At 42.8% G+C, this 133373-nt stretch overlaps 4 protein-coding genes across 8 annotated transcripts in view; 1 reads left to right on the forward strand and 3 right to left on the reverse strand.

Moving 5' to 3' along the window:
* ACSL3 (acyl-CoA synthetase long chain family member 3) overlaps positions 1–36 on the reverse strand; it is a 48951-nt gene extending 48915 nt beyond the window's left edge. For both annotated transcript variants that reach the window (XM_041475739.1, XM_041475737.1), the window contains exon 1: positions 4–36. The gene's annotated coding sequence lies outside the window, so the exon portion shown is untranslated. The remainder of the gene's footprint in view (positions 1–3) is intronic.
* Positions 37–19536: 19500 nt separating this feature from the next.
* On the reverse strand, positions 19537–43197 carry MOGAT1 (monoacylglycerol O-acyltransferase 1). 2 transcript variants are annotated; one of them, XM_041475604.1, is made up of 6 exons: positions 42827–43197; positions 33053–33231; positions 32455–32656; positions 29699–29873; positions 26026–26225; positions 19537–23101 (listed from the first exon to the last, which is right to left on the reverse strand). In XM_041475604.1, exons 1-6 carry the CDS (start codon positions 43068–43070, stop codon positions 22947–22949), a joined length of 1155 nt encoding a protein of 384 aa, XP_041331538.1. In that variant the 5' UTR covers positions 43071–43197; the 3' UTR covers positions 19537–22946. The 2 variants fall into 2 exon arrangements, with proteins under 2 accessions (XP_041331538.1, XP_041331537.1); XM_041475603.1 differs by having other exon boundaries at positions 42253–42969.
* Positions 43198–43230: 33 nt separating this feature from the next.
* Positions 43231–79799, forward strand: FARSB (phenylalanyl-tRNA synthetase subunit beta). 3 transcript variants are annotated; one of them, XM_041475600.1, is made up of 18 exons: positions 43250–43314; positions 44281–44336; positions 45265–45419; positions 45938–46010; positions 46293–46408; positions 46848–46998; positions 47694–47802; positions 50072–50142; positions 51432–51493; positions 51580–51631; positions 53149–53210; positions 53622–53829; positions 54245–54325; positions 57319–57411; positions 59478–59595; positions 64787–64939; positions 77934–77997; positions 79528–79799. In XM_041475600.1, the coding sequence occupies exons 1-18, from the start codon at positions 43257–43259 to the stop codon at positions 79556–79558; spliced, it is 1713 nt and encodes a 570-aa protein (XP_041331534.1). In that variant the 5' UTR covers positions 43250–43256; the 3' UTR covers positions 79559–79799. The 3 variants fall into 3 exon arrangements, with proteins under 3 accessions (XP_041331536.1, XP_041331534.1, XP_041331535.1); XM_041475601.1 differs by lacking the exon at positions 79528–79799 and adding an exon at positions 78515–78539; XM_041475602.1 differs by lacking the exon at positions 77934–77997 and having other exon boundaries at positions 43231–43314.
* Positions 79800–87384: 7585 nt separating this feature from the next.
* On the reverse strand, positions 87385–118813 carry SGPP2 (sphingosine-1-phosphate phosphatase 2). Its single transcript, XM_041475762.1, has 5 exons — positions 118583–118813; positions 104571–104729; positions 95328–95507; positions 93077–93166; positions 87385–87927 (listed from the first exon to the last, which is right to left on the reverse strand). The coding sequence occupies exons 1-5, from the start codon at positions 118811–118813 to the stop codon at positions 87385–87387; spliced, it is 1203 nt and encodes a 400-aa protein (XP_041331696.1).
* Positions 118814–133373: the final 14560 nt, after the last annotated feature.

Raw genomic sequence — 133373 nt, forward strand, 5'->3', positions numbered from 1 at the left:
CACCCGCGGCCGGGCCGCCCGCCGCCACCGCGCGCGCTCATTCCGTATGCGCCACGCCGCCTCCTGGTTGGCCCGCGCCGGGTGGCGCGCGGGGCCGGGCTCCAGCGGAATGGGGTTACTACAGGTCACCGGCGCCGGGGGGCGGGGCCTGCTCCGAGGGCCAATCGCTGGCGGGGGGCGGAGCCGCGTCAGTTGCGCGTTGTTCCGCGCCGCGGCCCTGGCGCCTCCGCGCTTAGCGGGGAACGGTCGATGCCGGTGCCTCCCTCATGGAGCCTCCTCACGGAGCCTCCTCACGGCCCGGGCCCGCCGCTGACCCGCGCCTGATACCGCCGTTAAAGAACGGGGGCGCGTTAAAGAATGCTTTTTGCCAAGTCTCCCGGTCAGAGTGAGTGACCGCGGCAGCGGAATGAGCGTGCTCCGGAGCCGCCCGGCGCGGGTCGCTGCAAGAGCCGGGGCCGCGGCAGGGCCTGAGGCCGCCGTTCGGGCTTTGCCGGCTCTGAGGGGTCACCGGAGCGTGTCCCCCGCGGCAGGGGTTCCTGGCCGGCATCTCTGCTGGCAGAGATCGCTCACGGCACAGCCCCCTGGGCAGAGCTGGCGTCGCCTGGAAAGGTTCTGGTCGGTGCTGCTCAAGGCTGGGCTCCTCCTTAGCAATTCCTGAGGATCTTTTGTCAATAGCGACTCACCCAGGCCCTGCAAATGTTCCTTCAGAATTAGAGGTTTTCATTTAACCGGTGTAATACAATACTGAAACAAAACAAATGAGCACCTGCCAAAGAGAAGCGAAATAAAAACAAATGGGAAGAAGGTTTCAAAGCCCAGGGGGAAGCTTTAGTTCCTGCGGGTGCCGGGGTGGCCTCTGCGGCGGTGACAGCCACCATTGTCACAAGGGTAGGTTTGTTTGGCGCCCCTGGCACAGCAGCCCAGGGCTGTGAGGGCCCAGCCCGTGACAAGGGGAGAGCAGCGCTGCAGAGCTGAGGGCGCGGGCCGGGACACCGCCGTGCCCCAGACCATCGGCAGGGAGCTGCTTTGGGCCGGCTGTGAGCTGTGCAGCTGCCACCGCCCGTGGCTGGCTCCTGTTCCTCCTTCCCCTCACAGACACCGCCTTTCAGGGGCAGAAACACTCTTTGCAAGTCCAGTCATCTGCAGAGTTACTCGAGTGGCAGCGAATGTGTTCACCCTTGCTGAAAGCAGATTAACAGGATATATACTTGTAATCCAAAGACCAACTAAGTCAGTCACCTCAGTTTACTGGAAAAAACACTTCCAAGTGTTTAGAGCTGGAACACAGGAGATGGCTGCTGACTGTTCTGAAAAGCAGGGGAACATTATCCACAGGAGTTATCTGAGCCATAAAGGTCATGAGCTGCTTGAGCAAAAGGGATGCTACCTGAATTATGGGTAGGAGTGTGGAGACATACTTAAAACAGTTGCACAGTCACTGGGAAAAAGTGAAAAAGGTTAAACAGACATGGAAGGAGAAGAAACTCAGTTTTCAAAGATAAAAAATACAGACATTTGTGCAACAGAAGGGAATCAAGGCATTATCTGCCAAAAGATTTACTAATGTTGGTAGAGACAGAGTAAACTTAATAAATTTGTTGGGCGCATTAGCACAGGGGAGAGTCCTAGATTTGTCTTACACCATCTTTCACATTTCTTTCAAGGCAAGGAAGCTTCAGGATAAAACTACAAAAGTGATTTGATGTAAAGGAAGATGGGAGATAAAGCACTGGACAGCACAGAGCTCATCTCCTCAGCATCAGATCTCATGTTGAACCCTCTGCTCTTATTTGTTTCTGGGTTAGCACCAGCAACTGAGCCATAAAACACCTTGTCAAAAGCCTCACTTTGAGAAATGCTTGGAATCTGTAACTTGAAATTAAATATTATCCTTATTAAACTGCTATATCTGAATACTATCAAGTTTTATGAGAAGGAGATTTCAAAGAAACTTTAACTTCAAATACAGATTTGTTGTAAACTTTGAACTTCAGCCTCACCTTTATTACAGGGTGCATCAATTTAAGTTTGCCTGAACTTTTCAGTCATTTGAAATCCAAACACTAACTGTGTAACTGGTTAGACACAGCTATTGGCTGTACCCCTAACACTTCTCAAGGTAAATGAGGAGTTGATGGCTCCTAATTCAGCTCAGCATCAGAAGAGAAACAATAACTGTAGCCTACAGTGATAAAGCAACTTCAACTTTACAAAACACCAAAGGCTTAAGAAATTATACATATATACATAAACAAAACCATGCTGATTTAAAGATTTAAAATGTATGCAGTATTTTCACAAGATTCTTCATAGATTCCTGATGTTTACATAGAGCAGAAGTAAAGCTTTTCATGATATCAGAGATATTGCCACACCTTTTGCTTAAATGTAGATTTTACAGGGCAGGGCTTTGGAAGATACTGGTGTCATGTTACTTTAGCACTTTTCTTGCATGAGCCTACACTGAGTATCCCATGGGGAAACCAAAGAATGTGGGGATAGATAGTACACATAAGAGTCACCAATAAAATGAGGGAATAACAAATGTTTGTAATTGGAAATTTAACCTGCACAAGGCACTACACTAGGGACTGTGGGAGACAGTGGCCTTTCCTACACAAGTTGTGCATAATGATAGGAAATTGAATAGTAGCTTATTTATATTTTCATTAGAAAGGCACAACAGCACAATTGAAGGCAGGAAAGAAGTAGTTGTGTCACCCTAGAGCATTCAGGCAGAGAAGGAGTATCAGGGAAAACTTGCATGGCTGTTCCTAACCACATTCATGTATTCACAAATTCTTGTTTGGCTTGGTTCTTTTTGATTTCCAGAAGGAGAAGCTCATTGACTATTCTTACGTTCCCTTTTAAAGAGTTTCAGGCATGCAGTCAAGGGGAAAAAAAAACATTGCCATATGTTTTGTTAAACAACAGAGAATGAATAGCAAGTGGTAAATAGCAGGGAAGATTGCAAGAGATCTTATTAAAATACTGATTTGGAAGTTAACTGACTCATCAGGAAAGAGAGCAGCAGCCCAATGTTATATTTGGCCAATTCTAGCTAATATCCAAGGGGAATTAATAAAAACAAAACCACGAGCCACACAGAAAGAGGAGAGTCTATGAATGGGTAAATATGTGTGGAAGGTTGGCGTTAATCTTTCATGAGCAGGCTGCTGCCCACCTCTTCTTGGGAAGAAGCTAAAGGGGGAAAACCCAGCAGTGTCACAGATATAACAGATGTGGGAGCTTTTAACTAAAAATCCTTGGAGGGACACAAAATTTAGGAGTACAGGACAGTACATGTGTTTAAAGTAAAATCAAACTTCTTATGTGAAATAAAAACCATTAAAGAAGGGCTTGAGTGGGACAAAGCTCATGCTCTCCACAGAATATATTTCAGTGTATGCCTTCAAAACTGTGAAAAATGAACGACTCTAAAATTACAAAACTGTCTTCATGACTCATTAAATAATTGAATGCTACAACTTAATAGAGTGTTAGTCTAAATTAAATTAATTGTAACTAAAGATAACATTTTTAAAAGTTTGCTTAGAACTTATTTTGCTTTAGTTACAAGCAATAACCTGTTCAACAAAGGGATTCATATGATCGTTTTTAATTAAAGACTCAAACTGATGTTGTAACAATTTATATCTAAAGATATCCTGTTAGTGTGGCATTTTGAATGCCTTTTTAAGCATAGAGAGGGCTGAGCTACTATTGAAGGGGCAGGTAGAGCCAGCTGGGATGCAGGTTTTGGCAGCAAAAACAGCTTGTGTTCCTGAAGTGATCATTCTCACAGCTGTTGATTTTGGGGTGTTGCTTTAAAAGATGGGAAAACATTTCTAGACCAAGCAACATGAGGTTACAATGCTAAATAGTCTTCATGTACGTATCAGTACATTTGACTCATTTTTATCTGTGAAGCTTTTTGTTTCCAAATAAAGAAACAAATGAGTAAGTTGCTAAGATTAAATTGGAAAGCAGCAAATTCTGGCAACATGCCCCAGTGATTAATTATTTAGTAGAACACTTGGTCATATGGGCATGCCCAGAGCCACTTTTCACAGAGAGATTGATGACATTAATAATAAGGTGACTGAGGGTATAGTGGAAAATTTATCACCACTTGACACAGGCTCAGCTTTGTTAATGCTTAAAGTACTTCTTTACATTCCTAGCTTGTATTTTCTCATCCTACAGTTCTGTTACCAACCCACTGTGATAAATCATAGTGTCATTCAGGTATTAATAGGATAGCCCCACAAACCTGACATTTCTAGTTAGGGGAAAGCACGTAAACGGGTTGAATCTGTAAAACAAGCTGCAAGGCACACTCGGCAACACTGCCACACCCTGGAACTGCCATGCCATGAGAAACTGTGTCACCCACGGAAAATCAGGGGAAGGATTAAAAATAGAATTTATTTCTGCTCCTGAACTTTCTTGCTCAAAAGCTGCCTGTCATTTTCTAGGCCACTGAAACGTTACAGTGGAGCTGAGTGTCAAAGGCAGCCAAGAGGAATCAAATCATCAAATGGTATCTCAAACCTGCAGAAAAACATTCATCCCTATGGGCTCCAAAGACAGTGGTATCCTGAGGATCTCACAATACAGTTTAATCACCAAATAGACCATAAAAACATCCAAGCCCAGGCCTAAGTCCATGTCTGAGCCTTCCCCAGCGTACCCCAGCAGCTGCCCAGACTGGGCTTCCCCACACTTGCTGTGTGCCCAGCACGGGCCAAGCTGCAGCCCATCCCACCATCACGCCTTCCGCCTTGGTGCAGCAGAGGTTTAAGAGTGTTTCTTCATTCAAGCAGCACTGACACAGAGCCCTTTTGCTTTTTAGACCACCCTAGTGAGACTCAGCAACTTTGTCTGGATTACCCTGTGTGCACCTGGTATTTGAGAAGGGTGGAGAAAAGCCTCTTCTCAGGACAGATCTGCTTTCTTCTGAAATTCTGATTAAATAAACATGGTAAACAAGTACTGTTACAGATAGAAATGGCACATTATAAACTCAATAACATGACAGTGAGTGGCCAAAACAATCAAAGACTGCTTTCCTGGTCTATCAGGTGAAGGCTGCAAAGGCTTGTAATAGTTTGCTTTTATTCAATGGGCTTTGTTTAGTCAACTACTGTACAATGTTTTTATAAAACAAAACTACTTTGCTGTCTAAGGCTTCAACCAGAAAACAAATGTGGCCAAGGTTTCCAAAACAGAAGCTGAAATTTGGGTTCTTGTGCAGGAAGGATGTTTGGGGTTATTTGAGAAAATTGAGGTAAACTACCACATCTTTGGCAGCTTGAGAATTGCCATGGCTTAGGTGGGTGCCCAAATGTACCCAAGACACGTCCTGGGAGAACATCCTCCAATTCCAATTATCCTGTCTTCTGTACAAACCACCTTCATGGTGGAACTGCCCCTCACAGCTGGGTGTGTAAAAGCCAAAACTAGAGTATACACTTTAAAAAGAAAGATATTGCAATAAGTTCCAGATCTGTTGTGCAAAAACCAACTGTTAATGTTTTGTGACTCACAGACTCCAAGGTGCTGTTAGTCAGTACACTCAGGGAATGACTATTCAAACTGCATTATGATTCATGCATAAAGCTGATTTTGAATTTGGGCTTGCTTACATCCTCATAGTTGCATCTGATTTCACTTTGGGATAACAAATCAGTCACCTGAAATTTAGTCAAAGCAACTTAAGCAAAACTTAAGTTCAGTGAACACACTCGGATTTCCTTTGTAGTGCAGTACAGCAATGCTTCCATAAAATTGTCAAAAGAATGCCTTTCAGTGTGTTTTATAAAGGAGGAAACATCTTTCTTCTAGCAGAGATAGGGAAAGGAAGCCAAAGCCATCCCAGTTTCAGTAAGCTTAACTAGAGAATTCTTCAAACAATCAGGGCTGTAGCAGGGGTGTCTGGTTTGGCAGGCTGAGCTGATCAGGACCAGGCTTCTCCTGCTTGGCCCCTGCAAGGCAATGCTTTGGGGCTTGTTCTCTTTAGTGCCACTCGCCCACCACCCTTCTGCAGAGCACTTTGGAGACACTACAGCTGTGGAGTAGCAGACATGTGCCAAGCAGGAGAAAAAAGTGAACTATTTCCTTAAAAGCTCACTTAGGACATTTGTACATGTGTTAAAACAGGGATTATTTAGGGGCTTACGTGTCCATGGGTTCTTCTGGGAAACGCTGAGCTGAATGTCAGATCTGCTCAATTTTATATTTTCAGTGTCCCTTACTGATTGTACCAGACAGTCCACACAACCTAATTTGGAGAGTGAGGGTTCCCTGCTTAAGGGAACCCTCACTCTCCAAATCACTCCTCAGTAACAATAAAATGAGGCTCATTTAAGTTTTGGCTGATGGACATACTCCTTTGCTTCATTGCAATTCCTTAGTGATTCAAAATCTGATATCAAAAACAACAGACTATGAAACAGAGCTTCCCTAGCACATAGGTTTAATATGCATAAGAAAATAATTGTATGTTAAATAAAGTAATTGCCAAATTCAGTAATTCAGTAATAGTACTTGCAAAATTCAATACATTTTAAGGCTATCCCACTGAAATACTAGAGAAAGAGATCACTGATTAAAAAAAATCTAAAGTTAAATACTAATATACTTTTGTACACTAACTTTCTATTCTATACTATGAAAACATATTAAAAACATATTAGAAAGCATTAGAAACATATAGAACTGAGAACTCACAGTAACAGTACAACACACTGTGATGTACTCACAGTACAATCAGAAAATAAAAAGAGAATGTGCATAGGATAAAGGCAGGAGGATTTAAGAGTATGGTCTCATTCAGGATTTCAGAGCTGAAGGTGCAATAATGAAAGTATGATTTTATAATCCTCCTCCACCTTGGCATTATTCTGAAGTAAATCTATGAAGGCACAAGTAAGTGAAGGCAGTGTGATCTCTTTGCTGATTAAAGTGATCCAACCCTGAGTTCAGATATAGGGTGGTCTGGGTTTAGGGAAACTAGGCCAGTGGTAGCTGGGAGCACATGGAGCATTCATCCTCACCTGACGCAGGAAAAGTCTGAGGATTGGAGGATTAAGGGAGACAGTTTATGCATGAGGAAGACTACAACCACACTTGCTAAACAACACACAGACCATGATTTGCATTGCTGCAAAATGTTCACTTCTCAGCTAATGGAACTTATGTGTGTCCCTCAAGACACTGCATTCTGCACCTCTTCACTCCTCTGATATTTCAAAGACATGAACTTTCCCTAGAAATGAACTAAACTATATACAAATGTGTAACAATTGGAAACAACAAATGCTTTCTTTGTGCTATGAATGTTTTTTAAGGGATATCTCCCAAATGTTTCACATATGAGACCAAAACCCTGCTACATTCACAGGAGAACACCACAATCAAAGAAGTCTTTTATTCTGAATGGTGAAATGCAGCTTGAGCACAAGCAGCATTTCCTCCTGAATCCTGATGCTGTACCTTTGTGGAGACAGCCCACGCCAAGAAGCTGTAACACCATTCTAAATAGCTGTTACCATTGGCAGGAAGACAATGAACATGAATTTATCCTCGCACAGTAGAAATCCCTCACAAAATACGCTTGGGGCTGGTGTTTGCCAGCCCGTGTAGTTACTGGGCCAGTATGCTCAGTAGTGGGTGTGGGCTGTGAGCAGCATTGCTCTCCTGTGCTGTCAGCCAGCACCCCACAGCACAGGTACTCAAGGGACCTCCTGCAAACACACATTCTGTGTGTTCAGTACAGTAAGTTCCCACACACACCATCCTGGGGAAAACTCAGCATTCTTTGCTGGAGATCACCCAGTTACTCACTGTAAAATTTTTTAATTGTATCTGCACTTTGCTTAGTGCAGTTTGGGTTGTTTTAAAGGCATTTCGTCTCATCTAATTCTCTACTTGAGACAAAAGCCTGGAATTCTAAATCACAGTCATTAGCACAGCTCACCAAGGTCATAATCTCACATAACCTGTTTTGCTCCTGGAAGACAGCTCTGAGGGCTCGACTGCATGCACTGAGTCAGCTCCCTTTTCTTCCAGAATAGGATGTTAACACAGCAGCAGCATTGCTTTTGCTTGAAGTAAGGTATTGCTGTTCACCAGGGAAGGGTTTGCAATAATTGCTTCTTATGTAAACAGGCAGAAATGAATGATGTTTTCTGGAGACCTAAATAAAAGTCTTGTTAATTATTTGCAAAGATGTATGGATGTAAAATCTCAGGCCTGATAAATTGATAATATTGAGTCATTACACACTTAAAGTTCTATTTCATCTCTTATGTTTAAAGAATAAAGCAATAGTGTTGTATTATGTGGATGTGGTAGAAATGCCTGCAAACTATGGGGCTAGTTTATTGTCCAGTATTCTTAGAATATATTAGAGCACAATTTTTTCAAGATATTAAGGCTGCAATAGACAAGTGGACTATTCAGCTGACACTGTAATTACTGTGATATAAAGGTAGTGGTGAATAATGAGTGTTGCTGCTGAAAGTATATTGTGGAATAATGAATCAATGTGTGAAATCTGGCTGTCCTCAAGATAGGATCAGCCAGAAGAACTGCCAGTAGGTGTTATTTTCTTTGTTCTATCTGAGACAAATAAAACATGGTACAAACCATTAAGAACCCATATTTATTAAGAAATTTACTTTAAATTGCTTTCAACTCTCCTTACTACTTCCTTATTCGACTTGTGCAAGGGATATCAGATTTTATAGCAATGTTAAGTTTCCTCTGACTATCTGAAAGGACAAAACTCCTGGAAAAAAAGATGTTTAACAGTTCTATCTTTATTTCTATACTTAACAGCTTGCAAAGCTAATTCATGAAGCCTTTTATACTTCGTTATCACTCCATCCATCCCTTCCTCAGTACCCAGCACTGGAGGTAACAATCAACCAACATCACAGTCACTACACCATGAAAGGAGCAGTTATTTTTTAAGTGAGAAAAAATCCAGCTTGCAGTTTGATCTTAGAAATTCATTGGTATTATGCTGCAAACACAATCATGCAGTGTGGAACAGAGCTACACCCCTTCACCCTTATTTAATAGTTTGTTATTTTATTTAGTAATGTCTTTTGCCTAGAGGAATACTCAAAAGCCACTTTCAATTTTAAGGAATCAAATGTTCTCCCAACCTCTTGAAGACACCACTGCCAAAGCTCTTCTAGCCCTCACGGTCTGTCTTGGGGAAGCACACAGTTTTCCTATGTTTCATTTGCCAGAGACGAGTACAAAAGAAAAACTAATCTTCACCTTAAAAAAATCCCAGCAAATAAGACATTGGTGTTCCTATAAACAAAGTCTGAAATTATGACAGTCTTTGAATCCAGAAAGATGAATCTTAGATTTGCTATTATCATTTTAAATTTTTTTTCTGTAGTGCAAGTAAAGTTTATTTAGATTGAGGCTTGCGGTGGGGCTTTCAAGAGACACTTATTGCCTACACAACCCAGTTCTTGGTTTAGGACATACATATATATAGTTCCAAAAAAGTCATGTTTGAGGTGCCAGCTGCAGGGTAGCCCAGCTGTGGCCAGCTGGAAATGCAGGCAGGAGAACTGCCACTGGTATTTCAAGAAGATACTGTATTTCAGCAAGAGCTCAACAAAACTGGCACTGGGGAAGGGCAGGCCGAAACCCAGGTAATCCTCCTGTTGAATTAAATGTTTGGGTCCCCTGAAAGTTCTGATTTTTCCCTTTCTGCAAGAGCTGTAGACATCAAGTACAACTTTTTCTGGAGCAGGCTGTTGGCAGCATGTAACTCAGAACATCACACAACTCAGCTGCCATAACCCCACTCTCCATGTCCCCAGAGCTTGTTGTGCTAAATGGAACACAGCCCTTGATCTCACAGCAGTTGTGCTAGACTAAGATCAAAGTCTAGCAGCTGGCAAATTAGCATGTGGGACTCCAGTCACGAGGAAAAGGCCTTTTCATACTTGAAAAACAACAAGTATACTTCTGCTGCCATGTAACAGAAAACATAGTTAGGGTTAGATACGTGGTGATGAGTAACAAGGATACAGATCACTGGTTCTTGTGTGCATGGAAATGTGTTCACATCATCCAAAATGCTGACAGTGCCAGGATTCATCACTTGCTTTTAGTGACACCTCCCTCTACGTGCTTCTATTTATCTATCATGTGCTAAAATTTCAAAATGTGGCAGTACAAGCTAGGTATGGGTGTCCTGAACTGACAAGTTATTTACAGAAAGCCAGATACATATAAAAAGTGGGAAGTTCATGCATGTGTATCCTGTTTTGTCAGCACTGCTTGTGGTAACAGCCTCTCTACCTGACAGGTTTGGTGATCACCTCTCATCAGCTGCATTCCAGGCCCCTTAGCCTGGCCAGGAGGTGGCTGACAGCTTCTGCTCAAATGAGACTAGGAGGGGAGTTAAAACTGAGCCAGCTTCTTCAGGGCTTGGTGGCCCTGAGCAGCTCTTGATTTTTAGCCGGTCCTTCAGTGTGTGATGAGGAACACAGGACAGTGGACCTTTGATGTTGTTAGCAGTGGTAATTCTGGGACCTGCAACCAGTGTTGGCAGGATGACAGTTCTCACTGGGATCATGGAGGCACTGCTGCTCCCCAAAGCCAGTTATTTTAAGTCACATCTAAACAAGGAATTATCAGCTTAAGATCAGCCTTTCTCCCCTGCAGGTTCAATTAGATTCAATACTTGGTAACTGAAAGGCAAAATCACATCCCTCTCACTTGAGCCAGACTGCTCTTGCCTTCAGTGGGTGTTGGCTGCTGCTGAACTGAAGAATTCACAGCCTGGCCAGAGGTATGTGGGTAAATACCTGGGAGGCTGACATGCCCTTTGTGCCTGTTTGCTTCAGCAGAGGCACAGCAGCCTCATGTCAGACACTTCCCTGCATGCCAGTGCCTGACATCCTGTCTGTGGGAAGGCAGGTGACTCCGCACCATTTCTTGTACCACCTGCCTGGCACCACCACGCTTTCTGGTGGTGGCTGTTTGCCTTCTCTCTTACTCATGTCCTGAGCAAAATTAAACCAGCACACCACCAGAAACTACCACTGGACTCTACACTTCACAGCCTGCCCCATGCATCCTCCTTTCCCTTCCTCCCTCCATACTCTGCATTTGCCGTGGGTGTTTGCTGCTCCAGCCATGGTGTACTTGGTGGCAGCACATCTGCACCAGCAGTCTGCATCACTGCTATAATGCAAGCAGAGACTAAAAGCCCATTGCAGACAAGATCTTAGAAACATGAAGGGGCTTGCAATACGGAAAACGAAACAAAAATGCTCTTAACACATCTATGGGGTTTTTTCCTCTGAAACTCTTTTATGAGGTTGGGTTTCTTTAATTTATTTCTAGGTCCTTATGCAATATTACTGCCCATTAAATACAAAGATTTACACACCAAAACAGAAAGACATACTGTATTTACTAACGACCAAATCCCAGCACCTTTATAGGTTTCCAGACCCAGCTCAGGAGACCTCTTTCTGGGCTGTAGGGCTAAGCAGCAGCCAGGTGCTGACAGACATTAGAGATACACCTGGGCAGTGATGGCCAGCTCCAGAGTGAAGCTAGGCACTCCTTTTGCCACTGCTGCATTAAAACCAGCATGAGCAAACCCCCTGCCCCCACAAGTCAGAGCATCTCTGCTAACAGCTGCTGGATGAAGACTTCACTCTATATCCAAATACCTCTGGAGCTGAGGTGGCTGCAGATCCAGGGGTGGCTCTCGTGTCCTGCTGAAATCCATGACGTTGCTCCTTAGCTTCCTTGCAGCATTCCTGGCCCACATCTGAGCTCAGTTCCCCCCAGCTTCTCCTCCAGCGTGCGGGGCTGCTGAGAGACCCCACTCAGCTGCTGTGCCCTCAGCTCTGCTCACCCCTCTCAGCTCCTCTGGCTATGGCTGCCTTTCCAGCCAGATTTCTGGAATGATTCAGCTCAGGGAATAAACAAAATGGAGTTTCCTCCCTGGGGGAGAGGCATGAGCAGCAGGTGAGCAGTGAGAATACCAGCACCCTGCTGTCACAGCCAAGACTGTCATTACCTTACACCACATGTAATTAAAGCCACAAATCAGTCACACTGAATTCATTTGTTCAGTCCTCATTCACTTGCTTTTAGTGGAGGGGAATCATTTGAAAGCAGCTGAAATCATGGCATCAGGTCACCTAACTACACATGGGTTTCAGCTGTGAAGTCAGACTCCAGGTATGTATTCTTCAAACATAAAATCAGAAAACCTCTGTCAGATCCCTTTTCCAGTTCTTCATGCCTATTTCTTCTGTTGCAAAGATTTGTTTGAAATTACTGATAAACCAGGAAATGTTTGAGGTATCTGAGCAAAACAGAAATCCAGGTGAATTCTGTGTATATATAAATTTTTAAATGTTCCATTTAATGTCACTAATGTTGTTGTACTGGGTGCACTAGTTTTGAGAATCCAGATATGCACTTAATGTAAAAAACATGGAACAAGCCTGGGACTGATGATGAGAGTGTTGATGGAACTAATGCACACTTTAAAAGAAAAACCTTGCCTTCAGTATTAATTTGATCTGAGCTATTGTAGAGCAATCACAGCCCTCAGACTGCTTTATACTCCAGTAAATTAGACTTAAGTGCTTCAAGAGAGAATTAAGAGAACCCAAGATATGAAAAGCATCATTCAAAATTTCTAAGAGCTATTAGAAGTGGTAATCAGCTACAGAAGGTTCTGCCATTTTTTACATATATGCACACATGTGCATGCAGGACTACTTATATACTCATTAATTAACTTTTTGTATCTCCCATCCATTGTAGCTCATTTGCTGCAATCCCCTAATCCAAAATTAGGGTGGCTTTTCAAACATTAACTGGACCTGGGAGTTATGTTCTAATTCTTTGTATTTCAAATGTTGATACATTATTGAAAGAGGAGATGTAGCTGAGTGCTGTAGAGAAATCATGTTTTACCTAAGCTCAGACTGTTTTTTAAACAATACTGTTTATTTCAACACCTGATAAATTCAAATATATTGCCAGTGAACACATAACAGAAAGCTATTTTTTTTCTGCTGAAAATTTAATTGAAAGTTATCCCAAGTAATAATGAAAGCCCATAGCAGCACTGGCACTACATCAAACAGTGCTGGTGCATTACAAAGGCACCTCTGTACTGTTCATGATCAGAGAAAAGATTAAGTGATACAAAGGGCCGGCTGGGGCTTTTTAATAAATTCTGGCAACAAGGTTACAACACTGGACAGTGGCCAAGAGTGCAGTTTTCATGTGCAATCAAGGGTATAGCTTAAAACAAGAAGGAGTCAAATCCTCCTTTGCAGCCAGGGCTGGAGAGGGGACAAGCCAGCAGGTGGCCACAGTGGAGCCCAGGAACCACAGCTGCGGCCAGCTGTACACTAAGCTACAATTAATTTTCATACATGTTTTAATGTGAGTGATTAAAAGCACAGCTGTCCCTCTGTACTGCCCAATGACATCTGGTTTTGCCTTCTCCCAGATTAAGTAAAGCCAGTCAGGCTCCAGAGCCCACTGAGACCACTTCCCACTGATGTCAGTGCCTGGCTCAGCCCCACTCCCACTCCACCCTCTGACTGGGAGCAGCAGGTGACTCCGGTGGGGCAGCACATGGCAAGGGCAATCTGGAGGCCTCTGTAGGGCAGGCCAGACTGTGTCTGACTCTGAACCACCACAGGGCAGAGCAGCCCTCCCTTTGCGTAGATGGGTCAGGAGTGGCAGCAGGCTGAACAGGAATTGCGAATGAAGCAGAAAACCCAAGATGGTCCCCAAGATGGCCTTTGAGCAGCGCCTTTAATCTCAGCACACAGCTAAAAGGACACCCTTCCACAAATACCACTCTGCCTTAAGCAAAGAAGTTGTATTTATATCAGAAAGGGTCACAGGGGTCCTGCAATATGAATCTTCATTGGAAGTAATATCAGATGTTTTTGATGAACTGTGTAAAAAGTGTAATGGCATGTGATTAGCAATTTCACAGGGAAAGGATCAATTTCATGCTCTTCTCTATATTTTCTAGCTCTTACCATCCTGCACTGTGAAATCCTAGACAGCAAACAGTGATACAGTCGAGCAATATTAAAATATCCTTCCAAAACTGAAAAGGATACATCACATATGTTAGCAAAATCTGTAATAATGCCATACAAATATCAAGCAGGTCATCATTATTATTCAGCTGCCACCATGAAGGACTTAAGACAGATAGTGTAATAAACAGTTTTATAGCTGGTAATTTCCATGCAGGTATCCAAACCAGTTAGGTTTTTAACCAAAGGTTCAGAGTGCCAGGCTATCATCAAACAAAATCAGGTGAAGAGATTCTTGTAGAAACAAGACATGGGGTTTAGTATTCCAGTTATAAAACAATTAGTTGAACTTCAAAGCAATTTCATGTTATTACTTTCATACTTTTGGTTTTGTTCTTTTAAGTGGGAATCATTTTCTTGTACTATTTTATTTTACTAATGTAAATAATGTATCCACTTAATTTTTCCATCTCTTGTAGAATAGAGCATATATGGAGTTTATACCAGATTTTAAAACAAAAATGATTGTCTAAAAGAGGAATCTAGGAGCTCTCCCTTCTATGAAAGTAAATTTCAGCACTCAGAAAAGAAGATCCAAGTATCACTTACCAGTATTACCTCCACTGACAGCATGCTCAGACTGAGATAAGAATCAGAGCATTTCACACCCATGAGTGGTTTTCTTCAGAGGGGAATGAGCTTCTCAAGATACTCCAGGTAGGGCTGCTCACCCTGCAGTGAGGGTCAGGGTTTCAGCACTGGATTTTGAGAGACAAGCAAATTCAGCTACTAAAACACGGTATTCTCTTCTAGTTTTTACACCAGTGTTTGTACAGACTGGTTCCAGGTGCCATGGGGGAAGCAGCTGTGACACAGCCCTTCCTGCCAGTGAGTGTCAGCAGGATTTGGGATCTGGATGTAAACTTCCAGCTCTTTGCAGCAGTAGATACCTGGGAAGCAATAATCATGCTGTGCCATAGAATTTTACTCAGGCACAGAGGATGAGGGTCTGTTCCCAATCCCAAGGCAATCAGTTAATGAACTCTTATTTGTTTCTTACAAATGGTTAGTCCTTTGTCAGCCTTTGTTAGTCTGTTTGCCAACCCACTGTCCTGACGTCTAGACCATGTCTAGACTACTGGGCCAGACCTACTGTTAGCTGGTTAAAAGGATTCAGGACAATTTTCCTCAATATTTTTTGTATTTGCTTTCACATGCTTCAGGCAAATTCTTGCACCATCAGCACCTGTAAGCGGAATCCTCTTGAGCTGATTATTCCTTGGCAGGAACTTCTCCCGAGGTCACTACAGGTTTTCAAGACTGAATGCCTCTCTGATGTGCTTCATGCCCACAGGGTTAGTGACACTGCTCTGAGGTCCATCGTACCTAAGGGTTCTGTTTACTTCAGCAGTGCACATTTCTCAATAGTTCCTAAGGCATCTGTACTGCTATGGGACTGTTTGGGTGATGAGAAAATTTGCAGTGCTTTGCTCTGAAATGTCTGAAGACAACACACCCAAAAGGCAAAAAGGTCTTGAGAACACATTCCTGCGAGGTTTGCAGGAGGACCCTGAGTCTGTAAGTCAAACAAACAAGAAACCCACATGGTCTTCGAGTCCAACTGGATCAACCCTTTTTCCTCAAGGGGTAGAAATTTCAGCTGACCTGCTGGTGACTCCTCACTTTTGTCTCATGTAAAAGTAAAACAAGCTCCACACAAGACACTGTATAGTGGGAAAGTGAAATCTCAAGTTTTCCTGCTAACTTTGAGACCTTTCCTCTGGCACCATATGTTTTCAAAGAAAGAGAAGTTGCTACAGGCCAGTGTATTTCAGCCTTCCCTGCTGTTCCTCTGATTCAAAGCAGATCTGAATTGGCTGCATCAGATATATTTAAGAGTGAAGAGTAAAGGCACATTGCTTTGGACTTATTTCTGTAGTGCTTCTTGGGATGGATGCCTTAAAGTCAACAGACATTTGGCCACTGACCAGAATCCAGCACTCAAGGACAGTGGAGATTGTGGACACGTCTACATTTTGGTTCAGTTTAGGGTTGAACATTTGAGCTGAATCTCCCAAGCATAGCAGTAATAATTAGTTAAAAGTAGGATTCCTGATGAGCAAAAACTATAAAACTGAAGGAATAAATTCCTAGGTACAGCTTCACTTCTCACATAGGAATAACCCAGCACAGGACTAGAAATAGAGACATTTCTTCCATAGTTGTGTGGGTTCAGCGAGAGCTGTGGATACCAATGCCCATCCTGCCTTTTCAACACCTGTATGAACCTTGACTCCTGAAAAAACGACAACAGCTATTTCATTGTAACCCTGTGTGCTTCCTCTCTCCTGCTCACTGTTTCCAGCTGAAATTTCATCTTTCTTTGCTTCTCCCCAACTTCCCCCGTGTTGTGCCCAGCCTATGGAGGCCCTACACCACAAATACAGGACAGGCTGCAATTCAAATCTGAAAGTTACTAAAGTGCTTATGCAAGTTAATTACTGTGTCTGTTTAATCCCACGTAATGCAGATTAGTGCTGTCAGCTACTGTTGGGAGAGCAGTTGATGTAACAGGGCTGGGCCTTCCACTGGGAAACCAGAGGAGATGCTGATGCTGAGGAGATGCTGACCAGTGCTGGGAAAAGAAACCTCATGTGCTCCCCAGCTGCTGTCAGAACGGAGGAGTTGGGCACAAAAGCTGGATATGAAAATCAGGCAAGTCTAGAAAGGGTATCACCCCCCTCATTTCAAGAGGAAATTGTCAGCTTTGACCCCGTGCCCCACTTCTGCACCTTGTGATGAAAAATTTTCTGTTCCAGAAGACAGATGCACAAAAGACATCCTTACATCAAGACATGAGCCGTGGTGAACTCAAGCCACTAGACCCGACTTACATATCAAACAAAAAATCCTAATACATGTTTCCTTTAAAAATGAACACCAAGAGGTCACAGAGAACCATCCAGTTTGAAAGGCCTGTTGTCCCTTCAGGCAGGAGAAGATGGAAAGGTGGAGGGGAACTTGCACCTCTCCACTTGAGTCCAATCTACCAGGATTAATTTACAGCCATTACTCAGGTGAAAAGCCCTTTGGCAGCAAGGTGTGTTCACACAGGGCCTGCTTATTCCCCGAAAGAGTGCAAATTCTCTGTGTTCAGATGGCTCATCCCAAAAATTAGTGGCACGTTGTATTTCAGGATTTCAGCTTTTCCTGTTCTAAAGAGTGAAGCAGTATGGGTTGTCTTGATTTGTAAGAGTAGCCAGGAGTACAGCATTTCACATGACACCTTTGGTAACCCAGCTACACTAATAACATCCATTTTCTCAACCCATGCATTATATGACAGTTAAGCAAATATTTTCCACCTCAGCAGGTTTTACGGTCAAATTACAGATTTTTCTCTTTCTAGTTCATGGCTGATAAAACTTTGTCTGATGGAAGTAATAATGACAGAATATGTGATAAGGTGGTCTGCCACTGGCTGAGAGTCAGGGCATGGGACACTACACTTCCTTTGAAAGCCCTTTTTATTCCACATGACTTACAGATGCAGTAAAATTTAATCATTATTTTTAAGAGTATAATCAAGTCTAAATCACATCAATCCTTTGTTTACATTAGAAATCTAAGTCATTTGTATTTTGAAAAATTAGATTTTGCAAGCAAAAAATAGGACACATAAAAAGATTTAACATTTATTTCATAGATATTTTTTTCCTTTTTGTTGAAGACCCGAAAGCAGTTACGCATTTCAATAGCTTCCAGAGCAGCAATGGTTGTGTTCATTTTTCTGTGCCTTCCTTCCTCCTCCCAGCCTCAGGAATTAAAATGGCTACAAAGTCATAGGCAGACAGAATTTTTTTCAGGTGAGACACTGAATCAGAAGGAAAGCAGGCGTTCGAGCGGCAGCACCTTCCCGAGCACGGAGCACGGGCAGCGGGGAGGCAGAGCCCGAGGAGGAGGAGAAGGAGGTCGCGCTGATTTCCTCCGCTGTCCCTTCTGATCCCTCCTGCCTCCCCTTCCTGCCCGGGGACGGAGGGAAGCAGGGAAGCCCTCTGAAGCCGCGCACTGTCGGGCACGACTTCGCCCCTCCGCGTCAGCACTAAATCCTGACACCCAGGGACGGAGCACGGCAGCGTCTCCCGCCCGCCGGGGCCGCGCACGGGCCGCTCTCAGCACCCGGGCCCCGCGTCCCGGGCCCGCTTCCCGCGGCGCCCACAGCGCTCCCCTCACGGGGCCGCGGCGCCACCGCGCCGCCTGCCGGCCACCGAGCTCCCTGCGCCTGCGCCGCGCCCGAGCCGCGCCGCTCCGTGCGCCCCAGTCTGTCTATTAAACTGGGAAAATACAAGGGAATTCTGGGATCTGCACTGTAGGCACTGCTCAAGCAGTTCAGCTGACATGAATTGATAGCAATAAGAAACCTCAGCTGAAACACCATCTACATCCCTCAGGCCACCCCGCTGCCTTCAGAGTCCACCACCTGGCTGAGGAGGTAACATCACTTCCCTATCACAAGCAATGGTGATGGGTGTTGCTGCAGCACCTTGGGAAGCACGAATGTCCAGTTCCTCTCCATTCCTTGTTTTTCTGCATTTCTTGCTTTACAGGTATAACTTGCTTCTTTTTTTTGTATTTCAGCAAACCAGGATGTGATGTTGATCCATTGATGAACCATGACACACCTCCAATTTACACATGTGCACATTTACACATAATGGGGCTACTTCAAAACAATTCAAGGCCACTTTTAACCCATTTTTCATCTTTCTACTCTTCTGAGATGCAAGGTGGTATCATCCCATATTAAAAAGTATTTAGCTAGAAACAAAATACAATTAGCCTTTGCCAGTCTTTGGAATTGATAGCTGTCACTACAGCTGTTAGTGCTGCATTAAGCTGCTGTTCTTTAAAAAAAACAAGCAACCAAATCCCATTAAATACATCACTGTTGTTAGGTGGGTGCTTTTCCTCTTCCCAAAAGACAAATGTAATCCATTTATTACTCCAAGCACCTGTTTAGCTCCCCAGTTCCTAGAGTGAAGCAGAGCCTCTGTTCTAGGGTACTATTACTAAGATTTGGACTCCATGCAACTTTCACTTGAAATTCAAACCTTTCTTCAAGCTGAAGTTGAATTAAACTCCAAAAGCTGTTATTTCACCAGTTCCTCAGAAGATTGCCCAGCCTCCCATGCTCCAGCATCCCTGCTGTGCCCCCTTGGCACTGATTGAGGGCTGCTGCAGCCCAGCCCTCCCCTGCTGTGAGTCACTTCTCCCTCAGACCCTTTGGAACCCCACCAGGAACCTGGCTTCAGGTTCTCCTCAGGAGAGTGCATCAAGCAATCCACCCAAATTTCTCAGTGTGATGAGCACAGCCTGACAGCCAGGCTAATATGACCCCTCGAGTTCAGCTAGCAGCAGTGAATTCCAGTACCTGAATTCCAGTCAGCACAAGCCCACTTTGGTAAAAACCTTTATTATCTCACACCTCCTTGCCACAGCTATCATTGAAACAACTGATATTCATATTTTACAGGTACCATAAAAAGTTACAAAGTGTAAATTACGCTGTGTATTTCACAAAGCAAAAATACTCGAGGATTGACTTTCAGTCAATGGAATTTGGCACAGAGGTGTTCACACACGAGGGAACAGGCAGGAGCTTCATCCTGAGCGTGTCAGGCAGGCAGTGTTTGCACAGTTTAGAGGCAGAGCTTCTCCTCTTGATGGATGGCTGGCTTCCCTGGGATTACCTGTGGCATTGAGAGGCACAAAGAGAAACACCCCAGGAAGCAGGCCCCAGGCAGTGTGGCATCCCACCTGGAATCTGAGTGCTGCCCAGCTCTTCCAGTTGCAGCTGGGGCAGGGTCTGTCACCATTCCTACCAGCTCCTTGCTCTTGCTTTGTCCAGCATGAACTGCAGCTGGAGACTCTTGCTCCAACAAACATGGGCACTTCTCTGCCTGCAGCAGTGCTGGGATTGGTGCCTGTGGTAGCCAAAATGGGTCTGTGGCTGCCAGGGCTCTGGCTTTCAGGCTCAGGATTGCATGGCTGCTTTACAGATCCACACACTAACACAGAGGTAAATATCTCAGACGACACCGTGTCTATCACGTTTAGAGACAGAATTCTATTTTAAAACAGTCCTGGGCACACTAGACAATTGGTTAAAAAAAGGTAGTTTGGAAGGACCATCATAAGCAATATGCAGTAGTAACTGAGCAACAATAAATATTTGGGTTGTTTGGAGATTTTGTTGGTCTGTTATTCTTTGTTGGGTTTTTTACCATCTCCATTGTTACAAAGCAATGACAGTATCAGTAGTCATAGCAACACAATCCCTACTTGTTCTACCTGAGCCAGTTATGGTACAGAGAGCCCACTGATAATTTCCTCATGGAATTCAGAGGAAAGCCTGTTAATAGGATACCCTTCTAACCAGATACTGTCCCAAAATCAGTATCCACATATTCCCTAGAAGTTTTGATTAATTTAATTAACAAAAAACATTGTTACTTTCCATCCTCAACCTGAAGCTAATATTTTTAAACTTACAGCCTGATCTTCTGTATCATTAAGGTAATGGAAAAAGAACTGACTGAAAATGAGAGGAAATATCTCATTAGAGCAGATGATCTAGGAGAGCACAGTCTGACAGACTCCAAATTCTTCTTTCATGAATAATCCTTACTACTCATCAGGGCAGGCAATAAAAGTCAAATCCAAAGGAAATTTCACATAGCTGGCTAAGACAGAGCAACTGTTCAGGGATTGTCACTTTGTGCAATCCTCAGGACTGAGACCTCTTCCCAGGTAACAAACCTGCCATGTCTGACCTCCCTAGAAACATGCCCTTCCAGAGCTGGAACAGTCCTGATCTTAAGGTGGTGTCAAACACACACAGCCACAGTGCTTCCTCTTCTCAAACCCTACTCCTAAACCACATTTTTGCTGAATAAGACACCACTCAGTATTTTCCATGCATAGAGACCAGAGATCTCAGCCCAGGGAAAGGTGGGCAGAAAGTGAGGAAGCGAGATTCCTGCACCACAGTGATCATCAGTGATCAGCAAAGGCCTGGGAAGGGAGGACAAGCACACATGGCACCAAGCAAGCTCAGGTAGAGGTGAACTGTGGCCACATTGACAGCAGTCTGTCAGGGAAGAGGGGCTTCTTCAGGCACTGCAAATTCCACCCCCGGTTCCCAGAATGTTTGTGTCATTGCAGAGAAAATGAGAGCACGACTCAGTGTTGTTTACATCCACTAGAAGGAAGAGCCCTCTTAAGGAAACCAACTTGTTGCTGGAGGGTATTTTGGAGCAACAAGTACATCATACATCTGCTCTGTCTGGCAAATACTTGTTTGGCTTTGGGGCGTTGGTTCAGCTGGAGTTCACTCCACAGAAGTCATTTCCACTCTTTTCCTTTAACACCTTCATCTTGCTAAGATACTTTTTCTCCAGGGTTCTACCTTGTTCTCAAAGGCCCAGCTGTTTCTTCTAAGAGCCTCCAGCCCATGAATACACAATGTGTCCAGTACTGCTATTCCTGGAGCACCTCCGTGCTCATCTGAGGCAACTGAAGATGCCCAGCTGCCTGACAAGCCCAGGCATGACCTGTCAGAGCACCTCACTGATGTAATATTGGGGTACCAAAACTGCTAAAAGCAGAGCAAACTCTTCATGAACATCAGACTGCAAAGTCTGCAGGCAGTCAGAAAGTATGTACAAATACAAGAATTTATCTCATAAAAATTCAGTAATATATTACAATTCTTTCCATACACAATAATCTCCAAGACCTAGGCATTTTCACTGAAAAAAAGTTTGGCTAAGATTTTTTTTTTATTATTATTTTCTGAAGTGGATATCCACATTTAGGATAAACCTTTTCTCAAATTCAGGCACCTGCTTTATGTACAATGCATCCTCTTAACCTGCAGCACCCAAGCTATGCTCACATTGCCTTGGCACTGCAGCTGTGTCACCAGGCATTATCAAGTACACTTTCCTTGGTGAAATTTCAGAATTGACTGAACACACTGGGCTCCCCTTCCTTCTGTGCAAGTGCTTGACATAGGATTATTTTTAATTTGCACAGGATGAAGAGTTCATACGAGTCCCTCCTTCTCCTGTCCTGTGCCTGTCATCTCTTCTGAGGCTGAAACTACCAAATCTGCTTCATCTTCCAAACTTATGATCCAAAGCACAGATTGTCCAGAAAAGTCACATCATTCAGTGCTTCCCACCACCCAGCACACACATGCACACAAAAATCTCAACACACTGTTCTCCAAACAGGTTTGCTCTGCTCCATGACTTGGACAAACCATTTTTGCCAATATCCAATTCAGGGCTGAAGGCTCCTGTTTATTCTTGAATCCTCTTGTAAGTGGTTTACAGTAGCCATCTGCTGAAAACATACACCTTCATTCCTGTGGAAGAGCAGCAGGGGTGTCTGACATTCAGAGAAGAACCTGATGTCATGTTTGATAAATGCTGGTAAATCTCTCAGTCTCTAATCAATGACTTCTTGGATTTATGCTTCTGCTACTGATCTCATGCTGGGGCAATTTTCTGTGCTCAAGCTGTGGTAAGGACATCTGTGTGGAGTGTCTCACTCACATTTCTGGCACACATGAACCTAAAAGGACAACTTAAAACAGCACTGGCTTCAAGGCTTACATCCCAATGATCCCTCCCCCATCACCCAAGAATAAGATAAAAATCAATAAATCATCTAATAATCCCTTCTTAAAAGTATTCCTTACATAAGGATAATTACAGATTGCAAAATATGGATTGCAAGAAAGACATCTTTGAGCAGACACTGTTTCTTTGCATGAGATTTGGAATGACAAATTGTAATTTGCTACTCGAAGATGAGAGATTTATGTGCAGGGATGCCATAATTGCTTTTGTGTTCTTCAAATAATTTCTTTAGTTTCTGTAGATACAATGCATGTAGCTGATCAATCTCTTCAGTGGTGGGGTTCAAGTTCTGTTTTACAGGGATGGGGCTTCCCACTGTAAATCAAACACAACAGTATTAGCTTCTTTGACATCTCAAGGAATTGCTGTTCCTTCTGTAAGAGCTCCACCACAGCTCCCATCTGGATTGCAGAATCACAGCACAATTTTCTTACCCTGGGGCCTGATCCTGCCTTTCACAAGCCTGAGTCCTGGTTTTTCACTTCCTTTTGCTCCAGTTCAGGTAAAATGAATTAACACACCCGCCCCCAACATTTCAGTTTGGCAGCAGCTGAGCAAATGAGAAGAGTGATAAGCTCTAACTTGAAAGAGCAGTTGACACTTCAAGATACAGTCCTATGGGTTATGTGATGTCTACAAGTTCAACACAGTATTTTAAAAAATGTACTTTCTCACTGTCTTCTGATCTGAATAGTAAAACCACTCAGTGTGAGGTGTGTGGTGCCCTCAACCACACAGTCACATGAACAGGACTGAAGGAAATATTTATCTTCCAATTTATTCAAAACGGATATCACTGCACCAGAAATGTAACCTCAGCCTAGGGAGGGGTAGCATGTAAATTCCCTAAACCCTGTGAGGTGTCTCTGAACCATCCATTGCCCACAAATGTCACTGGAACCAAAATGTTCTCCAGGCACTGTGCAAAGCCTGCTACCTGCTCCATGGGAGGTGACTCCATGGAAATCCAGAGGGCAGCCTTCTCTTCCACAAAAGGCTACGGCTAAAAAGTGGATTGCTAAGAGAAGCTTCCCATGATCTCAGTTTCTCCTGTGTTGTTCAGTCACCAGATTTTGACAGCTATTCTTGCATTGGAAGCACCAACACCGTAACAGACCCAACTGGGATTACAGAGGAAGCCTAGAAAAACAGAGAGCTAAAAGCACCCTCAGAACTTTTCCAAACACACCTGAAAATTCCTGTTAAGAGATGTTGCCACTTCAGGTTGGATGGTGATGACTAAAGGGAAGCCTAGCCAGAAACACAAAGAGCTGAGCCTGCATTTTCCTGCTGCAGCTCCAGCTGCCACCATCTCTCAGGCCTGTGTGGTGCTGGAACTCAGACTTTACACAGATGGGGTGGGAACCCATGCCTGGATGAGCAATACCTTAGAGGTGTGAAATCAATATACATACAATACAGGATTTCCAGAGGTAGGACTGGAAACAGCAAACAGCCCCCAAGCCCTTCTGCAACGGTCTTTTCTCCCAAGAGTGAAGTTTTCTTGTGGGATAGAAAACTACACTCATCTCTCTAATATTATGTGCAGCTTTAAGGAACTTGCTTAATTTGATATTTTAGAGTTGCTTGTATTTCTGTAAAGCAGTAATAAAAAAAAAAAAAATAAAGGGAAAACAAAAGTGCTCATCAAGCCCAAAACACTCAAACTTCACAGACCTTGGCTTAGCTGAATGGCTCTTGGATCCATGACTTCTGAACCAGCACTGGAATCACCCATACTTGGCCACGTTGGCAGCACAGCTCATCACCTCAGGTGAGCTCACTGCAGCTCTCAGGAGCCCAGCCATGATTTCAAAGCCAGGCTGAGTCATACCAAGAACACCCCACACACTTCCAAGGACACAGAGACATTGTGATAGCTCTCAAACATGGGGAAAGAGACAAAAAAGGCAAAGGACCTCTTGAAATCTTACAAGTTCTGTTGCAAGACTCTGGTCTTGCTGATTTGTAGCACTCCTGTGCTTTTGTCATGATGAAGAAATGCCTCATAAAATAAGACATTTTAAGCTTCAGAACAGCCCTGGTGTCATCAGCCCAAAAAAAAAAAATAAATTAAAAAGATAGCAGATTATAGAACACATCCAATACATCTCATTCCAAAGTTTGATCATTTTTTGGCTTTAAAATAAGTGACATTTTTAGTCTGCCTGTATACAATGCAGCCATTGAAATGAAATATTTTCAAAATATTCAACTGCATGACGTGATAAAACACAGATGTGCTTGAAATTTAACATAAAAAGTGCTATGTTTTTGTCTTAAATATTTTTATTTTTTTAATACTATAATCAAATCAACCCCATAAAAAGGGAGGGCCACCTTCAAAGTCCCTTGTGGAACACCAGGAAAGCTCAATTTTCTTTAGTTCACTCAGGTCAGAATCTGGCTAAAAATGTCTTATCAAAAAATTTACAGAGAGACAACTATTGCCTTGCATGAGACCCAGCATCACCTATTTTGTAAAGGCGTGGCTGTCAATAGCACTGGTAAAACCATGAAAAATAGGTTCAGTTCCACACTCCAGTGAGAGCAGATGAGCAGCAGTGAAAGCTTTTGGGGAAAAACACTCTCCCAAACGGCCTGTTGATGTGACATGCACACTCACAATTAAACATGACAGGATCTTTCCAAGGGAAAAAGCCAAGAATGAAGGAAACACCCTAAAGACCTGCAAAGCCATCTAAGTGGCAGCCTGCCCAAGGGCTGTGGCACCACAATGTGTCCTCTCCCTTTCCTCCTGCATCTCCCCCTCTGGCCTGATGAGCACCAGCTCAGGACCACACGTGCTCCTTCCAGCAGCCCTGCTCCAGAGCTCTGCTGGGCTGGCAACATCCAAATGTTACTTCTCTGCAGAGCTAAGAAGTTAAGGTTCTGGGCTTCACACAAAACATCAGAAGCATCCAGAACCCACAGCAACAGCTGCAGAGCTGTGGCAGCCCTCGTGTGAAAACTGGACAACCCTTGGATTTCTTTATGGATATCCATAGGCTCCTATCCTTGGCAAACTGAGAATGAAGAGTAAGATTTGGCCTGGGACAGAAAGGAGAAAGGGAGAAAAGAACTGCCCCCTTTAACTGGGAAGGACAGTAAACATGCCTGTTCTAGATGCACAGTAATTAATTCTGTTAGAACAGATTTATAAATTTACAGATATTAGCAGCACATTGATGATTTTTTAAACATTTGCAAAAACACTAGAAAAGGTGCAGGGAACTTACCAACAGTATGAATAGGTTGCCTGTAAGGTATTAAGCCAAAACTGTATTGGAATACTCCTCTAGCATGAAATAGTGGTAAAGCAAAGCCCATTTTCTTTTGCAACTTCTCCTGGACATTCCTAAGCCATGAACCTTTGGGGTTTGCAACTTGCTTGAATAGTTCATTTTCACCAAAGGAAAACACTGGGACCAGATGAGCCCTGTAAAACAAAGAGAACACTGAGAATTCTACATCAGCCTGCACTTGCACTGCAGTTCACATCAGCAGCATGGAAACAGTTTCACAATAACCAGCACAGAGAGTTTCAGCAGCTTTGGATTTCATCAGCAACAGGCATTCAACTCTTCTCATGTGCAGCAGCTTTTTGGATGCCTTGGCTGGCTGGTGTTTAAAAAAAAAAGTGATTGGCACACAACTAGCAACTTGCTTTTGGCAGTATTTAGTTGGTTGGTACCTATTGCAATTTGTGACTGTTCGGAATTATGAAAATTAGTTATTGCATATATCATATGTTGTTATCCACCACTATTTCAGCAAGTCCACCCTTGTTCCACTGCATTTTTTCCCTTGGCAAGCAAAGAAGCCTCACTGCTAATTTTATAATGCTCCCAGCTGGGTGGCATCAAAACCAGATCTTGGCTTTCCCTTGTCTTTTGACCGGAGCAATGCGTGCCCTTGATTTCAGCACAAAAACCTTGATATAAACCAGACACCCTCACAGACACGAGTGCAATGCCAAATTCCTATTCTGCTGTCCGATTCCCAGCCAAACCCTGCTTCCTCTGGACTTCTTTGAAAACAGAAGCCGTAGTCCATTATTCCCAGAGGTCACATCTTACCCACAGAAATTACATGAACCCACTTTGCCTCTTGCACGGCCTAATGAATTGTCATTCAGTTCATTAATTGGCCTGGGAGGAAAGGCACTGACTAGCTCCTGGACAAACAACCTGAGTGGACAGAATCAGTGCAGGTAAACCCACCATTGTATTTAAAACCTTGGCTGCAGTATGGTTTTTGATTAATGCTTAGTTTCACTAACTATTCTACAGAGTTTAGAGGAAAAAAAGCAGGGTAATCCTAAGCAGTCTCTGAAAGATTCAGGGATATTTTCTTTACTTAAATCTTAGTTTGTGTATCTTAGCTCTATTCTGTCCCCAAGGTTTTGAGAAAAACCTTACTGTTAAATAGCAGTATTGCTAGAACATTGTCAGAATGAATATCTGCATAGCTGTGAATGCTTGAGGAGGATGCACTGAGGACAGAGCTGGCTGTGGACTGTCAATATCCACCTGAACAGTAAAAAACAACTGCTTCAACAGCTTCTTTAGCCTGAGGACTCACACAGACTATCATTCCCACATGCTGTTCTGACTAGTGTCTGCTCAAAGTTTCTTTCTCCAGTGGATTTATCACCCTGCCACCTGTAAAAGAAATATCATAAAGCCTGGTACTTACTGTGGCTGTGTAAACACTCGACTTTTTACTACAACACTAAGACAAACAGGAACATCTTGTGATGCAATAGCTGTGGTGCCCTAACACTGTGGGATTTGTTTTAATCTAGTGAAGAATTTTGCAAGATACTATGTAGGAGGCTGAGACAGAGAAATAAGTAACTTATGATTGTGAAATTAAAGATAAGTTATCTGATTCATCATTTGTTTTGTGTCTTTAGGATTTCTTCATATTGTATCAGATATTTGTACTACCTTGGACCAAAATGTCTTTTGCAAAAGTGCAGAGGACTTTTGCTGACATATTCAGGCCACGTTTGACAAGCTCCTAGCTGAGGAACACAGCTTCTGTGTGCTGGCAGCACAGGAGTCAGGTCCAGAGAGCACAACCCTCTGCATTGCCCCTTCCTTCCTGAGTTGGTATTTGCTGCTGCAGATCATGAGCATCAGGAATGTGTGCAGGCACTGGTGGAAGATTGGTCTTCTCACCTGTGTCCCACAAGCCTCTCTGGCCCTTTCATTTCCAGCTGAGTTGGAAATTTTCTTCCCATTTTGTTAATTATTAAAAAAAATACTTCAAAAGCAGAAGCAATTACTGGATGCTGAGTCTTTGGGCAAGAGCTCTGTTAGACTCACACTGTCCCACAGCCCTGCTGGACAGAGGAGAAGTCAGAATTGCCGTGCTTCCCACAGAAGCAGGTTTTTGTGCTGGTGTTTGTAGGAATGACTTGGAGCCTGCTGGTTACATGACCATGTGAGTTGTAGCCCTCAGCCACTGGGGCAGAGACAGGCACTGCCACCCACAGGAGGGCTCTAGACAGCCATGACCCTTTTAGAAAGATGAGGACCATCACTGGAATCTAAGTAAGTGAAGGGGTAAAGGGGGAATTCCTGTGTTTTGTAAGTGTCTCACTCTTGTTGTTATGTGTTGGAGATACTTTTGAAATCGATGTCTTGAGAGGCACAGGTGTATCTGATTTCTCAATCCAAATCAATTTAGATGAGCGATAGCCACCACCAACCGTTGTGATATGACAGACCAGACATCTATCAACATACTCATTAAAAAGCCATTCTTCTAGTCTTTATGGTTAAAACAAATAAAAGCTAGTGAGTGTTGAGGATCCCACTGAATTTTTTTTAACATTAACAGTTAATGTTAAAAATTAACAGTTGAGCAAAAGTTGAGTAAGCACTCATTTAGGCAGCAAACTCCTAATTCAAATACACAAGTGCTTTTTCTGGGTACAAATTAGGCTAGAATGTTACATTCTGTTGGCAAAAAAAATATTTATGAGAATCCTAGTGATATGTATAAGAAACACCCTTGGATTTTTGGCACAGAACAGTTTCTAGAACAGTTTCTAGTTTTTTGCAATCTGCGTAAAAGCAGAGCTCCTCTTCTCAGAGACCACTTTTCTCCAGTTAATAGCTTAAAAAGCTTACAAATTTCTTAAGACTAGTTTTTTTTTTCTCATTGCTCCACATGTCAATGTATAATCCTGAGAGCTGTTCAGAAAGTGTAGCTGGAACAGAACAGGTTTCAATATTTCTAATACACAAACATCTAGACCAGTCCAGAACAAACACAATATCTTATACTCTATAAATCACTCAAAAGGCATTGATACCATCTCTGTGTAATAACACACTGATGGCTGCTTCATAGTAAAAAGTTATCTAGTTTTTCTTGAGATTTTCACCCAAAATTCCCAGGAATTTACTTTTGCAAATGGCAGTTTTCAAAAGAAAGTCTTTAGAATCATAGTGAAATCAAATCCTCCTGGACCATCATTCTCAGCGATTTAATGAAACAGGGCCTGGCTATCCAATCTGTTTGTTTGTTTGCTTAAAATAATAAGAAAATTCTACCTTAATGTATCTTCAATTTACAGAACAGAAAGCAGAATGTTTGCTCTACTCAGCAAAACCAGCCGAGACTTACTAATATTGTTTCATAATTCTTACTCTTTGCTAGTGCAAGAAAAAATGGAAATAAAACAAGATATGCTAATAACACCTACTGTCACAAATTATGAAAGTCAAAGGGAGTTTTCAACACTCCCAGACTGGATCTAGGTGGACAGATTGGCTCCTGTGCCAGATATCTGCAGTTCTTCGACACTTAGACTCTTTCAAATTCTCTAATTCTATATAATATGAACTATATTTAAGAATCAATCTGCATTCAAAGCATGCTTCATAGAAGACCTACCCATGTTTCAGGGCCATTTTAATAAAGCCCTTCCTCTTGAGGATGTTCAAGGTCAGGCTTCCAGGATGTGCATTCAGAGATTCCTCTGCTCCTCCAATCACAATGACAGATGCATGGCCACCTCCTTTATTGCTCAGCACATGGGAGACACTTTCCTTGGATGCAGAAACCATTCCTTCAGGAGGAAATATTTTAAGAGTGACCACTTAAATTCCATGTACAAGTACAGTGGAATTTAAGAATATTTTAAAATATATAAATGATTTTTCAAAATTATAGCAACACAGAGCAGATTTCAAAGGTTTGGATTCAAGCTCCTTACTCTGCAACAGATTTGGGCATGTACTTTGATTTCACACTGATGAGTTAAATGTTTTTGCCTATTGCAAGAGTTTTGAGTTCTTCAGAGTGTGCTCTTCTGGCAACTTAACTCTCCCTCATAGAGACTCTGTGCCCAAGAACAGAGGAGGTGAATGGCAGCAGACACTGCTGAGAGGCAGCAGCTAAAGCTGTACAGCGGGTGCATACAAACACAGGCACAGAGGGGTTAGCAGAATGTATAGAGGACTTGTTAACACAAACATGGAGCTACAGTGAAAAGAACATCCCTCCACTCTTTTCACAGCTATAAAGCAGCAGCTCCAACTAAGGCAATGGCATGACAGCATTAGAAGATGCAGAAAAGACTCACTTCTACCATTTCTAATAACTGCATCAGCTCATTCTCTAGTAACCGGGCCCAGGCACTTACCAATATTTAGGCTAAATAGCAGATAACATTAAGATTTTCTGGTACTTCTGCTAATACAGATACTTCTAATTGGAGGCACACTGCTGTACAAGACTTTATCATCTCCTTAGGTCTTTCTCTGGACTTGGTGCTTCGCAAAATCCATTTTCCAACAGATATGCACCTAATGTTTCAAAGGTTCCTTCTTGCCCTATGTTTTATTTCAAAGGCTTGTAGTGGTCCCATTTACCCAGAAGCTACATTTTGTTATACTGTGTTAAATTAATATAATCTAAGTGACAATTTAGAGATCAAGTCTAGTTTACATTGTTGGTTTTACAGAGCTGGTATCAAAATGCACTTTTGGATGTTCTGCTCCCTGTTTGGTCTTTTTACCAATAGGGACATTACAATGTGGATTATAAAAATTTTGGAAGAGAGCTGATCTACTTTTGAGAGCTGGCCACCAAGAGGAATAGCTTGCAACTGAAGCAAGTCAGACCTCAGCAAAAAGCTACGTCCATTTGCCACATCTGCCTTCACAGTCACTGTTACTCTGAAAATGCAGCTGACCTGGGACTCACAAATAATTCAAGTGATGCTCATTCAAGTCAGCATGCATTTTCTCTGGAAAGGAAAGCAGAAATCACTGCCTTTCCCCAGGACAAATGTGTCTCCTGCTGAAGCTGATCTGCCCTGCATGCAGGGCACTGCTCCGTGCTCACACCGCAGCCCGAGGGTGCCACAGCTGCGCTGCCAGGGGCAACAACTGCACGTGTTAGAGCCAGGCAGAAAGACTGGGAAATGAAACATGGTGCCAAGAGCATGGCTTTCAGGACATGGAAGATTTTGCAGTGTTTTATGATTTGACTGGTGACCTGTATTACACCAAAGGTGCCCTCTCATTTATCAGCTGCATACCTGTGAAAACCGAGCTCCAATGCTGGCTCTTGTTTAGTGTGCTTTTTACTGCAGCTCTTTCTCATTCTGCAGGTAAATATTTGTTCCCATGGGTCAAGTTGCCAAAAACATGTAAATCTGACTTCCAGATAATGATTAAACGACAGTGTTTAAAATTGCAATGTTCTACCACTGCCAGTCCCTCACTTAGCAAGCCTCAAAGAACGCCCTCAGAAAATACATTTGCATGGGAAGGCATTCTCTGATATGTTGAAGTATACATAGATAAGTAATTCTGATATTAATCTGGGAAACATCCTAGGCATGTTTCTGTGCATGGAGCAATGGAACAGCTTCTCTGAGATTATTCATGACTGCAACACAGACACTGCAAAGTTAGATCTCTGTCTCCCAAACTTGTGCATCAGAACATGTTTAAATGCTGTAGTTGAGTGAATTTAAGTACAATAACTCATTTATTAAACCACTGAGAGGGAGAACGAGTTCTTATGTCATTCTTCTCTTTTTCAGTTCCCCCAGCTCAATTGCTTGTTATTTTCATCTCTTATTACTGTAGTACCAGTCATGAATATCACCTCTTTACGACAAATGCTTCTCAGAACAGAGAAAAAAGGTCCCTCTCTTTAGAGTTTACATCTCAATTAAAATTACACAAATTTGCAACACAGGACTTGAATCAGAAGAAAGCAATTAATTTCTCAGTATAAAGATATTTGTAATGTATAACACTAAGCCCTTCAGGTGAGAGATTAGCCTGAATTTGTTTTACAAGTGCCTGCTAATGACTAAATAAAATCACAAATTATTATGCCCTTCTCCCCTTGTATATAATGGGTACTCAGGACTGCTGTCTGATAGTTCAAAGGAAAACCAGCAATTTCTTTTCAGAAAGAAAAAACAACTCAGTGATATAGTTTACAAAACTATTAATAAAACCTTCAAAAATTTTTTTGCCACAACAGTTCATCATAAAATAGAGGTAAATTTAGCACCAACAGTGATCCTTCTGAAATTACTTACCATATATAAGTAGAGGAATAGACACTACATTTGTAACAGAAGCTAAAATATGGAGCAAAAGCTGAGACATTTTGCTTTTACCTACCAGCACTCATTATGTATTCCCTGAAGAAGGGACAGCCAAACCAGAGGGGCATGATATGGAGATATGGAGTAAGCCCAGGAAATAAATTTTTGAAAGGAGGATCGGTGCAAAAGTTTCCGAAGGCTCCAGCAACCAGGACCCCATGAGGGTGAAAGCCAAGTAAGTAGTTGTGATTTGGGTTCAGTTCTGAAGTTTTTATAAGCTGAAAAATAGAGTCAGTGGTGGGCATTATAATATTTACCTCAAAAACAACAGCTATGGAGATTGCACATTGACAGGACATAGAAGCAACAATAACAAATTTCCTTCTGAGCACTTAAAATACTGTTTCTGCTTTATAGATAAACAAAGCTTAAATAGATGTGTCAGGATACCATGTCTAGATTTACTGTGCTGAACTCAGCTATCTTGTCATCTAACAGTCCAACTAGAAAAGCAGGCCCTGTCCCCTTTTGTCACTAAATCTCAGATTTTGCATGTTTTAAAAAGAAGTTAAGTTCACCTTGCAGTGCATATTAGAATTTTAGCAAAGATGAGTCTTAGATGTTTGTCCATGGTTATGGCTATTCAAACAGTTTGTGAGAAACCTTTTACTCACATGAATGGGAAAGTATTCCCTGAAATACTTCCAGACAGTCCAGCTTCTGACCCAGTGGGACCGTCTGCCCCCAGCACATGGTGTTCCCCAGTCGAGGTACAGCCACAGCAGGTACAGAACAGCAAGGAACCAGAAGTTGCCCAGGATCAGGATCACGAAGAATCCAAAGCAAAACTCTGCTACAAGAGACAAAAAGTGAAAGGATAGCAAGCATTAATCACATCTGTGTCCTTTTAAGAATGCCTGACCTTGAAATGTTTTTAGAGATTTACTGAAAATGCACACAAATTGAACTCAGCTTATTCCACATGGTGTTGTTACAGTGAGGGTGAAACATCGCAAGGATGTAACATCTCAGTCTATTATTTCTCCCTCTACTGCGCAACTGGATGTTTGGTTGAGAGCATCTGGTTTACCTAAGGCAAAATAAAAGGAGACAGCAAGAGCTAACAAGGATTTAATGCTTTAGGGAGAAGACAGGAAAGCTGGGGAAGGAAAGAAGGGAAAGGGAGCCATAGCAATATCTCTTTTCTAATTACAGGGATGTTGGGCAACCATTTTCTTTTCTCTTTCTCAGATTCTCTACCTATAATATGGGGTGGTAGTTCTACTCCCAGCCAAAAGTACTGTCACTGGCCAAGGAGATGCACTAGACAAGACCAAAACACAAACAAGTTCCACTTCAGCCACTAAACCCATCAAAGGAAAAGTTCAGTGCTGCTGTGGGAACGCAGCAGCAGGTAAGTCCTGATACTTTCAAACTCAATTAAGTAAGAATTGTAACATCCTGCTACAATAGTGATACATAAGAATTGTATCATACACAATTCAAAGAGCAGGAAAAAGTTGTTTGGTTAAATATAATGTGTTACTTGGAGCTCAGCCTTGAAATAATTACTCAGGGAAATCCTATAGAAACTTTATCTTTGTAGAACTTGCAAAATTTTAGTCTTGCATGTTGAGCGGCCCTAGTCTGAGATGTCTGAGGAGTAGGAGATGCTGCTCTCTGCCCTATGGTACCCCTGCAGCAGCCTCTTGCTCTGCCACCTCCTGAACAAACCCCTCAGGCTCATGGATCAGATGCTGAAGTCCAGGCTGCAAGGGAGCCAAGGCTTTAACATCATAAATTTATACAATGGCAAGCAAAACAGGACCTAGTTCTCACTGAAGACTCAATGGGCAGAGTTGCAGGAACCCAACGTTTCTCAGAGATATTTTACAATGCAGAAGCAGTACTTCGTCTCAAAATTGACTGGCTTTCATGAGGGCAATATCCTGTGAAGTCCTAGAAGAAGTTACACCAGTGAAACATACTGAGCTAAATACACCACTAAATAGAGCAGATTTAAAAACAAACAACAGAAGTATTTCAGGCAATAATTTGGCTCACACAATGTAAAATATCACCAGAACTGAAAACTTTAGAATATGTAGATGAACCAAGAGTAACATCCACTCATTGTAGTTGAGATCACCTGCATTCAGGAGAGACATTACCTGGGTGTTGAAAGTCATCAGATTCCCCAGACTGTGCAGGTTTTGAGCTGAGATCTCAGCTTGGTCTACAGGCAGACTAGCATTTCCTCCAACCTGAATATTTACTTTTTCTGAATTTCAACCAGCTTGTTCCTGTGCCTAGCCTGACTGTGCCTTCAGAATAGAATTGGATATCTTGTCTAGAAGGGGATGAACATTCACATTTCCAGCAGGATTATGAGCAGAAAAATAAGGAATTGTATTTGCTCGGAGGAAGGGAGAAGGAAATGACCATAAACAAAAGCAGGAGCAGGACAAAACCTACCATTTTCAAGGATACCCCATTCTTCAGCACAGAAGCTCACTGCTTCCTCCTCAAGCAAACAACGCTGGTCTCGCACAGAAAAGCACTTGAGCAAGAGCTCTTGGAAAACACCACAGCTAACTGAGGCCCACAGACCCCAAAGTCAACATGGAAAACTCACAAGAACTGAAACCAGTTCTAAGGAACATCATTAATGCAGGACAAGTTACACGGTGAAATATGACACTCAAATTCCAGGGAATTCCACAGGGAATCCCACAACAGCATCACTCCAAAATAGGGCACAGAAGTCTATTGAGGAGAAGTAATTACCTGTTCCTTGAAGAAGAGATCCTGAAACTATAGAAATTTCTAGGAGTGCTAATCTGGACAGGATGCCAATGTTCTTGGCTTAAGTTTGAACAAGTATGAGAAGTTTTTTCTAGCAGCTATAAATCAATTCATTTGATATACAAAATTTAGTAAATATTTCTATTTCCTACCCTTCCTTTCAGAAGCACTTTCCACTTAACACAGAATCAATCACATAGCTTTTTCAACACAAAATCACATGGATTTTTACTATGAGTTTGCTAGCAAACAGCTGAAAAGTGCTTTGCAGCCAAGCATCCTTGCTGTGAGAGCTGATTACATCAGCAGTGAGAAGGCCCAGATAGCAGCACTTAATCCTGTGCAGACAAACATCCACCAGATCAACAAGCTGGCTGCTTTGCTTTAGCTGGGACACCTTCCTGAGCGCAGGCAGTTATGGGGAGATAAGTATGCTGTTAGCACTTCCTCAGGGGAGCTCAGCATCCTGGAGGACAAAGTTGATTACTGCATTCCCAATGAGACATGTGAGGCAAATTCCTTTTACCATACCTCCTCATTATTTCAACGAATTAGCAGCCTGCAAGACGAGCTAAACCCTGATGACTCAAAACCAATGAGCCTGTAAACACAAACATGATGTTTTTTCCTTCAGACAAGACAGTGAGTAAATAAATAACAACCAATTTAAGTAAATTCATAAACAAATTCCAGGCAAAAGGTGAATAACCTGGGATTTGTCACTCTACTGCATCATGTCCTTGGATGTAGTTCCAGTGTACATTCTAAGTGTAATTTTTTGGTTGAACTTGAATTAGAGCTTTGAAAAGTATCTGTGTGATATACTGGATTTTGGGGGTAGGTGAGGGGATATGAGGAAATATAGATTAAAAGACAAATCACTGACATGGAACTCTGAACACAGGGTTTGTGAACCAATGTTGCTGTGCCACTTCTCCTACATTTCCCATTTACAACGCATGGATACTCATATTTTGCAACAAATGGTGAAAACCACTCCATGTAGTGTGAGCAACCAGCACTGGCAGCCATCGTGCCCAATGATGTTTGCACACCTGATACTTCAATCATTAATCAGGCTCTGAGTTTGCAGCTGGGGGTACCAAATTTATGAAACAGTTGAATACCAGAGATAGGAAGCACAGGTTAAATCTGGAAATTGGAAGCTTTAAATGCATTTGGAGTTATTAAGGCATCAAAAATGTTTGAATAATATCTGTTGTGAAAGCCAGCAAATGCAAGATTGTCCCTAGAAGAGAAAGCTCCCATTATCCTCAGAGCAGTCATGGACAGCATGGGCAGTGCAGGTGTGTCCCTGGTGCCAGGGTGCTGGTGTCACCCCAAGCAGCACTACAGGCTCTCTGCAGTGCTCCAAAAGCCATGCAAAGGAGCTCACTCAGAAACTGGCTGGGCAGCCAGCATTTGTTGGATATGGATCAGTCTCCTGTGAGGGCCTTTGTCAGGTTATTGGTGACAGCTGGGAGCCACAAAGATATCTGAGCACTCCTACCAAGGAAGCTGCATCTCAGCAGTGCTGTGACAGCAAACACAAACACTCAGATGCCAAGCTTTAGAGGCCTGTTGATGCTGAAATTTGGTTCCAAGTTCCCAAGACCTTCCATTGGCAAATACTGATAAACTAGAGATACAGAGCATTACACACAACTGACTAGGAGGCAGAGTGGCCTGGATCCCATAAATCCCCAAGTTACTAATTGCCAAAGCCCAAGACAGCATGCCAAATTTAGTCTACCTGTTTCCCATTTCTTTTCTTTCTCCTTAGGCATTCACTGTCACTTACGTTCACATAGGGGTTGTCAAGCTAGAGTGTTTGGCCTGACACAGCAGAGCCATTTTTTCTTAGTATTTTTGAGAGATATAAACAAATACACACAGACACCTTGTTAAATTCCCTCACTAAGATGTAGGTAACAGAGGCAGCATTCCTAGAAATACTAGTCAGTAAGAACCCTGTTATTCTCTGTGATCACACTTCAGTCCCTACCCATAGGCCACCGATAAACCTCATGGATAGATGAGTACAGAGTGACAAAAACAAGTAGCAATACCAGCCAGCTTGCTAGGAAAGGCTCATGGAGCTTAGCTGAGTTTTCTTAAGCATCAAAAGAGGGTTTTTTTTTTAAAAAAAAAGACTTTGAGGAAGAACAAAACTATATTAGTTATCCAGCTACAGCTGATTAATTAAATCAGCACCAGATTACAAACCATTGTGGCATGTTTGCAGGAAAGGTTAATATTTGCTTTAGCACATTACACTGACACCTTCTTTCTCAACACAGAAACCACTTATTATTCCAGCAGCAATCTCTCACTCTGTAGCAAACGTTTCATCATTTCTATTCTTTTGGGGAAGCCAGATCCACAACTCAAAACTGTCTCCAGCAAGTTCAATTAATAGACTGCTTCATCCTACATGCACAGAAGTTTAATCACTAGAGCACAGGATGTAGTTTAATATATACCAATGTCTTCAGCCTATTATTTTGTGGCTTTGACTTCCTAAATCCCCAGTGAGGAGACCAGGGACACGGCTGGGCCCAAAAGTGGGCCTTAGAAGATGTACTATTCTCCCCTACCATCACCTTTTCTCAGAGAAAAACGCTGGTATCCCTTCTGGAGGGCTAAACCCTCACTTCCCTCTCTCATTGTCTGGCCCAAGACACCACCATTCCACCCAGGCTGCTCAGTTTTGCATTTGATTTTATACATGTTCAAAGTCCACTTGCATATTAAAGTATATCTTCTATTATATACTGATTTGGCCTTATTAAGGGTTTTGCAAATAAATACAGGGGTGCCCGCACAACAGTCACTTCCTAAATCCCCAGTGAGGAGCCAGGGACACTGCTGGGCCCCAAAAGTGGGCCTTAGAAGATGTACTATTCTCCCCTACCATCACCTTTTCTCAGAGAAAAATGCTGGTATCCCTTCTGGAGGGCTAAACCCTCACTTCCCTCTCTCATTGTCTGGCCCAAGACACCACCATTCCACCCAGGCTGCTCAGTTTTGCATTTGATTTTATACATGTTCAAAGTCCACTGTCCATTTTCACATCAGGGGCACAGAAGTTAGCAGGAGCACATAGCTCACCAACTCACCTTCTAATTTTACTTTCTTCAAAAATGCTGTCATCTAATGTGTACATCAGAGAGGAAAACAAAAGGCTAAAGCACTGGGAAAGCAGCACTTCGACCAGATCTGACTGATTCTTCTTTGTTTTATTGGTTTTGCCTTTAAATGAGCCCTTTGATTTACCTCCTGATACAAAGTGAACCTCACTGACAGATGTGCAGTACTGGGGCACACAGGTCACAGCACACAAGGATAAATGCCACACTGCTGTGTGAGAAACAGAAAACCTACACCTGTTCCCAATAAGAGGATATCAGGCATACTGGTAAATGCAGCAAAATTAATTCAAAGTTCTTTAGAAAAACATTTCCAAGTTTAAAAACAAAGATTTCCTGCAAACACTGGGCACATCCATTGCATCTAGTGACAATTCCTTCAGTGCACAGGCACAATGAACCTAGATAGAAAAATGGGGATTATGTAACCTCTTTGCTTTGTCAGTCCTGCAACACTTACAGGCTTGGAGATTTTATTTCTCCAGGTGACTTTCTGTCTGGGGTTGGGTTGGACAGTGGCACAGAGTGATCAAGAGCAGCCAGCACACAGGCTCACAGGCAGACATGCTGTGGGTGTTGCACGAGTTCAGAACAGGGCCAGACCTGCCCCAGGACTGTCAGCCCCCAGCCAAAAGAACAAATCTCAAATAACCATAATTACAGGCATAAAACTACCATCTGTAAAAATTGTCTGGTTTGGCCTTTTATCCAAAGTAGATACTATGAGATTGCAAAACTTCATCTATCTGCTGTTTCAGCAGTAAAACATTAATGGCTTGACATCAGGCTTCAGCCTGAAGCTGTTTTGGATTTGTGCTTAATACTGTGAGAAATAGCATTTGCCAGTTTTCAGTTTTAACAGCTTTAGTTTTCTGGATTCAAGACCAGTAACACTTGTCTTTCAAAAGACAGAAGCCCATTTATAATACTTCTCTCTTTCATGGAACTTATATCCAAACTTTTCTGGTCTGCTGACTCGGAGAACATAAGATAGAAAACCACATGGCATTTTCAGCCAACACACAGTGGGAATTTGTTAATGGGCATTTCTCTCATCTAATCCAGAAACTCTTACATTCACCTCCCAGTATTTCAGAACTTATTTTTGCTTCTGGTGTCATGCCCCTGGATAACGAACAGGCAAATCACTGTTACAATGAAAACTTGTCCTTTCCCTTTGAGAGTGAACTTTGGCAGCTTGCAGCACAGAACAAGGAAGCACAGGAACTTACAGCCAGAATTTTAAAGAGGTTCCTTTTGTATATAATGAAATTCTGTGCACATCTGTACAGCTTTTTTGAGACAGAGGCATGTTTCCTCTGCCTGTGCTGCACAGCAGAAGCAATGGATCTCTAGTGCAGATCCAGCCCAAGCTGGTACACTGCATGAAGAAGCAGAACTTTGCTTGTACCAGGCTGCTACTGTTATTTTTTCAGTATTTGCAGACTGATTCAGTATTTCTACAGTGGAGATGAGATTTAGGCTTCAACAACTACTGCACGTCTGTATTTCAGGCCAGCTTGTGAGTTGCACAAATAAGAGGGCATTTTCAGTCATCAATTCCAGTCTCAGAAAACCATGCAGCATTATAACAAAGCAAGCCTGGAGAGCAAGGGCTTTTTAAATTTTTCAGCCACGAAGATAAAACCAAGAGTCTTTTATCCGAGTCACATTGAGAATTCTAAGTTGTAATAGGCTCACATTCCCCTTACAGCTTACTCAGTGTGTGAAATCACTTTTTCATATGTCGCTCCCCAGATTTGAAGCATATCATTGACCAATTCAGCTTTTGTGATTCAGGGCACTAATTTTCAGTTATCTTACTTCATCTGTAAGTCCTACAGTTCATTTTACTAAACTATGCCACATTACAACATACCTAGATGGACAACTTCAGCAGCTAAGGCAGTAGTACCCCCTTTATTCACTGCTCTAAACAGAATCCCTCTATCTATATCATGAATCATTAGTTGTCATAGGGCATTATCTGTTCAAGTTTTCACATGTAGCCATGTAACACAAGACAGACAATCAAGATCGTGCTTGGCATAAACCAGTTCCAGCCACACATAAACCCCCAAAGAACACCTAAACCTCCAACCTATTCTGTGATGAACTCACATAGTAATTCACTTGTCCTGAGGCATCCCCTCCCTGATTTGAAATGTCACTACTGAATCCAAAACTTACAAACAAACAAACATCTGTTCAGAAGAAAAAAAAAAAAAAAAAACAAAAAAAAAAAACAAAAGCTGAAAAATCCAGACATAGGGGCATTCCAGAACATCAGAAACCAGCCAATTTCTCACTGCCTTAAGTCTTTTAGGATTCATCCACCTGAATTTTCCTGCAGCTAAGTGAAACTTTTTGGCCAGATCACTGGCTGACCTTTCACTTGAAAGCATCCGCCCACAAAATGACAAGGTCACATTGGTCAGCTCTAAAGATAAACATCCCCATAGTGCACAAGCAGATAAGTATTATTAGAATCAAATTGTTAACCATTCTTGCAAATCCATTTTTTCATGACCACATGAACTCACTATACTCAGTATAACCAGCCATAAGACCATTTCTGAGTTGATTTTCCTTGACATTTCCAGGCAGTGCCAGCTGCAGATGACAGCTCCCTACTTTGCCTGCTAAACTACAAAGAGGGGATTTTGTGCATCCCGATCACTTCTAGTAAGCACAGGAAGATGTGGTTTTCTGCAGCAGTATTGCTACATTAAGGAAAAAAAAAATTTTCTTCCACTGCCCCTGAACTTCCACTGCTTTATAAGACTTAAATAATGGCTCATGCCAAGACCTAATTCAATAAAAGAAAAAGTAAAGTACAGACTACTTACAACGTAGTCACAAACAGAAACTGTTTATCATTTAACTACATATAATTTCGAGGTAACAGAACATCTGCTGATTAATCTGTGAAGATGCTTCATACCCTCCATACTGTGCCCAAATCTTTCATGTGTAGATTAATAACCTAAAAAAACCCTTGAAAGACATCAGACCATCTGTAGGATAATATATTTGTAAGACATACAAGGAAGATAAGTGCACACTACTTTTTAACTTGTAAATCCTAGAGCATAGATGATCTTGAAGTGTTCCAGCACTTCCAGTAATACACAGGTAGCTCTGTACCTCAGAACAGACTATTCAATAACCACTTCCCAATTTATACAATCCATGGATTTAGCCTCATAGAGCCCAGGCTTATCTTACCATATCAAGTGATTAATTTCATCAAATTCAAGATACCTACCCATGTGAATACAATTTGCTGCTGTGAATAGGTGCTTAACGATAGGTGTCTATTAAGATATTAGGAAAATTAATGCTAGTGGAACAATCAGTAGAAAAAGATTACCAAGTAGAATTAGCAACACTTTCTTAAAGCCAGTGAGGATATTTTTCATACATTTACAGAACTGTCTGCATTTGAATTAGTTCACTGACAATGCCCATTATTTTTCATTAGCTGGTTAAATGAGAATTTTATTGAAATACAGCACATAAAGTTATTTTACGAAATTATGAATGAAAACAGCATTAGTCATGTACCAGACTTTATGCCCATCTTCGATAAAAAAATTGCTGTCAGAAACCTACTGGGCATCTCAATGAGGAGCCACAGACACTATTTTTTAGGCTCATATTTGAAACAGAACCCATAGAAAAAAACAAACCCCCATAAAAGAGGAAAAGCTATCCAAAGCTTTCCGGGAAGAAAGAAATGCGATGCTCCTGCCCGCCCAGGGATCGCCGGGGATCGCTGCTCGCCCCCGGCCGCTTCTGCACCCACGTGCAGCCACGGCTGGCACCGAGCGATGCCCACGGGTAACGCCGGTCAAGGAAAAAGCCGCTTCTCGCCCTTTTCTCTCTGGGGCAGGGGCAGGAAGGAGGAAGGCTGTTACCCAGCAGAAGGAAGGAGAAAATCCACTGCAGAACGGCGACTGTCTGGATCCTCCTCTTTAAGGGGATATTGATGGGGGCAAACTCGACCTTCATGCTGACGGAGAGCAGCGCGGGAGGCACGGACCCGCCGGCTCCGGCCCCAGCCGCCGCACCTGCCCGCTGCGCGCCGCTCTGCCGCGGCCCCGGCCGTGCAGGACGCGCCCCTCCCGCCGCCGGCGCTGCCCACGGCCGCGGGTCCGGCAGGCGGGGACGGGGAGGCGGTGCCGCCCGCCCCGGCCGCGGGAAACCTGATCCTGGAGCAGGAGCGGGCAGAGCCCGGGCACGGCTGCGGAGCCTGGCGGCGGCTACATCCCCTCCGCCCACAGGCGGCTGGCGCGGCTCCCCCCGCCTGCTACCGCTCCGCATGAGCGGCACCGGGCGGAGGCACCGCGGCTCTGTCGGAGCGAGCCCCGCGCCTGCGGACCCAGGTGCGCCCGCACGCCCAGCACCTGCACTGCCCTGGCGGGCCGGGCGGGCTTTTCCCCTCGGAGCGCCCGGAGACCCGGCGCTCCGGGGCGTGCTTAAGGCTCTTACCACTAAAGAGCTTATGGAGCTTAGAGTTCCTACAGAGTTTGGCGTCAAGCGTTTCGTTTTTAATTACACCAGCACACGCATAGCCTCCTCCCGCCCGCGGCGCTTCACCCGGCGCGTCCGTAACAGGGATCGTCAAAATAAAACTGCGGCGTGAAAAAGAAAACACCTCCCGAAACTTGCACAGCGTTGCCCCAGCTGACCCCCCCTTCTCCATGAGGACAGCGGCAGCGCCGGGATTCACCATTCACCGCGGGGACAGGGACAGCGCGGGGACTTGCGGTCCCCACGCGCGGACGGGAACGGCGGCACCGCCGGGACTGGCGGTCCCACACGGGCCGCCCGTCCCGCCCCGCGCCGCCGACAGCGCGGGGCCCCGGCGCGGGCTGATGTCACCGCCGTAGCTGCCCGCCGCGCTGCCGGGGCTCGGGCCATGCCGACCGTCAGCGTGAAGCGGGATCTGCTGTTCCAGGCGCTGGGCAGGAGCTACAGTGAGTGCCCGCCGTGCCGCGGGACGCACCCGCCCGGCTGCCATTGCTGCCGGCCGGGGCGAAGCTCTGTGCGCGCACGGTGCCGCCGGCCGCGCCCCGCGTGTCCCGCGTGTCCCGGGCTACTCATTCCATCGGGGAAGCGCAGGCCTCAGAGCGCCGGTGGCTCCCCTGCCGCCTGCTCCTCGCCTGCCCACGGCGCGCCTGGCGCAGCCATGTGTCATCCCGGCCCTTCAGCGGTGCCCCGACACGCACTGCCAGAGCCCGCATCTCTCGGGAAAGCGCAGCCACGCGTCTCCGCGTGGCGATTTCTGGCTGGAGTTTCACTGTCGGTTTTAGGATCTGGTTAAACGAAGAAGGAGGGAGAAGAGGGGGGAGCAGGCAAAGCGAGCGGAGAATAGCGTAGGTTTATTCAGTCCTTCCTTCCTGGCTCACGAAGCAGATTTCAGAACTGCTCGGCTGAAGGAGCATTCAGGACATGCAGTGTTTAGACCAGACGGAAGCTGCGGCTCTTCAGACACCCGGTGCATTGTCAGAACAGGGCATTGTCAGATGGGCATTGTCAGAACAGGGCTGTGTTACTCACATGTTACAGCGCAGCTGATGCAACCTCTGTAAAACAGCCTGTCTGATCAGAATAGGAGCACTTTGCAGAAGCTGCCCAGTTATTCCCTTCTGGTTTCATTATCTGTTCAGGCCAGAGTTGCTCTGACAGACCTGGCTGAGGAGCTGAGCTCCAAAGATCAGCAGCTCTCCCTTGTGACTGTCAGAATACCACATCAATAAATCAGATATGTACTAAAGAAGCTGCTACTCAGGTACATATATAAGGAAAAGTCTTTAAATTACTTTTACCATATTTTTTTTCCAAAATAGCATTTGTTATATTTTTTGAACATTCCAAACATACATACACAAATTAGGTCTGAGGTCTGCTTATTAATCAAAATTCACCCTCTTCCTTCACAGCGGATGAAGAATTTGATGAGCTTTGCTTTGAGTTTGGTTTGGAGCTTGATGAAATAGTAAGTAATGTTTTTATTTGTTGCTTTTTTGAGTAGATGTCGCATATTGACAGGGTTGATTTTTGGTAAGAGTTTGTATGGCGTTGTTTCCAGCATATCCCCTGTTACAATGTTCTAATGGACTGTATTAACACAGGTGTTTTGAATCTGGAAAAATCCCCTCAGACTTACAAAGTTACTGCTTTGGAAGCAAGAGACTCCAAGATGGCATATTGCAATACTTTCTGGAGGTCAGCACTCTGTGCCTCTTGATCTTCAGTCTCAGGCACCATTTTATTTAGCAGCATACATATGACCACAGAACATGTGTGAATCATATTTTACAAGATCTGCTTGGCTTTGTTTGATATGCAGTCATCTGTGCAATATCCACAAAAAATGTATTTGTCCTGGACATTGTTACCTGAGTTGTAACTAATTTATATTTAATGTTTTGATTTAGGTTCTGTACTTGTGGAGATTTGCTAGCCCTAATAACTCTATCCATGCAAATCTTGTTCAAGTATACCTGTTTTGTTTTTGCCATTTAATTTTAGTTTATTGGCTTTTTAATGATGTTTATCAAAAGACATCTGAATGTCATATGTTATACTTTATTTCAGAATAAATTTGATTGTGACAAGTCATTTGCCAAAAATAAGGTCTCAGATCTCTGCTGGGGTCTGACAGCCTGGAGGTTCTTGCTTCTATAATATTTTTTCTTAAAATTAAAATTTTAATAATGAACTTTTATTTTGGTACAGTGTCTTACAGTTTCTGAATTTAAGGTTTTATGTAATTTCTTGTACTTGGTGTGTCCATTTGCTGTATAAATGCAAATTACAGTGTTAAACTTCTAATTAATACAGTTTCTCCTATCATACCACTATCATACTGCTATCAATGTTAAGATATATCAGGTTAAAACTGCATTTTTGCTTGATTTCAGACATCTGAGAAGGACATTATAAGTAAAGAAAAGGGTGAAGAAAAGGCCAAGGGTGCGTCTGATGTCGTTCTCTATAAAATCGATGTTCCTGCCAACCGCTATGATCTGCTTTGCCTGGAAGGGTTGGTCCGAGGACTGCAGGTCTTTAAGGAAAGGTAAGGCAGAGTTGTGAGATCTCTGTGTGGTTTGTTATTTGTTGAAATATGGGTCCATTTCTGGTCAGTAAACAGAAATTCCTACTTGCTTGCATTTGGAGTATGATTACGTGTGTAGGTGAGGTTCATCAGGTGTTCCTCTGGAGAGATCTATTGCATAACTTAAAAAGACTAGACTAGAATGTTTCTGGGGTTTGTATCTGTTCTAAGAAGTTTTCAATTGCTGTTCCATTTGAGACTTATTCTCTGTAAAGAACTCCTGTAGAGAAACTTCTGGTCCTTTCTAATAAATACCAAAACACATAATTTATTTCCCTTTTCTGCAATGACTTTATCTTGCTGAGTTCTTCCTTTCTAGTTCGGTAATCTGTTGACCATCCCATAAAAAACAAGTTTTGCACAGTTAGCTAATTACATACCAAGAAATGTTACCAAGGAAGTTTTCTACATGTAATTCCTGCTACATTTCTAGAGTTTGCTGCATTTCAGCTACAGACTTACTTCTGTTTTTGTTTTAGGATAAATCTCCCTAGGTTTGAAAAGATAATACCAGCTGAGGGTGAAGGTCAGAGGCTAATTATCACTGAACAGGTAATAGTGTTTACTGCACCTTTGTAAATGCATTGAGAGTTGCTGAAGCAGCACGATCCATATCAGTACAATTTTGTAAGAGCAGTGAGACTGGAAATCTTATTTGCAGAACAGGAGCTAAAGACATTTAAATATCTCTACTAGTTGTGATCTATTCTTAGGAATGAGGAGTGGGAGGAACAATAGACAAATTGTTTTGGGTGAACCTAGTAGCAGATCAAATCAAAGTTCCAGATGCAGCTCAAATCCAATCTCTTGAGATGCTGCTGTTGTAACTTGCAGACTGCCCAGGTCCGGCCTCACGCTGTCGCTGCCGTCCTGCGAAACATAACTTTTACCAAGGACCGGTATGACAGTTTCATCGACCTCCAAGAGAAACTGCACCAAAATATTTGCAGGTTAGTGCTTGAATTTGGAGTAGTGTCTAGTGTCTGTGTTATGATTTTATCACATGTTAAAACTGCACATCCCTATTGCAGAGAGGTGTTATGGTTATGCCAGGGAAAATCTATAGGAGTTCTCTTGATCCTTCTCATTTCCTTGCCTGTTCTTGTCTGCTGCCATTATTGTTCAACATAAATAGCTGTTACAGTTCATTCAACAGTTGAAACAGAAGTGTTCAGCAACATTCCCATTGCATTTGCCTTGACAATTGTGTTGCTATTCATAATAATGTTTATTAAAATGTTATTAATCAAATAATTTTCTAGGCTTCTCAAAATTATCCTTCTGCTTTTTCAGTAAGCTCTGCAAATGCATAGAAGTATAGAGCATCATACTCTATGAAACTCCAAGTATTACTAGTAAAAACATTATTTTGCCTTCTTTTATTTCTAGGAAAAGAGCACTAGTAGCAATAGGTACCCATGACTTGGACACCATCACTGGTCCATTTACTTTTACAGCCAAAGCACCTTCTGAAATTAAATTTAAGCCCTTGAGTCAATCCCAGGAGTACACAGCCTCACAAATTATGGATCTATATAGGGTAAGTGGAATTTTTCAGACTTGTTGCACTAAATGAGGAACATAAATTTCCAAGGCTAAATATCTCTCATATCCTTGTTATTAGAAGTTGTTCTTACAAATAAAACACAGTTATCTTCTGTAGCTTAACAGCCATTGAACATTCCATATTTTGCTTGTCCTGTTGGAAAACACTGGCCCTGGAGACAAATCCTCAAGTATCTTTGACTAAAGAGTAAGAGAGCTCAGAAACAGAAGAGACTAAAAGGAAATTAGATTTTTGGTACAGCACATACTTATGTCATTAGAACAAATGTAATTTTTGAATCAAATTTAGGTATGTGTCAGTATCCAGCAATTTATAACTAAAAGTATAACTGTGTTAATTTTTTTAACTTTTTAAGAGGAGTTTGTATAGGCTAAGGATATTTGGCAGTGTTTGTGTGCTGTGGTGAGCAAGACTATCATTTGGACAAAATGACCTACACATGTTTGAGACAATCCTTAAATAATCTGCAGCACTTCTGAAGAAAACCAAAAATTCATTTCATACTTTTCCTGCTGCTGGGAGCAAACACTCTTTGTTAGTAAAGTACCTAACTAACCCAATCCTTCCCACCTTCAAAGTTCCCCTTAATCACTCACCAGAGGATTGTGGCTCTGTGAGAGTTCACCTGTGAGCAGAAGTGAAATTCAGTTTGTGCTTTGTTTCTGCAGACTGACAGCCACCTTCGGCACTATTTGCACCTGATTGAAAACAAGCCACGTTACCCTGTCATTTATGACAGCAATGGGGTTGTTCTGTCCATGCCACCAATCATCAATGGTAAGATTAATTTGTGACTGCTGTGTACTGTTATTGCTGTTTTGTGTGTGAATTCCTGTCTGACAAACGCTGATGTGTCATGGGATTATTATGTTTCCTTAAAATGGTTTCATTTATAATTTCATGAAGCCTTCTTTCCTTCTTTCAGTTTAAAGGTAGTCAGGTTTTTTTGCTCCCTCCCTAGGCTGCTAGTGTTCATTTTTCACATCTTCATCTCTTCATCAGAAGGGTGTAAAATTCAGACTGCAAACCTCTGCATTGAGTTTCTCATACTCTTCCCCAGCTCAATGAAGTTCCTTGTGACAGAAACTTTTGTCATGAAAGCATTTTGTTTAGCTAAAAGAAGGCAGCAAGAAGTTATTTTGTAAACTGGTAATTGCAACTTTGTACTCCATTTTATGAGCTCACAGCAGGGAACTTATCAGCAATGGGATCTAGTTTTTTTATGGATCCTATTGCTGTCACACTAAGTGATTTCAGAAGACTTTAATTGCTTAAAAAGAAAAAATTGGTCTAGACTTTTTTTGCATTGTTTCTAAATATGGGTGTGCAAAAGATACCATGGGTGATTTTTGAGAACCAGGTTTACTAAAGTCATTTAATGGCATGTCAAGAATTACTTGTTAAAGAAAGATAATTCAGTATACCTATATACTGAAATATAGGTTAGTAAATTTCAGGTAATTTGCAAATTTCAGCAAATATAGGTCAGTAAATTTCCCTACACTGACCAATAAGTCTGCAGTGATAATCTCTTTGGATGTATGCTTCCTAATAGACCTTATACACCTAACCCAAATCTTCTTAAAAGGCAGCTCAAACTCTCTGGCAGGGACTGGTAACAGTAACTGTTCTGAATTGAATATGCTGTCAACCACTATGCCTGATCCTTCTTTGTTAGGCTTATTCCAACTTGGGGGTGTTCCATGTGTGAGCACTGCATATTGTTTATATTTTATCAATTAAAAATGTTGGGCTAAATTTAACACCTGCCTCTGCTTTAGAGAACCGTAATCTAAGAGAGGCTTCCAGGTCAGAGGTGCTTTTTAAACAGATACTGCAATGTAAACATCTGTATTGGTTGTTTGGATTATCTACAAGCACTGAAGTGAAGGCTTGTATTTACTTTGAAGCGAGTCCAGAGATGCTGACTCCATTCCATCTACAAAGAGATACAGCACAGCTGTAAGGGAGTACAAGATCCCTCAGTCCTAAGATCTCTGCTGCACCTACCTTCCAGTCTGGCTGTGACCTCATTTCTCAGATAAGAAACTAAAACAGAGAAGCTAAGTCAGGGTCAAACAAAGGAGGCAGGATTTCCCATCTATATCCTAATGCATTCTTTGGCTCTGGTATCTGCACTAATGAATGGTGCAAGGAAAGGCAAAAGGACAAAGAGGCTGGATTTGACATGATCCCACACGGTTCTAGGACTGTGTGTGCCTATTCCTGCATGGTTCCCAGCCAAGGAATTCACTCCAGGTGTGCACTGCCCATCTGTACCTAACAGGCAGAATGAGATCTCTGTACAGCTGCTCCAGATTGCTTGTGCCTTACTAACAGACCCCACTTTTCTAGGGAACCATCTACTGGGGGTCTTCACATCCAGTTTGCAAAAGAGACACTTCAGGTGCTTCTTCCAGACAAGAAAATTCTTGAGTGCAACAGGGATGTGCTTTGGTGCACACATCATAACTCCCAGTATAGACAAAGCAAATTCGTGCCTAGAAGGGACCCATACTAGGACCTAAATCACTGCTGTAGAGCAACCTATAGGGTATCAGCAGTGTCAGGAGACCACAGAATGACTATTGATAGGCATTAGTCTAAATCACTTTTTAAAAACAATTTCATTTGTTCCTGCCCAAGGAAATGACATACATCACGCATGTGATGGGAATGTGAGACTAAACCCAGGGAAGATGGGATGCTGTGGCAGTGCAGAGCCCTTTGCTAACAGCAGATGGCCACTGTTCTGTTAGCTGGCTTTTCCAGCTGGCTGCCAGGATACCTGAAGATCCCTGTGTCTTGCAGTGTAAAGCATAACCCAGTCAGAGTGTCTGACCTGCCTTTTTCCTTTTCTTTGATTTATAAATTCAAATATAAAAAGAGTTGCTATTCTGCCAACAACTGTGAACGTTGATGCAGTAGATGGTGGCTTTTTTAAGCTGTGGAAAATGACAGTGATCTTTCTGACACAAAATCAGTATCAGTGCTAATGCAATAAAACTAATATTTCTCAACATGTTTTTGTTTTCACATGTTTTAGGAGATCATACAAAAATAACGCTAAATACCAGAAATGTGTTTATTGAATGTACAGGCACAGATATTACAAAGGTAAATTAATCTTTCCTATTTTTGATATGCTTTAAATAATTGTTTTCCCTTTGGATAATAGAGCTCCAATACAAAGACCTACAACAACAAGGCATTTATTGTATGGAGCCAACTTTCCAATGCAAAAGTTGTAGGACTGTGGAATTCCCTGGAAACAGTTTCAGGCTTGCTCTATAGATAGCATTGTGTTTTCACTGAAGTTTGATTTTACTGCATCTTTATTTTGACACTAAGTTTTCAGCTTGTATGAGAAAATAATTCAAGTAAATTAGAGACTTTTTGTTCTTTTTGAGCACTTTTTCTAAATCTGAAAGACTTAGAAAAGAGTAAAATTTACTAAGACTTCCTGTTTTGGCAGAATACTATTTGTAAAGATTCATTTTGTCTCCTACTGAAAATTTGGGCTGAGGGAAGAAAGACAAGGGTTTTTCTACTTAGTTATCTTTATCACGCAGGGATGCCATGCAAATAATTGCTAAATTCAAGTCTTTCCATATGCAAATTCTGTAACTCAAAGCTGAAGCATGAAAGCCAAGGAGCTATAATTGCCTGTTCTTGAATATAGGTTGTGCATTCATTGATAGTTTCCTGAAGTGTGTAACTTGATGCTTAAGAGCAAAACTGCTTTTAACTTACTCTACTGCAAAATGGTATGTTAACAACACAAATAAATTTGCATGTTGGGAAGTGGCTTCTAAGCAAACTAATAAATAAGTATTTCTTGCTACTGCTTGTCTTGATAGTAAAAATGAATATAATGTTGTTCTTTTACATGAAGAAAATTACACTGTCAGACATCAAAAAACCCCTTTGTGGATTGAGAAGTTCATCTGAATCTCATTATTACATTTCATTATACTAACCTCTTAATATATTAACTGTAAAACAAAAAAAATTGCAAACAAGATTGTTTGATAATGTATTGCCGAACAATGCAGTCCTTCAGCCTCTCCATTATCACTTGAACTTCAGTAAAATTACTGATTAGGTTAGGAAGACCCAGTTCCAAATGGTAATAAAAAGCCTAAAGTGTTTCTAAAGAGCAGAGTTTAGAAAAGATACACAAAGGCTTCAGAACCTTGAAAACTCGATTTTCAAGCTTTTGCACAAATGTCTGCAGCAGAAGGAATTTTTTTTTAAATTCACTGTAATATTCTAGACTGCTAGGAAATTAGAATAAAATGAATAGGGTGTAAGATGAGATATTTTCCCTGTTTCTTGTTAAGATATTTTGTCTACTTCAACACAAGATGACAGATTTCAATGTGATTATTATGTTTGTTTTGTAGGCAAAAATTGTTCTTGATATTATAGTCACGATGTTCAGTGAATATTGTGAGAAGCCATTCACGTGAGTATAAATCTCCAGGCAGAGAGACATTACATTTGGACCACGTGTTAAAACCAGTTTTATTTACATTTTTCTGTCTCTCTCAGTGTCGAAGCAGTAGAAGTGGTTTATCCCAATGGGAAGACCCACATGTATCCGGTAAGCACAGCATTAGGACATCTCTGTGTCCTTAGGGAGAGGGCTTGTTTTACACAAAGTCTGCTAAGAGTGACATTGTTTTCTTTTCCTGCAGTTGCAGCATCTGCTGGTCTGAGGTGTAGTGTAAAAACCCAGCTTGGCACTTTCTCTATATTAGTGAGTCAGAGTATCCTCTAACCCCACGAAAAATAACTCCAGCTCCAGCTTCTCCTTGTCAAGGAAAGTCATTCTGAAGCTCCATTGAATTATGATGAGATTAAAATACACTATTATGGTTTAGAGTGCCTGTGATAGGAACCTTTTCAGGAACAAGTAAAGATTGCAATCAAACGTCATTATCTGTGTCTAAAGCTTTTAAAATCTACATGTTCCAAATCAGGAAAAATGAATGCAGGAACAGGTCCTTAAGTCTATAGACAACTGAAATCAGCCTCAGCATAATGTACTTATCAGATCTGGAAGCTTTCATGCCCTTCAGTTAAAATAATCTTGTAACACTGCATTTTTCAGTCTCTCACTTTACAATCACCAACTATGTAAAAGTCTAAAAGGCAGAATGTTGACTTCAAGTTCAGTTCAGAGCCCCAGATAGATCTGTTCACAGTAATGGAGTCTTATATTTTTATTCTCTTAATAAGTATAAAGAAAGCAATTCCTCCTGTTTCCTGGAAGTAACTGAAGACAGAGTTGAACTCTGGTTATGAACTGTGAACTCTGAGTTATGAACTCTGGTTGAGTTCATAAAATCACATACACCAAGGGAGTACAAACTGTTTAGAGGGAAAGAAACTTATTTTTGCTAACGGTTTTCTAGTCATTTTAGCTTTTTCTTTTCACAATGTCAGTTTTATTCACCAGAGGAAAGATGTAGAATCCTGAAAAGATATCCAACAAAATAGAAATCTCTGCAGTAACCAAAGCAGCTTCTCTAGATAAAATAGAGAAAATAAAAAAACCCCAAGATTCATATGCTATATTTGTATATCAAGAAGTTTGTAAACACATGAAATACATAAATACATATAAAATAACTTCCTTAAACATGTTGCGCACTTGCTAAGCAAAATACTGGTAGGTATTTGTGTGCTAATAAAGAAATAGAAAGTCTTCCTTCCTTTTCCTTTTAAAAGTCATTTGATCTGTAGGAGACCATGAGATCTCATGCATGACCATTCTGTGCTTTAGGGCTTTGACTTAGGATGAACTGCTCACCAGAAACTTTCAGTGACTCTGTTACTTGCATATATCAGGAATTATCGGAAGTTTCAATAACGGGGATTTCATGCTGCATTCACCCTTCCAGCTTAACCAAGAACAGCTTTTGCATCACATACTAGAGTAATATTTTCAACAATCCTGTTCACTTTAGAATGCTAAATATAGCCTAATATTCCACATTTGTCTTCTGTGGGTGTCATTTTAGTATGGCAATTAGAAGCTAGATTACTGAGATTGAATCCTCTTAGGTAGAAATGGCAGGCACTGTACGCGTGACAAATCTTTGTCTTTCTTTTTAGGAGCTGGCTTACCGAACAGAGAAGGTGAAACCTGAATACATTAACAAGAAAGTAGGAATCAGGTGTGTTACTGCAAATTAAAACAGTTTTTATTAACCATGACAAAGGTACTAGAAGACATTGATTATTGCATTGTTTTAAAAATGTTTAGACTTTGTGATTATTTTTAATTTATCAAAAATCAGGGGTTATCTTGGGTAATTAGATCGACTCTGTAACAGAGTCCCCTGCTTTCAGAGAACGTGAATTATTCTTTATGGCTTCACACAACTATTACGAAGTAAAGGAAAATGACCATCTCATGAGTGAGAATCTGAGCTGGTTCTGTTTGGATGCTAAGTCTGTGTACAGTCCATAAAGCACTTGCAGATTGTTCAGGATATGAGGCAATGCAGAAAAAACATTGACTATTTTACAAAGCCAGTCAGTACGTTGCAAAATCCATAAATGAGCACTCTCTTGTTTTGTTTCAGTGAAACTCCATCAAGCCTGGCAAAGCTGCTGACTAGGATGTGTTTGAAGTCACACGTCACAGGGAATGGGAACCATATAGAGATTGAAATCCCTCCTACCAGAGCAGACATTATCCATGCCTGTGATATCGTAGAAGATGCAGCAATAGCTTATGGTTATAACAACATTCAGATGGTGATTCCGAAAACGTACACCATAGCTAATCAAGTAAGATTGCCCCTTCAAATGAATGCTCTGTTGTCAGTAAATGACTGCTGCATGCCAGAAGGGCTTTGGGGAAAACAGAACCTAGGAATTAAATATTTTGACATGCTTTGCCTTGAGAAGTATTTACCATGGATGGGATACAAAACAGATGCCCCACTGATTTGAATAAGTCTAAGACCAGTGGTTGCTGGTACTTGAAAAAAGACAGGGTTTAAGTAGGGAACCCGTATTAAATCTCTAATTGGGAGATTCATTTCCTCAGGCAAGCCTAAAGGCAGCTGGCTAATGCTTTCAAAAATTTTAAGCATAGTCCCTCCCTAGTGAATTCACAATCATGTAACAGACAGAATCACCTCGGGAAAGAATAGCAAAATGCTTTTAGATGGAAGCTGAAAACTGTTTTGTTTCATTTTAGCTCCCCCTCAATAAGTTCTCAGAACTTCTGAGACTGGACTTGGCAGCTGCTGGATTCACTGAAGCACTCACTTTTGCCCTGGTATATTTTCATATATATTTTCATATATATTTTCATTTCATATTTTTCTTAATTGCATGTTTGAACAGTGATGCAATCAAAACTGCAGAGGGTGGTCTGAGGATATGTTATTGTATAAATGTATCAGTATCATCCAGTACTGTTTTGGCAGCTGATTGTTTCCTAGGGCTTTGGAATCACAGTATAATATTTGGTAAGTTTGTAGGTCAGAGAAATTAAATGAGTCACTGTTAATGTGGTATGCAGTTCTAAGTATAGAGAGGGAAATAGCTGCTGAAGGACTGGTTTTAGTTTAACTTGATAAGATGAAGTTGTAAGACAGCAAATCTCTCTAAAGACCTTAGTCACCAGATGAAATTCGTCATAATTCAATAATCTGGAAAAACAACATGAAAATTTGTACTTTCTGGTGGGTATTCCTACAGTGTATTGAGATTTACCTGTTTATATATTTTTCTTTAGTATTGTCACTTGCCCACGATTCCTTGCATTAGATAATTCAATCTGCAAAGAGCTTATTTTAAGAATACCCATAAAAAAGTTACACTACACAGACATTAGGGGGACATCCTTTGTAAATTTCACCACAGGTAGGGTTTTGAATAAAGATAACAAATAGATATATGGTATATAGATAACAACTATAGATAAAAAATATAGCATTGTTATCACTGGTTTTAGGTATTCTTTGTTACAACCATGCCTGTGGTCTTTGACCAAGAATTAGGACTCTGCAGCAGTCCACTGTGCCACTCAGGTACTAACTGATGCCATAATTTGTACTGTGGAAATTATACAGCAGGATCATTGTGCTAAAACAGAATGTTTTAGCACAACATCTTTGTCATGGCCACTTGCTCAAACTCCTTAGCTGTGAACTGGATCAGAGAACCTGATCTGCTATTAAAAGCAAAGAAGTTAAATATGCTCCTATGCCCTCCAAATGCGTGTGGTAACTGTCCCTATATGGAGACTGGCGTAGGCAGATATTGAAAATATACTATATATTTTTAAAATTCCTTTCTGTTGCAAGATCAAAGCCTTTGCCTAAATGTCCAGTTTGTGCACATTTTAACATATGGGGAGCTACCATCACGTATTCTGTTAAAATCTCTGTGGAGCTTCTCAACTTCTTCCTGAACCTAAAACTTACTAGATGGCCAGAGGGATAAATCCTTGAAAGTATACAACCTCTTAAGATAGGAGAGAGTGATCTGCTCACAGATTATTTTTTACTAATTTACTCATATATTTTAAGATGCAGCATGTCAGGCTCCTAAAACACTTCTGATAGTTGAACACTTCAGGTATATAACCACATTTGGTAATTTGAATGGACTGAATAAAATTTTAACAGCTTCAGATTTCACAGAGCTTCAAAAGTAAAATTTGGTCTCTTTCTGAAAAATATATTCCAGTTTTAATATTTGGTTATTAACTCATTTAAGTAACCAGGACAATAAGTAGTATTGTGCTGCAGTATCTGACAGAGGTATTCAGGCCTGTGGTTACTACCATGTTGAGGCAACAGTACATATAGTCAAGCTTTTAAACTTTTTCTTTATTCATTACTATTGTTATCCAAAATTAATATTTCCTAATTCATTATTAATTTTTGAGTGCTGCACTCTGATTCTTTGAACACATAGTTCATTTTTTTCAGCACCAATAGGTAATACATCTATATGTCTATTCCTATAAATAGGAATATATTACATTGCTACAACTGAGAACCTGTATGAACTGCAACAGCAGAATTTTTGAAGGTCATGTAGTGTGTCATGATATCACATTTCATATTTGTATTTCTGCTGTGACAGGATGAAACTCAGTCTGCTGCATCCCCAACACTTTATTAAGTGAGGCTTATGATGTCGATAACTTTTATATAATTTATGTTACAACATTCTGTACCCCAGTGTTGCATGACAAACACTGCTTATGTATTTGTGCACTCAATCTGTTTCTTGGGTAGAGCCCCAAATTACACTTTTACACAATAATGTTGCCTTCCATGAGGAGCTCTGGTTTAGCCAGAATGCATTTAGTTAAATCACAGTAACATGCTGAAGTTTAGATAGACATATGAAAACTGTTTAACACAGTTCTCTCCTCCTAAGTTCAGCATTCCTTGTGTAGTTTGGGATTTTCTTAAATGATTATTCAATAATCCACTTTTTCAGATGGCATCATGTGCTCATTTTTCTCACAGTTGGTCTATCAACACACTTTGTGAGTGCTGCCAGTGCAAAGGGAACACTTCTGGGAGACTGCAGTACACAAGTAAATCCTCAATTACATGCCTAGTGTGCTACTGGTTTCTTTATTACTCTAATAAAGCTATAAGTTCTGGAAATCTGAAGCGTGGATCTTAGAAGTAGCATCTATTGCATTGGCTGAGCCTGATAAAGTGAATGCATATTGTTTTACTGACCAGCTTAAAAATACACAGGCTTTAGAAATACAGTTTTTAAAAACACTTCAACCCCAAAAATTGAACAAACTACAAGAATCTTATACAGCTCTGAAAAGTGAAGGCTTGGCCATATGAGCAGTTTTTCATAGACAGTACTGTACTTTATGTAAGTGTCCCTCAATGGATTGTTTTACTTTGTGTGAAAGAACAGATACCAGTCCCTCTACAAATGCTATTTTCAGAATAAAATACTTCACCCACTGCAAGTCAGGGTGCAGAATCTGAGCCTGTTTTTAAAATAAATTACTACAATCCGTGACAGAAGCCTAAGTAAACTCTTGTTGGGGTTTTTTTAACCCAGCTTAATTTTATTTAGTAATTAACATTTCTAAATAAACCAGTTTGCCTACTTAGTTCTAAGACTAGGGCTTAATTTGTATTGTGAGTGTTACGTGTGAGAGGCTATATTATGGGGCAGTGCTACAATTCTATTGTTCATTCTTGAGATCAAATTTCATCTTTGGCTTACTGTCTATTTTTACCACTTGACCTTGATATGTTTTTGTCTCATTTTCAGTGTTCTCAAGAAGATATTGCAGATAAACTTCGCATGGACATCTCTGCAACAAACGCCGTGCGCATAGCAAACCCCAAAACAGCAGAATTTCAGGTGAGATCATTTACACTTTGAAAGCAATATTGTCATGTGTTCACTTAAAAAGGAGAGAAAGGAACCTACAGGAAATAAAATTTATACACTATAAGCTACATTTCCTGCATTAAAGAGCTTGTGTATATTTATGTGCTGAACGTGTCATCTTCTGTTACTGCACTGAGAAATCTCTCTTCTGCTGTGAAATATCATCAGCTCTTCAAGAAAGCAAAGTGCCATGCTCTGTGTAGCACAGTGTGGCAAAACTGAGCAGTCTTATTCAGAAAATCCCAGATGGTTGATCAACTCCCTTATCTAGAAAACCTATTCAGCATAGAAGGAACTATTAGATTTGGCAATCTCTAAACTTCCTGAGCTTTGGGTAGGAAACATTTGGGTTGGTTTCTTTTAAATATCGATCATTATTACTCTTGGTTTGGTTTTTTTTTTAATTCAGTGATGCTCTTGAAGTATTTTAATACTTCTTTCTAAATCATTTGATCTTAGCTAAAGCAGAAAGTGAGAGTTAAAGTATGGTATTCTCAATAATTCTGAAAATACCAAAGACTGTACCCATAGGTATTATATTTCTTTTCAAGAGGGTTGTTGGTTTTTTTTAAGATGCTTTCTTTAGGAATGTAAATTTAGAGGCCCTTTTTTTTCTTTCTAGCCTACAAAATACAAAGGTAAACTCACTTTAGAATGGTTTTGAAAAGTTTCAGGAGTCTGTGAGGTATTAATATTTTGTGATTTGTGATTTTTCCCTGAAGACCTTTAGTACATCTGATTTCTCTGAGTTTCTGAAATACCTTCCTAGATATTATCTCTAATATTGATGACAGTCTTCTGCTGCTCTGACATTCAAGAACAGAATTTTTGCACACCTTCTATTTGGTACCACAAATCAGCAGTCATGCAAGACACTGTTGGAATCTGTTCAGACCATTACCACCTGTTGATTTCTATCATTTAGCATGGTGATTACAGTGAGAAATATGGAATGTACCCCCAACAAACAATAAAGAGTGAACAAAAAGAGAAAAATGGCAGCCCCTTTAGCCAGATACAATTTCAAACTCCTGTTCTTGCAAGACTGCAGACCTTTGCAGTAGCAGTGCTGCTAAGCAGGGTTATTATGGGATGGATAATTCCTTGTGGCAAAAATAGTTTCAATCTTTTAAAATCTGTAGGCATCCCTGAAAATTGGAAAGGATGCACTATAAACTTTCAGCTTTAGATGGTAGCTGGGATGGGATTCTCAGGATGACTCTCCTCATCCCCTGTTCCCTGCCAGCAAGGGAAGGGCAGGATGATGGCAGGGTCCACCTTTTACTGAGTGTAGAGCTGGAACTCCTCACTGGTTAAGAAAAGTAGGATAAATAGACAGAAATGCTGCATGACCAAGCATAAGACATAACTGTGGCTGAGCACATGTGACTTATAACCTGCAGTAAAGGAGCAGAGTCACTGCCACCCCTCTTACATTAGATTTACTGAATCAGACTCTTGTAGTTTGACAAATAAAAAAGGTGCCATTCAAAGGAAGTATTTGAGTGGAGAACACAGAAATGTTACTGTTCTTACAGATACATTCAGAGGTGTGATTGTCTCTTGCTTGGTTCTTTGAACACATTTTCTGTAGATTTCAGGTGTCCCTGACTGAATATTACATAGCATTTTTCTATAGCATAAAGATAACATTTTAAATAACACTTTATATTTCCAAAAAATGCCTTAGAATTTGCTTTTGTATAAGTGAGAGTAAATGTATGGGATTTTTTTTCAATTTCTTTATTTTTTTTTCTGTGCTGCACTGCAACTGAACCACCTGTGAAATGGTACCAGTTCTTAAGCTCACTTATAAACTCTTTGAGAAAATGCAGTATATAGAATATGGAGAGAATGTACATTTCCAGGTTTAAAAATTCTAAATCAAAGTTGCTTAAACATAAGAGATAAGTGCAGTATTTGCACTTGACTACTTTTAAATTCTTGTTATGAATGGACAAAACAAAAAAAAAAAAAAAAAGAAAACAAGATATTTGGAAGATATTTGACTTGCAGCATCTCTGTTTGTCCTGCAGGTGGCACGTACAACCCTCCTTCCTGGGCTGCTGAAAACTATTGCTGCCAACAGAAAGATGCCCTTGCCTCTCAAACTCTTTGAGATTTCTGACATTGTAGTAAAAGATCCTAATACAGGTAAGAAGAGAAGGTTCCTCAGAATCTTTGATAATGGAAATACATTTACATACCAAGTGGTAATAGTAAGTAAATCTGTATTTCCTTTAAAATAAGCATTTCATAATAATAGTAATTCCATACTACAGTGGGGTTTTGTATTAATGTCCACAGCACAAGATTTAACAGCTTGGTTTACAGGCTGGATTTTAGAGTAGCTGGAAATGTTAATTTTAGATGCTCTCTCAGAAGTGCAGAGATACACAGCAACTGTTTTTAGGCATCTAAATATTCCTTAAAATCTGTCACAGATACTGAAAAACTGCAAGCATAAACACAAGACTAAAAAATAATCTGCTTTAAATTGCTTGTGTTAATGTGCCTATTTTTCTTGCTCTTAATTTATCACTCCTTCATGTTTTATTGGGAAAAGTAATTGATATTCTTATCAGGGATGTATCTCATGAGAGAACCTGCTGGTAGTGTTTGCAAGTGGCACAAACCCTGGAAAGCAGAGATACCAAAGGCATGCTGCTGTTACAGTTCTAGAGCCTGCTTAGGCCACGGCAGTCTCAGTCATGTGCAGGGCTATGCCAGCTGGAAAGCACAATGTCTCGAGCCTGGGAAGAGCAGGTTTTATTTATAGGCAGATTATATCCTAGAGAGCAGTTATTCAGAGGAAGATTTTGGGGTCAGTGTGTCTCGACATGAATCCCTTTTCCATCATCTTTAAACAAGACTGCTTGTATTTGTTCTCCCAAATTATTTTCTGGGAAGCTGATAACTGATATGAAGAATGAGATTGGTAGCAGAGATACAGGGTAGAGAATGGAAAAGTCTGTGCAAAAAACTGTATCCATAAATAAAAAGCTCCACAGTATAAAATTTCCTCTCTCATTAATAAAAATATTGTCCTTATCTTTCCACTTCATCCAGCTATGCTAAGAGAGCACGGCTGCTCTAGCCATGTAATCTTAATTGTTGTATGTGAAACAGGCAAAGCAGCTCGTTCACTTTCCAAAAGCTTCAGTGAAATTCTTCCTGTGTTTTGGGGCCTCTTTGCACTGATTTCACTGTATATAATCAAAATTTCAAATTGCCTTTATCTGGAAAAATATATCACAGTAAAATGAACTGTAAAAACCAGGTTTTTAAATGTTAAAAATTTGCCTAAATTTTACTGATTCAAGTCTTTCTCTACGGTATATTGAGAGAAAAGGAGTGACCAAGCTACAACTTCTGGGAGGAGTTGAATGGAGTTTTGCCTCAGTAAAAAGGCTGACATTACTTTAAATTCAGTGGTAGCAATGGTTCTGTTGTTTCATTATCTGGTTTCAGATTTTAGTGATGGTGTTTAAAGTATCTGGAATCTGCCAAAGTTTTATATAAGGCCTAAACAAAATGGCAAGTAAATTGCTTTGGTGATTAATTTAATTGGTAGATTACCTTTTTTCTTTTTTGAAGGAAAAAAGAGCCTTGCCAAACAAAACAAGCAGTTTTAGCAAACCATGTAGGCTCTTTTTTATTAAATACAGACAGTTTGGTGGTGCAGCTCATTCCTTGTTGGGCATGCAGTTAGCTAGAATGCAAAAAACATGGGACAGATGGCAGAATAGCATCAGCATTCTTTAGAACCAAGAGTGGGGCTGTTTTTCTTGGACTAAGGAGTACAGTTATTTACTCTGGCATTATAAAATTTGTGAGTTAAATTGTTAGTTTTATTTCAGGTTTGTCAAGTGCAGCTCTTGAAAGCTTTCATTTATGTAGATGGCTGCTTGACAGTTTTATAAATAATATTTTGTGGTGTACTTAATTTTGATGGGAATCATTGCAACAAAGACTTCTGAGGCAGCAGCTTTGTGCTGTCTGCTCTTGGGCAGCCCTCTCATGGACTGAGCCTTACAGACTGTGAACAGTATCTGAAATGGATTTTAATCTTGTGTTTAGAATCACTACTGTCTTCCCCAAATTGACTTCCAAAATTAAAGTTGCCTAATAAAAAGTTTGGAGGTGGGGGGTGGTGGAGAAAGGCAAACATTGAAAAATGTGGGGTTGTCCTCTCACATATGGAATGAGATTTCTTGCACAAAGCTTATGTCATCAGACTGACTTAATTTAATTTTATTATTTCATGATTTTGGCATGCAGAATTCCCAATTAATAATTTCAAAAGTATGGGTCAATAGAGTACTGACATTAACTGTAATTGAAATGGTATCTTGCAGTGATCCATGTGTGAATGAACTTAGCTCTTTTAAACACTCTGGGTTTTAATAAAGTACACAGAACTTGTGCTTACTAAGGTGAACTGAACATATTTCTCTTCAGACTTACCTGGCAAAGTTTTGATGTATTAAATTATCAAAATGTGTGACAGATTTAACATAACTAAATGGAACCAAATCTGAGCAAAAATGGTTTTTCTCAGGGCAGAAGGAAACATGCTGATTTTGAATATGTTGCACAGCATTTGTGTGGGTAATTTGTAGCACTAGGTAATCACTTCTGTAGGATGGTTACACTAGTTTAGGGTATAAATCAGCACCTTTACCACCAGACCTAAGAGAAAATACCCTTTTTCTCACCACAACAAAAGAAATTAATCCATTAGAAAATCACCTCTGACCAGTGATCTTGGAGAATCTGGCAAGCTTATGGTAGCACAATTTACATCATCTGTGAATACAGCTGCTGCCACCTTTTGAAGCATATTTCCAACTGTCTAGAAATGTTGGTTATCTGCAGAAAATAGTTTGGGAGGCTAAAAGACAATTTTGCATGAGCAGGTGTCCCTTTTCAGATCACCAGGTCATTTTTCTGAAGCAGCTGTAATTTGGAAGGGAGCAGTGTACAACGTGGCTTTATCTTCCTCTGCACTCTTCTGGCTCACATATTCCTAAGCAGCTGCCCATCCTTTGGATTGTTTTTCAGCAGCATCCCCAGGAAGTGCTTTGAAGTCTCAGAAATATATACACACATATATATATTTATGTATAATTTGGGTTGACATACTTGGCAAGCTCACTTGAAAAATAGAAATGTTTCATGGCATGACATGAGAGCTCTTAAGTGACTTATAAAGAACTAAAGCATTTCTAACATCTGTCAGCTTTTGCCTACAATTCCCAGTATCTTTTTTCCTTCCTATCACTTGTGGTGAATTAACTTCCTCTCTTGTGATAGAACTCTGTAAAGGAGTAAGTTTTATAACACTGGAAAAAAACAACGTTTCCTTTACCAAAGATCCCTAAAATGGATAATATGAGGTATAAAAAATGTTGTGTGTGTTTATTTATGATGCTTTAGTTAAGAACTCTGGTCTGAAGGCACCATTGACTATCTTAATCATAATGAAATTAAAATTCAGGTAGTTGTCACAAAATCTGCTACCTAATTATGGCAACAAAAAAAAAAAAAAAAAAGGAAACCATTCTACTGAGCCTCTAGTGGAAAGAACATGCTGTCTTAGGGAAGGAAAAATCATATTTTTCTATTCTGTTGCTCAATATAACATGAAAAGAAATTGTTGACCATCTATGACTGTACTACTTGTTGGTATCTTAGTAGAGCTGGGAAACAGAGACACATGTGACACACAGAGAGAGCAGCCAGAGTGCTCAGACCCAAAAACAGACGCTGCATTTATTGATATTTTTCCCCTGCAGCCTTTACTTTCCTGTGTTGCCATTTTAACTTCAGGATTGGATTCTCCAGCATTATTTAACACTGCACATTATTACAATGACAGCAAAAAAACATTGAGTGACAAATTGCAGACTTACTGCCACAGTAAGTGCAGCTTTCAGTGACTGATGAGAGAACTTGCAGCTGTGATACTGAGTAGCTGCCCCAGAAGCTTTGAATGACTTCTGCCTCAAAAAGGCTGAGCTTTCATCTTGTGTTTAGGCTCTGCTCCTGTGTTTTACTGTGTTGTAACCTGTGTATTTCTGGTCACTCAATGAATGCTTTCCTGTTTAGCTCCTGACAGATTTGTCACTAAATGTTTAGTTGGAGCAAATTAAATGTAAATTTCATTTAATCTGTAATTTCTCGTGTGGTAGATGATGTAACTCCAGCTAAAAGTGCTTGTCAGGGCAGAAGCAGGAGAGCTTCTGAGGTAGAAGTGGGCAATGCTGCCAGAGAGCTCCCCTGCTCTATGGCCAGGAGTAGCTCAGGGACTTGCCAGCATAAATGTGATTCTTTGTAGTAAGAAGCAGTGGATTTATCAGCTAGGGACTCCATCTGCCTCCTCAGAGCTGTGCAAACTCCTGGCATCCACAAAATCCTGTGGCGAAGAAGTTTCACTGCTGAACTCTATGCTGCCTGAAAAACCCATTCCTTTTCTCGTTTCTTGGAGCTTGGTTCCTGTTGAATGATCCAAATGCTGAAACCCAGAGTTAGTAAAGGCTCAAAAGCCCCACTACTCCTAGACAGAGTGCATTGCAGTGGGGTAGCCTCAAGGTACAAGTGTAACAACATGCTACTACATACTCATTCTGAACATTAAAAAAAAAAGGGAAACATATTTTTCACTGAAATTAATAATGTCAGAAGGCATAAGGCAGGGGTTTGACTTAAGGAATTGTCCCAGGTGGGAGACACTTATGTCACTGTCTTGGGTTTGTGCAGTGTAGCACATTTTTCATAATCACTTGGTTGCAGGGATGTCCAATATGATCCCAGAAAGCATCAGTTGTGATTTGGGAACCTCTGTGAATTAAGATCTTTTCACAGATCACCATGCTAACATTATTACACTCATTTCAGGTTGTGGGCTGGTTGTTTTGTGCTGGTAGTTGTTCTACAGCCAAGTTCTATAAATATTTAGCTTTCCCACCAGCAATACAAGCTTCTCCATGCCTGCTGGGTATTTACATTTTGGCTTGTCTATTTTAAATTTCTTTACCACTTAGCTTTATGCTTGGTACCTGTCATTGCATACAAGATCCTTGTATATAGTAACCCTCTTTCCTGCTCAAGGCATAAGGTACTTTAAATCTTTCTTTACATTTCTGACTGTGAGAGTCCAGGGGGTTAAATAAATTCCATTATTTCCTGAGGCTACATGGCAGTCTGTCAGAGAAGCCATTTTACATACTTATTTCTCCTTTCAGCCACACGGGACAGCAGAAGAAAAGTGATACAAAATGCAAAGTAAGTTAGAAGTGGGATAAAGTTTCCCAGGTAACATAGTTGCTTCCTTCTATTGCAGATGTAGGGGCAAGAAACTACAGACATTTATGTGCTATTTATTACAACAAAAGCCCAGGCTTTGAGATCATCCATGGTTTGCTGGACAGAGTCATGCAGGTCCTGGAAGTACCACCAAACGAAGAGAATGGCTACACCATCAAGGCAGCTGAAGGTAAGGAAGAAAGAGCTATAGTGTGCAGCAGAGGTGTTGTGGAACTTAAATGTTCCCCTACAATCTGAGGAGAATTTTTGGCTCTTCTCAGCAGTAGAGACTAAGGATTGATATCATTATATGTGCTGTCATACTGCAGCATGATGGAATGATAGTGAAAAGGCATTGTCTGCATTCACTGATTATAAAATGCAATTGCTATCTTTGTGTGAGCTACCCTGAGTAGCTTAATGCAGTTTGTGAGTTCACAGCTTTTTAAGGGACCTTATAATACAGCATACGCCCTGAGCTTCATGGGCTGTTTATAATGATTTAATCTGCTGATGGCAATAGGGTCCATAGGAATTCACTGAACTGATGCATATGCCAGACACCCACTGTATTCTCCTTGGCTAACAGAGCCTGGAAAAGGCAACTTCATACACCTTATCTTTTGGTTTCTACCTTTATATCTTTTTTTTTTTATGGGTACATTTTATTTATACATTGATGTGAAGACATATGCCTTATATATCTTTGATTCAAAGAGCTGCTATCTTTGAGACTGACCCTGCTGCTTAGATAGTTGTATAACAGCCCTCTTCCTTCTCCATACAGGGTGAGCTGCACATGAATTAAAAATAACATCCTTAAATGCAGAATGTCCTCTGTGTATGTGCCTGTACATGTAAGAGAGAAAGCAAGCAGGCTGACCTGATTCCTTCATTGCAAGAATACAGGTTGATAGAAGCAACTCATCTATTCTGCTACCTAAAATAACAGTGTAGAAAATACAGAATAGAAAAGCACAGCTGCAGGGATGGCAGCTATGATTCTATTTACATGTCATGCAGTGGTGGTCAGAGATGTGAGACACTGACTCAAACTGACTCAGCCTGAAGAAGTGCCTCCATTCTGCACCTCCTGGAACGGTGGCACTGACACAGGGTCCCTGGCAGCCTGACCTAACTGCTGCTCATAGAACTTTAATGAAAGTTTGTTAGGTGTCTCCCTGTGCTGCCAAGATGGCACACAGAACATTTGAACTAAGTGGTCTTCTGGCACCTGAGTGCACACTTGTGTCAGACATATTGATGCTTTTGTCCCTTGCTTCTTTTGAGAAAGTACTGTTTTGCTCAGTATTATTTAGGCAGACTCTCAATGGGCTTGTTAGAATATTGTTAATAGGATTCCCAGGTGACCAGAAGAATGTTTAATACAATTCTGGTTCTAATTCTGTCAAGCACAGAATATGTAATAGCAAAGGCTCTTGTTTGGAAGCGGGGTGTGGTAGTGGGGAGTTAGGAAAAGCCTCTGGGAGCTGGGTACTCAGCTGCCATTGAAGTCAAACTGAAATGTTATATTCCTATTCCAAACTCTTCTGTAGCTGCTTTTTGAATAGACATATCACGAGTTTACTTTAGTACTGAAAAATATTTACAAGTGTTTTATATTCTGTGTTGTAACATGACAGCTGATGTCAAGAAACTGGAGGAAGGCCTCAGAAATAATCCTAACACAGGGAAGAAGTTATTTCTAGATATTAGTGCTGCTCAGTATTCCTGATGCTGTGAGATTTACAATGCTCACTCAAAATCCCTGCATTCTACTCCATGACACATTTAGTGCAGAGGGTGGATTATGCCTTGTCATGTGCAATATATTACAAGCAGTTTGTGGCTTTTGGTAAAAAAAAAAAAAAAAAAAAAAAAAGAAAAGCATCTCTACTACTTTCTGTTTCACCAGTGATTCAGAAACTCTCCTGGGATGGGACTTGGATTCCTTGCAGTTGTCTTGACATTGGAATTTAACGTTGCTATCAATGCAGATGGCTGATACTCTGGTGCCATAGCAAATGCAGTGTCACTGCACCAACTTGGCTTGAGACCTTCACTGCAGAGATGGTTGGAAGTCAGAGTAACTTGGAGAATTTTGTTTTGTTTTTTTAGTAGTTGGTGTTTGTTCCTTTTGGTTTTTTTAAAGTTGCTTCGCAATTTGTCAATTAAGCATGTGTGAGAGAGATGCCAGCAGATGATGGAGTAAGGTAACTGCTTAGTGAAACAAAGATAGCCTGCAACATCTTAAAGAGACCTCAGGATAGTGAAATAATTCATAAGAGCAGTGCCAGTTACTTCAGAGGTTTGAAATCAGGACATTACACATGGCACAGATTTTTAGAGGCATCTGCACCAAGCTGTTTTATTGCCTGTGCCAAATTACAAATTTGTACAGTGAGAAATAGATTTATCCTAGGGCTCTGATTTAGAGAGATTTACAGGTTTTGTCTCTGTCCATAATCTTAAGGCTTGAGACCTGTAAGCAACACAGTGTAAAGGTAGGGTTAGGCCAGTTATTTTTACTCCTTGTATAACTGATTGAAATAGTTCCACTGATTATTGAAAAACAATACAGGGAATAAAATCTAGCTTTAAATGAGCAGCAGAGAACAGAGAGAGATATGTTGGGCACATATTTGACACTTTTCCAAATTCCCTCTGGAAAACAAAATGCCTGTGCTGGAGTCCTGCTTGGTCCATATGTGCAATGAGGTTATTTGAGCTCCTTCTGTTCTGCCAACACCTCAGTGCCCTGAGATTTGACCTTAAGGTCAGAGTGGTTTTGCCTCTCTAGCAACACCTGGGAAAAGCAGTACAGATGCTAGAAAATATGGGTGAAATTGTGATGTTCCCCTGGCCTTTGCACTGTGCTTTGGTGTAATCTGAGCTAGGTAATAAATGGAGAAGAGCTGCTTAGAGCAGCCTTAAGGAAGAGAGGCTTTTGACTGACTGAATTTGAGGATTTCAAAATACATTTGACACTCAATGCCTTCCACTGTCTTAAAAGTTACTAATGGAACCTTCTTTTTGCCACTAAACATACAAAATTAAAGATTTAAAGGCAGAAGTCTGAAATGCTCCCCATTGCTTTAAAATGCACAGAATTAACTTTTTGACAGTGAATCCTACTGGCCTAGAAAAGCATTCTGATTTTTCTCTTTGTTTTATGCCACAGCCATCTATAATCAAATATAGATGGAAAAGATCAATGATCAAATCAAACTTCTATGTGCTCCATAGTAAAAAAAAAAAAAAAAGGCATAAAATTTTTGAGACTTAACCATTCCATACCATTAATAAAATGTAAATATCAGTATGGATGTGTATGATTAGAAGGTAAATAATTTTTAAAATATGAAAATACAGGTAGAAAGAGACAATAAATTTAGTTAGATGTTTTCAGGTAATTTCATAAAATTATTTAATTTTTAGTTCACTTTCATTGGTTTCAATTCCCTTGAACTGAAAACTAGAGGCATGATTATATTGGAAGTTATTCTTAATTTCAAGTTTTATTCAGGAATGGGTGTGTTTTCTGCAATATTTTAGTGATCTTGTGCTTTTGCATGACCATCTGAGGTGATAATTTTCTTCCAGAGATCAGGAGAACAATCAGGATGTGATGTTAATCATGGGGTTTGGGTCCATAGTAAAGCCTTACTTAGGCTGAAAAGAATAAAGAAGAGCTTAGGAAATCTTGACAGTGGATTATATATCACAATCTTCAAAGGAGTGGTGTGAAGTGGAAGGTGTAATTATCTTCACTCCTAATGTAACATTTAAGAGTCCCTTATTTAAGGAAGAAACCCCTGGTTTGGCAGTTCCTTTCAGAAATCTCTATACTTTGCACATGGAATTTAACTGAGCACGAACTGTTTGAAAAGGAAAGATAATATCCCTATTTAATCAAAATGAAACAACTTGACAGGTTCACAGAAAATGTTACAGAGAATCTGTGCATGGCTACTCCTCCCCTGTCTGCCCCACTGTCCTCCATGACAAAATTGGAATAGCAATCTCATGAAAACAAGCAACCCATAAAGAGAATCAGCTTGTGACATGAGCTTCCTTTTCCTACAGTGTTGATTCTCAGGGATTTCAGCTACCTCTTGAATTTATTAATTTAATTTTTTTTAACTAAATGTTCATGCCATTCATTCTTTTAAGGTAATGATCAGCTTAGCAAAGCTGGGAAGTCCAGCCTGTTTGTGTTCAACATGAATGTGTACATAATAAATGCATACTAACTGTTGCTTCATTCAGTAACTGACAGTTGTCTTTAAAATAAAAACCAAAACAGAAGAAGTTGCACTCCCTTCTTTTTAGTGCCCTTATTTAATTAAATGAAAGGTGTGGTGAAGTGTAGAAAATTTTAATTCCACAGTAAATCATAGTAATAGCTTCCTATTTAGTAAGGTTCAGCTGTGAAATTAGAGGTGTAATAGTTAGCTCCATAACTAAGAACATCAATAAACATTGGCTTTTATAGTAATAATTACACAATAAACAACTTTAAAAGAAGATTTACAGCATGAACCTAAATTCACAAGACAAGAGGAGGGAAGTCTGGGACTAATTCCAAGTTAGAGGTATGGAATTGAGCTGCAGCATCTATCTCTAGTGATCAGCTTAAACTGGGAGACTGAAATATATGCAGATATTTAGTGTCTATATTGAGCTTGGCATTATTAATACCTGCCTTATTTTAAGAAATTGTAGCTTGATTGCTCTTAATGGCAATCCTGGCCTTTCAGCTGTCTGTCTTGGCAGCTGTTGCATTGGTCACAAATGTCAATAATTGTCTCTTTACTCATAGATAACTGAAGGAAATGTGCCAATTTTACCAGGCCTCCAAATATAATTTCTGACATAGTGGGAGGTATCAGACAATTCTTAGTCCACTTAACTGGCATTCTTATAGGTGCCATTGCAGTCTTTCAAATTAAAAGCTTGTAGATAATCACATGTGTTTGAAAACATCCATTCTTAATAAAACACATCAGCTGGTAATTCACTGTATGCCACTCCTGTTAGTTTCACTTTTGCCAATTCTCCACAATTTTTTTTAACACTGAGAATCAACTTAGATCATCTGCCTTGGAATACCATATTAACATTTTTCTAGCAGTGCTGAATTTCCAGTATTGGAACTCCAGGTTAACAGGAGCAGGCAGGATATTTGCTCTGAGAATTGCACCACAATTCTGATGCCTGAGACTTCTCATGTTTTAGAAACACCCTGGTAGATGTAACCAGACATATTCCTTTTTTCAGTGGACTGGACAACACCTTACTCTACTCAAAAATACCTCCCCACTACCCCAGATGAAAAGAAATATTGATTACAAACTTAAAACACTTCTGTATCTTTAGTCAGTCTTGTTAGTAAATTGAAATACTCTACCTACAATTTGTTTTCAATATCCTTAAGTCTTTTTTAAATGCTGTCTTTACTGCAGCCAGTAATTAATCTTTCCTAATTTTTTCCAGTTCCTTGATGAATTTCAGCCACTGTTACTAATCACATGTTCTGAAGTGCAAATTATTTATTTCATTTTTGTCTCTAAGGAACATTCTGATTTTTGACCACATTCATTTCAGCACTAAATATGGATAGGGTTTGGACAAAAACATTCTTCTTTCTTATTATGCAACTGCTAGTACTCATCTATCAAATAAATTGTTCTTGAAGATCTTCCACTGTTTCTCTGTTTAGTCCCCTCCCTACCTCCCAGACAGCTTAATGAATTAATAGTGAGAGGTAAGAACAGGTGGTTTTTTATTCTTTAAACCTGATTTTAGTACTTTTAAATGTATTACCCTAATTCTGCAAGAGGTTTCAGAAGTGCCAGCAGTGATCATTAAAATGGCTTAATTATGAATTTTCTCACAAACTTGGACGTTTGTCACTAGCTCTTGTTGCTTTTCCAGTGTTGGCCACTACTTTGAGATCTAATTAATTTCTCATTCTTTCCTCCAGAACAGATTTTTCTGTAGCATCAGGGAAACTTAGTTACATGAAGAATGACAGTTCTAACAACTCAAAATTGCATTAAATTATCTAATAAACTGGGTGTGGCTGCTTGCTTTATGTCCCTTTAATTGTTTTTTATCTCTGGTTTCTCTCTCCTTTCTGTAATACAGGTCTTCAGGTTTATAGGAGCTAAATCCCTATCAATTTGTGCCAAACTTATTTCCGTTCTATCAAGTATCTTCCCACTCTGGTGTTAATGCCTCAAATTTGATTTTAACTGCATTAATACCCAAGGAGGTACCCAGGAAAGATGTGAAACAGGAGGGTTGCCTATATTATTGATGTAGCCAAAGTGAGAGTCTACAGTATTTGGAATATCTGCAAATACTTTGGTTTATCAAAATTTGGCAGCACACTCTGGCACTGGACACCTCAGAGGTGTCTTGTTGTTGGAAGTGATGCTGGTAGGCCAAGCAGCACAGAATTTGTGGCAAAACCCAGTTTGATTTTAGAAATAGGTCTCATTTCTTTAGCTTTGTGTTATACTGTTGATTTTTAGTATGAAAAAGAGGCTCTCAGAAGTGAGTTTGAAAAGGGATTTTTCCATTCCTGTGGTCACTTCAGCTCTTCTCTAAACTTCTTGAATGTTCTTTCTCTACACCCTTCAAGTATCACTCCTTATCCCCAGAAAGGTGTGTGAGTTAAAGCACATTATTTTAGCACAGCATGGGATAATAAAAGGTTTGACAGGCTTAGACTTCTTTGTCTTTTAAACTTTCATCACCAAATGATGTTTGACACACTTTTTTTCCCCCCACATATGAAATAAAAGAAATTCAATTAGAGAACAAAGAAAGTATTTGTTTCTAAAATCCAGAAGATTATTTTAGAAGAGAAACTCCTTTTAACTGACTCATTTAGAACTATGTGTCCTGTACAGTGGGAGGGGGGAAAAAATCTATGGCAACAGCAAAAAAGTTGTGAGGAAAGGTGTCAAGTCAGTTTGGAAAGAGACAGAAGCTATCTTCTACTGTCAAGCTGTCTTCTAGTGCCTCTTTTTGCAAGTATTAACTATTAAAGATTACAATATTTTTCTTCCCATTGCATTTTATTCTGACAGGTTAGGCATGCTCCAAGGAGTAGTAGTATTTCTCCTGACAGTTAAGGGGTTTCATTTTCTATCAGTTTTTGCCAACCAGAACCATCTAAATCACTGGTATTTGTGTTCCTTGAGCTCAAGATATTAATGTCTTCACCCTGACAACTCTTTGCTCTTTTGCTGTTCCTTTACTGGAGAGGCCTCTTCAGAGTTTAATTCCTTTGGTTTTGCCCCCCAAAGGCAACTATCTTTTTTAATCACACATCATAGCAGGTCTTAACAGATAAAAGTCTTCCTTGCATCAAGAATTTTAAATGTCTGGCACAGCTTTGCTTTGTATAATTATAGATTTAGGTAGTTTCCAACTTTTTACATTTTTAAATAAAAAATTATTTCTTGATCATCAACTATATTTTCAACATTGCAAAGCCTTCTTTATAAAATAAATTATTCATCCAAGGCAGGAGCAGAAAGAGCAGCAATAGCACAGCTCAGGGTGAAGTTCTGGCTTCTCTGAAGAAATGCTACGTTTGCCCATCCCTACAGCTTCATCTTTCAACTCCATTCTCATCTGCTCAGCCTGCTGTGGCTGCATCTCTTTTCATTTTCACTACCATACTGATATTAATGCCACCAAATGTGAGCATGTCAATTTTATACTTTATAGTTTAGCAGTTCTCCAGTCCAGTGTGATTTTTCAACTTTGATATGAAGGCAGAGGGGTGGTGCTTCAAATTTAATCTTTTTTTTTCTTTTTATTTCTGCAGTAACATTTTAAACATGAATTTGCAAGACATTGCCTCAAATGTTTAGATCAGTGTGAATGTAGGCTTCAAAGATACCTGTTGTCCACGGTGGAGGAACTGACTTTACCTTTGCTTGTGGTGCACATGTTAGGAAAGAACAGATACACAGAGAAATGCCGAGCTCACCCTCAGCTCAGGCATTTCTGTTCCTGCTGGAGCCACTGTGCTGCAGCCACGAGGCATTGCTTTGCAACATGAGCCTCAGTTGCTAAAACTGATGAACAGTTGCAGTGACTGCTGGGATTCATTGTTTAATGATGTATTATTCCCTCCCAGTTCGTCAGGTTGTTTTGTGAAAGGCATGAAATGGGGGAGCTGTGAAAGCAGAGCGTGAGGTGCCTCTTGGTTATCTCAGTCAAGTCACTGGGAGAGGAGGGCAGCTTGGTCTAGGACAGGAGTGATTAAACAACATGCAAACCAAATGTGACACACTAAAGTAGCCTTGCAGCCTGGCTTAGTGCTGGTTCTTGTTATTCTCTAGTGCCTGTATGAAAGCAGAGCCTAACAAGCTAAAACCTGCTGCTTTGCTGTGCACACAGGGTATGTTATACACCCTGCCAGAGAGCATATGGTTTATTGTTTCCTAGTTTCTGACAGATTCTGTTGCTTGCAAGGATGAATCATTCCATTAGATACCCAAAGAGTGATAAAAACACTCATGGGACACAAATAAATTAAGTTTTTTTAATATTCAAAGCTTTGTGTTCTCTAACTCAAGTGAAATAGCAAGATTTCCTTTTTTAAAAAAGTGAGCTTTATTTGGGATTAGGAATTCCTTACTTTTATAGACAAAATAGCTGTGATATAATATCAGCTCAGGTTGTGACTTTTAGACAAAGTATAACGTTTCAGATAAATCTGGATAAATCAGATAAACCAGCCTAATAGCAAAGATTAGCTGTGTAATGGTAACTCTGCAAAGCAACTAAACTCCAGTGGAGAGTTGCTGTTTCTCACAGGCTGCCCCACAAAGGCAAATTTTTGAACTTTATACACAAATACTGATTTCTAGAGAAATACATTGAATTTGATAGTTTGTTTTTTTTTAGGTTTCCTACCTTTTCTGCATGCAGTATTTAATAAGAGAACCCCAAATACCTGCATTCCTTAGCTTCAGCATCCACCCAAGTATTACCTTCCATTAGGAAGGCAAGAACACAGTGATTTTACCCAGACAAATTTAAGTGTCTGAGGCTGCTGTAATCTTGAGGATAACACAGGTGAATAAAGAGGTGCCTCAAACCTCCTGCATTCTTGAACCACTTTCTGACATCCAGCAACATCAAACAACCTCTGTTAAAGCTCCTGGAACACTCCACAGCAAGAATGAAAAACAAATCCAGCTTACAGGGTTGTATATGAGGGTTCTTATGAGATAGAAGAGTTAGTTTTCCTCACACCCTCCCTGAAATAAAAATTAATAGGAACTCAGCCATTGACTTAGTTGTAATAGGAGAAGATGATTTACTGACTGACCCCTGCAAATCTGTGGATGGTTCTCCATGTTCCCAGCCTTCCTGTCTGCACAAGGACTCAAATATGCTATTTTTGGATATCCAGTGTAGCAGTCCAGGTAAATAATTGATTGTCACTTTACCCTCTTCTGCTCTGCCCTGTATGAGAAGGCTTTTGGAAAAACAGAGGAAGAGATCAGAATAAAAGATGCCCTTTAGACAAGGACATATTCATTCACGTCACACAGATACTGATTCTGTGATTTTGGTCAAGTGTTAATTCTTGAGAGGAGTAATTAAGGCACATGCCTTAAATTTAATTGTACTAATTTGCATTTCCTGGTGTGTCACTACAGTTAGGTGTGATCTGGGGAAATGGCAGTCATTCTGGCACAGCTTTGGTCAGGATTTACAAATCAAGAGACTAAAGTTGACAAATATCCCACTGATCCCAAAATAGTTTTTCTGGGCTTGAGAATATAAGGGAGAAGAACTGCTGACAATGTGCAACTTACAAAAACAATTGGTCTCTCAGTTTGTTCCGAAGATTGTGGAAGATTTGAGATGTCTGTGATTTTAAGAAATAGCTGAAGGTAAATCATTCCATGACAAGATGTGATTTTGCATAAGGTTTTTGGAGCCTTTCTGTGTATGTGGGCAGAAAAAGGGGGCTGCCTTTTAACACACTGTCTGGGCTGATAGTGCCCCCGACTCTGCATTTGATTTGTATTTTTTGCCAAAAGAAGGAAATCGGTCAAAAGTGTGAAGAAATTGATCCTAAAACCAACATTTAACCTCACAAAACTAAATTCTATCTAGTGTAGCACAGGCAAAATACTTCCCCAAATGAGTTGGGGTGAGGTAGTGAAAGGGCAGCTGGAGTCACTAAAGGGAGGAGAATGAAGATGAAAGGCTGCTGAGGCCAGATAAGCTCTGCTCTGTTACCTCCTTAAGCTTCAGCTTCCAGTGTTCCTTCAAATTACAGGAACAAACAAGTGGGTTTGAAGGCTTAGTGCAACTGCAGGCCTATAATATAACTTTAATCTATTTCTTTTTGAAAGGAAGGGAGAGTAAGGTAGAGAAAAGAAACTGTGCAAGGTGTTTGACAACAAAGAGTGCAGGGAACTCAGAGCTCTTTGAGGGTCAATTAGCCAGAAAATGTGCTAAAGACTACATGCTCTGATGGATTATTGGCCAAAGAATTACCCCAAAGCAATCAAAGTGGCCCTGTTGCCTGAATACAGCGAGGCAATTACGGATTTGGAGGACATGCTACAGAAGCTTTAATTAAAGGTATTACTTCTACATCACTGAACATTAGAAATTAAATTCTTACTTGCAGCCACGAGAAGCAGCTTTTGTCTTTCCCTTGTGTGTAGTGTGTCAGCATTAGACAGGGCTGGCTTTGGCATCCCTTCGTTAGGAAGGTGTATTGGATTTCACCCACCCCTTCTCCTAACTACCACTTACACACCTGACATATTAAGAGGTGGATTTCCACTGCTAGACCTTCAGGCTTCCTCTGGCATTGTCTGGGTCTCTATCAGCAAGGACAATACAATCTCTGACTAGATTTCAAGGTGAAGTTTATGAAGTTTATTTGTGTGCAGAGCAGAAAGGATTTGCTATGTCAAGAGGGATAAATCTGTTACCCTTAAAACAGAAGTTACAGTAAACTACAATTTTTAAATGAATTTTGACTCTCAATGTAGTTGATGGTAGAACCAACCAGTTGGACCTACAAGGGCAGCCTTTCAGCATAATTGCATCAGCAGCAAACACAATCCCTTGCTAACACACCTGCTCAGAGTGGGGCCTCCAGGTGAGCTTTTGTGCCTCCCTGACCAGGGACAGCTTCTTGGGGAAGACCATGCTCTTCACAAGCATGCTGTTCTTGGATGATCCTGCACAGACAGACAGGACAAACTATGGTGAACTCCTGCTCAAAGCTGCAGGTCACAGTGCCAGTGATTCTGGAAAGACTCCTTTTGGCATGAAGGCTTTACTGTAGCTTTAGAGCGCTGGGCTTCAGCTTCTGGGGTGACTTACACAAACAAAGTAACAATGTGTGCACTTTTTGCTGATTTCCCATGTGTGCAAGTAGCTTCAGCACATGTCTTTCATACAGCCTTGACTCTCACTTTGAAGCTTCTACTTTACTTCAAGAGTTGAAGTCACATAACACTGCCCAGTCCATAACACAAGCTTTGTTAGAAATCCTAGCCACCACTGCTATTTACTTGATAATACCAGAAACACATAAATTAGGATGAAAAGAGTCCTTACCTTTTTATTTTGATGACCCTCCTGGTTTGCTGCCCTGCTCCATGGGTCTCTCAGGTCCTCCTGCAGTCTGTGTCTTGCCCCAGCACAGCAGGTTCCTCTAGCTCAGGTCTTTTGTGCCTGTGGTTGGTCCCTCGGTCAAAGCTCTCCCCCAGCTGCAAATGGTTGTTTCTCTTTCCCCCTTTCTGCTCAGGTTGTTCATGTTTCTTCTGAGATTTTTTTCCCTTCTTTGCTTCCCTTTCAATGTGAATTTTTTAACCTGGAATTTACATTTGCTCCAAATTTTGGTTCCATGGCAGAGGCACGTGGCATGGAGCAACACCACCCGGTCCAATGCATGAGCCAACCTCCTTCCCTTACCACCTGTGTGCTCAAAGGAAGAGTCACTAAGATGAGGAAGGCTTTAGATCCCCCCTGAGGGATGCAGTCTGGAGGCCCTTTTGGCAGGCAGGAATATACTTTGAAGCATTCTGTAGTGCAGCCAATTACCATAATAATGGTTCCATTATGAACCAGAGTTCATAAACTCTCTGTAAACCTGTTTCTCAGCTCATGTTTCTTTGGTGCAAGAGCCATGTGTTGGCTGGACAGATGGGGGCTCTAAAGTTTTTAACAGGTTCTTTCATTTTTATTTGCTTATTGTCTGATCTTTTCCAGCCACAGAATTGTGCCCTGCAATTGCCATGTCTGCAGAGCAGGGAGCACACACTGGTGACTGCCCTGTGAAGCAGCCAACATTTCAGGGTCAGCTTATAACTAGAAATTGAGACATTGTTTGAAGGTCCCATTTCCTGCACTTTGGGGACCTAAATGTTCCCCCTTGATATTAATAATATATTTTCCTCTTTGCTGCAAGGAAGTGCAAAGAAAAGTAACATCATGGTCCAGCATCAGTTGCTGCATGAGATGGAAAATTCTGCTCAGTGTCTAACCCATAGCCTGGAGCAGCTTATTTGGAACTCACTGCGACTAGCAGACCAACAACTGGTGATGGATAGCAGAGCATTTGTTGTGTTTGAAAACAGCATTGTTTCACACAATGGGAAGTGGCATAGATCTGGGAAACTGCCCTTGTTAGATTGACTGAGTACAGTATTATTTTAGACCCCATCAGATACCAACAAGAAGTTTAAAAACAATTAAGTCTCATGACATAGCTGAGTATAGATGTGCAAGAAGATAAAATAACTTTCCCAAGACTACACAGAAGGAAGCTCAGAAGAACAGACAAGTCAGACTCACAGCTTCTTAACTGACCCTACTGTCAAAGCTCTTTTTTTCCTATAGATTTATAGAGGGGAACCACACCAACATTATGAACTTCTGCTTGGCTCTTGCTCTTGTGCCAGTTCAAGCTTACAGTCAAGTGTCTAAAAGAAAGTCTCTGTGTGCTGCTCCCATCTTTGGTACAATACCATCTTTATTTACAAATAGGAAAGCCTTTACCACTAAGTAAAAGGCAACTTTATTTTTAGGTTATGTTTTCACCCACAATCTGCAGAGTGATCTGTATGTGTGACATTTGACTCTTTTCTAAATTTGTTTCATCTTGTTTTGAATAGTGCAGCCTGGCAGTGGCAAGTGTCTCTTTGGCTGGAGTCATGTGCCAGTAGCATCCTGGGTGAGGTAATTTCACTGTTGTACATTCAGTGTAAGTAGTCAATCTGTGCTTGTAGCGAAGACTGGAACTGGATAATTTAAAAGATTCTGCTTCTGGATATTTTTAAAACAGCCTTTAAGCAGTGTTACTGTGGTCATTTACTACTGTGGTCAGATTTCACAAGGTGGCCAAAATTGAAGTGGACATTGAAGTTAATTTGCACTTGCAGCAACTTGGGCAAGAAAAAAACCTAATTGCTGTTCTTGTAGCTGCAAGTTACAACTACAAACCTCATAGAAGACATTTCTTAAATTAATTATTTCCATTGGGGAGCTAACAGAGAATATCTCTGGGCTTGACCACTGGTGATCAGAATATCATGAAAATGTTCCTGAGGTTTGAGGTTCATTTGGACATTATTGCCTTTTTAAGTAGCTCCTTGTACACACAGTAAAATGTCCTGGGCTGATCCTGAACCTTAAGTAGCATTGGTGCAACCAGAGAGTGAGTTGCTGTCAGGAAATTCTTGTGATCTTTTTGCAGAGGACACTGAAGGCAGCAGCATTAAAAACAGGGTGGAGGAGCTTTCTGAGGATTCAGAATCTGTAGGATTCAGTGGCTTTGTTTCATCTTCTCCCCTTCCCCGTGATGTCCCGGCATTGCCTGCAACACTGCTCACAGGATGTCCCACTCACTGTGCCTTGCTTCCACACACTCGTTTGGAAAGAGGTGCTTCCAGAAGGAGCAACTGGCTGGTCTGGTTTGGGTTTGTCTTTAGAAGGGCTATCAGATAAAATTGGCATTCAACTCAGGACAGAGGCCAAAAAATGCAAGTTTAGTTGCACTAGACAAGCTTGAACATAGTGCTGGTAGAGCCACTACACACAGGGAAGTTCCCAGGTAGCAAAGTCTTTCCATGAAAAGGTCTGCACAGCTGCTCCAAGTTCTTCATGGCAAATCTAACTACTTTTATAGGAAAAAGCTCCCATGTAACATTTAAAAACTGGGACCTGGTTGGAGGTAAGAGGAAGATGATCTTTGTCTTTCTTTGAGTGTTCATTGTTTCAAATTTTATGGTGCATAGAAAACTGATTAAAAAGTTCTTCCCCAGATGAGGAATGCAGGTTGTTTTTAATTATGTGACAGGCAAACAAGGGTGACATGTCTACTTACCCTTTAGATGACAGCAAGCTTTATTTCTTTAAACAGACTAAGGTGGGAGACATTCAGATGTTAAATAGCCTAAAGGCTGCAAAAGTTCTTCATTTCAGTAGCCCTCTGACTCAACTGTGCTAATTTCTATTGCAGGAGGAACTTAGTCAAAACAATTGAGTGTGAAAAATGCCCACGCTTTGGGCTTTACATTTTATTTTTAACTCAGTGTTTTCTCATTCTCTATCAATCATGACAACTCTTAATGCAAGAATGTGAAAGCCCCTTCTGAGCATCTCAGCACAGAGAACCATTTAATACTGAGAGCTTTGTTCTGCACGTTAAATGCCTATTGACTCCTCTGGCCCAAAGAAATATTGATTTTTCTCTCACTTTCTTTACAGGCACTGCTTTCTTTCCTGGTCGCTGTGCTGAGGTCTTTGCCAAAGGTCAAAGCATTGGGAAACTTGGAGTCGTACACCCTGATGTTATCACCAAGTTTGAGCTCACCATGCCTTGCTCTGTCCTAGAGATCAATATTGAGCCCTTCGTGTGAAGACGTGACTCTTATCTGCGACAGCCGTCCACTGTCACATGCAGCACCCTCTCCTCTTCTGTCTGCCTCCCAGGGGACATCCGCTTGTGCTTTTATGTTCCAATAAACCAGAAAAACAGATCCTGTCTCCCTGAGTAAATGTGTTCTTTGCAGTGCAATCTGGCTGGCTTCTGCAGGGAAGGAATGTGGGATCTCGGACCAGGCTGTGCCCTCAATGTTTTCAAAGGGCAGGGGGGAAGAAACAAGTTGGGTCAAAGCCCAGTGTTGTACAAGAGAAATGTAATGGCAGAGCACATGATTAGTTTTCAAAATCAGAAATGTTCCACAGACACAGCTTCATACTGTAACTGATTATGGCTGCATAACAGGAATCTCATTCTTTTCTTACTGCATGAAATAAGATAATTGATTAGAGCAAATGTTGAGTGAATGTGAGCAGAACTAAGGAGTTGAGCTTTTATTCTATACGGTTGTCATGTGCTCATCAATGGCTGGGGGAGGAAAATAAACTTGTTTCATGAAAACCAGAGCTATTTTGTAAGTAAGATGTGTGTAATATCTGCTTCCCTGCTCCAGACATAACTGTTGGTCCTTTATCATTCTAAATTCAGAAAGGGGAGGGGGTGGAATTAAATTTTTTTCATTGTTGATGTCAGCCTAGCGGTTTTTGAAGCTCTAAACCAAATGGAGAAGTGCATTTAAGAGCATATGCCAGTGGTGTTTTGCATGAGTAACAGAAAACTATCAAAGCCTTTGTCTGCCTGAGGCTGGCATGTTTGTCTGCAGAAGCGAGCGTGGGCCCGCTGCACTCCCAGCCCCACCAGGGCTTTCTGGACCCCAGCTGTGCAGCAGGACCGTGCAGCTTTTGGGCAGGGTTACTTTTCTGGCAGTTCTGCCCCTGCCAGTACATGAGAAGCTCTCATGGGTCAGGCTTTTCCTTCTAGGTGGCTTTCTGGCAGCAGTTGTGTCACAGCTTCGTGCATTGTGCCTCTGCTCTCTGAAACTGAGAAGCTCCATCCAGCATAGTGATGCCCAATCCTTTCTTTCTGCAGGAATGTCACCAAGTGGGTGGTCAGCTCAGTACAGTGAAGCAGCTCTTGACTGGCAGCCTTGTGGAGCTGGCTGTCCCTCCTTTGCAATACTATAACCATTGCTAATGCTGCAGGCCAGCAACAGCCAGTATTTTATGTTAGGCCAATGCACTGTGGCTCCTTTCTGCTGTGAGAGCCAGGAGTGGCCTGTCTAAGAGTGGACATCTGGGAAGGGTGTCACAATGTCTGCCCCACTGAGCAGAGATGTGCAGTGTGAGCTAAGCTTGTACGAGCTGCACAGACCCCTATCACTGGGCCCACGAGGGCTTTTCAATGGCAGCCCCATCAATAATCTCAACAGGTGGGAAGGCAACAGGCAAGGCTTTTTGGTGCAAGTGATAATCCAGTATGAAATATGCACTACAGTCACCCATCTGGAAACCCTACGGTTCCCCTCAGATGGAAGTGTAGATTTTAATTATCTCTGCATGACAGACGTGAAATGAGAATATAGCTATTGCCATACGTTGCACGACTGACTCCAGTGCCCACGGAGAGTGAGAAAACTGCAGCTCACATTTTAAACCTCCCAGGGGATTAGGCAGCTTGGCGTTTGCAGGATCTCTCTCCCCGCGATGCCTACACAAGTGTAAGCAGGCAGGCTCGCAGTGTGGGAAGCAATCTGTAACGCAGATGGAAAGTATTAACCCCCCCTTGTTTATTGGTGTGTCATGCACGGGGATTAGGACCACAATAAGGCAGATTTGCATTGCAGCAGAGTGCAGGCATATTTGCGTGCACTAAATATATTTCTCTACGCAAGATTTTCTGACTCTTTGGGTGTCCCAATTCTCCTGTGAGTTTAGCTGTCCTTTGAGTGTAAAGACTAGATTAAGCTGGGACTAAGGGCTTGAGCTGCAGTGGCATGTGTTGCGAGGCTTTTAGGGATCGCTTCATTTTTGTACCATTTGCCCATGCATTGGCAGCTAAGTACTCCAAAACCACGAGCTTTGTCCCAGGTAAGTACCATTACTTGCTAAAACTAGAGGATGAGAATCAAGAGAAAGGTTAAAAAGCCTCTTCAGAGTCCCTGACCCCTCCAGTTAACTATGGTGCCAGCAGCCTTGCAATGAAATTCAAGCTCTGCTGTAGTGCTGAGCTCTGGATTAACTGTGATTCCTGATGAGTGGGACACTTCATATAAGCCTGGTGTATTTATTGCAAGGCTTTGTCTTTCATAGCTCCAAAGCAATTATCTGGTATTTACAGCCTGCTCATAGCTGTGTGCAGAACTCGGGGTAGTTATTACACAGCTTCGTGCTGGAGCCAGTCCCTGTGAGCACTGAAATTTGCTTTTACCCTTTGCTGTAGCCATGGGCTCTGGCAAAGGAAACCTTTGCTGCTGGAGGGGACTTCTGAGCAGTTTTTAAGCATCTTTTGAACTGGGGTCTTCTTTTTAAACAAGAGTTGGAAGTGGGATTTTTAACTACTGCTCCTCAATTATGGATTACTTTTGGCCTCCAGCTCCCTGTGGGTACTGGGTCATTGCTGGGGATCTGAACACAAGCAGGAAAGGCTGGGGAGCTGGTGACAGAGAGATCAGAGCTGGTTTAGTGTGCTGTCTGAGCAATTGCTGGCTTCCATTCTGTTGGACACGTGCTCTGAGCTCTGGGTTTGTCCTTGCTGTGCTTTGGTGGTGATTTTGCAAAGAGCAGAACCCTGAGAGAGCCTGGCTGCAGCTCCCAGCACAGGCCCTGCTGCCTGCAGGTTACCCTTGCTATTGCACAAGGGTGTTTATGTAAAGGTGATGCCTGGGACTGTTTCCATCTCCAGGCTGGCACTGTGCTCGCTTGAAATTTAAATCAGCCTTGGTTTGGCAGGTGAGTGTGGAACAGGCTGGGCAAAAGCGCTGCCAGGAGGCTGCCAGGGGATCATGGCCTGGCACAGGTGACACCTCTGACCGCCCAGTGACCTTGAAACCGAGCCTGCTGCCAGGGCAGGGTGGCAGCAGGTGACAGTGGGCAGGTGGGAAGACAGCGAGACCGCAGGGAAGCTCTGACAGGAGCAGGAAGCAAGCGAGGGCCTTGCTTTACTCATGGCTCAGCAAATGTGCAAGATTCCAGCCACATTTCCACCCTGTTCAGAGAGGTACCTGTGTTTTCCAACTTCTCCTTGTAGCACAGTTGAGAAGGGTCAAAATTGAAACAGACTGTTTTCTTCTGTTCCCTAAATTACATCAACTAGATCCAGAAAAGCAAGTCATGAGCTTGCTTGTGATTTTGCATAGGAACTTGAATGGATTAGGAGACTGGGGTCATTACAAAGTTACTGCTGGAAATTAAAGCAGAGAAATTCAGTGCTTGCTGCTTTGGTTCTTAAACCCTGCCAAGAGGTGCAATATCCATTTGACTTCTCACAGAGTAGCTGGTTCTGCACTGGGGCACCAGCACACAGAGATGCCCCAGAGAGGAGGAAGCCTGGGGCAGCAGCACGTGCCCAAAAAGCGATTTGCAAAGTAAGCTGGTCAGAAGACAGCCTCCAGGCAGGACAGAGTGGGCTTAGCTATGGGTGAGGTGCCTGCTATATCCCTCTTGAGAGCAGCTTAGATTGCCTTGCATCACCCCTCCAGCTATAGGCAGGCACAGGAGAGAGAGCTGTGGTGCTGTACCAGAACAGACAGCACAGACAGCACTGAGAACATAACAGCAAGGCTGATACTCTGGAAGTCACCTCCCACTCCATTCACAGCAGTGTTTTACTCTAAAACACAAGTGTGTCTACTTTAGAGGATTCAGCTGGTGCCTTTGTCTTACAAAGTAAAGAACATGGCCAGCAAACCCACCACAAAACCTCATTCTCTACCACCACCCTGGAAATGCAGAGGCATCTGCACTTCAGGGATGAAGAGCATTTCCAAAGACAGCAAAGGCACAGGGTGATGTCCAAAGACAGCAAAGAGGAGCTGGTGCTTCAGGCTAATGAAATGCAGAAAGGGTGATGTGTCTCACCTTGTCAGAAGACTTGCCTCTCCCAGCCTGGCCCTGCAGGAGTGGCTGTGGTCCTGTAAGCATCCCAAGAGCACAGCCTCAGCACAGAGCCCAGCTCAAAGCCCTGCCTAACCCAGCTGGCCCAGGGATGCTGCAGCAATTGGGCTTATCCTGATCAGCTGTGGGCACTTGCAGTGACACCACTTCCAGGCAGCATGTGATCCTGAGAGGAGGATGAGGCCCTATCTGGTTTCAAATACACTTTTTGACCACAAAACCTTGTTAGGCTCCTCAACTAATGCAAAATATTCTGCAGTTCATGGGCTGTCATGCTATCACTGCACAGATTAAATTGGCTTCCAGTTAACTGTTTAGCCTATTAGAGCAGATATTGAAGGTGAAGGAGATTCCAGTGCCCAAAAGTCCCCCCAGCACTAATTACATGCAACTCACTCATTTACATTTGCAAATGTTGTAACAAATAGTCATTAGTAGACCAGTAATCTCTTTTTAAAATGTTTTTTAAAAAGCAGGATACTTCTGGAGGAGCCAAAGCATGGAGCTAGACTGAGCAGGAGACAAGGAGCCACAAGCAGGACAACTTGGGAAAAGAAGTGGGTGCTTGCACTTGGGAAGCTCTTTTAGCTAGGACTCACTGCCTTTACATCAGCCATTTACAAGTATCAATAGAGGATGCAAAACAAACAGACAAACAACAAACTCTGCAAAATAGGTTTATTTTAAAATTTGAACCAAATAGAGTTTGCATTTATTGCATGAATCACATGCAGGTGAATACTATAAAAATACCTGTGCAGCATTTATATATAATTTATAAAATCTTCATAGCATAAAATAGCTGTGAATCAGAACAGAAATTTTACACATAAAGCTGCATGAATGTCCCTGTCAAACTGTGCCTTTCTTGGGAGTAATTCCAATCCCCAGCTTAAATGCTCATTTTGCTGCCAAGTTTTTTCCCAGTTTTGTGATGTTGCCCCTCGGCAGGGCTCCAGTTGTGCCCTGCACCTGTGTGCCATCCAGCTCTCTTAACACAAGGTGTTTAAAGGTATTTTAAACCTGATGGCAGTGCTTCTGTGGTGTATGGGAGGGAGAGAAGCTGAGGATGGAAACCCATGGCTGTGGTGGCCCATGCCCAGCACTCGCCCAGGGGCAGGTGTGAGTGGCCATGTGCCCTGCTGAAAGGCTCACTGGAGCTGTTTGCATGCATGTGTAAAGTCCACACAACCTGATATAAACCAGTTTATCCACAGCCTGAGGAAATCTAAAAATTGATGAAATTTCTGCCTGCATTTCTTCTGGAGATTGGCAACCCGGGTTTAGAGTGGTGCAGCTCTTTCACATGCATGCCTCGCACTCCTCAGACAACTCCCAGCTACAGTTTTGGAATTGGTTATGTTTATGTCATATGGATGGCAAAGCACGTCTTTTACATTCTTCAGTTTCATTTTTCTCGCAGCCAGGAAGACAAGTAGACATGGTTAGAAAGCTGGCTCTCACTGTACAGGCAAGGCAGGGGGGCCATGCTTGAAGCTCTGCAGCAATAGCACTGTACATTTTCCTCGCCAAGCAGACCACGTTCACTGCTGTATTTCTCAACAGCTCATTGGTCCAACAGCTGAAATACATTGTTTTAAATAAGCAGCCTGAGTTATAGGGATGCCCTTCCTATGGACACACCTCCCTGCTATTCTACAAGCCTACACAAAGTGTTGCAGGATGCATGGAAGACCAACTGTGATGCTGTGCAGCAGCAGAAAATGATGGCATCTTGTAACTGTCACACGCTGTAGTCACCAGAGTCACAACTCCTTCCACAACACAGTTTATGGGCTCTACTAGTCACCCCTCCATGACAGGAAGGACTTTTTCCTTTCCCTAGCCAGGGATCTAAATCAGAGTTAAGCAGTTTGAACTCAAGCCTCAGTGCTGTGCTAATAACTCTGCTCAGTTTTTTGTAGGCAAAGGATCTTTTAGTGGCAGCTTTCTTATTAATATCCAAGGAAATTTGTTGCAAATCACATTAAATATTTTGTGTTAGCTTTTCCTTTCTTTTACAATTTGGTTTGTTTTTTTTTTTTTTTCCTTTAGATTTAATAATGTGTAAAACTCTTTTACAATTTGGGTTGTTTTTTTTTTTTTCCTTTAGATTTAATAATGTGTAAAACCATCCACACAGAACTAGCCTGGTCCACCAGTGCCATCAGAAGACACTATGAGCTCTGCCCAATGATGGCATTTTGATTTTGCTGGTCACATCTACCCCACCAGTCACTTTTTCCCTAATGCCCCAACCTGAGCCCTGCCTTGGCTTGCTCTACTGCTTCAGGAGCAGCCCCACAGCCAGGCATGCAGAGGCACAGCCCTACTCCTCAGCAACCCCAACCCCACAGCAAAGCAGCCTCTGCTACTGCTCTGGCAGCAATTTCAGCTGTGTGCTTGTCACATTTAGTTGCCTGGGCGAAGTGTGTCTAATTATGGGACACACTGGGGTCAGTGATTTCTAGACCAAAGTTATCTGTGCACAGCAATTCCCATGACTCCTCCAAGTTAGATATTTTAGGCCAGTTGCTTTGTGTTTGTGTGGCAAGGGCATGGTAGTGGTGGGGGATGGTTACAAGGGTGACTTCTCTCAGAAGGTGCCAGAAACTTCCCCTGTGTCCAACAGAACCAATGCCAGCTGGCTTCCAGACAGATCCTCTGCTGGCCAAGGCTGAGCCCATCAGTGACAGTAGCAGCACCTCTGGGATAACAGAGTTAAGAAGGCAGGAAAAACCTGCACAGCTGCAGGCAGACAGAGGATTGAAGATACAGGAGAGAAACAACTCTGCAGACACCAAGATGACAGAAGGAAGAGGAAGAGTAAGAGGTGCTCTGGGTGCCAGAGCAGAGACTCCCCTGCAGCCCAAGGTGCAGCCCGTGGTGAGGGACATGCACCCCTGCAGCCCATGGAGGTCCATGGGGAGCAGAGATCCACCTGCAATCAGTGGAGGACCCCACAATGAAGCAGGGTGATGCCCTAAGACAGGTTTGAAGACCACCACTGAAACAGGCTCCTGGCAGGACCTCTGATCCCTCAGGGGACCTATGCTGGAAGAAGTGCAGCCCATGGAAAAATTCACATTGGACAAGTTTATGGAAAGCTGTCTTTTGTGGGAGCAGGGGAGGAGTGTGAGGGGTTCTACCCCTGAGGAGGAAGGAGCAGCAGCAGCATGTGACGAGCTCACCATAACCTCCATTCCCATCCCCCTGTAATGGTGGGTAGGAGGAGCTAGAGACTTCAGGAGGGAAGTTGACCTAGAAAGAAGGGAGGGGTAGGTGGAAGGTGGTTGTAAATGTTTGGTTTTATTTATTATCCTACTCTGATTAGTTTGGTAATAAATTAAACTTATTTCCCCAAGTCGAGTCTGTTTTGCCTGTGACGTAAAACTGCTGAGTGATCTCTCCCTGCCCTTGTCTTGAGCCATGATCTTCTCATTATATTTCTCTCCCTGGAGAGAGGGGAGTGATAGAGCAGCTTTGGTGAGCCCCTGGCATGCAGCCAGAGCCAAACCCACCACACCAGTGCAGAAAGGCACAGAACACTTTTTGGTCAAGTCACCAGCCTGGACTGTCACGTCCCCGAAGCGGTGGTGCCGCAGGTGGCTCGGTGAGGAGGAGCTGTGCTCACATCAGTCCCAGCAGCCGGTGCAGCAGTGGCACAATGACGGTGGCCGTGAAGCCAACGGAGGAGTATGTCACAAACTTGTAGGGCACCTCAACCTCCAGGCGTCTCCGGGCTTGCAGGTCACCGATGGGGAACTTGTACCGATAGCCCAGCACGCCAAGGACCGCACTCTTCATGACCCACCGTGTCAGCAGCACAACCAAGATCCCTACCAAGAACCTGGCTAGCACAAACACCACTGTACTGGTGATCAGAGGAAGCCCGGGCTGAACACTTTTGCCAGTGTAGGCTGAAGCAGCATACTGGTTGTTTAACCAAAATCCCACAGTTGCTCCAGCTGCTGCTCCTAAGATCGTAGTGGTGTCTCCCCTGGTAGGGCTGTAATAGTCTAGTTTGGGGTAGTTGTAACATAAGACAAGAGGCACAACTATGGAAAACAATGGGCAGAAGGGGCTGGTTAACAGCAAGTGATCTATTGTGTCCCACGCAGGATACAAGAGCACGAGCAGCACAGCCGAAATCAGTGCTCCTCCGATCACATCCTGTAAAGAAATCACATTTAAAAGGCTTTGTGAGACCTGGAAGGTAAACCAGGTGTTTGGGTGATGATAAAAGACCAGTATCTGCATTGGTGGGGCCCAGCAGTGGAGGAACACCCTGAATCCAGTGATGGCATTATCCACATGCAGGGAAAACCTGAAGCACGGGCTAAGCAAAACATGACAATCCATGAACCCAACCTTAGCTTATGCATATGCATGTGTCTGTGGACACACATCCTCCTCCTCACCTGCTCTCATGCTTTGAGGGCATTCTCCACCTACGACCTCAAAAAAGGCACGTGCACAACTCCATCTCAGACACAACATTGCAGAGAGCTGCCTTCACACAAACCCTTTCCCTCCTGTAAGCCTGCAAGCAATATCATCACATCAGTGTGATTATCCCTTGCTTGCTTTGCATAAAGGGGGAGATGCTGTCCTTTATCAGAGACAGGCTCCCATCCCAGAAACACAAGCTCCAGGGATGGAAAGTGCAGAGCTGTAGGACGTGCTGCAAGTGCGCCATGGTTTCTGCCAGCAGTGGGAGGGAGGCACCTCCAGGCAGGGATACAGCAAGGAGAAATTTGTTGCCCAAGTCTCTGAAATCTAGCTTTCAGTACAGTGCCTGAAGCAAGTATATAGTTAAACCCTAATTTATTAACAGAGGCAAATAAGGTGTTTTGAGAACTTGACTGTTGTCAGCCACAAAGCTGAGGCAGCAGGTAGTCCCTAACAAAAGCCCTCTGTATCAGAGCAGCCAGGTAAAAAGCAATAAAACAAGTTTCCCTGTGCCACCCTTCCAGTGTCACGTACAGGCAGCAGTGTTAGTACAGCCACAAAAACCTCTGCAAAAGCTGAAGTTAACCACAGACAGAAATGTCTTCTTCTAAGATTGTATCTTTTTCACGAGTCATGACAGCTGACTACTACCATGCTTGGTCACAGTCTAAAAATTATTTATGTGAGCTTCACTTCGAGTTAGGCAGGAATGAGGGGACTTCTTCACAACAGAAATATTTAATGACATTCTGGTAAATGCATTACTCCTGTAGGGCTGAACTTCAGCTGTTTACAACTTCCATTAGATTCACAGCACATTTGGTTTTAAACAACTCCTGCAGCCATTTTGCATATCCCTATACAAATTTCCATTTATTCTCTCATCCAAAACATGAGGCCAGCCATGGAAATACACAAACTTGATCACAGATATCTAGTATGTAATATACCATTATATTATATACCTTTACTTCACAATAATTCATGTTTTGATGTCAATTCTTAGATGATATCTTTACACACAAAGCGTGGTTTGGCCCAACACTAAACAACTGCCTCAACACAAAAGAGCTGGGGGCTGCTCCCAGCTCTGATGCTCAGAAATCCCATCCCCACTCTGTGCATCAATTTCCCACACGCGTTTGTCCACCTCATGTTAGACGAAAAAGTCCTCAATACCACTCTATGGGTGATCGAGGAGCAAAACTCAAAAGCTGTTCACATGCTTTTCTGTTCCAATTAAAGAAATGTAACTAAACATTAGCATTTCCTCACAAAAGCTTTGCTCAGATTTACTCAGCTGACTCCAGCAGTTCCCAACCCAGTAGCAAACAGTCCCTATTTACAAACCTGATGAAAGTTTTCTGAATTTTATTATCCTCCCATTCAGCCCCTGTACAGTAACATGGCTCTTGGAAGTTTCAAGCAGGACCCAGACAATCAGCTCTGCCCCTGACCCCACACTGTACCCGTGGTTTCCAAACTGGGTGCACAAAGCAACCCATGGGGCTGGGGGGAGAACATACTTTTTGCACTGCTCATAAGTAAAATAAAACGTGCATTTTTAACAAGTAATGCGTACTTCATTGTTATATTTGTTAATTTTGTATTTTATAAGGCATGTATCAGTACAGTAGTACATGTATACAATTCATAAGTAAATATATACATATATATATATATACAGGAGGCCAGCGGTGTTTTCTGTTTTCCCCCCATCCACCAATATCTGGCCTTCTCATTTTGGAAACGCTTACATGTAGCAGTGCAGAATTAATGATGTCTCCCCCTGCCTGTTCAACTAAGGACAAGATGGGAAGCAGAGAGAAGGCTCCGATTTCTGCGAGAACTTCTCTGCGGACTCTCCCTGCCGTGCCCCCCGGAGCAGGACCTGAGTTTTTCCCGGGGCGGAGCTGCTGTTAGCACGCCCAGGAAGCACATTCCTGCCCGTCTGCCTGTGTAAACAGATTAGCCTCTCGCCAAGCCCGCAATTATAAAGGAATTTTTAAATAAGGGCAGGCACGGATTTTGCTCAAGGTGCAGAACTACCTGCAGAATTTAAAACCTCCGGCTGCCCCTCTGGGATGCTCCAGCTGCCTCGGTACAGACGAGTCATCCCCAGGCTCCATCTACCTCCCCTGAAGCCCCTCCACTGCCATGCAGCTCAGCCCTGCTCCCACACTAGCGCCAAACATCTGCCCTGCTTCCCTGATACTGCCAATCCGAGCAAAAGGAACGCTTTTCCTGTTCTGTCTGGTACACGGTCACTGCCTGAGTTCCCTTACCTTTCATCTACTGCGAGACACCACTCACGCTCCTGAACTCCACTCCTAAGGACTGTACTACACTGTGTGTGAAGTACTGTGACTATGTTGGGTGTTTATCAGCTTTAAAATACCTAAGATCATTTCAGGATTAATGGTAGTATGAAAAAACCTGCCCAGCAAAGGGGCAGGGTGGGAGTTTCAGAACACACACCCCGCAACTCCCCTGTGGGAAGTGTAATCAGAAATAAATGCATCAACTCTAAATGGGTATATCTCAGGGAAAAAAAAACCCTTCAGGGTTTTTGGATATAAAAAGTGACCATGGTGGTCAGCACAGGACATTATTCCTTGTAGCTCAGGGCAGTTGCAGTGCCAGCCAGGTTCTCCCCACATCAGCTGTGGCTCTGGAGGGAATGGCTTCAGCAGATGTGAGGCAGGAAAATTTGGTCACTGCATTGAGGCAGGGAACAAAAATTGGGGCAGTGTTTTAAGATGGAAAGCAAAGCAATATTTTCTAAAGTATAACTCTCTGGAGAAAAAAGGCAAACAACAACAATTACCAGTCATATCATCCCCAATTGCTTTTTGTTTCTCAAAAATAACCCCTAAAAACTTACAGATTTACTGCTTCAAAGTGTGTCCAAATTTTTACTGTTTTTTTTTTTTTTTAACTTTGCCTTTTCCAGGTAACTCCAGATCCCCTCTTTACCAGGTCCTTGGAATGTATCACTTGAAACCTACAAGAAAGGACCCTGTATTTCCCTTGCTTTTCCACACTCCTGGTACACTCTGATGCTGAGGTGGTGGAGATGGGTGGTTGTAACTCAATTACCTGTCAGCAGTCTGAGTGCATTGCTGCCACCCCATTCTCTGGCTGGGCAATGCTCTCCTGGTAACAGCCCAGGCCATGGATGTTTGCTCCCTTTTCCCTGGGCATAGTATTCATTCTGGCACAGCTGGAAGGATGCAGATAGCTCCCATATCAGCTGACTGCCTCTCCACGAGGTCTTTAATGGTAATATCTCTTCTAATGACATCACTGCGCTTTCTGCTACCACTCCTCATTCAAAAGCAAGGCCAGCAGTGCTAAAATACAGATTTGTAGAGCTGAGACTACAGAAGATGAGATTCTGCACTGGAGCTGGAGGAAAGCACAATGCAACTGCCCTTATCACTCCTCCTCTGGTTCCTCAAACAGGAAAAATTCAGTTACACCACGTCCATGGATATTTGTTACCCATTCCTTTGCTTTACTGAAATGCTATGACCACTTAATACATTATTACATCCTTTCTGTTAAGGCCTCAGTCCCTGTGGTGACAAGCTGCTGCAGAGACAGGGGCTGTGTGTGGAAGCTGTGATCACTGGGCTTTTCCCAGCTCCATCCCACCATGGCATACACAGGATAACGACCTTAGCCAAGCACGTCTGCCCTTTTGGAAGGCAGCATTGCTCACACTTCAGCTAAGAAGCTTTTTTTTAAATTTTATTTTACAGCCCTTTTCTACCACGTCAAAAGCACAAAGGACTTTTTATTCTTTATCCTAAAATCCATCTAAATTTAGAAGGGTCCTTCATTATGATGGGCCAGCAAGGGAAGTATGCAAAGAATTTTTACTGATTGACTTAAGGTCAGTAGCCCAGAAAGGGTGTCTGCAGCCTCGATGTAAGATATTGTTTTGATCCACTGAGCCTGAAAGGGAAGTTCAAGCTATATTTTACAGCTAACCTTAATCTCATGAGGGCTCTCTTTCTTACAGTCATCAAGTCTCATTACAAACATAATTATTACGTAGTAAAAAATATTCAATTGTTTACGCATATGCAACCAACAATGCATATCAAACTCCTGTGAGGAAACAGCCCCAAGTTTTTATCCATATTTGGGAAGCTGGACTATCCCTCTGTCCACTGTCTATAACAGATCAATAAACTTTCATCTTGTCAGGAATGAACCAGCTATCACAAGCACACTGAATTTAGCTCCTAAAGCAGCACTGATGTCTCTAAGCAACAGTGCCCAGCAAGTCTGTCATATAAAGCCACAGCTATTTTATAATCATTCTCAGACAAACTATTTGTGCATCTCAATGCCTTGAGAAGCACTTCCTTCCAGCTGAAAACAAGAAACCTGTCATTTTTGGGTGCCTGCACGCTGACAAGAGCCCTGCTGTCGGGCAGGCCCCGCGGGGCAGCTCGCTGGCCACGCTTTACCCCGTGAGTGACTCACCGAGCTGCAGTTCCTGCCGGCACTCCCAGGCTCAACCAGCCCCGGCTATTTCTCGCTGAAAACAGCGATACTATTGCACAAAGGGCTTAGCTAAAGAGCAGCGTCGGTTGCCCAAGCGCATTCCTCGCAATTAAACTTTCGAAATGGAGAACTGCAGTTGAGGTGCCGGGCTGAGCTGACCCGGCCCAGGCCGCTGCGGCCTCCCCGCGCTGCAGTCACCGCTGCGGGCCCGACTGCGATAGCCCGAGGGCTTCCGAGCAGCTCCTCTCAATGCACAGCCCCAAACTCAGCCGCACGACTCGTCTGCTCCTGTGGTGGCGTGGCCACCGCCCTGATGAGCTGTAGGAAAGCAGAGCTGGGGGTACATCCTTACCAGAACCGTGTGCATCCCCGTGTAGAGCCTGCTCAGACACACCAACGTTGAGAACACGAACGCTGCTACAAGGCCGAGCTCGAATGGATACTGTGAAAAGGGGGAAAAAAAATTAAATACACTATTAATCCCAGCAGCTGGACTGACATAAGGATCTTGTGCTGGGAAGAGGCTCCTGAGCTGTGCTTTCCCCAGGAGATGAATGCGGCCTGAGGCAAGGCCCCCTCAATGAACACTCAGTCCTGTGGAAGGTCATTTCATCGCCTGTGCTGTTTGCTTCTGCAAGATCTGGTCTCACTCTGGAGACATCTGGGTAATCGATGGCATTTGCAGAATTGTTCCCTACTATATCTGTCTTTAAATTAAAACCCGTGTTGGTGTTAAAGAGCTTAAGGAAGAAGGCACGGCATGTTGAACACGCCGTGGCTGAGGTAGCGCTGCAGTCTCAGCTCAGCCAAGGGGACTGTGACAGCTGCAGAGTCTGACCAGAAGTGTGATCGATAGTCCTCGAGCAGTGGGCTGAGTGGGGAGAATCAATGTCTGGGCTGAAACCACAATCCAGCTATTAAAGCAGTCAGGACCACTCTTCCCTGTGATACTTAAAGGTTTAATCATCTTATGAAGCTGGTTTTGCCTAATACCCTCTCTGAGTAGCCTAAAAACATGGAAAGAACCATTTAAATAAATCAACACTTAAACATTTTAAAAACCACATTTGGTAAAGAATAAGCTTAACGTATTAGCCCTTAATCCACTCATTCAAACCCTGAAACTGAGTGGGCTGCTGGGCTCCTTTCAGTCCATAAGGGAGATTTTTCTGTAAAGAGTAAACCAACTCAAAATATAAATAAAGGCAATTAATTCATCCAATTTGACACAAAGTCTCTATCTTCTCCCTGAGGCTCATGAGTGACCAGGGTGGCCACAGGTCAGCACAAAAATGCCTCTGTGGAAATTCTAAGCATAACAGCTCTCTTCTGACCCTTTCCCCTGGCATACTCCAGCCCGCTGAATAAAGAGCTCAGACCCAGCTGCAGATGTCACTCCCAGTTCACAAAACACTATTTTTCCTCATTTCTCTAAGTCTTTGGAGCATTTGCACCCACTTGACTCCTCCCTCAGCAGGCAGCCTTCGAGCTAGTCCAGAGCAGTAATTGATGATTAGGGCATCTTGAGAAGATAGCAGCATAATGTACTGGGAGATTTTTCCATCTTAATAGAGGCAATTAAACCATTTAATTATTTGACAGCAGCTTTATCGTTTTATGGCAGTTTCCAAGAAGCACAAGACAGCCTGTGAAGAGCTGCATGTCCCTCTGGTCACCTGTGGATTGAGGAGAAGGTGATGCTGACCCAGTCATCTTGGCAGCTCTAACACACGGGATGGATCTGGCTTCCAAATATATGACAATATATATGACAAATATTCCCTCTTGTGGCTCCCTGTCCCCATGCCACTGTCAAGCTGCTCTAACCAGTTACCACATGTGGGTTTATCCCTTGAGGGGGCTGAGAAACATTCTTAAACACAATGCAGCCAGGAAGTTATTATTGCTAGAGTACAGGAAACACAGGCTTGGATTCATTAAACGGAATGAAAATAATCATCATGGAGAAATGAGTTTCCAGGAAATAAACCTTTTAGGAAGATAATGAGGAAAACTGATGAGACTTCCCCAAGCAGCCTGCAGCTCTTACAGTGCAGTGAAGTTGCTGTTTCTCCTCTGACAAGCAGGCTTTCCGATCATGTTGTGTGCTGTTAGTCTAACACAGGTTGGAGCCAGGGGATTTCCAGGAACACTTTTCCTTTCATACAGAAGCCATGTGACACAGAGCTCCTTTGATTTCCCTGGGAGCCAGCATGTCCCAGTGTGCAGCACTGACTTGGTGGGCATGGGGTGAACACAAAATGCTGGCAAACCAGGCACCTTCCCTGCATGGTCACCCCACGTGCAAAAACACAGTGAACCCACCAAACTGCAGCAGGCAGTGCAGCCTGCCAGCAGCTCTGAGAGGAGTCCATGCATAAAAAAGGACATTTCCCCTAAATTTGTTTTTGTGTCTATTATTGACCAGCTACAGGTAAGCACAGGGAAGAATACACATCTGTGAAAATAAATAAATAACTCCTCTGGAAGTAGTAACATCTTTGGATCTGCAAGCTTTATGTGGCTTGCTGGAAGCAGACATGGATTTTTCTTTTTTTAATGTGTTTTCTATTTCTTCTTCTGTTTTCTTTTTGTACCCCTACCTTGTACTGGTTCATGGTTGCAATGAAAAAGGAGAAGGAGATGGCTGTAGCTGCCATGGCGTGGGTGGACGGCATCCCATACTCTGCATTCGTCCTAATCTCCAGCTTCACGACAGGTGGTGACAGGGGACGAGGCCACTTCAGGATGTCCTTGGAGACCTGGCCTATGTACATCACTATCTGGGGACAGGAAAGGCCACAGGGCTGTCAGTCAGCACAGGCAATCCCCATGCAGCCCACCCAAGAACCACCTGTATTTCTGTGCTTTTTCCTGCAGAACCCACCCCTCCAAGCAGAGGATTTATCTCCTGAATTATTAAAGGGGTTTCCATTAGCTCAGCCAGTGAAGGAAATGGCGGTTTTGCTGCACTCTGTGGTAACCTGAGCAGAAGTGGGACCAAAAGGAGGATTGGCTGATGAGATTCAGCAATACAGGACAGTGTGAGACAGACAGCTGGCTCCCACCCCACGCCAGAGAAGTGTATGTTTACTCCCTGTCCCTTACAACCCCTCTTCTGCAAAGAAAGCAGCCATAAGATAAATTTTTCCACCCCACTTTAGAATCACAGCTGTGTCCAGCCCCAGCTCCCCCATTCCCAGCAGCTCCCACTCCACCCAGTGCTGCAGGAGCCCTGCTGGGACACACCACCCGTGTGGTTATTAAATGACAGCCTCTGCATCCTCACAGAGGGAAAACTGGACAAGCAACATGAGCTACGAGTCCTCCTGCCTAACTCCCCAGTAAAAGGCTTCTATTCCCTGCTTGGGACATGAGAGCTTTAAGCAAGGGCTGCATTAATTAGCTCTGGAGCACAGCAACACAGTACTTTTAGGAGAAATGTTGCATTCTCAGGTCAGCAAGGGAAGAAGAGGAAAGGGGCAATGCTATCCAGTATCCCTGAGAGGTGCTGCCCATCCAGCCATGGGCATCCTTGGCTCCTTAGCACTCTCTTCCCAAAGGCAGTAGGCTCTCAGCATCCACGGTGAGGACATCTGAAAGAAGTTAACAGGCTGTCCCTGTAGGATGTATTTGCTTTCTGCTGTAGCCCTCCTCCCTTTACATAATGTAGCCACACATAGGCAGAGGAGGCTTTTTAAAACAAAGCCAAGCAAACTTTTTTTTTTTTTTTTTTTTTTTTTTAAGTACAAAAATCAGGTTAACTGATGTCTACCATGAAAGCTCAGTGGCTGTGTGAGACAGCTCACTCTTCTGATTCTTATGCTTCCACCAGCAAAGGAGGGGGCTTAAAATAACATCCTTCCCTTGCTACTGGTGTTGGCCATATGCTGGAACAGCAACACAGTCACCCACTGCCACATTTGTCACCAGGCACATTGCATCCCTCTCTCTCCCATCAGCCGTTTAAAAAACAGTTTCACATTAAAAGAAAGATGTCAGGATTCAGGATTCACAAGTCAGGACCAGGAAAAAGCCAGTCATTCCTTCATCCTCCTCTCTACAGCACAGCACATGCCAGAGAGTGCTAGACTTACAGCCAGCACCAGGGCCTGGAAAAGTGACTGCTGGTGCCTTTGCATCCTTTATCCCTCATCATATGAATCACACTACTGCCTTATTATCAGCAGCAGATGGGACACACCTGGCTGCTCCTGTGGACACACACGGCACAGGGAAGATACTGAATACCCTGCCCCACACTGTTCACAGTAAACAAAGGCTCAAGGAACAAATGTCTTTTAAAAACCTCCTGTGTGGGTTTATTTAGTTAATGCCTTCAGTTTCCAAATGGATGCAGGCACATGTTTGGAAGTTAATTAAATTCCAAGGTTGAAAGAAAAATTACTCTCTCAGGCAGAACATAAAACATTGAGGCTGCCATTTGTGATACCATCTGAGAGGCAAGGTAGGATGAGCCAGTTTATCAGCAGTCCTCTATAATAATGACTTCCACTTGTGGAAGTATTATTAGCACTAGAACATAAGAGCATTGCAGAAAAGGAAATGAGTCATCTCAAAAATGAAGGCTATGCTAGGACTCCTGTGATGGTGAAAAACAGGCTGAATGCTGGAGGTGGGATGGGTAAGTGAAAATACCAGGCATCCTCACAACACCCTCCCTATCCTTGCATCCCAGATTAAATTCTACTTTCTACTTTTTAGAAACAAATTGTATAGATGGTAAGGAGAGGTGAGACCACCTTCATAAAACATGCAGGGGACTCCAGAATATGCCCAGACTAAGCACTGATCTCTGAAGCACCTTTGCCTTTAGCTTATTTGGGTACCGTGCACGTGACTTTACACACATTATCCTGAATTATGTGGCAGAAGCAGCACTTGTGGGTGGGTAAAACACCCCCCAGCAGCTGAGCTGGCAGGCTGCCCGAGAGAATGATGGCAGGTGCACATTGCTAAAGGCCACCCGCACAGGTGGTGCTGTGTCACCTGCACCCCACGGGCTGCAGGGGCCGGAGGGGCACGGCTCTGCCCCGGCACTGCCCAGGCTGCAGGGGCACGGCTCTGCCCAGGCACTGCCCAGGCTGCAGGGGCACGGCACTGCCCAGGCTCTTTGCTCACAGCATAGCAAAGGAAACAGAGCTGCTGCCAGAGCTGCCTGCCCCAGGCAGCGGGTGCCCTCTCTGGGGACAGCCCTGTGCCACCGAGCAGGGCAGGAGCGGCACCAGTGGGACCCATCCGGCAGTGCTCGCCCCTGCCCTTCTCTCGTGCACATCCATGTTATCCCAATGCAGTGGAAATGGCTCTGAACTGTTTCGGGTTAAATCCTCACAACAAATTTAAGCAGCAATAAAAAAACAAACAAACAACAAAAATCCCCGAAACTGTAAGCAACTTAAACCCAAGACCTTCCTCAAACTCTGCTGCCTACCACTACAGCTGGGCTGGCCTGTGCTAAGGGCAATAGCAACCCTTTACAGTGAGCCGGGACTCCAGGTGAAGGAAAGGCAAGGCTTTATTGCCACTTTGGGTGAACAGCATTACATTTTACTACACAAAGGCAATTGGCAGTTGCTATAGCAGCAAGACAGCCTCTGTAGTCTTTTTTCTGAGAGCTTCCTCTTAATTTGCTCTGAGTCATATGTATGGTCTATCTCCAAAAATACTTCTTCACCTGAGCCTTTGCATCAGGATAAACAAGACAAACCTATCTTTTGTATTTTAACAGGTTTTGCTTTAGTGAACAATTACAGAACCAAATTTGAGGCATCAGCATCCACACAGGTGTGGATACTTATTCATTTGTTCCAACACCTGCAGGAGATCCCTCTGGGGTGAGGGGCTGCTCCCCTCCTTCTGAGCATCTGAGTACCATGAAGTGACCTGTTTCCCTGACATTCCCATGCCTCTGGTGTGTAGTTCAACTATTTAGGAGGACATTTTTCTCACCTGCAGGTGTTGTCTGGCATTTGCAGTGGTTTCCCCTCACTCCCCACATGCATCACTCCCATGACAGGAAGCAAGAGCTCTGGAAGCAGATTTACCACCACAGTGCAGACAGACACAACTAAGCCAGTTCCCTGTGCAGAGGTGTGGCAGCACTGCCACAGAGTGCAGTTTTCCCTGTGGAATGTTCCTGTGGCAGCTGCCCAGCCCCCAGGCCTGGCAGGATTGAGGAAACATGCTCAGTGCTGCAGGTGGGCTGTGTGTGGACGTCCTCCTTCATCCCTGCCCTGCTACTACCTCTGCACAGGATGGACATACCTGAGCCTCCCACTGGCATATGAAGGTCAGGAGGAGTAATTATTTTTTTATTCTGTAATATTTCAGCTAACAAAAGGGAACCAGATCATATTTGTTTTCAGCTTCTGATTTTGCAGCTGTCCTTATCTTCATTATTGATCTGTTAAAAGGACAAGACAAAATTCTAGAGAAGACACATGGTCAAATAGCATTGGCAATTTCTTCCCTGAGATTCACAGTGTGGCAGCCTGACTTTGAATCTGCTGGTTTAACTCCAAAATAGAAACTCTATAACCTGGCTGTAGAAACCCTGGCCTGCAGTAGTATATGTCATCTTCCCAGAAAGGAAATTTACAGTTTGAAAATGATGTTACTTTGTGTTTCTTTCACAACCATTGTGGACTAATAGGAGTGACCAAGCATATTGAAGAAAAAAAAAAGAGAGATGCACTATTAATAAACATTTGCAGATTAGTCAAGCAGAAGTAAAGGCTGTATGCGGTTGCTGAGGCAGGCGTGACTTTGATTTCCCATACAGAAATTAAGCCAAGCACCCAGCCTGCACTGTTGGCACTGTTCTATTCTCAGCATCCCCCAAGTGAAGTGACCAGATAAACACTGCAGCAGATTCTAGCTGTGACTGTGTCCCTCGGGCATCACTTGGTTCAGAGTGGAAGAGGAGCAGGGCAAGGAGAAGCTTGTCCTTGTGGAGGTATTCCTCCTACCCCCAGTCAATGCCAAGAGCCAAGCCTTGACACCATGGAAGTCACTGAGCAGCAGTGCTGGCCCCTTGCCCTGGCAGCAGCCTGGGTGGAGGCAGCCCTGCAGAGCAGAGGAGCCCAGACACCTCCAGCCTGGGGCCCTCAGCCACCCTCAGACCGTGTCCTGCTCCCCATCCCCTCCTGAAGCACCGAGCTGCTCCCCAAGTGCCAACCCCAGCAGCAGGGCTGGCATCCTCCTCGAGGCACACACACCTTGTGGGAGAGGGCAGCTGGCTCTCCTAGAGCCCCAGCACAGTGGGGGACAGGGAAGACACAGCATGGGCAGATTCCTAAAAAAAGTTTATATATATATATATATATTTATATATAAATATATAAAAGGAAGGAGGACTTCATCTCAATTCAGGCTTCGGAAACACAAAACCAGAACAAGGTTAGCGGAACCTCGAGCCTCCAGAAGCACGACCAGCCAACACCCTAACACATTCACTCTGTCTTTAAAAGGAGCCCTTAGACAAAATCTATAAGGTAGTTGACTATCTTATAATAGGCTTAGAGAAGGAAATCTGGGTCCAGGCTCCTGGCAGCTGGGAAAAGTACTGTCACATTGATCTGGTTTGTCATCTAACATCTAAAACTGTAAACTGTTACACCTAGAAGTTCTATTGAAATACAAAAGGTTTCCAGTTGAAACTTCACCTTAAATGATTCAGAGCTTGTCTCAGTTATGAAAGCCTTATTGGCACTTTTTCTTCAAGGGTGGAGTACAGCTGCCAGCTCTTGCAAAATTCCCTTTCAATCAACACTTTATCAACTTGCACACACCATTTATTTTTGTATGCTGACATGTAGTTACTTATGTGCCTGAATACAGTTTTACATGTTCTTGTGCAGTGCAATATTTGGAGCTTGGCTTTCAAGTGACTGTGTTTGTCAGCAGCTCCAGGCTTGTTTCAGTGAAGTGTTGCAAAGGCGCTAAAACTAACAAAGATAAGAATTGTTAAACCCAAAGTTTGCTTCCAAGTGTGTTTTCAATCACTGCACAGCAATATCAGTGGCATCACAATTGCAGGTGAACTCCAGCTGATTAGGAAACCCTGGTTACCCTGAGAGGGAGTTCAGGGCTCATCACTGCTGAATAACTAAGTGCTGACAGCCTTTAGAAAACTGTTCCTCTGAAAAGCAAGATGGAAAGCTAAATTGCTGTGGATTCAGACCCAAGGCCTTCTTGGACTTGCTGCAGATGTCCCCACCCAGTGCTGCTCAGGGAGCCCCGAGGGGCACACACAGCCTGGCATCACCAGACACCCAAACTCTGCCCCCCTTCAGAGGTGCCACCTGCCCCTGAGTCAGCAGCTTATCACTGTCACATGCCAAAAGCTTCCACACCTGCCCCAACAAAGTCCTTGCTGGCCAGCTCTTATTTACATTGCATAAATTACAGTTTTGTAGGCTATGAAGAGGTGTGGCCTGAGGAAAAAACACAGAAAAAGAGATTTCCAGGCATGCTGAATAGCAAACCGAAACAGTAAGTTTTTTTTCCCAGGTCTCTGCCTTTGAAATTCCACACCAAAATAAAGATTTCAAACTTGAAGCAGTGCAAAAAGTAAAAAACAAACAGAAACAAAGTGAGCTTTCACCTCTCAAGCTGAGATGTGCAGTACATTTGGGGAGTGTGTGAAGCTGTTTCTCATCTCTGCACTTCCTGGCTGAAATTGCAAGAGTCACAGGCATCAAAGCCTGGCCTGTGCAGTTTCAAGAGTGTTTACTTCAAATTGCTGGAGAAGAGAAGCAAAGATACCAGGAGACCTTCATTACTGACTCAGCACCTTGCTCAGAGGTTTCATGCAGTTATTTCCTCCATCTGTTCACAAAGGTAAAGCTAAAGCCTGCATATATACCCTGAATCCTCAGAGGCAAGGCCCCATGGAAGTACAACATGCTGCTTTAGGCTGCAAAGCATCTGGATGCAAAACCAGTCAGCATTTCCCACACCATCCACCTGAACAGAAAAGCACAAGCAGCTGGCTCTGGGGACCCAGGGCTGAAGACATTCCAGGGTTCCAAGTCCACTCCTCTGCTGCTGCTGAAATAAACTCTTTATAATTTTTTCTTTCTGCCCTTCACCCTTCTTGAGCTATTTCACAACCTTTGACTTCAACTGAAATTATTTATGACTGCCGTATGCATGTTTCTTCTTGTGACTGTAGTTTTATTTTAAGAAGCTCCTTCCTTCCCATGGTTTTTGCAGCCAGACCCATTCTCTCTCCAACTTCATTTTGCTAGGGATTTATCTAAGCTTTCAGTCTCTACTCAGAAAATAGTCTGTTCTTTAATCATCCCTGGCCCTGCTCCAATTTGAAATTATCTTTCTCAAATGGGGGTGACTGGCTCTGCATAAACTATTACAGATAAGATGGCAGGAAGTCTTTGTAAACAGCAATAGTGCTGCTTTAATTTTTAAGGGAAGAAACTCCTCTGATTCATCCTGGTACACCAGCATTGTCATTTCCCACTTGCAGCAGAAACTCACAGGTTTAAGTGGGAAACAGCACAAAAAGTACCACCCTCAGCACCCTCATTCTCCAGAGCCACTTCTCCTGGCCAGTGGTGTCACCCTCGGTGTCACCGTCATCCCAGCCAACCGTGTTCCCAGCATACCCGTGTGCTTGAAAAAGTCATTGCTGGTCCACTCCCTCTCCTGCTGAGGAGCTTCACTAATAACCTCTCCTCATCCTCAGCACCCCCTTTAAAGGGGAGCTACTCCTGCCTTTCCCTTAGGGCTCTCCCTTTGATACCAGCCCCTTTCCCCAGATGGATAGGAGCCATCTCCAGAACATGCCTGGGTCCTGCAATTATCCCTTCATGTTCTTCCCAGCCCTCCACTCACAGCTGTTGTCTGAGACTGTCAGGCTGCCTGGATTTGTACTGTCATCTAACACAGTTTTTCTTAGCCACACATCATCATCATGCATTCAGAAGCATTTCTTCAAAAGTCCATCACAAAAACCTCCAATTTAGTTAAAAGCACAGCTCTGTCCCACTGACACCGTGGTGTTTCCCTTGCAGCTGAGACAAATGTCACATCCATGACCAAGGCATCTGAGGCCAGGCTGGACAGGGCTTGGAGCAATCTGGTCTAGTGCAAGGTGTCCCTGCCCACAGCAGTGGGGATGGAAGCAGGTGAGTTTAAGGTCCCTTCCAACACAAGCCATTCTATGATTTTATGACTGTTAGACAGACCAGCACCAGCACTGGGAGTGCCACTCCCTGCTCTCCAGCAGAGACTCTCCCAGCTGAGCATGCCACAGCATTAACCCATGGCCTGCACAGACATTTTTAGCCATTTCACAGTTACATATAATTAATGTTTTAAAAATGCAGATTGTTTCAAGCCCATGTATTTAAAACAATTTCCCCTTTTCAGTATAAAGTGCAGCTCCACAACTCAGTAAGTGAAAAATAATATTAATTATCATAATATCAGATGCTTGAATACTCTAAGTCAGACTAGATCTGGCCAATACTCAGATGAACTCCTTGCAAGGAAAAGACAAGGCAAATCTACAGAAATGAATGTAAAGAACTCCAAAGACTCATTTTTTGAGCTATATGCAAACCCAGAAGGCAGTGACTCCAATTTTCATCTTCTGTGGCACATTTCCAGAAGCTGTAGGTGTACTCTTGGCCAGAACCCAGCTCTAGTTATACTGTGTCCACCTACTTCTAAATTTCATCTGCAAGTTATTTTTCATGTTCTCTTTATAAAATGTATTGACTAAGGTTATTGGCACAGAGCAACTGATGTCTTCTGTCCAAGACCAGGTGTATTTGAAGGGTATGACTCAATTCAAGTTGTTTTTATTATTTCTTTGGTCAAAAGACAAAATTATTATTAACCAGAATTGACTGGATCACTGAGAAGCTTCACTATAAACAGATAAACTTGGATGTAATATTTAAGTTTTTACCAAGATTCAGTTTCTTAAATCAGTGTAGATTGATAGTAAAACCTTCAGGCTCTACCACCTAGCAGAGGTGCTCCCCACCTTCCTTCTCTGTTCTAAAATGGTTTTATTTGGGCAGCAATATCTGATCAATAGCAAGATGAGCAATGGCAGTGACAACACAGCTGGTCCTGGCCTGAAGTGCCTGGTTATCTCCTGTTTTTTCAGTGCTACAATGGAAATGCATTATTCTGGATACCCCAAATCCATGCTGAAGCAATGCTGAAGTCAGTTAATTTGTGAATGCTGTCTATTAATGAAAATCAATGCTTTCAAGTCTTAGCCTTCAACAGACAATCTGATTTTCCCCCCTCAAGTGACTGCAAAAACACCCTGTTTATTCCCCTGCAGCCTGCATATCCCTTTACTATCAGGTTTATGGTAACTTCAACCAAGCCAGAACCATATGAAATTACAGAGAAGAAATAAGAGAAAGATTTCCTAAAGTGATGAAAAACAATCGCTGAAATAGTATGATGCACTGGGAAGTGTTTTCCCAACTATTCTGTGCAAACTATACCAAAAGCAGCTCAGTCACCTGAAATACTATGATGCACTGGGAAGGAGGTGTTTTCCCAACTATTCTGTGCAAACTATACCAAAAGCAGCTCAGTCAGTGATTGTGCTGAAAAAAAAAAAGTCAGTCCAAGATGTGGCTGAGATGAAGAAACCCTGAGTCAGATGATGCCTCTTGCCTCCTCTCTCAGTATTGCAATGCCTTTTCTTCCTAAACACGAGCTGCATGTGAATAGTGTTGGTGCTTCTTTGGTTTGGAGGGATTTTGTTCATGTTCTTAAATATTAAATGCTATGGGTACAGAATTAAAGTTTAAATTAATCATAGAAATACTTACAGACCAAACAATTATCATTCTTCTAGACACAGAGTGATCTATATTCCAGTAGGTAAATGGAAGGAAAGTGATATAAAAAATCTCTTCACCCAAAGCAGCTGAAAACTTGAACAAGTAGTAGTAGAAGTAGTTCTTCACAATATACTTCTGTGTGCAACCCTGGAAATGAGAGAATTTTATCATTTTAGTGAAGGAGAAAAATATACAGACACTTAAAATATTATAACTGCTACAGCTCCCAGTCCTTAAACCGAAAAGTTTGTTATAAGAAGTGTCAAGAAATGAAGTTCAGCTTTTGTACTAGAATGAAGATTGTAGTGATAGCACAGCTACATTTCCTGCAGAGCAGAAATCCATTCAGACTGAGGTAGAAGTCACGTGGACAAAGACTTCCAAGAGATGGGATCAGCCTTTCCTCCAGGGTAATCAGGTGTATTTCATAAAAGGTATTGACATGCTAAGTTTGAAATTTCTACATCAGTAAACAAAGCCACCACTGCTTTGACTGGAAATGCATTTTGAGGTGAAAAACTAAGCTGCAATTACCATACTACTTAATTTAAAATTTGCCTCATTAATGGTCTCTGAAATTTGCTGTCAGGTGCTGCTGACAACAGCCCTCAACACTGAGTTTTTCCAGGTGCCTGCAGCCCTGTGCTGGGGGATCTCACAGGATCACCCCACCCTGAGGTGCCACAGCTGGAAGATTGAGCTCCTGCGTGGGACTGGGCTCAGCAAGCACAGCTGCACGAGCACAGCCAGGGGAACACAAAGCTCTGAGTGGGCAGAGAAAAGAGCTGCACCTGTCACCACCAGATTTTCACTCCAACATTTTAAGTAACAACCACAAGGTTTTCTTTTTGAGCATTACCAGTAGATACTTTGCAAACAGCAACACTTTAACATTTCATTTATTCATTTTATTTAGCATGAAATTTCATTTGGTGTCTGGATTTGGTAGCTAGATTATTTCATTAGATGTACCCCACCTAACACGTTTCTCTCTTCCAAAAGGTGACACCCAGCCCTCCAGAGCTGGGAAGCCACACAACAGCACACATTGCTTAGGCCATGACTTTGGCCACTGGTTGAATGTGTCTAGAAAAGGTTTGCTGCTGCTGCTGCTGCCATTTGGGACTAGGACACCACAAAGAAGCCTCACACTGTTAGCAGGAGCAACAGGCAAGTGAATCACATTTTGTAGGTACACCTGTCACTTCAGGAAATGAGGAGATAGACAGACAGACAAATAGGACTTTTGATTCAGGGGAGGAGCTAAGGAACCAATCTAGTCTCACTCCATCTTCTCCAAAAAATTAAAAATATGTACATTGGCTATGTAAATACAAGATGAAAGAATTTCCTAAAGGTGAGAACTGGGAAGGGGCCATGAAGGTCTCAGCACAGACACACTAAGTTAAAATACAGCTTTGATATAAACTTGTAAAACTCTCAGAACAGGAAAACTGTTATGCTTGAGCTGGCTGTGTAACTAGTCTACTAAAGAGAAACTCTCACCCTACAGGCTAGTGAGAATACATAAAAATTGGCTAAGGAGTCTGGACATGCACTTGTGACTCACTGCAAAAGCCATTAGAAGTTCCAGTCTCTTCATCTGCTTTTAATGCAGAGATGAAGCAAACTGCATGGAGATGACAAAAGCAAGATGGAAAGAACTTACATCCATTCAACTATCATAAAAAACCCCACAACTTGAATTCATTTTTGCACCAATGAACAGAAAAGATGAGTCAACATTTTTGGAAAAGCCAGGGTCAGAGGAGTATTCCCCCATCTCTCAGTCACAGAGGTCACAGATGAGTTACTGGCATCCCTTTAGGATAACAGTTCTATGCTGTGTCTGGCTGTGTGACAGAGCAATCACTCCGAGTGTCTCACATCTCTTCTGCCACTTAGAAAACACCCCCAGTGCAATTAGCAGCTCCAATGCTTCTGTCTGAGATCCTGAAACTGTGTTTGGTGACACTTAGCATGGCCCCACAGAAAGCCCTCTTCTGGCACCACTAACTCCTCACTTAAGTGTTCATCTCCAAGGTATTGGGAATTATGTGCTTGTGTGCTTTGGCTCAGAGAGGATCAGACACATCCCTAAGGTAATGCTTTTGTACTTGTAATCTCATGGGATGAGGGATAAAACCTTCTAATTCCAGTTACAGTTAAGTGGGGGAAAGTATGATTTATCAGGTTCTAAAAGAAATGTGGAGCTAAAAAAAATATTTCCAGGTCCATGTCATTTCACGTGATTCCATTCCAATTCTTAAACCTTTCTCTTTTTTTCTTCCATTCCTTTTCTATCAGAAATCCCCCCCCCCACCACACACATTTGGTTGGATTTTTAGCACTTTGTTTTTTTAAACTCTACACCAGCAGTTGTGCACAGCCAGTGTGGGGCAGGGGACAAACAGAGCCTGTCTGTGACATGATGCCAGCAGCCACGTGTCAGGCACGCAGAGTGCCACAGAGTTGCTCCACTTGATGCTTGGTAGTGCATGCTAATAAAATGATGTTTGCACTTGTTGTGATCCCAAAGCACTGTAAGCCTCCTCCATGCACCTTCAGACTGCAGTTAGCTCACATTTACTATCTACACCCACTATTTCTGCAGAAAGCAGTGCTTTGTGAAGTGCACTCCCTTTTTATTCTCATTCTAACCCCAGTGCAGAAAAATCCATTTGTATTAACATCTTCTAACATACCCAGAAATTTATTCAATCTCTAAATTTAAGTAACTCCTATCTTTAGACTTGGTTATTCTTAATGTACTGCAGTGACCTGATGCCTTCCACAATGCCTGAAGGCCTTTCAGCAAATCATTCTTCCATCCATCTCCATTGCTATTCAGTCTGGATCAGAGAGGTTTTAACGGGCAGCAATTAAGGCTGTAGATAAAGTCAGAATTTTTAGAGCATTTCCAAAGCAAGATGTAATAAGCTTCAACATGCACAGACACAGAAACAGATAATTTCTTAAAAATTGCCCTTCTCACCAACTGTAGAATGTCTGTTTTGAAACACCTCAAGTGCTCAGACTACAAAAAACTCTCCCAGGGATGTATCAGTCTCCATAAATAAACTACCCAGCTCTTGGCACAGAAATGGCTCTTGCAGGTCATCCCACTTTTGCAGTCTCTGCACAGGGGTGGGTCACCCATCCAACCTCCCTGCAGCATGGGAGCATCCCCAAAACATTCCCACAAGGCCAGCAGAGCAGGGCAAACCAACACCCTGGTGGCTCTGGGGATACAGTAACACACAATGACACAGCATAGGAGGAATCCATCATTTTAGAATTTATGTATGTATGTAGTGTTTAGCCTTCAAAGCTGAAGCAGAGGAACAGCAGCTGAGCCACTAACATAACAGATTAAAAAATGTATTTTTAGGGGGGAAAAAAGAAGTAATTGTGCAAAGATACTATTCCTTGCAATTCCTCTGGGAGATTTCTTGTCAGAGAGCAAAAGAGGCTCCAGCTTTTCCTGCCCTGTCTCTAGAGACAAGCTGTGCAGCATCAGACTTCTAAGGCTCAGAGTCTGACCCAGAGATCCCATTAACCAACACTCTGTTCTCAGCTCTCAATTACTTCAGATCTTTCAGACGATGTACATGTTTAATTGAAGTTCTTGAAGTCCCTTACTCCCCTTCCAACAGAATTGCCTTGCAAAAGATTAGGAGTTTCCCTCCCAAAGTCCCTAATTAACACATTACATACTTTTCACTTTAAGGGTTTTTAATGCAGTAAAAGAAAAGGTTCTAAATTTAGAGAAACCACCAAAAATCAGGCACAGAAGAAAAAAATAAAATATTCCAGTCTAGATGTTGCTGTACACAAAGACAATGTAAATCAGACAAATCAGCCCCTCAGGGCTGTACTGTTTAGAGTAAAACCAGTGGGAAAAAGTCTTCTGTACTGGAGTAGTCTGCAAAAGCAGTCAGTTTTACATCACTTTATGTTTGTTAACTGTACCAAGTTAAAAAAAAGGAACCTATCAAGTCACAACAACAACAAAAAATTAGATATTGGTAATTAGAATTTGGAAAATAAGAAAAAGCAAAACCCATGATTATCAAAAGCTTCAGCTCCTGCATCCAACTACACAGCTGCACGTCAAACACATGGAGTTTGCTGAAGATCCAACAAGCAGCCAGTGGCACTCCAGCAGCTGTGCATTCCCCTTCCCTGGGAGCACCAGCACTGCAACCCATTGCTCCATGAGGAGGGAAGGGGTGGCCAGGAACAGGGGCTGTGCCCCAGTGGGAGATCCTGGTGTGGCCATGAGCCCTCGCTGGGTGCCCAGCACCCCAGGCAGGATGGGGGGAGCCAGCAAAGGAGCGGTACAGTCATGGGAGGAGCTGCAGGGATGTCAGGAGACAGCAGGGGCAGGACAACGGCACACAGAGCCCACAAAGTACACACACGGAGCCCCAGGGCATCAAAACCACGCCAAACTCATACATATGTGCAGCTTCCCACTCTGTTTAAATGCTTTAAAACAAGGAATTAATTTTTTAGTCTTTGCAGAACATGAAGCAAAGATAGCTGTCCAGGTTTTGCCAGTTTCAATAGCTGTCCAGGTTTACAGAGTGTTGTTGGAGGGACACCTAGAGCCAACCAAAACCTCAGAAATGTGGAGATGGAGACAAACAGAAATCACAAGAAAATCCTCCTTAAATGTCATAAAATCTTGTCCAGGTCTGCTGCTGGCAGCAAGTCCTTGTTGACCAGCACACAGAGGACACATCCAGCTCCCAGCTGTTGTGCAAGCAGACAGCAGCAGGCACTCCTGGACTAATGAGCAGGGATGTGGCCTGGAACCATCAGCTGATGCAGAAGCAAGACTATCATTGCATGAGACCTAACAATGCTCAGCCTTCAAGCCAGAGAGTCACAGCACTTTCAGTGGTCTCAGGTAAAGAACCAGTGGGCAGCCTAAAAATCAGGCAGAATGCTGGTAGTATTTCAGCAATTTCTTAACTCATTCCAAAAGGCATTAGATAAAATCCTCAGCCAGGTACAATAGCAGAGCAGTGCTACACAGCCAACAGCACCAGGGATGGCTGGAAGCAGTCAGGGTGAAAGGGGCTGTGTTTTGCCAGATCAAAGGCTGAGACAACCCAGCCTTTGCATCTGTGGGAAAGATGCCCACCAACACTGCCCCCTGGGCACAGTGCCCATCCAGCCACCACACCTTACATCAGTATGTGTTCATCCAAAGTCTCCCTTCAGCCTGTAGAGGATGGTCAGCTGAGACAGATGCACACATCTGCACATCAAGCAGCGCACTGAAGCTGGAATGGGTCCAGAACACAGTTAAGACACTTCAGTTTATGTATGAAGATTTCATTTTTTAATCTTCATATTGTTTTCCTTTCACTCTGCTTAATAGTTGGGAGATGACTGAATTCCAGGTTTTATTTTTGTATCTTGCTCTAGAAGTAACATGATTAGCCTCCTTCCTTCTGCTGAAGGAACACATATAGAAGTAACAGAACCTGCCAAGTCATTTAAATATAAAGTGGAATAACATAAGAGTAGCGTTGACAGAACATCTGTTTAGGCAATTAATAGGAAGAATCAAGGAAGGAAAAATTGATTATGTTGTCTTCCTTAAAGAAAGCTGTCTTAAAGAAACCAAAGTAAGTCTTTCAGATAGAAAGGGGAGTGGCTGCTAAGGAGGCTGAGATTGCTTGTGGAGGACCATGCCTGCAGTCGCTGGCAAGGACAGCCTCACATTTCCTGGCAGACAGCCTAAACCAAGGCTGGTCCAGCTTGTCCACCAAGGATGGATGGCTTACACTCCCAGCACTCTGGTGGAAGTTTGTCTAACCTGCCCTTACTGAACCAGTGGAAACTCCACTGCTTGCTCCAGGCCATCTCCAAGAGCTTTGCTCTCCTGCCACCTAGCCTGAAACTCTTGCTGAAATTGAAACCTATGGCTATTTTCTTATCTGCTGCAGACAAGAGACAAATTGCTTCTTTCCTGTGAAGGCTGTCACAGGAGAAGGTTGTTATAAGCATTCAAAAATGACATAACTCTTTCAGTCCCTAAACACCTGGTAATTCTTACAGAGGTACTGAGCATTTTCCAGACAGAGCACCTAACATGCCTGTCTTGAATTACAGAGCCCAAAGATCAGATGTGCCACTTCAGCAATGCTGAAGGAACAGTCCTGCACAATGTCATTCATTTTGTGGGCAGTTTTCAGAGGTTTGTAACTATTGAACCATGTCAAACCTGTGATTTCAAACAACTTTTTTCCTCTGTGAAATCCCTACCACATCTATTGCTCCATTCTACAGTTGAGTCTACACCTGCTTCTTCAATGAGTATCTGCACCTGTTGAACAGAAGTCAATTTTCAACCATACCTTCAGCTTGACAAGACTTCATCTTCCAGCCTATCTGCACCTTCTTCTAAATTCATCTCACCGGCATCATGCCTCTCACACCTACATTTCCAGCTGGTGATTTCCGCATGGCTATGAAACCTCTTCTGAAGAGACTCTCATCACTTTCCATCAAAAGTTGTCTATCATGGCATTCAAACTCAGGCCATTTAACTTCCTGTATTCCTTTCTTAGCAGAGGCCTGGAGAGTTGACATCCATGATTCAGAGAATCACAGAATAGTTAGGGTTGGAAGGGGACCTTTAAAGATCATCTAGTCAAACCTCAAACCTACTGGCTCATATACTTGGGAGCTTTTGCTTGTTGCTGTTAAAAAGGCAAGGTGGTCTGACCTTCCTCCACACAGTGGTGTCATGGGATCAGAATTATGTTTCACCCCTTTTCCTGCAGTTTAATTTTGAGGAACTCCAAGAGGTCTACCTTCCACCATGATCTTCAGACTTTTGAGCAGACACCTGAAGGCACCTGTCCAGCATGGAGGGTAACATCTCTGCATTTATTTCCTTGCCCACTCTTTATAGATCACTCTCGTGGTGATTCCAGTTGCTGGAGAACTCCCCAGAAGCCCAGCTCTGACAGTTTTGTTATGAATCACTGATGTGTATCTGCAGCATTTTTCTGCCAAGAAAGCTGCACAACAGTAGCACAAATAGGGCTGTGCACTTCTCCTCCTGGATGAGCTCACCTCCTTCATCCCCGAGCCCTGCTTTGCCAGGCAGAGGTTGGGCTCTTTCAGCTGCCCTGACAGATGTGATGGGTGAGCTTCTCATGCACTTCAGCATCCTCCCACACTCCAGGAAGAACTGGCCAATTTGTGCAATGTGGAAACAACAGGGTAAGAGAGGCAGGGGAAGGGCAGAAGGAAAAGGAATCCTTCTTCCCAGTTTTACAGTGGAAGAACAGGTTTATTTAATTGCATTTTAATTTACGAGAATTAGGCTGCAATTTTGTGGGGTGCAACACAGAGCCTGCACCTGGAAATGTCTGAGGAAGGTGATTTAAGGATTAGGTAGCATCAGTGTCTGTGGACAGAGGGAGGAAAAGGCAAGTTAAGAGGAAGCAAATTTTAGGCAGCTCAGAAAGTTGGGGATTCCAGCTTCAAAACAGATATCAGATTCCTCTGAAACTTACTGTACTTCATATTTCCAAAGGTACAGTGTTACTAAAACTGGTTTTGGGTAGAAGGATGTGCCACAAAACAGCAGTTTTCCAGCAGCACAACATTAGATGGTCACCGTGCCCACACACCCACCCATCTCCCTCAAGCACCACCTCCTGTTAGTTTTGACTTTCTGCCAAAACCAAATGAGTCAGAGCATTACTAGGGCCTGCTAGGCTGCTGGATACCCAAGGTGCTCTGCAGAGATACTGAGGAGGAGGAATGGGAAGCCTGTTACTCACTTTTGCCCCAGCACACCAGGTCTGAGAAGATCCTCTAGAGAAGCTTAACTTAACCTAACGTAATCCAACCCAAGAGAAGATTGCAGGAATGTCCAACGACCACGGAGAGCCAGGACTTCACTGTTAGATTTCTTTGCAGAGCAAAAAGCTTTTTCTCACATTCAGATTTTATTTTAGAAATCAACTTTAGCCTGGAAGTCTGACACCACACATTAATCACTTTTTTCTACGCAGCAGCATCGTGAATCCAGTCAGCTAATTTTGCTCAAAGATTAGTTCCATGGCAGAGGTCTATTCTGAGAGGCACAGAGCAGCGTTCTGAGAGGAACAAACAGAGTAACACCATATCATTTTCAGACAACTAAACTGTTTGTTTTAATCTCTTACAATCAGGCACCAGCACAGGGTGAAGTGACATTTTTGCCAGCAGACAGTTCCAGGGTTTGAGTCAAAAAGCAGTTTCCCAAGGCAATGCTGAGTAGAGCTTTGGGTTAAGTACCATGCCATGTATACAGGTGCCTTGTCCCTGTGCTCCCAAAAGGCACAGAGCCCTGTAAGGAGGAAGGGATGTGTTCAAATTGCAGCTGTGGCTGTGGAGAGGCACATGGGAGGACAGCTCAGCAGCCAGCCCGCCCCTGGGAGGAGAGCTGCAGATAAGATGTTCTTAATTCGCTTGCTGCCTCATTATTAGCTGCATTTAGTGCAGGCCATGCTGATGTCAGCTCTCTTTCTGATGGAGAAACACACAAGGAGACCAACCCGATGTTGCCAAGTGCTTTTTCAAGGCCTGGCTCTCGTACCCCCCTGAATGAGCCACGCTGTGCCTGCAGCCCCCTTGGCACTCCTGCAGCCACCAGAGCTTGGCACCACACTGGTGGCACTTTTTGGCAGGTGCTTGCAAGCTTTAGTACTTCAGTCAGTCCCAGTTCAAAACTCACCCTGGCACCTCACACCTGCAGGTGACACGGCTGTCAGCTGCCCTTCCAAAAGGACTCCCTTCTCATCCTTGGACCTTCCTTTCAGTCTTTTGCTTGCTCTGCCCTTTGCTGCCTGCCACAGCTCCTGGTGGGTGGGCTGTACGTTTGTCAGGGAACAGGTTCCTCACTGCTAATGCCTCTGGGCCCTTTCCACTGCAAGCATCCAGGCTTTGCTCCTGTGGCACAACTGAGGTGCCTGACACCGACTCCTCCTGTGAAATAAAGTACCTCAACACTCTCACTTGGCAAAGGCAAATGGCAATGGGAACTACATTGCACTACACCTCCTAAACTGGTTGACTTAAGGAAGCAGTCACAATTCCATCCAGTGGAGCAAGCTGCCAAGGGGATAAAAATTACCTGACCTGGGCTGATAGTGACCACTTCCTGTGTGCCAGAACCCACAGGCTCAGGGAACCCTATTAACAAGGGTTTGCAACTGCCAGCTGTCTTCAAAAGGAAGGATTAAACATATTTTTTATTTTTATATCTAGTAATAAATATTCCAAAATTTAGTAATAAAATAAATAAATCAGCAATTCAATTTAGGTCCGTATTAAAGCATTCACACTCCTCTACATCTAGACCAGTAGCAGTTTATCTTGGGAAAGTAAGTTAGAGGTGCTAACCAAACTGGACTGATATGAAACCCTTTAAAGCAGGGAAGTGAACAGACATTTTAAATAAAAAAATTCATGGTTTAGACAACACTACCTGTACCTTCTAGACCTCAGATTTACTTGCTATAGCAGTCATTAGTCACCTTCCACTGCCCAGATGACCCATACACATTCCCTGCAGAGCATAAAAATGAGATAAATTGAAAAAACTGGCTATCCAAAGGGATTTTCCAGAACACGTTTTCTCTGGCTTCTTGTTTGTTAAATCTACTCCTGTTCTCCAGAGACCCAAAAGAGAAAAACAACAGCAGATTAGCTTTTATTATTCTAGTTGATATCTGAAGTAATGGCCCAAGACAGCCAGCAGAATTATAAAGCAGTGAGTGGCTCACCTCCAAGCACTGGAATTAATCCTAGGATCCTGACAGCTCCTCATTATGAGGTCCAGTGGCCTCCAAAAAGATGACTCAGGTTGTGAGCCAGGAAGCACTGAGTCGTGAAGCACATCATCATCAGTGTAAGGACCTGGGCTGCCAGCACAGCCCCTCGTGTGCCCCTGTGCCAGCACCCACTCTCTCAGCAGCAGGCACCACACACATATCTATTGCAATCAGCAAAGCTTCACAAACTTCTGCTAGCTTCAGGTGATTCTGCAGCAGGATCCTGAAGAGGAGATGGTAACAAACAGCACACACCTGTCTTTGCAGCCTGTTCTCCAGAGGGGATGCAAGGGTGCTCCCTGAGGAGAGGCAAGCCCAGTGCTAACAGATTCTCCCAGGGTTGCCACACACTGCGTGAATCTTGGATGTGATTCTGCTGTCATCTTCCAAAGGACAGCACTCAGGGCTGGCCAAAACCCTCCAATGAAACCATCTCATTCATATAGATGAACACTGTCCCTCACTGGCTGCTAGAACCTCAAACCAAGAGCTGGACACCTGCAGGATGGTCGAGCTCCCTCGGCAGCCACGGCAGGAAGGGGAGATCTGAACACGGAGCGATGCTGGGGAATGTGAGCCTTGTGCTCGCCCATTGAAACCAGAAACTGCATCTCATATTTCCCCAGCTGCAGCTCCACACTGAGGAGCTTCCAAAAGTTCAGCTGTATTCTCAGGGGCACAAAGTGTTAGCACTTGAGCCTGTTCTCCTAGCAGTGCTCGTGGGCTTTTTTCACAAGGGTTTGCTTCTCCTGCTGAACCTACCTCAGCTACCGCCCACTTACTGCTGCATGGAAAGGGAAACTACATGACACAAGGTAAACCGGCAAAACCATTTTAAAAGAAAAAGCACTACTCTGAGGCAGATGCAAAAATCTATTGCAAGGGACCACCACAGAAGAGAGACCTTGACTCAGGCTCCATAGCAAGCATGCTTCAAATTACCAACCATCCCATCACAGCAAAAACAGTGTTTTCATCTATATCTTGCAAGTAATTGACCACATTTTTGAAGATATCTGAGATGGATGTGCAGTTTGTACCTACCTTCTCTGTTTCTGTTACCATCACCTGGCTGTTATCCTGGGTATTACCCTCCTCACCTGCAGCATGACCAGAACCATACAATCACTAAACAGCATCAGGCAGTTTATAAGCATTGTGCCAGCTCAGAGCAGTTCTGACAGTTAAGGAATAACTACAGTGTAAACATGAACTGTACTCTCTCAAAGGCAGGAAGACAGATCTTGAGATGATAAAGCATCTGGGAGAGGAAGAGTGGAGAAAGACAAACAAATCTCTACAAAGAACTTTGAATAGAAGGCTGTTGGGTTTTTTTGTACCCTCTCATTCAGGCTATCAGTTTCAGGAGCAAAAGTCCACCAGGAGATTAGAGATAAGCAAAGCTCCACTTTTTAAATATATGTAGCCTTTGGCCACTCACAGAACACCAGCTTCAGGTAGTATATTTGTGTTTTTAAGAGCACAGCTCGAGGATTTCCTACAAAGCGTCAGGAAAAGATACCTTTTGCCTGTTCCAGAAATAAATTTATTGTGAAGCAAACTAATACTAGAAAGCAGTACAGAAAAGAAACTAGTATTAGCCCTAGACAGGAAATTACAAGAAGTTGCCCTCTTATCTTCTGTAGTAATAAACCCAGACAGGTTCTCCACTAAAAGCCCATAGACTCAGTATCTAGTCCAAGCCAGGATGTAAACCCAGTCAATGTGTTGGACTGGCACCATTCTCTATCACCCACAGACACCAGAGTTTGCATTTGAGGTACTAAAAAGTGATTCTAAATGATCTGGTAACCAAGAAACATCAAGAACATGGGCTAGGTGACTGATTCAATATTTAAGAATTGCACACAGCCACAGCTATCACATCTAAGCATTTCACTCCTTGTCTAATCTCATGGCAACTCCTGTGGGGCAGGCAGGACTGATTTACAAAGATTCAGAAACACAGCCACTCATGCTGCTGCTGGCCACTGTAATCAGGCCTTGTGGCTTTTTTTTTAAACACACACTTCATGCCTTATGTGTAACCTTATGTTCAGGTTACACATAAACAAAGATGATGATGAATCGCGAGCAGCACTCCTGGCACAAATGTATGCAGTAATTAAAAGCCTCCTCCTTCCAGAGGAAGGGCTGTTCTGTCTTTTTACCCCTTTGAGATATCCTCTCTCCTCTCCATGCATATGGCACCTTCCCTACCAGGTGTGTCCATCCCCTCCCAAACTGCCACCAGCCCTCAGCTGCCTCTGCCCAGAGTGTCTCCAGCTGGGCCACCCTGGCACAGGATCCAGCCCACGGCAGATGTGGGGGCCTGAGAGCTGGCACTGAAGGAAGGGGGGATGTCCTGGAGACTTGGAGCTGTGGCAGTCTCATCATCCAGTAAGCCATTCACATCTTCTTCACTGCATGCAAAATGCTCTGGTTTTACAGATATAACCTAGTAGTTGTCCAAAAGCTTACATAGGAGAACCCAAGAATCTTTAGGACAGTTGTGACAGTAAAGACAAAGCAGTGTGGAAGTTACTTCCTTGTAGAAATCAACTGTCCTGATGACGAGGACTTTGAAACTCCCAAGTTTCAGGAAAGGATGGATGACCACAGAGCCACACAAGGCTCCAGGAGGAAGATGCAGGAGCAGCACTTTAGCACCTTTCTGCAAACACCTGCAGCTAGTAGCAGGAAAATGCCACTATCCATAGAGAACTAATGGCCAAGGAATTTGCTATGTAAATGAGATTCCTAAACCTGTTTACTTGCAGATACATCAGGGTAATCCCAGGTCATTTAGCAACAAAGCAGGGGGTCTGAGCCTTAGTCTAAGGGAGATCCAAATTCACTTTTCACATTTCTTATCAGGTTGCAGAAGGTGTTCCTTGTAAAAACAGACTTTTCATTTTCATTTGATAAAAAAGGAACAGAGAGAGCCTGTCTTTATAATTCTAGCACTTCACTGAAAACTGTTCCATCTATTACTCCCATCTCCATATTGGGGGTGTTTGAACCCAACTTCCATGTTTCAGAAGTGAGTGTTATAATTCTGTGGAAACAAACCCTTCTGCTTCTATCTCCATGTTTCACAAAGTCTCACCCAGAACACATTCACCCTTCACACCAAGGTAATTGTGCCTTTCTTAATGAAACCCAAAACAATTGCTCAAGGTGAACAGCTGCATTCATGGAGCATTAACTTGCACAGGATTTTAGTATCAACACAGCTACATGAACTATGTCACTGTTCAAAAGAAGCAGTGACAATAAACCTTTTAGTGAATTATCTGCATAGTTTACCCAAAATAGAGCTTACTGTAGTTCGGAAGTGAACAGACTAAACTACATCTAAAAGAGAAAGAGTCAAGCAGCAGCTAAGGAAGAAGTGTAGATGCTTAAAATGGGATTCTGAGCACTGGATGTGGAGCAGGGAAGAGTAAAGTAGCATGGAAGGGAAGGAGTGGTAGAGTTGTGACAGTCGTGGCTGGTCCATGTTTATGTTGCAGGTAGAATTTGAAAGCCCATTATCACACCTGCTTTCCAAAAGGCACCACAAAGCGATCTGCTAATGAATTCAAGTCATTACAGTAAGAGAAAAAGCACGTCGTCCGACCTGTACACATGGGTTGCATCATACCTTTCCCTGTTCCCTTCTGATACACAGGGAATTACAGACTGTGCCGGGAAACACCGCGACCTGCCTGGCCGGCGGGAAGCGCTGCCTGTCTCCATGGGCACTTGGGCTGCAGGCAGCATCGCTGAGCCGCTCGGAGCGGCCGCGGCGGGCCCGGCTGCGGGCACAGCTCAGCACCGCGGCAGGTGCGCCCGCACGGAGACAGAGCCGCGAGCAACAGAGCTGCTCCTTCCCAGGAGCAGCTCGCACCGACCGCCCCATCCCGGGGGCGTCAGCGATGGGGAAGCGCTGAGAGCCCAAAGACGCCTTCCCAGCGGGGCCGGGATGCAGCCGGTCTGCGGCAGCGCACAGCGCTCCCCACTCGCCGCCCCAACCCTTCTTCCCTCCTCCCATCCCGCAGGCGGCGGGATGCGGCGGGATGCGGGGAGACCCTCCCGGGGCGTCCCTGCGCGCACAGTGCCGGGGACGGCTCTGCTGAGTCACGGCCGGGGCCCCCCCGCACTCACCTGCGGGCCGCGGCCGCTCCGCACTCCGCTCCGCACCCCGCCGGGGGCAGCGCGGCCGGAGCCGGCCGGGCAGCGCGGCGCGCCCGCTCCATTGCAGGCGCCGCGCTCCCGGGGCTCCTCCGCGGGGTCGCCGCTGCCGCCGCCCTCCTCGCCAGCGGGGAAGAGCCCGCAGGAGCGCTGGAAGCGCGCCACGGGCTGGGAGCTGCGCAGGGTGCCCAGCAGGCGGGCCATGCTGCCGCCAGCTCCGCACAGCGCGGCCCCCGATGTCCCGCCCCTCCCGCACAGGTGCTCTGCCCCGCCGGGAGCGCCCCTTGCCGGCCGGGCCCTGCGCTTCCCCTCACCGGCTCCCAAACCCGCGGTTCCTCCGGCGAGGCCAGGGCAGTCAGCGTGTTCCTTTTCCCAGTGTTTTTCCTGCCATGGTGTTCTTCCTGCTGTCTTCTTAACGTGGAGATAGAACGCCCTAAATCGCACCAAGATCTTTGGGAAAAACACTTAGGTGTGGGTGCCATGCTACATGGGCTCATCTTCTGTCAATTCATCTCATGGTGTAAAATACACCCTGAGTTGTCCCTGTTTTCATTTTGTCTGGTTTTGGAATCAGCTTTTATTTCTTTTCCCAAATATTTGCACACCTACATTGTATACATCGCATGCACACATACACCTATAAAGATACATTTCTAAATATTTTCTTCCTTAAATACAGCTATGGAGTTTCCTACAGAAAAAAAAAGAAATCCCTTGGAAGATGCCCCTTAAGTTCTGGGGCTGCAAACCTTGCCACAGGCGATCCCTGCTGATTCATATTTTTGAAACATTTAGCATCTTAGTTCCATCAATGCTATTTTTTTTTCTTTTTAGCCCATTTCTATTTCCAGAATTATATTTTATACAAGGACTTCACAATCATCATTTGCTCAACATACACTCGTTTAAAGTTTGTTGCTTTTTTTTCATTCTCGAATACCCCAAATTATACAAGATTGCATCAAGGCTTTTTTTCCAGAGCACTTGGAAACCAAAGCCACGTTCCTTTGCTTTTTTAGCGAGTCAGTGTGTCCCTGTGCCACAGGCTGGGCTGCCTGTAGGAGATGCTCACCCAGGCCCCATGAGTGCCACTGCTCTCAGGATGGCAGAGTCATCTCATCACCCAGCCTGGGCTGGGGCCAGCCCAGCCCACGGCCATGGGCCACACGGCCTCTGTGAGGATCCCCAGGATCTCTTCATCACCCCATCCACAATCCAGGGCAGACTCCATAGATCTCATCTGATTTTTGGTGTGATTCATTTACTTTTATCTTCTCCAAACGCACTCTTCTATCAGTAGAGGTTTGCCCAGCCGTCATGCTTTCCTCACTGCTGGTGTGTGCACACTCAGCCCTGGCCATGATGACAGGGCTCCCCTCTCAGCAGAACCAGCTCAGAGGGACTGAGGAGGGAGGCAGCCTCTGCAGGTTATGTGTTTGTACTCTTTTACTTGGGGGAATTATTCATTGTTTGCATCTGGGTTTGTTTTTTAATAGCTGTAACATTTACTAGGTGTGCTCATAAGTACCTGGGCAATATTTGTCTTATTTTTCCTGTTTCTTGGATATGTGAAAAATGCACAGAAATTTGTAACATGTTAATTTGAAGAGTAAAATTACAGCCCTGCTGGTGCAGCTGGGAGCCTTGCCACTGATGCCAGTGGGATAGGATCTCATCCAGGGACACAGTGGAAAGCAGGAAAGCAGGAATGAAAGTGCATAGCTGGGGCCAGCACCTGGTGGGTATTTTAAAACATCTCTTTGTCAACAACAAGTCAATATTTATCTGATCTGCCTACATAGCTATGTCATTATAATAATTCCCAGGTATTAAAATAGAACTCAGCATTCACAGCCAGCTTCTCCCTAATTTCTCTTCAGGTGCATATGTAGGTTAGTGGGAATGGGTCTCAGCGAGGATGTCATCATCCAGCTGATGAGAATTCAGGTTTTATAAATCAAACTCACTCTAAACTTAATAGAGAGAAAAAATAAGGGGGAAATTTCTACTTATTGTTAATTTTAATATGCCAGTGGCATCAGTGGCACTGCAAAAGACTAGATGATCAGGATTCTCAGAGTGTTTAAAAGAACTAATTTATAAACTGTCCAGTATAAAAAAAAAAAAACAAAAAAAAACCAAAAACAAAAACAAAAACAAAAAAAACCAAACCAAACCAAACAAAAAAACCAAAAAAAAAAAAAAAAAAAAACCAACAAAACCAAAACTTGTAGAGCTCTATCTAGTGAAACTGCCTCATCCAGAGCCAAAATATCTCACTAATAGCTGGTTAGTATTTAGCTACATTTTCACAAGGGAAGAAAATCACCCCTGGGCTGAGGAAAAGCATGAAAGATGAGAATACAAAAGATAACTTTTGAGAAAGCTGAGAATAGTGCCTTGTGCTGAAGGCATTTCCTTAACAACAACGGGTGTCATTGTCATGATGGTGGGTAATTTTGCCTTCAGCATCAACAAAGTTAAGAGTGAAGTACAAATTCCAGGGCTGGGGGTGGATGATGATGCTAGCAGAGCACAGCTCAGTTCTCAGATGTCAGCCTGAGTTTGCAATCCTGACAGCCAGATAAGCCTTGTTTTCCCTCAAGCTGAGGGAGTGGGTCTGGAGGAGCAAAATAGGAGTGCAGGTTTTACTGTCACTCTACAGACAGCAGCCACATTTCACTGTGGAAGATCACACTGAGAGTTATTTCTGCTGAGCTCCTCTGAGGAGGCTGTGGCTTATGAGTTACAAACACTACTGTCAGAACTGTGGTTTTCCAAACAAAAAGCACTGAAGTGACAGGAACATGAGCAAGCTGAAGCCCCTGCTGAAGCTGCTGCAGTAGGTGGAGAGCCAGTGCATGATGAGATGTGTCTGGTACCAGGGAGAGGCTTGGCAGTGCCTCTGGTACCTGGAGGGGTGCTGGGGATTTGGCAGGGCAGAGCTACAAACAGCAGCACACTGTGGCCTGGGACCACTGAATTTGGCAGTGAGATGTGGGCTGTGCCAGAGGGAGGGGTGGCACTCAGAAATCCTACAGAGATCCTTTGGCCATGAAGTGAAGACAGGAATCCCACCAACTCATCAGGTACCACAGTGTTGTATTTAAATGGGTTTGAACAAATCTCCTCCTCAGCTTCATCCCACGTGTTTTCATTTCCTCAGTCATTTTCTCAACATACTTAGAGCCCCACTCCTAATTTCATCTTCCTTCACCATTTTCTGGCAATTTGCATTTTTTTACTCTTTATACTGAGAAGGAAACCATTAAAATGTGTATGCTTTAATACTACAAGTTACAAGTACTCTTTTTATAATACTTTTGCTTTTTCATTATATTTAGTTGACAAGCTACTGAACACATTATTTTGGATCTGAGACTTTCAGTACTGAATGTCAGACCCAACCACCCACTAACCTTGCAGGCAACAAAGTGGAGCTTTCTCAGATTAGCTGGAAGAACTGAAGAGTTTGAAATATGGTGAAGAGATTAAAAAAACCTGTAGAAAGTGCCCTTGGAAACCAACGCATGAGAGATTATGGTTTCCACAGCACTTGAGTTTTTGCTTTTGATTTAGCCTATCAAAGGTCAAATAAAATTCAGTTTGAAGAAATGTTTATAGAGAAAAAAAAAATTGCAGGAAAGGTCAATAAAGAAAAAATCTCAACAGGAGTCTGCACAGCTGTGATGGGTCTCAAGTCTGCACATATTGTAGGCCTTTTCTGACTAAGAGAAAATGTTTTCTATGCCAATATCTTCATTTGTTTACCTGAGTAATACAGAAAGACTGGAACCTGTGATAGCTCTGCAGCCTTCAATGCACTGAACACACAGCAATTGTCATTGCACAGATGGTTGGAAAAGGTAAAGCTGCAGCACACAGTGTGTGTTAAATACATCGGTCCTTTGGGCTCCAAACTGTTCACCAAGTCCTACAAATTTAGACATGGAGGAAAATGGAACTGTAGACCCACTTGTTCATAATTCTCACATAATTTTATTAAAATATCCTTATTTTATATATATATATATATGTGATTGTATTTTCAGTTTTAGAGAATGTAAGTACAAAAGTAAAGCAAAGTTTAGAACTTGGGAAGAATGAAAGCAGTTCCAAAAACTGCAAGAAAGGGAATGTGCTGAAGCTGTGGCTGCTGTCTTGGGTAGAAATAATTAACTTTTCTGTTTGCAGTGTAAGTAACCAGATAATTCCATGTAATTACTTATGATTTGCATTGCTTGAAATGGTATTGCTAATTTCCAGAGAAGATTAGCATGTTATTTAAATAATTATTCTGCACCATATCGCTTGGACACTTCAATTGCACGTATATCTACTGTGAAATTCCTAGAGGTGTTCACAATGTTTCTGGTTATTTGTGGGCTACCTTTGCTATTGCAGTGTTCTAGGAGACAACAGCAGAAGAAGAATTAATAATGTTGTAGTGAAATGTTGAACTTAACCCCTAAGAATTTTTAAAAACTTAACTATCATAAGAATTGACCTATCTGATTATCTTATTTAAAATACCGTATACCAGCCCTCTGGAAAAAAATCTGATTTTATCAACAACAGTCTAGGCTTAAAGTGGTAAAAACTTCTCTTTCTCTGGGCTGAGTGTGGCCTCAATGTAGTTGAAACTGTTGGAATGGTTTTTAGTGTTTTTTTTTGTAGCAGCTCTCATGCTGCTGTCTGGTGATCTCTGCTTTCAGCACTGGGTGCCTGCACTGAAGGGATGGCACAAAGACAAGGGAATTGAGCAGGTTCTGTAAATCATTGCTGTAAAAAGGCCTGGGAGGGTCTTTGCTAAGGGTGACCAGCTCCAGATCCTTACAAGCAGCTCCCCTGGCAATGGTCAGGCTGGCAGTACAGCTTAGCTGAAGAGACAAGAGCACTGCTGGAGGGGCACAGCTGGGCAAACACCCTTTCCCTTTGCTTGCTTTATTCTGAGACATCTCCTGGCATGGGCTCTTCAATGAATCCTCCTTCAGCAAGTGTAAAAATGGAGACAAGACTGCAGTTCTCAAGTAATTATTATCAAATACAGGGCAATACCCTACTTTTGGCAACTGCCTTTTCCTTCAAGAAAGCCATTATTCTGGAAAAGCCAGTTTTGGTCTGAGCCCACATGCGCAGCAGGAAGCCTGAGCACCGTGTGCTGCCTTGGAGCAGCCAGCTGCTAATGGGCAGCTCACAGCCAGCACGTACACACCTGAACAAAAACCAGGGAAAGGAGCTGCTGAGTTTAATCCTGCACCTCTTGTGGGGCACAGTTGATACTCACCAGTGCTGGGGAGCAGTGGTTTATCTTGCCATGCCAGAGAGCACTTCCAAATGCCCTCTGTAGGCAGCATGTTCTCCATGGTTCCTCCTCCTGTTCAGAGCAGAGGATGGATCTGGGAGCCAGGCACCTCTCTGCCCTGCCCCTCGATAGCTTCTCTTTGTGGCACCTCACACGCATCAGACTTCCTGCCATCACCCCTAAAGCTGCAGCTTTATGTCTTCCAAGGGTTTATCCCTGCGTTATGGCAGCATGAGTCACTGCTGTCAAACACCTGTTTGGAATGCAAGAGACATTTTGCTTTTGACTAAAATCTATTTGCAGTATGGAGCTGGGCACTGCCAGGGCAGGTCAGCCTGGCCATCAGGGTTGTTTGGTCCCTGCAGAGATTCAGCCAACAAAAAGCATCCTGTGAAGGGCAGCAGAGGCTTTTTCTGGGAGCTGCTGACCTCCTAAACTATGTTTTTTCAGGCAATTTATGAGTTTCAGCAAAGTCTGTTCAGGAGTGAACAGTCCAGAAAAAAAAGGGTGGGAGTGGAAAATGAGCAAATAAATGGTTTGAGATTTGTGCAGCCGGTTCATAGGTTTATCTTTAGTTCATACATTTATTTTGTTTGCATGCATGAACCTTGCATAACTAATGCCTTTTAAAGTACTAAGAAGTATATGCTCAGTCAATTCATTCAACTATGAACAGCTTTGAAATTTTCTACTTTTCATTCTATGCCACCCACATTACAGATGTCATCCTAAAAAACATAAATAGCTCTTGGGTTTTTCTGCTTTATTTCTACTATTTACATGACAAGCCTTAATGTCATTGATCCTATTTTAAAGACAGCAAAAAATCTCACATCCATATGTCAATGCTGTGACATTGATTGACTGGCAGCAAACCAAGAAGGATGCATATGTACATTTTTTGAGGTATAGTAGATAGAAACATCCATTAGGAGGCCTAAGAGCATTTACCTTGATTCATTAAAAATAACACAAGTTATCCACTTCAGATAGTGGAAGATGTGAAATTAATTGTACAGGGCAGTGGGAAAAACCTTTAATAATCTGTGAATTAGCCCTGATTCTAGGAACTACTACTCAGCTGCTGATGAAGCAGGGGCCCTGCTGTTCTTACATGTCGATAGATGAAGCTGACTGTTTCTTTCAGGTGTGACCAGTGTGTTTACAGAGCCTGAGCCTGTCGTGCCCTTCCTTTCTGAAGCAGTTTGCAAATCCTTAAAGCTGTGACCATCTTTGGAGCAGCGGAAGGAAAAAAGGAAAAGGGGCCCATATGGAAGACAGAAATACAGGGCTGAGCTCCATTTAGAGACCTCCTTGTGGAGAAATCTCTGAACTGGGGGCAGGCAGATAGAGCAGGGCCTTGCCTGGGCAGCTCCCTCATCCCTCTTCAGAACAGAATCAGAAATGATCCTTCACCTCTAATAACTTATAGTGGGAGAGATTTTCTACTATACCTCATTCCAGACCAAACATTTTGCTGTTGAGATGTATGTAAATATCACCAAATGTCTGGCTGCAGGGGGAGGGAGTTTGAACTTTTTTTTTTTAGGAGATGAATATGGCCACACTTTGTTATCTCCCTTTAATGCAAACTATCAACTGCATGGAGGGTTATTTTAATATTATTGTAAACTATCTTAGTAAAATATTTCCTCTGCATCAAGCTTTTGAATGTCAGATGTCATCTGAGAGGTGTTCAACCACACCTGAGAGAAGCTGCTGCACTCTCTGCCTGGGAGGGGGGATGTCAGGGCAGCATTTGCCATGGCTCTTGCACACACACTGGGCAAGCCAACAAGACTTGAGAAGTGACTGTTGTAGAGAAGACATCCATGCCCACCCCATTATCTCTCTATTTATTTGTGCTCTTTTGGGGAATATGCAGTTTTGAAAAGCAATGGCAGCACACAGAACCTTTAACTATGATTGTTGTCCATCCATCACGGATCATCCATCTGGCTGGCAGCTTTCCTGGCAATGGCTGAAGAGAAAATCAGGTTTTAACTCCCTTCCTTAGTGGTTATGAGATCCCTTGCAGTGCAAGAGTTGAGAGAATCTGCATTCCTTGGGAACTTTCTTGCATTAGCATCTACAAATCCAAACCACAACTCTGAAATCAATGTTCAAGCTTCCTGCAGAATTAATACAGAAACTTGGAATAAACTTCTAAAATCTTATTTGAAGCCTTAGGCAATCAAAAAGACAGGACAACATAAATAAATAAACCAAAAATATGGATCTAAATATGTTGGGTAAAAATGTTTCTCTGAGATTAGGGGTTAAGGTTTTTGAAGGCAGAAGTGTTTACATAGACTTGAGGTTGTCCTAAGAAAAATTCTCTCGAATATGGTATTTTTCTCTCTGCACAAAATCCCCAGTCAGTATAGATCACATCTCCTAAAATGAGATATATGTTGGTTTCTAGCATGGAGAATGAATTGCCTCTTCTATTGTTGATAAAATCATCCAAAGGTCTCTTTTGAAGTCCCTGCCAAACTAAGCTTGTTTTTTACAGATTTTATAACCTGCATATGAAGGACTTGACCTGGAATGGAACCTCAGCCTGGATCCTGATTATATTACCTCAGGTCTAAAAGCAGAAAACTTGTACATGCAGGGCCTGATTCTGCATTTGCTAAGGAAGGTGCAACTACAATAACTGCAATGAATCCAGTGGAAATCTTCCAAACTGGCATTTACTACTGGGTTTACAAATTTAGTCCACATTTTTGTAGGGAAAACAACTGTGAATAAGAAATGTCAATTTAATCAATTTTCAGTTATTCTTACTCATAAAACTCAGAAACCATACACTCTTCAATTAATGTAATTTAGATTTTTAAATTGGGATGAAGGAATCTCTTTCTTGACTCAGCTAGGATGGCATTTTTAGCTAATTGAAGAGTTTTCTCTCCAAAGGTTACATCCTGACTTCTCACCCCCATCAGAAAGACATCCCCGTTGCTAGCTGGTTTCATTACAAAATATTTAATATCAAATCAACCCATTAGAATCAGGCTTCTCAACTTCCTCACCAAGACTATGAGAAGGAGTGGGCCAGCAGCAGGGACAATACAGCAGGAGCATGCCAAGTGACAAATCAGATATGCCTCTCCTTCTAGAGTTACGGTCACCCCTGGCAGGGCCAGCTCAGAAGTTGGCAGCGCCCCTGGCAGTCTCCATCCCCCTGTGGTGCTGGAGATCTCTGCACTGTGTCTGAGCCACTTGGCTTGTTCAGCAGAGCCCACTGGCCTGCTCCTGCATCCCCTCTAAGCCATGTCCTCCAGGGGCTGTGCACTCCTGCTCCCTCAGGTTTCCTTCACACGCAAGATCTTCCCAGTCCCTGCTCCTTCCTGCTCTTGCCTGAACATTTCCTTCCTACAGAGAAGGCACCCAAGTGCACACAGTGCTCAGCATGTGGTTGAGGGAGCAACAAAACTATGCTTTCTTTTGGAATCTAGAATTGTTCCCAATTCACCTCTAAACTTGGTTTTTGTTTTTCTGACTAGTACCTCTTCTAAAAGCAGAGGCTGGGCTTCTCCAGGGTTGCAAAGACCCAGGTAGATTTTAGGCTCATGTCAAGCAATGTTTAAATTTGCTATTTCTTGTGAGATGTTAAAGTTTATTTAAGAACCACAAAACACCCCAACAAACCAACTTCCATGTGTTCAGCTCAAAACAAACAAATTATAATTTTAATATTTGCATATATGCAATAGCATGAATGCAAAAAAATCCCAAATTCTTCATCTGTTTCTAATTCTGAATTGATTCAAGCACATATACATAATATTGTGGTCTGAGCAATAGTAGTTGTTTCCAAGCTGTCTTAAAAAAAATGTCCCTGTCATTATCAAGGACAAAAACTTGGCCACTTTGAAGCTGATGACAAAAATTCTTAACCAGCTTCACTGGCTCAGGATTTCACTTCAGAGATAACCATCCCTATTTTAACTCAGGATTACCAATGATATCCTGAAATAAAATCAGTAACTGGAATGTGTACTGTGTCTTCTAAACAGAGTTCCCAGAGGACTAAGTAATCTGTCAAAGTGATTCCATAGACTATGTAATTGCTATGCAAGGACAATTTGGGTAGCAAAAAGTAACTGCCCAAGAGGTAATAGCCATGCTGGCATTCACTAATTACTCTAATCACAATTAATAATAATTATTAATCTTGTTTTTATACATTTGCCTACCCAGCTGCTTTACTGTGGCCGACAGAACCATAATTTTGAGCCCCCAGGTGCCACTGAGACACAGCAGTTCCACATCTAAAAATGCCCTGCTCTGCAGAAATCCCTCTCCTTGCAGAGGCTGCTGCTCCAAACAGACTCTGCCAGCCCCACAGTGACACCTAATTCAGCACCCAGTGCTGGATTAAATTTTCACTATTACTCTGAAGTGCAGAAAACACAGTGCTGGCTAAAACAAAAGACTTCTCTGAGGCTTTCCCTCTTTTTCTCTTTTTTAGCTTGTTCCTTTTTGAAAAAAAAAAACAAACAAAAAAAAAAAAAAAAAGAAAAAAACCCCAACAAAACAAAACAAAAAAACCAGCAGTTAAATCCAAGAATAAAATTCCTGGATTCTTGATTCATGGTTTGAAGGAGTGCCATTAGCTTAGAAGAAGGTAAATTTTATACAAATACATTTGTTTCAAAAGCTGCAGCCAACCTGGAAGACTGCACCAGTTTAAATACTGTTTTCTAAAAGATTGATAAAATCCCTGCAAAGACCCAGGGCAGATCTGCCCTAACACAGTTGCTGCTCCAAGGAGCCATTAATAACGTGCCACACCCCAAGGGATGGGGACTCCTTTGGTGTGTGTCACTGCCCTGCAGCCAAGGGACCAAGGGGTGCACAATTCTGGAGCCCAGATGATCCAGCCCAATATTCCCATGGGCTGGAGCAAACCCAGGTGTGCCCAGGGAACACCAGAGCCACCTCTGCCCACAGTGCAGAGCCAGCCCAAACATTTCTGAGCTGGGTTTCCTATGGACAGCAGGTCTGTGGGGATCTCTTTGTGCTGTCCAAGCTTAGCTGTTGGAGAAGGAGATGCACCTGCTGGACATGGCCTCACAATTCCAAATGGTTCCTCATCATTTCTTAACAAAAGCTTGTAATGCAGTTACCTGTTTGGGATGTGCTGAAAACACATTATGGAAAAGACATGGATGGGAACAACAAGAAATCATTCCCATCAGAAATTATGGATCACCCCCAGGTTTAAGCCCTTACCCTTTTATTGCCAATAAACCTGTTGCAAAATTTGGCATCAGACTGACACCAGCGAGAGTGTGTCTGTGCTTGGGGCTGCAGCTCAACACTGTGAGGAGGAGAAGCTTAGAGCTTAACCCAGGAGAATAGAGGTGAGTGGTCAGCACTCACCTTCAGACATTTCTCATTTCCTGAGCCAATTGAAATAGGACAGTATGTAGCAGATGCAACAAAATAAAAGTTTTTCTGAGGGGACAGAGTTGTCAAACATTGCATATACTTCTGCATCTTTCCTATTACATACACTAAGAGATTAACATATTTTTATATGGCTGTGACTGACATAGAATTGCTCATAATTGTAATCCATTTTCTCTTTTTCAGCTCCCTGAAATGGCCTGCAAATATTATTGAAAATGAATGTTCCTTTCAGTACTGAATGCAATAGACCAACATGCAATAGCTTTTACAGAAGTTCCAGTACAGAAAAAGTAAAAAAGCACTTTAATTATAAATTATTCAGAAATACTTTATATTAAATAAAATGTCAATGTGAAGAAAGCAGATGATGATGCAGCATCCTATTATGCAATGATGGGGCACAAAAATAACACATATCTTTTGCCACCCATCAAAAGGGAAAAACACAGACTTTCTGGGGAATTAAACTAGCTTAACATGACATTGTTGCTGCAGGGGTGTATGTCAATATGTCCCTTATGAAAAACAGGAGGATTCTTCTATGAGGTTTTGGGCTTGACTCATTGATGAGCTAATTTATAATGTTACAACTCTTCTTAGACCACGTCCTGCACCAGCATGAAACTGGCACACTGCACAGGATAAATCAGGCCCAATATTTACCGCACTAAAAATCAATTCTTACCAGCTGCAGTTTAAGTGGAAAAATGTGTGTTTTGTAAGGGTTGTTTGCCACTTTTGCTCAGAATTTCTGACACAACTTCTGCTGAATAACATCCAAAGTCTTCTGTAGTGTTTCAGACAAAAGTCAGCCCTCAGAATCAGCTCAGCTACACTCTGGGGGTTTCTTACAATAACTAATACATGTTTCCCACTAAAGAACAGTCCCTACAACCTGACAATCCAAAAAATAATAATTCAATGTCATTAAACTGACTAAAAGAGATAATACATCTGGATCTCTGTAAATATGGTAACTTTTCCAAAAATCTGAAAAAAATATTTCATCTCTTCAATTCCCTGCCGAGGAAGTCTTTAAATTCAGCATAGAGGTATTTTCCAGTACTCATGGTCCAGCTCCTCTGCTTGTGAAGAATCACAGGGTCAAATCACCAGAAGGATCCAGGTAAGAAGCCACCTTTAATTCCAGTCTGGGCAGCCTCCCTGTCCAAGTGACCGAGGCAGCACCGTGTCACAGGGAGCAGGCACAAACGCCCTGCCTGGTGAACCCAGAGCCTCCAGAGAGCCACAGGGGGACACTGTCCTGCAGAGACGAGGACAAGGCTGCCAGGGCTGCCAAGGCTGGCTCTGGACTGTACCCATGACACAGCTGTAACACACACATGACAGGATGCTGGACTGTGGCAGAAGGGCTGAAATCACTCATGGCTTTGTTCCATGGCAAGGTAAATGTACGTAAATCAGCCACGCTGTGGTCCCACCTCATTTCCTCTCCTGACCACACAGCCTCTGGCATTTTTCCTCCCACTGGCTGCAGACCTCATGCACCCAGGCAACAACCTGCTTCCCTGAGCTGTTTCAGCAGAAAAACTCAGCAAAAAGTGTTGAGCTGGATTGTCTCCAAGAACTGACTGGCCGTGTCACCACACGAGTTCCTGTGCCAGCAGAAGGGTAAGGACAGAACCTGCAAGGGCCACTAGAGACACAAAGAGGTGAAGAGGAGTTGTGCTGGTCCAGAACAAAGCAGCATCTGACCAGGAGTGAGGCCCATGCACTTTACATGTTGTGCTAAATAATGTTCTCTAGGGACTGCACAGCGCGGGATAACCTCGTTTGTGTGGGACTGAGTTACCCAGCACTGTGCTCACAGGGGTAATTGTGAACTAGGATGTTTCTGTGACTACTCACCAGTTTTCCTCATTCTTAGTTTTAGCAAAGAAAAGAGTAAATTTAATCCTAATTTTCCATTTAGCTGTTTTTAATGATTATTATTTTTTCAGTTATGCTCAACTTCCCCGTCTATTCCGTGTAGTTTCCATGCCTGAATTACAGGAAGCTTTTCCAGTGCTGACTTTCATATACTTATTAGATGGAGTTTCAGTTGACCTCAAGGCAGATATACCTCAGATAAGAAAACTCAGAGCACAAAAGGCAGGGGCGAAGCAGTCTGAACCAGAAATGCAGCTGATGTATCTGGACCTTATTAAAGCATTTGATACAGTGCCTAAAAAAAAAAATGTACTTGAAATATTAATTCATATTTGTGTGGATCTGAGGACTTTCACGTGTTTTGAAAATTGTTGGAGGTTGTAGGGTTATGAAAGTAGCAGTAATATTAAAGAAAAGGGCAGTGCCTGGGATAATTTGGCATCTTTTAACAGTGAACTAATTAAATAGGAAGACGATGGTAACTGGGAAAGAATAGCAAGAAAAAAAACCAAACCAAATCAAGCCAAAACAAAAACCCACTTAAAAAACCAAAACCAAATAGACAAACTACCAGAAACATACATTTTAGAATATAAGAATGCCCGAGTAAATACAATGAGATTTCATTTTAAAAAAGGAAGTTACCAGAGTTAGATGAAAAACTCCAAATTCATCAGGCAGATTAGCTCTGAGGTTGCAAACCAGTGTGGGCCTTTAAAAAAGGGTAATTTTTGACTCCACAGGCCGAGTAGCACTATGGACAGTAACAACAAAAGTCACCTTCTTTCTTTCTTTTACAGACACAACCAACATTTTTAAAGGATTTTAAGACATCTCTTAGGATAAATTATAAAAACAATGTATTTCTGTACAGAGATCATTCCTAAATTTTGCTGTTTGACTTTAGCCCATGATTTCAGTTTATGCTAAGCTAAGATATGCTCCCTCTCTGGCTAGGACAATCATCAGATCTGTCATCACAGTTTACAAATACATTGCTTGTTATCTTTCCAACAAGTCAGTCTTTCTAAACAATGGTCCCCCCGCTTTATTTGGTTCAAGAATGCTCAGAGCGCAAGAACAAAGCCCTAGCACAGACAGCACTGAGAAGGAGAGAGCTTTCCTCGGGGTTTGCTGTGAAGCACGCCTGATCCATCATGTCCCATGGCACAGGAGGGCAGAAGGCATCCAAGATGACAAGATGACACAGCTCTCAGGCCAGAGCTGATATTCCCAAGATGCAGCTTTAGCAAGACAGCAAGACAATGCAGTGTACCTGAAACATGGGCCTTACTTGCCTAGAGCTATCCTCAGAACTGCAGGGAGAAATAATCACTGTTATGGCCTCTGCTACACCTGAAGATAAAAGAGTTTCTCCGGAGAGTTCCCTGATGAGACAGCTCAGCCTTTGATGTAGTAAAACCTATCAGGTTGTTTAACATATTACCAGCTAGGGACATCTCACTGTTTGGATGGTTTTTCATTAAACTGGGCAAAAGCTCTCAATTGTATGGCGATGTCAGGATGTAAATAACAACATCAGCAGCTCCTTTGGCCTCCACCTTCTGGAATAAAATACCTCTCATTTTCCAGTGTGCACAATGAACGAGAATCACAGTGCACAAAATGTTCTTTCCGAAAAGCAGTAAAATATCAGTTAGCCTGTGAGCTGCGGTGTATGAAAGAGATGTCACCCTGCCTTCCCATATTAACCCTTCATCTGCCGTGTTCGTGCCTAACGATCGGCATGTCATTGTAACTGCGGGTCTCAAACGGTACCGACAGCGGGGAATCCTCGTCAACTGTTAAAATCAACAAAACGCTTTGAAAAAATGCACTCCAGGATTAAAAGGCTGCCCGGCACCCCGGCGTGTTCCCCGCAGCGCTGCAGGGCGGAGGGACTGCGGGAGAGCACCGAGCCCCGCCGGGTCGTGCTGCGGGGGCGGCTCCCGCCGGCGAGCCAGCAGCGAGGCGCTGGGAACCGACATCGCCGCGGCAGCGGCCCCGCGCCGCACGGCCGTGCTGTACCGTGCCGTGCCGAGCCGTGCCGTGCCGAGCCGTGCCGTGCCCCGCACGCCGGGCGGGCAGCAGAGAAGCACCGCAGCCGCCGCCGCGCACCGGCGGCCGCTCCCGGGGGCGGGCGGCGCC

The sequence above is a fragment of the Pyrgilauda ruficollis genome, unplaced genomic scaffold (genome assembly GCF_017590135.1).
Source record: "Pyrgilauda ruficollis isolate IOZ18807 unplaced genomic scaffold, ASM1759013v1 scaffold36, whole genome shotgun sequence".
NCBI lineage: Eukaryota > Metazoa > Chordata > Aves > Passeriformes > Passeridae > Pyrgilauda > Pyrgilauda ruficollis.

What these genes read in the sequence shown, in the direction of transcription:
- FARSB (XM_041475602.1), top strand. Translation starts at nt 43,257, where the DNA reads ATGCCGACCGTCAGCGTGAAGCGGGATCTGCTGTTCCAGGCGCTGGGC. An exon ending in CATGCCACCAATCATCAATG is followed by an intron (nt 47,803 to 50,071) that starts GTAAGATTAATT and finishes CACATGTTTTAG; the next exon opens with GAGATCATACAAAAATAACG. An exon ending in CACCATCAAGGCAGCTGAAG is followed by an intron (nt 64,940 to 79,527) that starts GTAAGGAAGAAA and finishes CTTTCTTTACAG; the next exon opens with GCACTGCTTTCTTTCCTGGT.
- SGPP2 (XM_041475762.1), bottom strand. Translation starts at nt 118,813, where the DNA reads ATGGCCCGCCTGCTGGGCACCCTGCGCAGCTCCCAGCCCGTGGCGCGC. An exon ending in GAATGATAATTGTTTGGTCT is followed by an intron (nt 95,508 to 104,570) that starts GTAAGTATTTCT and finishes TCCTGTCCCCAG; the next exon opens with ATAGTGATGTACATAGGCCA. An exon ending in CAACCATGAACCAGTACAAG is followed by an intron (nt 93,167 to 95,327) that starts GTAGGGGTACAA and finishes CCCTTTTCACAG; the next exon opens with TATCCATTCGAGCTCGGCCT.
- MOGAT1 (XM_041475603.1), bottom strand. Translation starts at nt 42,658, where the DNA reads ATGCGGAGCGGTAGCAGGCGGGGGGAGCCGCGCCAGCCGCCTGTGGGC. An exon ending in TTTCTCCTTCCTTCTGCTGG is followed by an intron (nt 33,232 to 42,252) that starts GTAACAGCCTTC and finishes TGTCTCTTGTAG; the next exon opens with CAGAGTTTTGCTTTGGATTC. An exon ending in AAAATGGCCCTGAAACATGG is followed by an intron (nt 26,226 to 29,698) that starts GTAGGTCTTCTA and finishes TTTGTTTTACAG; the next exon opens with GGCTCATCTGGTCCCAGTGT.